The sequence below is a fragment of the Ruditapes philippinarum genome, unplaced genomic scaffold (assembly GCF_026571515.1).
Source record: "Ruditapes philippinarum isolate M1 unplaced genomic scaffold, ASM2657151v2 ctg221_1_1_1_1, whole genome shotgun sequence".
Classification (NCBI taxonomy): Eukaryota; Metazoa; Mollusca; class Bivalvia; order Venerida; family Veneridae; genus Ruditapes; species Ruditapes philippinarum.
Window position 1 is genome coordinate 218,235 of NW_026862656.1, and position 144,179 is coordinate 362,413.

General features: G+C 30.7%; 4 protein-coding genes across 4 annotated transcripts; 3 read left to right on the forward strand and 1 right to left on the reverse strand.

Annotated features, from left to right (window-relative positions):
• The first annotated feature begins 3,038 nt into the window (after positions 1 to 3,038).
• LOC132719751 (opioid growth factor receptor-like protein 1) lies at positions 3,039 to 5,163 on the forward strand. Its single transcript, XM_060703601.1, has 2 exons — positions 3,039 to 3,163; positions 4,016 to 5,163. Exons 1-2 carry the CDS (start codon positions 3,084 to 3,086, stop codon positions 4,299 to 4,301), a joined length of 366 nt encoding a protein of 121 aa, XP_060559584.1. The 5' UTR covers positions 3,039 to 3,083; the 3' UTR covers positions 4,302 to 5,163.
• A 9,606-nt stretch (positions 5,164 to 14,769) lies between these two features.
• On the forward strand, positions 14,770 to 17,190 carry LOC132719753 (uncharacterized). Its single transcript, XM_060703603.1, has 4 exons — positions 14,770 to 14,925; positions 15,391 to 15,617; positions 16,145 to 16,246; positions 17,098 to 17,190. Exons 1-4 carry the CDS (start codon positions 14,832 to 14,834, stop codon positions 17,188 to 17,190), a joined length of 516 nt encoding a protein of 171 aa, XP_060559586.1. The 5' UTR covers positions 14,770 to 14,831.
• A 5,173-nt stretch (positions 17,191 to 22,363) lies between these two features.
• On the forward strand, positions 22,364 to 30,311 carry LOC132719762 (uncharacterized). Its single transcript, XM_060703614.1, has 11 exons — positions 22,364 to 22,470; positions 22,947 to 23,052; positions 23,691 to 23,849; positions 24,294 to 24,438; positions 25,598 to 25,717; positions 25,912 to 25,963; positions 26,414 to 26,566; positions 26,897 to 27,195; positions 28,025 to 28,244; positions 28,717 to 28,827; positions 29,359 to 30,311. The coding sequence occupies exons 1-11, from the start codon at positions 22,401 to 22,403 to the stop codon at positions 29,922 to 29,924; spliced, it is 2,001 nt and encodes a 666-aa protein (XP_060559597.1). The 5' UTR covers positions 22,364 to 22,400; the 3' UTR covers positions 29,925 to 30,311.
• A 3,155-nt stretch (positions 30,312 to 33,466) lies between these two features.
• LOC132719754 (gamma-aminobutyric acid type B receptor subunit 2-like) lies at positions 33,467 to 119,282 on the reverse strand. The gene is made up of 21 exons (XM_060703604.1): positions 118,220 to 119,282; positions 112,136 to 112,273; positions 70,870 to 71,022; positions 70,359 to 70,460; positions 69,664 to 69,729; positions 55,138 to 55,329; positions 54,160 to 54,387; positions 53,583 to 53,643; positions 53,105 to 53,188; positions 51,043 to 51,193; positions 50,307 to 50,439; positions 49,543 to 49,650; positions 45,341 to 45,463; positions 44,765 to 44,866; positions 42,778 to 43,002; positions 40,256 to 40,420; positions 39,521 to 39,659; positions 37,733 to 37,898; positions 37,170 to 37,340; positions 36,388 to 36,503; positions 33,467 to 33,737 (listed from the first exon to the last, which is right to left on the reverse strand). The coding sequence occupies exons 1-21, from the start codon at positions 118,511 to 118,513 to the stop codon at positions 33,490 to 33,492; spliced, it is 3,165 nt and encodes a 1,054-aa protein (XP_060559587.1). The 5' UTR covers positions 118,514 to 119,282; the 3' UTR covers positions 33,467 to 33,489.
• Positions 119,283 to 144,179: the final 24,897 nt, after the last annotated feature.

Here is a 144,179-nt window from a genome sequence, read left to right on the forward strand (position 1 = left end):
TGTTGTTTTGGGTCTCGGGCCACTGTAGATTTTGGGCTTCAACGGAATGAATTGCAACTTATTTGACTGCCTGCCTATTGCAGATTGGATGATTTCTTTGTAGATTTGCAATCTTATGTCATATATGTTCTCAACAAAATGTGTTTTCTTTTTCCAGGTTGTGTAGTTTGGTATCAGAATTATTAGACGTATTGCTTGTAGGACATTGACGGCTCGAACTTGAAATTAACTGTGGAGTGCTATTTCAACGGTTGCACCGTCAGAAATTACGGACTGGTACGGAAATATTGGTTCCCGGCCAGATGTATAAATTTAGATTTCAAATGTAATTTCGTATTTGTGTTATTGCAGTTCGTATTCATCTAGGTGCATTCATATAGATTTTATTTCAGTGTTATGTAACACACTTTGTTTTCTTAAAATAAAGGACGTTAAAGATCATGAGTTAAAACTACATTATTCAAATTGAAAAGGAAGAAATATGCAACATAATATCTAACAAGAAGTAGAAACAATTGATCCTTACATTTTGCAGTATCAAAATACAAATGTTTAACTGTCAATTAAAAAGTAGCAATTAAACTTGTTTAAATCAATTTAAATTTATATTATTATAGATAAGAATTTGATGAATACGAACATAAATTAGATAAATAGAAATTAAAAGATAAACAGCGAATAAATACTCAAATTCTGCTCCATAGCCCATCGGCTTTGCAACCTAAACTTTTAAAGTAACAGAAATTTTGTATAATATTTGCTTCTTATAATTTACCTTTTTTCCTCGTATCTGCTAATTAAGAATGTCACGCTTGGTTTTTATCGATTCTGGGTCAATTATAAATCATGCTCGTACGTGACTACGAACGTTTTCGAAAATAAACCAACAACGTCCGATTTAAATATATTAGGGCAAACATGCTTTGAAATAATTTTAATTTTTATAATAAGATTAATTATGAAACCGGTCATGTATAAAAAAAACACTTTGAGAAAACTTTATGTTTTTTATCTTTTCAAATTGGAAAATACCATAAGATAGCGATTACGATAAAGGAAAAAATACCTTTTTTAAAGTTTATGAAAAACGTATGATTTTTTTTACATTTAACGCTTTGAATAATTCAAATGATAAGATTAAAGAGTAGACACATAATAAACGTTAATGTGAAATGTATAAATATAAAATATTCATTACATACCTGTAATCAAATGTTCGAACGAGACTTGTATGGTACCTAAAGTCGCACAATGATCAAATGTACAACTGTCCAGGAGCTAGTCTGCTTTATATTAAACATCCTTACATCACTTCCCATGAAAAAACCCATTATAAGAGTCTTCCTTTGAAAAGGCTAGTCAAAGTTTAATTGTCCCTATATGTAGTATAACATTTGAATAAACAGGAAATTTTATCTTTACAAATATCTCTTTTTCACATCGCTTTTTGTAGTAGTTAAGCTTTCCTTGTAAAACTTTTGTGATCCTCGTTGTTGTGTAATATGATATACTCTCTAGTCACGTGGGTGTAAATTTGTCTCTCTGATAACAGTTTGATAGAATGCTTAAACATGTAAACATATGCTCTAGTACTTAGAATTAAACTTATATATATTTAACAGTGTTATGGTTATAACTGACCATCGGTCATTCAGACAATAGTACACTCGGCACCCTTTGTTGTTTCCCATTTTTCGTTTTTGTTTATTTTGCGACAAGCTTGTCAAATCTTCACAAACAGTAGAAAACGTTTTTGTAATGAAATCAGTATACACATCTTTAAAGCTACCAGGTATGCAATTCATACAAAATCGTGAGTCTGAAACAAAAGCCTCAAATAAGGTCTGTAATAAGATTGCACTTAGGAGCGGTTCACGAAACTCTCTTTTAACGATTTTACTAAGAAATAGTCATAACATTATACTTAATACAAAATCCGAACAAAATCACAAGTCTCTTATTTATTCCGCGATCAGTCATCGTCGTATGCTTCAGTATTTGTTACAAGTATGTCTCACACATCTAACGTTACGCGGAAGACAAACTGGACTGACAGAGAGGTTTTCTTTGTTGCTGACCCATTAGAAGAAAAAGAGTGTTTGAAGCCCGAGAAAGAGTGGTATATAAACGTTGAATAAAAAGGATTTTTACAAGTATGAAATGTCATAAAAAATGAGATGAATATTTTTTTCATCTTTTTCATAGAGTACCAATATAGAATATTTCATAATGTTAAACTCATACGCTTCTTTTAAATTTCAAATGTTTTTAAGAAGTGCCTTACACATGGAAGATAAACCATTCTACATAAACATGAAGCTAAGGTAATGATATCTGTAGGAGAAGACAATTATTCTTACTTATTATCATACCATAAAAAAATAAGAAAAGTGTATGTCATTAACCCTTACTTACTACATTGAATATATCAAATTATGTTGTTCTTCTTTTAATCTTGGCAAAACCATTTACCGCTTTTAGGACAAATATCAAAATATGCTCAGATTGAAATACAAACAGTAAAGACCATGATCATACGGCCTAGATGATTTTTGTCTGCTTTAGTTGCGTGGGTCTACCGCCTCCGTGGTCGAGGGGTTAGAGTCGATGACTTCTAATCCAGTTACCTCTCTGGCGTGTGTTCGATCCATGGGAGATGCTTAGGTAGTTAAGCGCGGAGGAAGGTAGTCTTGTAGTGGTGTAACTCGTTAAGAAACTACCCGTCTATATGACTGAAATACTGTTGGGAAAAGGCGTTAAATGAAACAAACAAACAAACAAACAGTTGCGTGGGTAGAATCTGTTTCTGTCTGCAAGCTGAGTTAAAACAAGAATATATTTGAATCAGATGATGCGTTTAAATATGGCCCTTTTGAATAACATTATAATGTTTAATTATGTACTAACATTAAATTTTATATTGAATATTTTCTTTCTTTTTTGTATTGTAGAAGATATTGTGCTACACTTAAATATCACTTGCTTTTGTTATCTGATTTATTTTCAAACAGGCAGTACGCGAGGATGATGTACTTAGCTCTAGAGTGTATGCAGCATTTGATGTTATATTAGATTTTTATGGAATGAAGCTGTATAACGATATCAAAGGTATATTCAGAAGGAAGAGGAGTACTTATAAAGATAGATACTATTATTTGCAAAGGTAAGTTTTATAATTCATTTAATTTAAAAAAGCAACATAACAGCTGTATTGCAATATACTTTCAAATTACTTTCATAAGTTAGCAGAATTACAATTTACTTCTATTTACAATGACCTGCAAAGGTTATTTGTATTTCAATGTTCTTAACAATTATTTGCAAAGGTTAAATCTATTGCTAGTAAATAATTTAAATAACTTGCAAAGGTAGGAAGTATTACAATTTACTTTAAATTAATTACAATGACCTGCAAAGGTAATTTGTATTGAACTGTTCTTAACAATTATTTGCAAAGGTTAACTCGGGGACCATACGCCGCTTTTCATGGAATGGCACTACTCTGTCACGTTGAAGGTTCCATGATAACCGCCGTATGAACACATCTACGGATGTTTTTAAATTCAAAATTTCACCATGTCATGTGTAAATGTTGAATTTTGCTTAAGCCGGTGCTAGGGGGCGTGGACGGTAGTTTGCACTTTACAGTACCGTCCATGAACAGGCTCAATCAAACCGAGCCTGCAACATTTTCTATTATGTTGTGTTGGACTTTCTTTAGGGATTCTTATTTTCTCTATTCTATTGCTAGTAAGTAATTTAAATTACATACAAAATAGGCAGTATTGCTAGTAAAATGCTTTACATTTGCCTGCATAGGTAGGTTGTTTTACAATGTACTTTTCATTTATATGAGAAGGTGATTGTATTGCTAGTCAATGTGACAATTATATAAAACTTTACTTTTCAAATGAACCGTCTTGCTAGATATAAAAAACGAAGCCTTTTCCGTTTTATCATCTATATGACACCATTTTTATATTATATTTTAGTCACTGACTTTTTTGTTTTGTAGTAATCCTTCTGAAAACTATCGAAGAATCACACGAGTCCTTGTATCCATAGGTGAACTGGGATTGGAAAGATTTCAGGTACCTTGGATTGAGTTTCTCATTAAAGAAGGTATAGACAATGCACTTTTCCCAACTCTTGATGGAGAAAGCATTATGCACTGGATTACTGCTATAAAATACGAAGAGGAGAGGCAAGTGATGTTCAGAAAGTATCAGAAATTAGCTGGACACATGCCTCTTGTTAGTCCCATACAAACTAGAAATGTTGGAAATAGGTCTGATGTGTAACAGTAGAACAGTAAAACAAGTGCTCGTAATATTGCTACCTGGGACTACGCAGAAGCCGATGGTGATTTTTATATTACGTTCATTTAATAAGGGGATGCTGTGATGTAACAGTTTAGGAAACTAAATTGTAACCTTAGATCACTCATTTAAAACGAAAGACATTTAAGGCCTATGCAACAACTGTTAGAAACTGATGAATATGAGGGTCAGGTGGCGTGAACACCTTGTCAATTGTAGTTAACAAATTAAAGTATTAAACATTTTTTTCAAAGAAAATGTAACACTCGCCATGCTTGACCATGCATTATAATTTTTTGTAACACCAAATAATTTTTTTTCTATCATTTAAAGATCATGTATGTTGTAATTCAGATTGTATATATATATATTTTTATGCGTTTATTTAAGGTCACCGCCGGAAAGCCCATATGGGCGACAGTACACTCAAGTCGGGCCATCCTAGAGCGCCCCGCCGAGATTTTTTCGTCGATTTTTATTCCAGCTTTTATTTGTGGTAAATACCCCAGGTGCCCCTCCGGGCATTATTTCAGGCACGAGCGGGCACCTGGGTAGAACCACCGACCTTTGGTAAGCCAGCTGGATGGCTTCCTCACATGAAATATTTCGACCCGAGTGAGGATCAAACCTACAGCGGTCAGGGACCTGTGATCTCAAGTCAGCGACCTTAACCACTCGGCCACGGATTGTATACTACACAATTAGTGAAATTATACAATGTATATGTATATAATTATGCTTATAAAGCAATTTTCGAGAACCGAAGAATATGTAAAATATGTACTGCAAATATTTGTACATATTATATGTAATCATTAAAATATATGCATTCATTTCTTATTAAAAAATTTGACTTAGTCTTTATAGAAAATAATTTTTAATTACCTCCCTTTATTAATAGAAATGTTAAATTTGGTAATATTTTTTATAAATAATGCTTTTTGGAACTTACAAAATTGATAAATCTTAATTTGAGCATCATATTTATGATATAAAACAATAACAAAATTGTATTACAGGATCTTTAAATCGAAAAATAGATAAAGTTATTACAATTTTGAATTTCAAAAGTAGTTTTTTTTCCCACAAATATGTATAATTTATGTTATAGCCAAGATTGTGACATTGTTTTATGCTTTAATACAAACTCCTTTATTTTCACCATTTATTTTCTTAAATTGTAATTATCGATGATATGGTCTTGATATAGTATAGCTACTTCTATGTGTTAAACCGTAGTTAGATTGCTTCGTGTGAATAAACACATTGTACTGTGTGACTCTTGCTGTGTTTAGACAAAAAAATACTGGATTTAATATATAGTCTGATTTTATTGACCTGTCAATTATGCATACATTATAGAACTCATTTAAATATTCGATCCCACTTCGGTTTGGTCCGTGTAGTTTACGAGAATTAATGTAGTATATATTTGTCATGGATTGAAAGTCACGCCAGCTGAAAGTGAAGATTTTCGTTAATTCAAAATAGTACAGTCGGTTAAGAGAATGCCTAATAATTTAGAGGTCTGTGGTTCGATCCTTGCTGTTGCCATTGTTTTAGTACTCTCTTTATTTTTGCCGTATATTTTAATGGAACAGTTTGTAGTGTGTTTTACAGCATTGAAAAGATTTATTGATTTTAATCCGTTTTAATTTTAAACATGAATTCTTAAAACATGTTATAGACATAATAAAATTAAGTAAAACATATTAAAACGAAACGAACAACATAAAATAATCATATATATAGCTTCAATATTGTTGAATGTATTAATAAGAAGAAAAAACATGGACCTACGCGGTCTCGAACTTAAAACACGTGTTGCACTTAGATTATAAACTCGTGCTTTACCCTATTGCGCTATAACGCAGAGTGCACTTAGTTGAGAGATACAAATTAAATTAAATTCCATCGCACAGTGTACATCTCACGGAACTTACCGAAAATCTACCGAAGATTAATATACTGTGTGCATCGACCGTGTAATCAGTATGTAATTGACAGGTTAATAAAACCAAACAATACACATGTATAAGGTAAACTATCAAGATATATCTATCTTATGAAGTATATCATCAAAGTACAAACTAAATAATATTGTTTCCATGAAATAATGGCCGATTCTAAAAAGAATTTATCAAAGAATGTCTCTGTTGTCTTACACACGTGAATGTTATACTATAACTTAATAAAAAATTTGGGAGTTCTGTGGCCGAGTGGTTAAGGTCGTCAAACCACTTGCCCCTCACCGTTGTTCGTTCCAATCCCGACAAGGACTTTAGATTATTTCGTGTGAAGAAGATGTCCAGCTAGCTTACGGAATATCGGTCGTTCTACTCGGATGCCCGTTGGTGCCTGAAATAATGCACAGATGGGCTACTGAGGTCTTCCTTCACCAGTAAAGCTTGAAAGTCGCCATATGACCTTTACTGAGTTGGTGCGCCGTAATGCCCGACAAACAAAAATGAATAAAATGTTCCGGAACAAAATATTACATAAGCTGCTTTTTTTTGACGAAATAGAATAGTAAATATATTTCTTTCACTCATTTATTTTAGAAGTAGCTTTCGTTCAAATTGAAACATTAATTTTTGCGCAGGAAACATATTGCTTTATATCTTAAAAGAGCTACTAGAGCGGACTTTTGCTAAAACAGGATCAGCTCGATTGCTTAATGAGGATGACACATCCCAGCAAAATCTGTGAAGGCCAAAACCAATTCTTTATCAAGATACTCGTTTAATAACCATGTTATTATATGCCTACATGTATTTAAACTTCCTTTTTATACTAGTATAACACTATCGCTAGTTCAGACGTACAAAATAGTAAAGATTTGTCCTCACATCGGGTCGTGTTTTAGAATGTAAAATATGTATGCTCAAATTTGTAACAAAGTAACACATCATTACGGAGGCGTAATTGTTAAATTTTGCTAGTATAAGTAACATTGGTCTTGTGAAAGAGCGATAATTATCGCTTGAGAGACTAGCGAAATTTAAGACAAAATTTAGTACAAAATTTTGCCCTTTTGGGGCGATAATTATCGCGTGTTACTAGCGAAATATTGTTGACGAAATAGGATTCCGTATTACGCCTCTAAAAATATCATTCATATATTTTACTTGTACAACATGTCATTTTTGTGTCGCCTCGACGAGTAGTGGCGACATATAGGGAACACGTCATGTCTGTCTGTCTGTCTTTCAGTCTGTCCGTCACAAAACTTGTCCGGCTTGTAGTTTTTTTCCTGTGTTTCCCGCTACAGAGAAACTTGTCCGGACTACTCGTCAGAAACTACTGGTGCAATTTCATCTACACTTTACAGGAATGATCAGTACCAAATCTAGTTGTGCACGATATTGGCATTTTACGGTTCAGTGATTTGAGTCAGAGTTATGGCCCTTTTATGATTGTTGAATTTTTAAGTTTGTCCGGACTACTTCTCTTATACCACTGATGCAATTTCAATGAAACTTTAAATGATTGATCAGTAGCTTTAATACTTGCGCATGTTACACGGGTTTTCAGACTTGAATAAATAGGTGTCAATATACATGTAGTTTGTCCGGACTACTCCTCTTATACCACTAATGCAATTTCAATGAAACTGCACAGAATTGAACGCTAGCTGAAGTTCTTGCGCATATTGCACACGTTTTATCAGCTGAGTTATGGTCCTTGAATAAAAAACGCGTTTGGCCCTGTAAATGATTTTTGTGTCTCCTGCTACGTATACACATTATCTGCAATGATACGAGGCGACACATGTGATTACTGCTCGCTCTTGTTATTGAGATTTGTTTTCAATTTTGGAGGAAACTGAATCTCGGAGTTGTTAAATTAGATACTTCGTTTAAAAGATATAATCTTTTATCCCTTTACCGCATAAGTGAAAAATGGCTTTTTTCATTTAAAAGCCTCCTGTTTTAAGTTCAAACTGCTATGAAACTATGAAAAGTGCTTCAGTACTGATGAAACTTGGCACAAATGTTGACTGGACCATAGCCTTTGTAACAGCATGCTTTATCTTTACTTTTCTTTTACCATGGCAACGGGGGACGTCTCAAATTGCCAAAAAAAAAAACCCACTATTTTCCATTGTTTTTTTCCATCAAAACGGATTTCAAAGTGTAGCAACTTCTCAATGGATAGAGATAGAGTAAAAGTCTTTTCAGCGTTGGTTTACACTTTACCTTACGATCAACCTGAGGCCTGTCACATGTCAAAATGTTCTTGGCGTTGAGATGATAATTGATAATACTTTTATTAAAAATGATAAAAGAGAATATTTTAATGGGAACTCCTTCAAATTTGTAATGTCAAAAAGAAGAAAAATAAATATAAAAAAAAGTATTTTTTTTTTTAAAAAATCTATAAAATACTGAACTTCTTTTTATCTTGTGGTATAAAAATGGTCATAATATTATTTCAGTCGTTGGCTGAACCACTCGAGGCGGACATTCCTAATTCCTATTCTAACCGTAAAATATATCAGCTATTATTAAACACAATGTCATAATAATGTTTGACTTATTTGTTTCAACACACCGCTACTGTAAGAAATATTTTGCTCGTTGCGGTACTTTGTCTGACTTTTATTAAATATACAGTCTACCAGATTACTGGTCAATCAGTTCAACCAGATTAACATAAAGGGTCAAAAATACTATTCAGATCCACATACAAATTCAGCAAAAATGTTTATAAAGTTGTTAACATGTTTAAACCATTACGATTGCTGTGTTCATTTTATCATCAAAACAAATGTGCAGAAATCTTAATCATATACATGTACATAGGCCAGCCTTTTTATATATCTGACCTATTATGTTGTCAGGTTTATTTAAGAAAAGTTTTATAACAATGTTCAGCATTGTTCATGCTTCAATATATCATCCTTTACCTGGTCTGCATTTTGTTATTATTATTCTTATTTTTTTACTATTATCCTATCATTCTTATTTTTTATCTTATTAGGATAGAGAAATGTTTGACTTCTTTCACTATGTTTATGTTTGTTATATAAAATACGAATATGTAGTGTTAATGATTTAGCTATGAATTTTTGAATAATTCCAGTTAAAGGAAGTAAAAAATGCAGTTTTCCCAGTTTAAAATCAACACGATATCAAAATTTATCTTCATGCTTTCTTATGAGATACTAAAATATATCGGTAAGATATAACAATTGTTAGTCAAATCTTACTATGTTAAAGCATCATGCCTCCAGATTCATGCTTAATTTCATGACAATTATGAAAATGTATTTAAAAGAAAAATATTGCGAAATGGCCTAGGATAGTAATTTACACATTACCAACGCACTAAAAATCCTCGTAAATTACCAAAAAAGAGGTAAAAATATCCCTAAATACATTCTCTCACTTACTCACGCAGTAGAAATTTAAAAAATGATATCGTCTTAGTGAGATAAAGTCTATACTCACTGAAAAAAAAACAGTATTTTCCCATTTAAACTAAAGTACGTATGTACAAAATTAAGTTAGTCAGGCGCGGCCCGGCCGCGCGACCAATTTAATTTTGTTAATACATACTAATAAATTTTAACCAGCTTAGTGATTTAAATTATTTTTATAAACAGTCGACTTACTAGACTGATTAACAGTTTGCCGGTTTATCAAAGTTAATGTGTTACGATTCATTTGAAATACTTCAATCATATTGGACAAAAAATAATTCCAAACACTAAATGCTTTTTAATATTAAGATAAATTCGTTTAATAGTGATGATATAAAATCGTATGACACTGTTGGAAATATAACACTATAAGTTTCCCACAGAGAGGCTAAAAGTTTTCATGATGTTATATAATAAATGTATGCATAAACCTACCAACATAATGTGTCGCAGGGTATATAAATTGGAATCACGTCGCTTTGGTCCGTCCGTCCGTCTCCAGCGCTTCAGTTCTATAAATCCTTCATTTCCTGACAGATTTTCTTCAAACTTAACTCAAATATTAACCTCGACTATGCGATGTGCATAACCCATGTCTCTGCTGTGGTGGGTCAGGGATGAGTTAAGGCCTCAACAGACGGTAGGATTTAGATGTACAACACTATTTAGAGACAAGATATACAATTTTCAAAGCAATACAACACTTGCATGGATACCTTAATTCTGCATTGCAGGAATCATTCGAGGTTTCCCTAAAAATGTCCCTCCCAATTGATCCTTTACATACTTTACTCACTATTTTTTTCTCTTTTTCCATTTTTTTAAAACAATTTTTTGAATTTTTTTTAATATGTATCCTGACCGAGACTCTACCTGAGACCCTCGGAATACCGTACTGCGGCTCGACTGACTGAGCTATCCGGCCGCCTATAAACTACATTCCCTTACATCTAATATTAAGGTTTACGAATTCAAGAAATAGAAGCCTTCACACATTATGATTTGCTTGTACATCTTAGTTTTAATTGGTGTTGTACTTCAAAATCCTACTGTCCGTCGCTTTAAATTTCTATATATGATGATGTATGTATGGTTAGAAGGACTGGGGGGGGGGGGGGGGGCGTCCGTGACCAAGTGGTTAAGGTCGTTTATTTACTTTAAGGTGTTGGTGGGACGTTAAACCCAACAAAAAGGACAATGTACGTTACAAATCTAACATTACTCCATTACTTTTTTCACAATGAGACTGCATATGATTATCGTTTCGTTTATTAATTTTAAATACACATTTGATTCACTAGTGGTTATCTAGGGAACGGAGGAGCACCTGAGGTCTTCCTCCACCAGTAAAGCTGGAACGTTGCCATATGACTTAATATAATGTGTTGGTGCGACAAAAAAAAGAAGAAAAAAAAAGAAAAAAACAAATAGAAAGTGTATATCTCTAAATACATGATTCATGCGTTAATTTTAAGTCGTGCTCTCGACGGATTGTCGTGATAGCGTGTTATATACATTTTCCTGTTTACATAATTATTAGAAAAAAAATATACCTATATAAATGTAACAGATCGTGTTGTTTAACCTAAATCCTGATACTAGAAGGTCGATACGCTGATTTTATTGGTTCACCAATTAATTGTAAACATATTATTATGTCTCACACCAATTGTTACGCTCCAGTTATTTTAGTACCTTTTTAAACGACATATTTACTACGGAGATAACGCCATAAACGTTACGTTACGTCGGTTAAACTGGCTAGGACAGACTCGCGTTGATGACTCACTTCCAGTGAAATCAGTCAGTTTACGTCCCATTTAATAACACGAGTTATCAAATCATTTATCAACATAACAAAAATACCAACAATTGCACTCGTTTAACTAAAGTAAGTTTCTCATATTTGATTAATTTATCTATATAACTTTATGCTCTATGTGGTTAAATTTGAATCGAAATATTGTGTTATAGATGAACTCTGCTCATCTGTGGGTAAAATGTTTTGCAGAAATTTATTGAAATTTAGTATAGTAAATTCCTCCTAAATATGTCTAAATTGTATAAGACAATGTATAGATTATGTTTGAGAAGCTGCATTCCCTATTACTTGTCATATTTTAAAGTGGTCTATTCTTAAAAAAGAACCTATCAGTTTTCTTTCATCATACTTTGATAACCCGTAGTGAGTTATATATTTTATATTTTCAAAAAATGTGTATTCAAAAAATGTTTATTTAAATTTTCAAACAAGACTGCGTGTGTAGTAATTATCCAAATATCAAGTTTGAGCATGTTATAATATTATCTTAACTTAACATCGCTTAAACGGCAGGTGCTATGGGTTCGTGAGATGCGTTTATACCTTCCACTATCTAACAGAATCAACCAAAACGCCTTAGTAAAAAGATTGTTTTATTTTCGCCTCGAATGATCTTATTCTTAGTTATCTGATCACCCCTGCAAAATCGAAGTTTTCCTGATTTGTTCCAAACAACTTGAGCTATTTCGTATTGATGTGTCAATTTGCTTAATCATACATTTCTTTGGGACTTTTATAGAACAGTCACTAGAACAGTATTAACAATAACTTGTAACAGAGTTACCATGGTCCCCCGCGTAATGGACGTTATACATGAAGCACTAATTTGTACTATTTCAAAAGAATGTGGTATGGATCTTCAAAGTCTTGATCAATGCTAAATCAGCAAATTGAACAATAAATTCATTAAAGAAATAGAATAAGATAACTCCTTTGTATGCGACAGCAGAAATACATTTTTATACTTGTATACTTAACTGCATCATACCCTGTAACAGACCATGTTCGGCTTTGGCCTCCAAGTGTGCCCTTGACTTTTATGTTAGGGTTCCGGGTGTTGCGCAAGACTAATTATTATTGTGAAAACTTGAGCCTAGTAATGTTAAAATCCCTTGATCTATGAAAAAGTTATGGACCGGACACAAAATATACCCTACAGACTTTGTTAAGTTTTGACCTCCAAGTGCGACCTTGACATTGAAGTTGGGGGTCCGGATTTTGCTCATGACCCATCGTCTTTTTATTGGGAACATTTGTCTATCCATTGATCTATGAAAAAAAATTATGGACCGGACACACAATATACCTAATAATAGACCATGTTAAGCTTTGACCTCCAAGTGTGACCTTGACCTTGAGATAGGGATATGGCTATTATGCATGACACATCGTCTTATTATAAAAGGTTTTTCAAATTCCTTTTGATAAATGGCTTAGTTATCGACTGGACACGAAACTATGACAAATGGACGGACAGAGGTCATTTCTATACCTCTGTTTTGTCCGAAAACGCGGGGGGACAATTATTCAAAAAGGTCTATTTGACTGTAAAGCAGTTGATCCCAAGTTTTGTGTAAATTACCAAAAATATATAAATGACAAAACGATATTGAGCAGGACGTGAATATTATCACATAGCTATTTCAATATCAATCAGTGATCAAAGAAAAGTTTTTGTCGGCATAGATGCCAAATATTCCAGTGGCTATTTAAAGAAGGCATCCTTTTAAGCTATAACCTTTCATAGCAGAAGTTATTTCATTATTATCATTTTCTCCCATACAGATTACGAAAGAAACAAGCGTTTGCTTGTTTATACAAACTTGACATAATTTGAATTTGAAATCAGCCGAAAATGTACCACTAATTAGAAACAAAACACAGCACATCAAACGATTATAAACAAATTTCAAATAATTAAGTTATTATAATTGTATGACTTTTTTTGTATATTCATTAAACTTATGACATTGTATGTGACATTTTGAATGGTTGTCTACAAACGGAATTTGCATGAATGCGTACAATATGACCTTGTACACAATGTCACGTGATCATCATTAACAGAAAAGAGGGAAAAGTGGGAGAAGGAAGAAAATACCTAAATAAGCGATTGTGTAATGCAATAACCCTGGTCTGCATTCCTCCGGTCACTATGCAGGAAATAGCTATGGAATGTTTTTTATCCGTCCCGGAAAATTAGTTTGTTTTGTTTTGGCGCCAAAATACCGGGCGATGCAATTGCCTATCTTGAAGTGCGGGAGCATTAAACAGAATTTGGCCAGCTGACTGTCTATAGCACGGGAGTTTGAGGGTAATAAGTCAAGATTCCCCCTTTTTCTTGAGGATGGACGCGGGTGTTGCAAGTTAATTGTGCAAGATACCTTTTTAGAAGAAGCCAATCTAGCTATGGTTTGTAAGCTTCCCCTTTCATCTGTTTATAATCATTTATTCGAATAAGAGATTGATGATGACAATTGAGATACATGGGTCTTCTGTACACTTTTAACCTCGAAGCATAAAAGTTTTGCCAAGGAATTCTCATTATTAATTGTCCAAATCTTAATGCTCTGAATGAACACAGTTCGGTTCTTTTTGTCATACTCTCAACCCATTACCTGCAGAAACCGAAAGTGAAAGGCCTTTGATATCAGTATAGAGCCAGGTATGCCTACAGATTAGTGCAGTTTGACCATACCCTATAATTTTGATAACTCAACATTTTTTTCCAATATATATATTCCTTAAACATTGAGCTCAACGTAAGAAAAAATATCATAGTGATTCAGACGGTATGAAGTTCAATTGCTTGAGGGACATGCTTACACAATGTACGAGTATAGTGTCATTTTTTCCTAAAATTGATACCTTATTTGTACATAATTACTTATTTTACTCACCCTGAGTCATTCGGATATGATTAAACAAAGTATATATTCTAGTATTTTCTTATAAAACGTTATCAATCAATGATTTAATTAAATGCTATGACAAAAAGCCACATGACTTTACTGAGTCCGGTTTACGTAACTTAATTGTGTTTTGTGTTTTTTGTTTATACTTACGGGGGCCCCTATAAATGTCATTTATTACTGGAACTCCGCTTTAAATACTACCTGTTGTTTTTCGATCAATCAGAAATGCACGCGCGCGTGAAGTAGGCGTCATCATTTGTACTGTTTTATATCTTATATATATAATAACCAGCCATTGTCTTTAGAAGTAATTACGGGTCCGAAAAGAGGCAAGTGAGAAAATTGTCACCATGCAAAAGAAGCGGAATTATATTTATTTGATTAGTGTTTTATGGATATCAAATGCTTTGTCGCAGGCAGTAAATGATCCGAACAACCAAACAGGTATGAAATAAAATTTTCATAAAAAAAGAAAAAATAAGTAAATAAATAAAATGAATAAATAAACATATCAGAGTGGCTTTTTAACAAATTTATTGACAAATATTATAGTGGATACTTCTGTTCTTCGGAGAACAAACGGAAAATGATTTTATTTTACGTGATGAAATTTGGACATAAATAACTGATTACAACATTTTACGATTTTGCCGTGTTGGACTTTCTTTAGGGATTCTGTTTTTCTCTATTGTATTATATAGTTTACATTTTTGTTGAATTCGGCCTGTAACAAAATTAATTTTTGAAATCAACCTAACTTCCCCTTGCCAGATATAATTCCTTTAACACGCAGTTGCGCAAGCACTTCAATATTTTATATATTTTACGAAAGTTTTGCAACTGAAACTAACTCATCGTTCTATAAGAATCACAAATTTCTAAAATAATTAACATCTCTTTTTATTTCAGAGCCCGTCGATTTCACAGTTGTGGACGATACAGCGTTGAACAGTGCGACAAAGTCTAAAGATGGTCTCCCAAAAAATGTTGATTTAAATTTAGATGTTTTAGGACGAACAGTGTCTCTTCATCTTAAAAGAAATCCAAAGGCAACAAGTGCCAAAAATGTTTATGTGATAAGAAAATCAGAATCTGGAATACCAGTTGTTATGCCGTATGGCCTTGGGGAAAATGAGGTAGGACTTTTGTCTATCGGTGCGCCAACATTTTTTATGTTTTTAGCACCGTTTATTATATAGTGTACTCAATTATATCAGAAACTACTCGATTGCTGGCTAAAACAATACTCATGTGAAATTTGCCACACATTGTCAAGGCAGTCAGATTTCTTAATGTCAAACTGTTACCAGATTTCCTGCAATCATAACATTTTGATAATTCTGTTAATTTTTATAATTCTAGATTCACTAGCGTTGTAACAAACTTTGCTTCTTTATTCACTGTTTTCATCACCACCTTATTTCACAATTTACCTTTTCATTACTAAACGGAAGTCGCTTACATTTGGTAAAAACTGGTCTAACTTTTTAAGAGAAATAAGCAAGATATCATTTTCATATCGAAACAAATTTATTTATGAGGTGTTAATTTGACTGATCAGAAAATTCATTTATGCAATTTAATGCAAGTTTAAATGATTAATCATTTTATAGGTAAATAATGTATATCAAAACTGAATGAAATTTTTGAAATTCTATTACAGGTGTTTGGAGAATATCAAGACCCTGCAAACTGCGCCATTTTTACTTTGTCATGTCCCAAAGACAATGTATCCAATAACACGGGCAACTGTGATACCACCATGGTAAGCATAGGCATTTGGTCATAAATATAAAATACAAAGAAATTGAAAAAAAGTCTTACTGAGCTCTGTACATGTACCTACTTTTAATCATATTTATGTTGTTATGAAAGCTTTCATTTATTTCACTCAATGTATTTATTTAATTTATTTCACTCAATGTATTTACGCGTATTTCATTTATTTCACTCATTTCTTTATTTCACACATTTGATTTAATTATTTAGCATAATATGAATACAGCCATATTCTTTTCCTTTTTTGTGCTCTATATTATATACATAAATTTACAAAATGATATTTTGTAGTTGAACCTGTCAGCAAACTTTGTCAGGTTCTCATGATGTGTAAAATTAAATATATGCAAACAAAAACTTAAAGTTAATATGAGTAATAAAGTTGTCAAGATTGTAACGAATGTCAAAAAGCCTTTTTATACGAATTTTATTTAAACGAATTTATTTTCGTTTAAATAAACGATTTTTTTTATTTCTATCATCGCAAGGGACGTTTTGCTCGTGAAACCAAGATTATAACATGTTTAAAATGCAAGAATCCGCATAAGAAATTGATATAAATAATAAAAATGTCAAGCTTGCAGCGAATGTAAAAATATTTTATACAAATGATATTTAAACGAATTTATTGATTTTTTTCCAACGGAAGGGACGTTTTGCCAAGAAAACCAAGATTTTAACATGCTTACTATGCAAGAATTGGCATAAGGAAGTTGATATGAGTAGTAAAGATGTCAAATTTGTGACGAATGTAAAAAAATAATATTTCTTTATACAAATTGTATTTAAACGAAATTATTTTCGTAAAAATAAACGAAATTATATATTTTTTCATAGGAAGGGACGTTTTGCTCCGGAAATCAAGAATATCGAATGTCTCCAATGCAAGACTCTGCATTAGGAAGAATAAAAAGACAGAGCCCCCAATAAGTTAGGGGGAGAGGGAAAAAACCTTTGAAAAAAGAAAACTCACACAGTAAAGTTATGGCTTTTACAAAACTGAACATTGCCGGGGACACTAGTGATAAAAAGAAGAAGGTTTAAAAAAATTTTGGACTTAAGGGATTTTTGAAATTAGGAAAATTTTTCACGGTTTTTAAAAAAAAAAATAAAAATGATTTTTAAGACAAAAAATGATTTACCAAGTTTTTTAATCCTTATGCGGTAAAAATTTTCGTTTTTATATGAAAAAATTTTTAATTTAATTGTCCTTAATTTTGCTTTACCCTTGCCGGGGAAAACCAAAAATTTTTAAATTTTAAAAATCCCATAGAGCCGGCCAGGGGCATGCCCTTGATGCAGTATGACCAGGTCTTGTACTGTTTATAGCTAAGTTATTGTATTTTGATATTAAAATCCTTTAAATTGTGAATTTACTGTTCCAGATTTAAAGCTGGACAAACCTATTGCACAAATTCACATGTTTAAGGTTAATTAAAGGTTAATTGTTAATCCGCTGTGCTCAGATTGTTATAATTGTAACATGGGGAAATACATTTCCAAAAAAACCCACTTCATTGAAAATGTCCTAATCAAAAATACGATTCACAAGGTGCCTGCTAATTAGTAGATAATTGTTTCCGTCAAACACGTGTCAAACACGTGTCACACCAGTAACGCTCATTGTTATTAATTAATACGTTTTATTTTCGTATGATACTTACGACTGACATATTAAAAAGTCAAAAGCGACAAGTGCTGACGTGCTTTGTTTAATAAGAATAGACCTATATATGCTATATATATGTAGGTTTGTTATTTGTCTTATTAGTTTGCGGTCATTTATGAAACAGAAGTTCAATGCCTGGACTATACATATAAATGTCATGTATATCAAAGTGGTCAATAATTACTTCTAGATACGTTTCACTCCCACTCCCCCACCAATAACAATTTATTGTGCACATCTTATCTGCCATGTACGTAGCAATGTTTACATGATAACAAACATATCATTTTGATAACATAAAGTAAATAAACTTTGTTTGATATTTCTTCTCAAACGCTGAGAACGTTAACTTCATCATTTTGTTTTCTTTTTGTCTGTCGGCCAATGGTCATTGCTTTATGTGTTCGATAATTTCTAACAAAACTTACTGTTATTTCACCTAATTGCATGAGCATGACAATTCGTGGTATTGTCAAAATGGGACATTTTCGTGGGATCTTATATCTATTAATTGTATGCTTGTGCAAAAATGTAAAATGCAAAAAATGCATTGCAAAAACAATCTTTCAGCAGGCAAAAAATAAATGTTCTGTATTCATAAATTTGGTAGATTGACCCTATCAACGAAAGCACCACGAAAACTAGACCTACGATAATAACGATTTGTTCATAATAATAATTATCGGAATTATACAACTAATTGTAATCACTGATACATTCACTTAACCCTTTACCTCATATATACGCGAAACAAGCACTTTCGACCCCCCTTTTTTAGGCCTCATAGTGAAAAATGTTCTATTTGGGCCCCAACACAAGTTTTTGTTTAGAAAGTTGCTAAAAAAATGAGCACTTTTTTCGGCGCCGCCACCCATCTAAAAGACTAACTTCAGGGGGTTGCCAGAAGGGGATGTGCCCTTAATGTTAGGAGGGGTTTGAGGGGGGGGGGCGGAGTGCTCATCGCCAAGAAATTTTGGACTTGTTTGGACTTGTGAGGGTGAAATGCCCCAGGTCGATCATAATGTAACGTCTAGTAACAACGCTGAAAAGCTTTGAATCTTATCTTAATCCCTTGAGCAAGTCATGCAGCACTTGAAATAATTTTGATGGAAAAAATCGAGGCATTTAGTGATTTTTGGCATTTTTGATATTCACTCGTTGCCATCTCGGTTAACAGGACATTTAAGACTTGAGCATGTCGTTACCAGGCATTGGTCCACGTCAATTTGTGCCAAGTTGATAGTATTGAAGCATTTTTCATGTTTCATAGCAGTTTGATTGTTTGTTAATATGAACATTTCAGTGAAAATGGCCATTTTTCACAATTGCTCATGGGGGAAAGGGTTAACGTTATTTTCAGAAATTGGTTACTTTTTCTTTTTTCAGCTCCATCGAACTTTGGATCAGGTTGCTGCATTTGGCAACAGCCAAAGTAATCCGAGACAAGTGTCGCTACAGCGGGAAAAGTATAACTAGAAATTCTCGCGGTCATCGATTACGGAATTTTCATTATTGAAAGCGTGAATTTATTTATAGAAAATTAATATGTAAATTTGGATACATAAATAGATTGAATTACATATAAAATAATGCTAAATTTGCAAGGCATCATAATCATATTTACACCATACTTTCTTTTTGACCATTGCCCATATTTCTTGGAAGACAAAGTAATTTGATTTAAAAAAAAAAAAAAAAAAAAAAAAAAAAAAAAAAAAAAAAAAAAAAAAAAAAAAAAAAAAAAAAAAATTACATTTAAATTACATTTATCATATACCAGTCTCTGGCAAGTTGACTAGAAAAAAAAACAACTTACATTTTTGTCATTTAATGCTGTAATTGAATCATTTTGAAGTTTTGAATGTTAATTAACTACATATTGTATTTTGATTTATTGTTAATTCGAATTCCTTGTGTTAAATAAGAAATACGATCCCTAAAGAAAGTAAACAACTGGCAAAAATTTTAAAATTTGCAGGGTGGTTTGTTTGGGCTGTTCATGGGGGGTATGGAAATGCAGTTACCGTCAAACCGCCCCACCGGTAAGCCCTTTTTTTAAACATTTCAGTTTTAAATTTTAATTTCATTCTAATAAGCATAATTATGTTTCATCAAATGTATTTGATAATTTTTAAGTTGCACATATTTAAAGATTTCTTAAAATTTCCCCTTAAAATTTATTTTGGATTTTAAGATTTTTTTTTTCTTCTAGATTTTCAAAGCGAGGGAAACAAAGGGACGAGGGGCCCAAAGAAACGAGGCTAAGTTAACCTGAAGAAATATTTCTCGCACTTTTAATGGGGGTTGCATGCTGTACCCGACGTAGATGTCCAGTTTCAGTTCGCGTTGCTTTCCGGGGTTATAAATTTCTGCTAGACAAAATAATTGAGCCGTGTCATGACAAAACCAACATAATGGTGTTTGCGACCAGCATGGATCCAGACCAGCCTGCGCATCCGCGCAGTCTGATCAGGATCCATGCTGTTCGCTATCAGTTTCTCTACTTGTAATAGGGCTTGTAAGCGAACAGCATGGATCCTGATCACACTGCCGCGGATGCGCAGGCTGGTCTGGATCCATGCTGGTCGCAAACCCATTATGTTGGTTTTGTCGTGACGCGGCTCATATGACAATCCAATAAAAGTCAGAAAATAACTGAGGAAGAGTGATTATACCGTCGGTTTATGGCCCGTCGGTTTTATCTTATTATCGCATAGATTTACATATCAGCTTCCTTTAACCTTTAACCTCCTGAATGTATGTAGTGGATTTGCCCAGTATTGAATTTGGAACAGACCATTGTATGTTTTAGGAGATTTAGATATATGTATCGAAATAAGAAAAGTAAACCCACCAAAAAAAACCAACAAAAAACAAACTATGCCAACAGAATAGAGTCTATGCAGACGGCAAGGAAGTGCATACTTGCCTCGCTCTATACTGGTGACATTTAAGGATTATCACTTCCGGTTCGAGCAGGTTAACTGATAAGAAATAAATTGCAACCATGGAAATTTAAATGTTATCATTCTGTATACTTCAATTAGAACTAATCTGAGGCTATATAAACGTTTTCATAAGGGCCTCATTGGCTTGGTCATATTGCAAACAATATCCGTTTGATCAAGCAAAAAAATAAAAAAATAAATGCTATAATAATATACTGAAATTTAAATATTCTATGACGCTAACATCCCTGGCATCAACTAGTCTGTATAAGGAACAGGCAGATTTTGATAAAAAGCATTTTATATTTCGAATTCTGACTATAACTATATAAAGGATTTCGGATTTGTTGGTTACCTTTTGAGGCATACTGACACTCTGGTGAAGGAATGCCTTAGGCACCCTGTCACGCTTAATTTTTTCCATGGACGCCAAGTTGCTGACGCTAAGAAAAAATGTAGGATTTGAACTACATTATGTTCTCATCAATTACCATACTGTTTTAATAAACAATATTTTAATAATTTCTTCAACAAAGTTCACATACATAATTTTCCCGACCGCAGGTTTCATTTATTAAATTAATTAAGCATATTTAATGATTTATTAAATTTTAGAGCCCGGATTGTATCACCGTGGACCACAACCACATCGATCATAGTCCCAGAGGGAAGACACGATTTTTGGTATCAAACGCCACTTGATGAACAATATTGCGATGGGTTTCTCAGCAGAAATCTGCCTGAAAATGACACACTTATGCTTTTACAGATATCGTTTTAGAGATGCTATGATATTTTAATTATTAGAAACTGTACATTCAGCTTTTATGACCCAGATCGTTTTGACCTTAATATATCTTTATACAAAGTGATGACAAATTTACTGTAACCCTTTCCGAGGTTTGATGTCTATTTTACGTAATGCTTACTGCCTTTTGAAGAGTTTTAAAGCTGCACGTCCCCAAAAAATTGTCCGATGTTTTTAAAAGAATTAAAAAAATATAATTTTATTGTAGTTAATTTAAAGCGACTGTATTTTTTGAAAATAACATTTTTTTCTAAAAAAAATCACCAAATTTAAAGGGGTTAAGGTAATTCCCCATTTTTTTTTTCACAAAATTTTTATTATATGGTAATTACGTTAAAATGAGCCAAAAAAATTTGAAACTTAACAAAAAATTTTTTTAAAAATTTTTCATAAGTGGAGGCCTGCCACTAAAAGCTTTTCCATGTATTTGTTGAAAACAAATCGATGACCACGGGCTTTGTGCATTTTTCCCCTAAAGTTACAAATCTTTTTTTTTTGCTGTCAAATTTTGGCACGGGTTTCATTCGACTTTTTTAACCCCCTTTTTGAGTGTAAAACTTCAAAAATTTTAAATTGGGTGCTGACAGTGTTTTTTTACTTTTTGTTTTTTAAACAGTTTTTTAGATTTTACGGTCCATGATTATTGTCCCCTTTGGAAGAAACCCTTTTTTAAAAATAAAAAGATATTAATTAACGTCATATTTGACTATACATAATGTCTTATTACTATTTTAGTTACGACCTGTACTCAATGGACAGCGGTAAAATTGACAAGCGAACGGCAGGTTAGTTTAAACTACCTTCAAAATACTTGTTTGTTTGATTACATTGTTACAGTAGTATATCTTCATTTTCCCAGAGGATAGTGATACTTGCAATAATATAAGATACAATGAATATCACGGTTACACAAAACAAAATATTAAATATGAAAGAAGAACTTTGCTTAACATCTTTTGATATAGATCGTCAAATGATATTAATATAGTTAGAAACTTTCCCCATCAAAAAGTTTATTATTTTGCCTTTTTTGTAGAAAGCCATTCTTTTGTCTGGTTCTTCTAATACTTTGGGTTATGTCGTATTTTTGACATTAAAGAATTTTTCAATTAACAGAATATATTATTGCGTAATTAAACATTGCATGCGACAATTAATTGCATACATTTGGTATAGTATAAAATACTGTTTCAACAAACCTTTAATTTAGAAAATGCACACACTAAATTCTAATGATTGTTTTAAATTTTGTTGTTGCTAGGATACGCACGTGTTGGTAGCGTTTGCAGTATGGACAGTGTGTCGGTCATTGAGGACCACGGTGGATTCCAGAGCATCAACGCTGCTGCCCACGAATTAGGTCACGGGTACGTGTCATTTTTTTTATTGCGCATGCGCATTTTATCATGCAAAGTTATGCGCATTTAAACATACAAAGAAATCATAATGTAGTTCTTAGCGTATGTTTCAAAAGATATTCCAATCGTTAAAAATTTAACAGCAACATGTGATTTGATGTTATGTGATTTGATTTTTCGCTTGATAGTTTTATCAAGTAAACTATGTAGATCTAATGTATATTATGCGGCATAATTTTCATTGCAAATTTTGAACCATGAAAGGTTAATTATGACATTTAAAACACAAAAAAACGTTCTTTAAACATGCTCAACACTTTACAAGATGTAAACATCTTGTTTTTTTCTTCTTCTTCATATTGCACAATGATTGATTAGGAGTCTGGCAATGCACGATTTACATTTCAAATTCATCGTTAAAATTATGATATGCATTTGATATCAACGTAAATTCATTGTCATTATAAATGTATACAAAGTTTTTTTGTCTTGAACAATTAACATTGAAAGTAAAAGGCGGATTTTAGACAGGACGCGGCTGTCACTGATCGCCGTTAGTTTGTATACAAAGTAGGTTCTTTATGTCATTTTGTTGACATAACTTTGTGTATATATAACAAAGGTGCTATTTGTTTTATCTCATATAGACTCGGTAGTAGGCATGACGGTAAAATGAACTCCTGTGATCCCAGAGATCAGTTTATAATGACAGCGCATGGTGGTTTTGAAACGGAGAAGACTAAGGGCAACCCCTGGAGATTTTCCAAATGTTCTGTAGCTTATTTCAAAGATTATATATCAAGATTGTAAGCTATTTTTACTGTTATTGTCTTCAAATTATTCAACCGACTTATAATAAGATATGCAATCATCATGTACACGCATACTCGATGAAATAAGGTGTTGAACACAAATACTAAAATATCAGAGGCTTATTACTTAACATATACTTAAAAAAACTAAAATTGCCTAAAACGTTTCATTTTGCGTTTCCGATTTTATTATTTGTGTAACATAGGCCTGTCTCCGGCCAAAAGTACAACAAAAAACATTAAACATGAAAATGCATTGAAATTACGATATTTATTAGACATAAGTAAAACAGTGAAAATTTTAAAATTTGTATTCAATTTTTTCTTTTTTATTATTCCATATAATTTCTTCTTTTACTAGTTTTTCTTCACATGATACACTTTTGCACTTATTGTTTTAAAAACGAGTTATCGTACATGTTTTTTGTTCTGTTACAGACGTCCACGTCACTGTCTTACTGACCCAGTTGATATATTCGACCGCGATGAGTATATCAAATTTATCTCCACTTACCCGGGTCAGGATTACTCACCAAATGAACAATGCCAGGATATTTTAGGACTTGATTCTTACTATGGATGGGTAGGTCTCTTTTTTACCGTATTTGTTTTATATGTTATATATCACACTAAATTTTACACTAAATTAAAATTTGTGGCATTTTAACAGTGATGCATGACATTTTAGTCTAATTTAATGCTTTAGCGCGTGTAATATATATCTTGTGTTAAACATAAAAAATGATGACGTTATTTATTTTTTGTAGCGTTGAATGCATATCTAATCGTTATAGGCCCATTATGCCTTAGACATGCTATAATTTTCATTTCTTAAACACTGTCGATCTTTGGTATCTTGTCACAGTTTCCAAAAATATTATACATAAACTCTAGTTTGCTTATTATGCATTGTTTTCAAATGGTATATTTAGTGAATTTGTATTTTGAGTAGAAGTCAAAATACTACTTTGTTAACATTTTGCTACCTTTACGACACATTTTTAAAACAATTCCAAACACATCTTTGGCATTTCTAAAGAATTACTAAATATGGATTTCTGAGGCATAATGCACATTGTGCCTTTCTATGATAATAAATGATAATGATAATAAAATAAATGATGATAATAATATAATAATAATAATAATAATAATAAAAATTTAATAATAATAATAATAATAATAATAATAATAATAATAATAATTTTAAATTTAGAGAAGGTAAGACAATAGGAAATAAACAATGTAAAAAATTAAATAGAGGATATTTTTTTTGTTTTGCATGTAAGATTGAAAAAATTAATTTAAACGGGAGTGAACACCAGATGCAATATTTTCACAAAGTGGCGTAGCCACGAGTGAAAATATTTAGCTGGTGTTCACGAATGAAATATATTTCAATCTTACATGTAAAACCAAAAAAATTTTCCTTTTATTTCATGCTTTTTAAGTGATTTTAAGTATTTTTTACTGATTTTTTCCGCGTAACGTCGCGGGATTTCTCCTTTGTGACATCATCGCATCATGACGTCACAATCACAATTTTTGAAAAATAGTTTTTGTTAAAATTTCCATTCAGATATAGTCCGGCTACAGTGAAAATTATATTTTATAAATTTCACTAGTGGTTTATCAGAATATAATCATCTGATATATTACAATAAAACACTGGAAAGCATGAAATAAAGACTATTATTTCTAAACTCAAAATAAATATGTACATTTGTTTTATTACATTTTAGGGCCCTGAACTTGGTAAATTTAGTGATATATGCACAGAAATGTCATGTAAGGTGCCGGGAGCCAGTCGATCATACAGAGTTTATAAGGCGGCTACGGGAACATCTTGCGGGGACAAAAAGGTAATAAACTTTAAACATGTTGTCTAAGAGTAATATCTGATTTTGCACATTTTATCGTACATGTTATGTTGTAAATTTATGACAATGTAAAATATCATTACGTATCTATATTTTGCCTCATTAAAGCGTTTCACTGTATATGAGGTTTATATATAATAAAAGAGGTAATGTTTATATATTTTTCTAACTTTCAGTGGTGCATGGAAGGACAGTGTGTGTTTGCTGAAAAAGCGCCACCTAAAGATCGTAAGTTTTAACGGTCATGTTAACGCGTACACGCTTTTCCTTTACAAACAAGTAGAAGAAGAAATAAGATATCATAGCAAACATAAGGTTGTAATGTACAAAGTGTGGCTTATTGTGTTGAATTCAAACAAACACAAACGTTTATAATGCAATAAACATATGCAAGAAATCAAAGAACAAAGCAAAGATATGTTTTATAAAAGAAGTAAATAGAAAGAAATAAAGAAACTAACTAAAGATTAAAAAAAGTAGAAATAGAAGAAAGAAAGAAAAAAGAAAGCAAAAAGAACAAATAACCGAAAAATAAGAATGTGAAAAGATGATAGAGAATAATAACTATAGGAAATGAAACTATTCTAATCATTATTCATAAGAACTTTTGTTACAAAAAATGTTGATATATCACACTTGTTGGTAAACTATTTTCACAATTACATTTTTCTCTTTTAGCTGCATGTGTGTTCGGAGATATACAGCGTCTGTTTGGTTCGAAGAAACAATCCTGCCGACAATATATGATAGATAACCCAATGAGATGTTACGATAAATTTTACAGCTCTCGATGCTGTGACACGTGCGAAAGACTAAACACCGGCGTTAGAGGTACCTATATATTGACAGTAAATAAATGTGTTATTTATATGAATTTTAGAAATTAAAATCAGTAGTATATAGGCAACGTTAACGATACACACACACGTTTGCCTCAATATTTCAATGACATTTGTATTGAATATTTTTTGTAAGACGTGATTTCTGTGTGCAATTCTTTCTTGTACATATTTGCAAACAAAAACTTTTAATTCTTAAAATAAGTAAAATCTGTCTTATATTGCTTTTAATCTTATAATAGAATGAATTTTTATTTCTTTTGTGCAGTATAAAATTCTTTTTTTTTAAAATTTTGTAATGTGTTTTTTTTCTATCTCAAAGGATGTGAATACGGCGATAAATTCTTAAACTGTCGAGCAAGCGGGTGTTTTGATACTAGTTACGCACGAGACTGTTGTAGCACGTGCGGACTGGCTCCTCATCCAGTGATTAAAGCACTCACTACAACCGCCCGACCTCCTGTTACCCGGAAACCATGGACCCCAAGACCGACAACGAGCAAACCATGGTCCCCGAGACCAGTACCAACAACACGACAACCATGGACCCCTAGACCAATACCAACTACAAGAAAGCCATGGACACCAAGACCCACTCCATCTAACAAGTGGACTCACGTTGTAAGTCAAACAATATTGCATATCTGAAGACAAAACGAAAACATGTTCCTTTAAAAATTTGTTTCTTGACTCATGCTTCATTTCTTTAAATCTGAAGTATTATATACAGTTGTAGACACTCAACGTGAAATATACCAACGTTAAACATTTGTCATGTTCTCATTTTCAGATGACTCATATGGACACCTGCAGAGGTTGTCATAAGAAAAACTCAAATTTACAAAATTAAGTCTGTTTAGAACTTACACCAGGCATGTGTCATATATTAGAGTGACGGTTTACCTTGATATATTAAAATTAATTTACACATCTGTATACTTATACTATATTTTACTATTCGATTTATGCATGCATGCATTTTCAACGTATCATCTTTAATAAATAGTACGTTTAGTAAATATTCACTTAAACCGTTGAAATGAGAACTTTAATTTCAAAATATTTCGAACATTTATATATGGATAGCTTTAAATTAGTGTGAAAGTTATTTATAGATTTGTTCAATTGATTTTAATAAACAATATAATATAAGAAATACTTTCCAGGCAATTCTTAGAATACAAACTATTTTTAACCGCCAATGAAAATGAATGGTTTAAAAAAGCCATTGAAAATGCAATTTATTTTTAACAACCAATAAAAACGAACTTTTTATTTACCGTTAAAGAAAATGAATAATTTTAACAGCCAATGAAATTAACTCTATTTTAAACAGCCAATGAAAATGAAATTCATTTTAACATGCAATAGAAATTGTTTTATTTTTTAACATCAACGCAATAAAATTTTGTTTCAATGGCCAATGAAATGAAGTTTACTTTTTTTACAGCCAATACCGACTAGACGTCCACCTCCAACCAGACGTACCACAACTCAAGCACCTACAGTCAAGCCATCTGGTAGTTCCGGTTTATGTATCAGTCCAGATAATCGATTTTTATTGGTCTTTAAGTGTTCATCATTGCCCAATTTGTTTGGTCAAAATGCATGTGACAATACGCTTGTAGCACGATATTGCTGTGAACGCTGCCCGGAACCCAAACAGCAAGGTTTGTATTATATTATGAGGATATGTCTGAATATTTCGCAATAATGAGCTTTTTTCAAATATCTTTGAATAAAACACCTAAGTGTAATTTATATACTTTTCACATTTATTTTATTGACCTTTAACAAAAGGTAATACTGACTTTAATTTAGTAAATAAGAAACTACAGACCTCTACAATTTCAGTAAGACTTCGTTTCTATAATAACTTTAAGATGACTTGTTACGGTCTGTGATTACTATATTGTTTAGGGTGGTCGAAAATTATTTGGACTCGTTTCTTTATACATTTATTTCTTCGATTATAATGAATCCTTCAATTATAATTATTTTTTTTATTTTATCTGCAGCAAATTCTGCTATACGTTAGCGATAAATTCAAGTTATGATTACTTCCGTAACTTCATGCAATATGCACAAAAAACAACCAAAAATAGTGTGCACGTTTGTATCAACGTGTTTCGATTTTTTCAGGTTGCGTTGACTCACCGAATTGCAAAGTTCAGTATTCAAGAGAGTGCTACACAGAGTCTAATAAAAAGGAGTGTTGTAAAACGTGCAAAAGATTTGAAACAAGTCGGAAAGGTAACATATTGTATTTAAATCATCTTCAGGCTTTTTTAAGTGTATGTTACTTATTGTCACGTGTCTGATCATATAAATAGTTACAAATGTGTATGAAAATGATATAAGATTCCCCCAAGATGTAAACCTATTAATATTTAAGATCTCTTTGTCATCGACCTCCTCTTCACAGACGGTGAAACCTTTGAGACATGATATGTCATATGTTGTGATTTGGTAAACAATGTATTGACGGGGCATTGCTACCAGTCAATCGATAACAAATCGAATCGCAAACACCAACTAATAGATGTTTGTGATATTTGATAAAGGGCTACATTTGTCACCAAGAACATTTACAATTGACAGAACCATATATGTAAACAAATATATGTCATGTAAAGCGTTTGTCAAGGGGATTTTTTTGCCTCGTTAAAGGGAACAAATATGCTTTCAAGTCACGTTTTATGCAAAATCAATTAGCCATGAGAATATTGTTTTTATAATGCGTTACTTACTTTTTTGTATAACGAGTTTTTTCTTCGATTATAGGATGCGAGTACGGCGATAAGATACGTTCATGTGAAAGGTACGTTGGGGAGCTCGGTATTTCATTGGTTTGTTCCCGGTACAAGGACTATTGCTGCGGAATATGTAACGCTCTTGCCACAAACCAGGAACCAGCGAGCGTAAACGATATCCACAAACCGGTCGATCCGTTCTCCGGAGCTGTTAAACAAATTCACCGTGCCGACCCAACGTTACGTGCTATTGCAGCAACCGGTAAAGCCCCAACCGGTAAAGCCCCGGATAAAAACGAAAAAGGCACAGCAAATACAAACACGAATGCTAATGCAAATAAAGATGCAGGGAATATAAATAAAGATAAAAATACGAATAATAATTTTACACCATTTGGTTTTGAACATCCAATGACAAATATTAACGGTTTTTCAATGAGGTCGCATTCGTTTCAAAGTGCTCCAGGTCACGTGGTGCATACTGTTATTTATAGACCAGTAAATCGGCGAGGTAGAGGGAGCATCTTCAGGCGGACACGACCTGCTCAAAGACAGCAGCTTCTTAGACGATTAAATTTTATGGTAAATCAGGGATGATTTTTAATGTAACAGTGTGTGTGTTTTTTGTATTTTTTTCCTTAATTTTGTAAATATATTTGTTAATTTAAAATTTCCATTTATTTCTACAAGTTGTTTATATGATTTCTTTTTCGAATTCAACGCATCTGTTTAAATCATCACGATCATCCAACACAAAATGTAAATATAAGTAAATGTTTAATAAAAATTGTATTGTTATGTCTCAACTATTTTTGATCGGTAATTGTTTTATCACACTAAGTATGAAATCTGTCATTATAAAACTTGTTTACGAAATAGGTTCATTGACGGCTGCTGAATAATTTATTCATGACTTCAATTTTATTACCCCGAAAAGATGACGTCTACTAGGTTAAATAGTGCAAATATAACACGACATTTTGCCAGATATGACTTGCAAATATTACATTGAAGTATGCTTTAAGAACCCTCTATGTCGAATCAAGATCAGTGGATAATTAAGAGCATCTCAACCGCTTTCAAAAATGTACAAATTAGTTTAAAGGAACCATACTGAGGTCCAAATGGCTTAAAGCATTAAAATTTCAAAAGCAAACAAACATCAATTGACGTTTAAAATGGACAGATGTGCAAAGGATAACAAAAGAAATATACTCTCAGAATTAAATTGGAAATCGTTTTTGTACACTTTTTGCCAGTTTTAATTACAATGAATTAAGCGAAAAACATTGCAATGCGTTTCATTTTCAGGTCATTTTGCACTATAAAAATGACCATGCTGGAAAAAGGGTGAGAGAGAATAAGCTGAAAATGTGCACATAAACAACTGGTCTAGACCAACATCAATTGTTTAAAAAATCTCTGAAAATCTCTAGTCATGTCACGTCAAAATAACACAGTGGAGTCCCTTTCAATCTCGTATCGCGCTGTCATTTAGTATATTTTGTAAAACTGCTCTTGTAACGTCGATTTTAATTGGTTTATCGGGGCGTTGGTATAATCTATTAGATGGCAGATGCAAAGTCATTACAACAATTGCGTTTGTGTAATTTAATTAAATAATGTTTTCTTAACATTTATTAACTAATTATCTCCGCTTAATTCCTCCAGTTATTTACAAGATCCTGCAAATTCTGGTTCTGATTTAAACCGGATTAACTCTTATGAGATTTGAAGCACATTGTTGTTACACTCGTTACGGCAATATGCCAAGAGAAGGTATAAAATCCCGAAAAATAAGTTTCTTTGTATTTGGCGTTATTTCAACCCAATAGCAGACATCTTATGTGATGATATAGACGATATAGACTATGACAAAGAGATGCAAGAAACTTAAAAAAGTTCAACGTAAACAAGACAATATGTACCAACCTATTCATTAATCAATTCTTTTTATAATTATGATTTGACATTTATTGTGCCAATAAAATAGAATCTGACGACGTCAAAGAATAATCTTATGAACTGAGACAAGACATTTCATTGACTGCTGCTTATTATATTTCATGACTTAATGAGGTCGAAGTTATTGAAAACACAGTAAACAAAGAAAGGAGTTTTAAAACATGTCAATTAGATTCCACATTCGTCTTATTATTCGCGACAATATGGTTATTATGTTACTTGAATATGTTTATATTGCCTGACAAATTGAAAGTTATAAAAACATGAATATATCCTCAACTACAATGAAAAGAAAGGTTAATCAGATGTGAATGTATTACAAATAATTTCCACCATAATTGTTCATAATTACAAAACTTCATAAAACATAATTCTACTTGAAAATTTGCTAACTGTGGTTATTCTCTGCCACCAACAAAAAAACTAGTCCGAATATCGGTCAAAGTCTTACTTCTACGCAAAACGAAAGGCCAACGGACACAAGAGTTTTTTTTAAAAAGTTATTCGATGTACAGCCTTTGCTGAATCCTTTTTTGTTTCAAACGTAAAGGACAAAAAGTAAATTATCATTGAGCAATGTTACAATCGATGACCAAGATGAACAAGAACATAGCATCTCTTTCTTAATCATCATAGCCAAGTATTGCATACTCCCTGTATAAATAAAACACGACGGTTAAACATTTCGACATGATTGCAGCATCAACACTGTGCCTGTCTGGTCCATATCGTGTGTTGAACCATTAAATTACGCCTTTTCGTGCAAAACTGTCTCCATAAATTAAACATACTCGTATATGTTAAAATATATATTCATCACTTGATATAAAGATAAATGGCTAAAATGGTGAACAGTGAAAACATTAAAACTTCGGAGTATGTCAACATTTTATGAACCATTTATACACACCGTTACTTTCACGAAAAGCGGCGCAATAAAATGGTTGTCAAAAATCTCATGTGATCATGTACGACTGAATAAAGGATCTCTGTTGACTTATGATTGCTAAAAATAAACAGAGACTTAATGTTGAAGTCCTCTTAAGCCGGTGCGAGGGGCCGTAGACGGTAGATTGCACATTCAAGTACCGTCTACTGACAGGCTAAATCAAACCAAAACTGGAACACTTCCATTTTTTCCGTTTTGGGCGTTCTTTTCTCTATTTTGGGGTATGTCTAAAAACAGAAATTCCCGACACTTTCAGGCAATCGTTTATAATGAAAAGTGCAGGATGACTGAATATCATAAAAGTGTAAAGTATGGTTAGGTATTTTTGGTCCCTTGGATGTATGCGGTGCTCATAGTAAAATGCTGTGTTCACATTCTTTAAACATTGGATGTAAGTCACAAATACAAAAGGGTATTTAACAACTTGTTGAATAATGATGATAACATTATAATAATACATGTATATATTAAACATTCTGACGTTCAAAATTATTTAGACTACTTTTCTAAACACATTATAAGTTAATTTGAAAACTTGGCACAAATAAATAACAAAAGAAGAATAAGAATTCTTTTTACTTTATTTTTCTTCCCAAAATCAATATTATAATACATTTATTTATATAGTAATTTCATATAGTTTTACTTCTTTGATATTTTATATACAAACACAATGCAACAGAGCATATAAATGTACAGCAAAAAAATAAAAAAAATAAAATAAAAAACAACAAAATTTAAAAAATGAAAGCCGTATGTTTCAAGCAAAAGAATACATCTATTTCACATCTCAATTAAATTTAATTAACATTTTCTTTTTCTTTTTAACAATACATAAACGAAATAAGGTTGTCAGCAAGCAAAACTTGGCAGTCTAGTCCGTGCAGTTATTTGCCTTGTTTGAAGCAATATCTATACCTGGAAAAGGGAAACAACCCCTTTCAATTGTATAGCAATATTTTCGACGGATGCGGACAGAGTTATCCAAAATGGATGTTTAACAGGAAAACCATATCACGTTTAACAATTGTAAAAATAATGCAGTACCCAACTTTACAAATGATTCAGTACATCACATGCAACGGTAACAAATAAACAAAACCATCATAAATTGTATACATTTGCGCCCATTGTTTCCTTTTTTATTTAACGACAAAACATAAAATAAAATTAAAAATAAATCATAAATCATATGCATAAATTGCACATCATCTCATAGCAACAGACTAGCATGTCACGTGACTTTGCCTAAATGTGCTCAATTATATCACAAGCAAGGTTGCTGGTACAGTCAGCTTTATTCTGGACATTTTTCCGTTTCCTGTGCTCACTGCTGATTGCCTGGATATTGCTGATATTATTTGAAACACTATATTGTGTCTGGTTTGGAAACATAAACGTTATTTTACGTAGTTTACGTTTATTTCCGAGTAAGGAATTTCTCTTCGAGTCCGTAACGGGATGTAATTCCTTGGATACTGCATTGTCCATGTCAACTGTATCGAAGTAAAATGTTAAAAAATGAATGATAATGCTATAAAGTATCAAAAAGAAAACATACATTTATTTTTTGTTTGTTTCAAGATAATTTGTGAATACCAATAATTAACGGAGTAAGTTCACGAGCATATACAGAAATCGTGTATATACATATATAGCTATAGATAGACTATTAAAAATCAGTTAAATATCATATCATATTACATAAAATATTGCATCAAAATTGATAAATCCCTGGAAAAAAACGTATATTTTACAGGTCAATAAAAATGCATGTTGTAGATGTCAGAAAAAACAACAACATAATTTGTTATAAAAGAAATGTTTGAAAGGTAAACGATTTTGTCTTGGGCTCTTAAAAAAGTTTCTAATCGTTAGCCTGCTGGAAGCAACATATTTTACCCATGTAACCAGTGCAGATTAAGATCAGCCAATACATCCATTTTGTCTGATAATTGTCTGCACTGCTCAATATTAAGTCAGTATTTCTACGGTGTTCCGTTATCTCTGAGAACTTAAAGAGCGAAACATGACAGTACGATGGTGATAGTGCGATTGTACGAATACGACAGTACGAAATGCTGTCACCATCGTACTGTCGTACTTCATCATCGCACTGTCGTATTGTCACGATTGTACTGTCGTACTTCGCGTTTTTTCCCCGTTCACAGATAAAACATGCTGGCCCAAACGGAACAACGTACATTTATGATACAAAGCGTTGTAATTGTAAGGAAAACATTTCTTTCCTTAAAAGTATTTTAAGATGTATAAATGTAAACATAGCTATTCGAGGAAGAGTAATAAACCAATAATTGCTTCTGTATAGGAAGCTTTCAAGTGATGTAGTACTTACATCTCTAAATGTGCGTAAATATTTAAAAATAATTGTAACCGCATATCTTTAAATGTTTGTATACATATATTTATATCTTTAAAATATTGTGTACATATTTCTTCAAATAATTGCCTAAATATACCTTTAAATTACTGTGAACATATTTCTTTAAAATACTGTTTACATATATCTTTGAATTATTATGCACATATATCTTTAAATTACCACGTACATACACCTTTAAATTATTGTACACATATTTCTTTAAAATACTCTTTTAAAATACTCTTTAAAGTATATGTATAAATCTTGCTTCTGTCCGGTGCAAATGTATCTATCATTCTTACAAGTATAAAACCTTACAATACACCAATGTGATTTATTTTAATAACATTGTTATAATTGTCATTATAAACTTTCAGACTGCCAATTATGATATGTAATCTGTAAACATAAACTATTTTTTTGCAGAATAATATATCGAAATCAACATTTTTAAAGTGATTGATTATTTTCTAAGTGCATCACGCACTTTGATACACACGTGAAGATATTAAAATTCATTTTTCATTTTTCTAAAATTAATTATGCAAAGACCCACCTATTAATCGATTTTTAAAAATATGGCTGCAATGCTATGATATAAATACATTTAGCCAATTTAAATAATTAAAACAATTCATTCTATTTATAAATCGGTAAAATGATACATGTTTTAGTTAAATTTACTTCATCGTAATAATGATCATGGAAATTATTCGATATTATTTAGATAAAGTTAGTTAATCAATTATATTTTTAGTCCATACAAACTTGTTAATTCTATTAGACATGTGTCCTAGAAAAAACATTTTAACACTAAAATGCATTTTATCAAATAGATGGATGGCAAAGCTTATCATTTGAACTGATTAAAAAAGTTAAACCAGTCATATTTTACCAGTCATTCCAGTCATACATCATCCACATACACACCAGACGACAAACACAATAACAACAACAACAATACATTCAAGTACCACTTTCGTAAAACATATTTATATAATAAAAGATAATAAAAAAGATCAAAGAAATAAAGAGACGCCGACAGATACTAACCATTTAGACATGCAAGTTAAACACGGCTATATATTACGATAGTAATGCTGATGAACTATCGTGCTTGCAACCTTTGTCTGAAATTCCAAAAAAACGAAAGCAAATGAAATTATTAAGAACTTATTTTCCAAAGATGCATCGATGGGACTGTTATTTTGGCAATTGTTTAGGTCCTCTAGAGGGTTATTATGTGGCTCCAATCTCTAGACCACCCTGTGGTCACCGTTGTTTGACATTTTTCATGAAAGGGACCATTCAAATGCATCATAAACTTACCGTGTCCACCAAAATTGGTCCAGTACAAAATTACAATATATATGTTAAACGGACGAGTTTTAATTGCCAAAAACCAAAGCTCGGAATGCTGTTATTAGCCGAACCGTTTGTCTGCTGTAAAAAATAGACTGTTTAATCATGCTATTATAGCAAAATATAAATAAATATGTTACAGTTAAAAATATCAAGTAAAAGTTTGTTAGTAAAATGTATAACTTCCATGCAGATTCTAGTTGTTTGTTAGTAACAACTGGTTAGTAGTTGTTTTAGTAGATTGCATGCATGCGTTCATGCGACATCGTTGCTAATCTTTGTTCATCAAGCATTGTTATAACTGTTTTATACTTAGCATTTATTTTTATTTACAAAACAAAATGCCGTTAGCAGTTTATGTTAGTACGTTTGTATCTAGGCATGCAAACACTAAATCTCACCCGATCCAACCTTCATTGTGCTAAGTACAGGTCTAGAAAAGTCATTGTCGGTCGTGTTATAACTTCTATTTGGAACTGTGTGGACCAGAGGGTGTACCTCTGTTACCGGTTTAGCTCTGAAAACAATAACTTAATATGTTCTGTCTATAATTATTGTTGGTATGAAAACATTCATGATTATTCAATTTAAATGAGAAACCTGAAAAAATATTCAGAAGCCTCTGCTAGAATGATATGATTATAATATCTAGTAAAGCATTTTACTAGCAGTAAAACGATGACAAAATGCACTAGCACCGGTTTAATAAAAACTTCAACATTAGAAAGATTGGAAAAACTTATTCATATTTTAGAAAACAATACTCAGTGTCTAAGAAGCCAAACATTCGCCCTTAAACGATATAAAGGACAACTGATTTCTAGAATGTTCTCCTTGCCTCAATTATACTTATAGGGTATCACTTTATGTAACATAAATGACTGGTTGTTTTCAATCTTGACGATGCAATGAATTATTTTAACAGGACAACAGTCATGGAACCAATGCATAATTAAACGAATAAACTTACATTTGTATAATTAAGAGGAAATTTGGTACCAAGTTACGGAGGAACAAATCTTCATTTATCAAAAATCGTTTAATGAGATGGGCTATGGTTTTTCTCTTTGTTTGTTTTTTAACCTTTCTTGTTGTTGTTGGCATTGCTGCCAAAGTGACAATACAATGACTTGCTTAAATGGTATGGAAAATTAATTTAGGATCCATAGAGAACTAATCATACCGTCCGTTTTCCTTGTGTATGTTGTTTGTTACTATTGATCCTCTATGTTTAGGAGGTCCACAATACACACCACCAAATACATCGTCTTCACCTTGGTCTTCATCATCGTCGTCGTCATCATCATCGTCGAATCTTCGTGATTTGGATAGACTTGATTTTCCTATGTGCTTGCTTTTATGTATAACAGAATTTAGTTAAGACAAGAAAGTTTTAGTTGTTTTATTTATTTGTATATACAAATTCCGTGTTTGTGGTCAAAGCTACATTTACATAATTATGTGACTTACAAATAAATTATTTCACTTACATATGTGGTACGTAAAAATACGAGACAAATAATAAATTGTCAAAACAAAAGATATTTGATATTTATAAACTGACATAAAATGACATTATTTATATTTTTGGAATTTTAATTTCAGACAAAGATGTGGCATAAAATGTTTTCTTCTTATCTTTTAGATATATTTTTCTAATTTGAGTTCATGCAAGCGCTATTTCTTATTTCATACAACAGAAGTTAGAGTATCAAGGCTAAAAATGACAATAACGATACGTCATACCTGACGTCATCAGCGCATTCTATCACAGACGTATCGGTACACGCTGACGTCACAGATTTATTCACGTTGAAATGAAACTTATTGGCAGGACTGTTGTTTCCTATCGTCCATGTTGCCGACCCACAGCTTATATCAGAAAATAATGAACCATTGTCTGCATCCGACCCTTAAATGTTTAAATCAAATTGAGGTTTATAAAATATTTTTTTAAAAAATAAGATAACGACACTAAAATATCAAAATGATATCAAAGCAAAATACAACAACGACAACAACAATAATACAAATATGATAATAATATCTATAATAATAATAACGATAATATGCTAAAAAAATAAATACATTTTGTAAGAAAAATATGAAAAATTCAACAATATTCGTAAGTCAATAAGCAGATAATATTTAATTTAAACATATTCATTTCCCGAATATTTACATGATATACATAATACAATACAATCAGAATACAAAAATATAATATATTCAAAGAAAAGGATGAGAACGAAAGACTAAGTATCATAAAATTCTTCTCCTTAATAATAGATAATATTTACATAACTCTTCATATTTAATTAATTGATATAATTCAGAAAGGACAGAAATAAAACTTAACATGCCATTCCGCCACTTCAAACAACCGTGACTGAACATTTTTTATATATAAAGACATATACATTTTCTAAAATTGCTAACAATTCATCTTAATTATTTCATTAAATTGTCATTTAAAAAAGCGACATAAACTGCAAATCCTTACTTTGTGAACTAGATTCGAAGAGAAAAAGAAAATATATGGACTTTTAACATTCTCTCAAATTGATTTTGTTGAAATAAATACAAAGGATCACATTAAATGAATTCCCAGAAAATCTTAAGATGTCCCTAGAGGATCTTTAATCTTTGTTTGAATATTAACTGATATTGATTATATATGAAGTACTCCCAGTTGGTTTAAGAATCTACGAGAAGAAATCAGTTTAAAACATTTCCCCGCATTGATATCTAAGTGATTTCTACATCAAATTACTTTCATATTTTCTTTTATGTATCGCAAGACAATTTTATGTTTACAAGACAATTCTATTTTAACAAGACATTGTTATGTTTATTAGTCAATTTCCTTGTTTTCTGTGATTCTATATAATCCAGCACATTTATGTGTCAAAGAAAACTCTTCATTATCATATATTGTCAAACGTATATAATTCAGCACGTGTTTTGCTTAATAAAACAAACTTTTTTTCATAGAAAATAATTCATAGTCTCATTACAACTCAACTTATTTTTATTCTTTTAATACGGAAACATAAACACTAGCACACTAAGTCGAGAGATAATTCTGGCTCGTTTGAGAGCATATTTATGATTGATTCCCGCAGCTCTCAATTTAAGTACAATTCATTGACGCCAAAGTATTTTCAGCATGCAAAAACAAGTATTTGCTACCCAGGGTAAACTCGTACCTTGACAGACAGACAGACTCTTTTATCTATAGAACACATGTGCCATTGTCAAAAAAGTTTATTTCAGAACTCAAAACATTAAATACATGACAATATGAGCTAAAGCATATACACACACAAAATGATTTGATAAACAATCCAATTATTATTAAAGAGATTCTTGTGAAAATCAACTAAATCATGCATTCTAAATATTATATCTTCTTTTTCTTCTGTAATCGCGACCGTAATAAAATTTCAATTGTTACTGCAGAATATATCAGTTTACTTCATTTGCTTGTTATACATGTAGTTGAGATAAAATTGCAAAGGTGTTGACACTCACCAGTAGAAAATTTACTAGGCGACGAGTCAGCTAATCTTAGTTCTACAACCTTTTTATGTATAGGACTTTTACCAGCAAAATATATCTCATGTGTATCTTCTCCCAACTGCTCCATTAAATCATGTAAAATACGCATTTTCTGTAAGGTAATAGAAACAATATTTTATTTAATACAGGTGAACATTTAATGATTTATTTTAAAGGGGGCTTCACTGAGGTAAAAAAAACCCCTAAAAAACATAAAATTTGAAATTCTTACATACGAAAGCAACACACGTAAAATGGAAAGAGGATAATAAAGAAATATATTCAGAATTAAACCGAAAATTGTCCGCAAGTTAAGTTCTTAGTCCATTTGACCAAAAACAATTTTCATTTTCTTTTGGTCATCTGCACAATAAAAGTGATTATTCTTTAAAAATAAGATGAGGTAATGATCTGGAATTTTTTTGCACACAAGTTATTGGTTCAGACCTTAATCAAATTGTTCATAAATCTCGGGAAAACATCCAGTCTCGACATGTCAAACAAACTTCAGTGAAAGCAAATAGAAATAGTCTATATATTTTGTCACTGTCAAGCAGCCATTTTCACATAATATGTACATCTATTCATTATACTACGGACAATATTAATTTAATGATTTTGTTTAAAAAAATTATATTTGGTATATGTTCGACAAATTAATATCAAATATGTAGCCTTATCAGAATATGAAAAAAATAAGATTTATACCTCAGATATGATATTTCTAAATTTGATATTTTCTGCCTGCAGGTCTTCATTCTTTTTATGCAGGTCATAGTTAGCCTCTTCTCGACTAGTTTGTTTCTTTGGCTTTTGTAACTTGGCTCGAATCCGTCGCTCCTCTCCTGTAGGGTCCCTCTTTAGTTCCAGAAGCTATTGTATATGTGCAAATGATATATATCAGGTACAATATGCATAGATATTAGCAAATAAGAAAGAAAGAAAGAAAATTGCGAAAATGCATTACAAAATTCTTATTCACTTTTTATTTAACAGATACCGCCATTGTCGTATTACCAAAAGAAAGAAAGAAATAAAAACAACAACATAAATGATAACAATAACAAAACAATTCCCCAATCCGCCCAGAAAATCATCTAAAAAGAACTTAAAATAACCAAACGCCCAAAAAACTAATACCCTCGCCTCCAGAAAGCATTGAAACTAACCTCTCCCGGAAAAAAGAAGAAAGAAAGAACACACAAACAAGAAAATAAAAACGAACCGTATCATGAAATTAATTTTAATTTATTCAGTGGTGCATTTCCCTCTCCATCGATTGTCAATTTGTGAATACTTAAAAAATCACAACTCGTACACTTACTTATCTATTCATTCATTATAAAATCAATTAGTAGACACTCAATTCAAAATATATTCAGATTCGGTAGGCTTTGTTTAATCGAATATTGCTTGAAGTCTATCATGCCTTCGGTAAAAAGCTATATGTTTACATTACCGAGTTATATTTACATACAAATACAATACATCAAATTTACATACAAATAACATCAACATCTATAAAACATACCAGAGTAATTTTATATTTTAATCAAGGAAATGTTATTGATGACTGCTGTCAGAGTTATGTAAATATATACTTAAGTATATTAATCCAGTCATATATTGAGGAAATATACAAATCTATACCCACCAGACCGAGCAATTTAATTTGTTTTTAGTGTAAACAGTTCAGTGTGCAGAAGTCATTACAATAAAGGGATGATCATAATTTTACAAAATGTAAAAGCTACGCATAACTAAGATTTAGAAACAAGAAACTATTGTCATAAAAATCAGATATGATAATAAAAATAATAATAATAATAATAAAAATAATAGTAATAAAAATAATAATAATAATAGTAATAATAATAATAATAATAAAAATAATAATAATAATAATAATAATAATAATAATAATAATAATAATAATAATAAAAATAAAAACAATAAGTAAATAAAAATAAGATAAAATAAAAAAACATAAAAAATAGGTGAACATCGCAGACTTGATTTGATTTGAATTGAGTCTGTTTATGCAAGTTCTCTCACGTCCCCAGCCTAGCATCGGCTTAAGCTTAACATTTACACTTTATAATCATATTATTAAATCAGGTATGTGTCGGAATTATACCAATTGAGGAAATAAATATTTCTTATTTCTAAATACTTTGTGCAATGAAAAAAGGTTACTTCAGATATGGCCGCCTTTTGGGAGTTTTATTGTCTTTACTTATATCTTTGAACATCTTATCTCTTTTATACCATGAGCAATGGATTTCACAAAGAATAGTTGTACGAGTATATACGGATAATTGCCGCTATTTCTTTAATTATGTTAGCGATCAATCACAATTAACCACGTTTAACAACAATCAAAAGCCCATTTTCTTCCGACGTCTTTCGTACAATTAATGTCACTATTGCAACAAATATCATGACAAATAAGAACTTTCATTTATTTTTATTTCTGTTGATAAAGGAAAAGTGTTTGTAATGGCTGTAAATCGAAAGTTGCAGCTCAATATATACAAACACAATTGCTAATAATGATAAAATAAGTATTGTTTTAGTTAAACAAATCACATAAATAGTCCATTTATCCCCAATTAACTTAAAATAGGAACGTCGAAAAATGTCTTCTGGTGTTCAAATGATTGTTTCCATGCCGGATAATAAAAGAGTAGGCGAATATCATCGTAACAAATTTGTAAAACATGCATTTTTTTCACAACTTTTTATATCTATTTCATTTTCAAAATAAAAGGAAAGAAATCAATTACTTTAATAACTTATACCACTAATCTTTTGCCAGTACTTTGTGTTAAAATATATTTGATATATATTTGCCTGTTTACTGAGTACATAATCAAGACATTATTACCGAACGAATGACATGCAGTTAAATTTGATATATAAAATAAATTGTTAACAATTTTATGTTCTTTTGCACGTGTGCATGTCCACGCACGTGTGTGTATTAGTATTGGTGGTGGTTGTGGTGGAAGTAGTTAGTAGTAGTAGTAGCAGTTAGTAGTAGAAACAGAAGTAGTATTAGTAGCAGCAGTAATAATAATAATAATAATAATAATAATAATAATAATGGTAATGATAATAATGATAATAATTGACATCTTATAATAATAACAATAATAATAATAATAATAAAGCAATTTGCTTCTTATGTCTGTTAATAAATTAAAACATAAAATCAAGGACAACTATACCTTTGGTCCAAAGACAAGACACAACGTGATGGTTGTGCAGAAGATGATAAAGAAGCTGATGATGACGAATGATGACGTAGGTTGATCATTGATGACGACAGAGACCGCAGCGCCACATACACACATGATCACTACATTGTAGACGCTCATTCCAATATATTTAGAATCGTTCAATGCTGGGATACTAACTTGCCGGGTCTCCCAGGCCAGAAAACAACCAAAAACCTGAAATTACGAAATACGAATCTTGACCTTATATTGAAATTTACATAAAATCATGTGCCTTTCAATATTTAGATAGGATTATATTTATTACTTATGCAATACATGTTATATTAAGAAACATAGATCTATATTATATAGATCTAAATGTATCATAATCATGGTATCGGATAAACTTTGATTTCATTTTACATTTTATTTTGAGTTACAAGTGTTTCAAAATAAAAAAAATAAAAATAAAAATAATAAAAATAAAAAATAAACATTAGTACGCAAAACGGTTCTGTTTGAACCTTTAGTTGAGAATATATAATTGTGTCCCACTCATGATATTTCCTAATTACACCCCAACTGTTATACCCTTGCGGCTATTGCAGACCAAGGCAATTTGACGTAATAAACCCCTAAGGCATACTTTAACAATTTTTATTTTATTACTCGCACTTTACATCATAATACAACAATACACACATCATTAAGATCTTTTTTCTTAAAGCACATCTAACACATGTAATTTCTGTGCGGATTTACGGTTAAGACAATGTGAATATAGAAATGTTTAAATCTATATGACAAAAGAATCTCAAAAAGACTCAATATTTCTACCGTGGGTTTTACAGTTCGTGACTGCTGAAATGCCATTACAATATTCATCCACTTATATTAATATATACTTGCTTCCTTATTCTGGAAAGTTAATACAAAGTTCTGTCCTTACACACAAAAATTTGGTATTTTATGTTGACTCTTGAAAAGAAAATGAGAACAAAAAAATCAAAGAGCAGCATTTTCTTTATTCTCATTCAAAAGCTGATTTAACATTTATAATTTTGTTTTTCTTCTTTTCTTGATTAAGAATATTGCACTTAAATAATCTCAGTTGGTCCCGTCTCTTCATCTGACTCAGATATTTCTTATAAAAACAATTGCATCCTACGTGAAACATCCATCTGAGAGTGCGATATACAAATATATTTTCCTCAATTCCCTAAGAGTTATCACAAATAATAAATCTACAAGATAAATTTGTGTATTCTGTTCTTTGTAAATATGTCTCAAGGGAACTTTTGGAAAATATCAAATCCTTAGCTTTTGACAATATCCGATCTGCTTTGTTTTCAATGTCCTGGCACAACTTTTATCAAATTATGTAAGCTTGTTGTTTTGTAAATGATCGTCATCCCATGACAAACCTTTCAATCAGACAATTACAGGAGGAATTTTATTGAAATAGAAAGGTCTTGGATAAGAGAGGCAAATGTGGATGCTGTGAGCATTGTTTTTGTTTTTATTATATAATCGCAAGAAACACTCAAGTATCATTCAGCTTTGTGAATTATTCAAATGAATCACAAGAACAAAAAACTGCCATTAATTTCATGAACAAACATTTATGAAAAGTTTTATGTAATAACAAACGCTGCTTGGAATTATGCTTAGAAGCAAATAAAAAATGTAATTATAGCAACATATTTTATGGAATTAAGCTTAAAGGGAAAGTTTCTCTCATAGTTTTACCATAGCATTTGAATCTGGAAAAGGGGTGCTTCTTCAGGAGGAATGTAAACAAAGTTTTAAAAATAAAATTTTCAGGTTCGGTTGAGAAGCATGAGAAACAAACCCTACTACACATAACTTAATGCAATATCAATTTTAGAACTAAGTACATAAATAAAACGACTACGATTGTCCTACATTTAATGCAAACTACATGATTGTGTAAAATAACCTGAACACAACTTTAACTAAAAAGATTTTTTCTTACCAGTAATAGACCTTTATAAGCATATATAAGGCCTAGCCAAATTGACATATGTTTACTTTTGCAGTATTCAATCACGGGTACAATATCTAAATCACCTTCAACCTAGAATTCAACAAAACAAATATTTGTTTAAAATTAAACGTATATGTTTGATGCATTACAGAACGTAACTAAAGCAAAACGACGTTCCGATATTTGTCTCAAGGAAAAACAATACAACTGGACGCTATATATTAGATGTATACTCCTTCAAATGAATAAAAAAAAGAAGATGATTTAGAAATAACTGCATAAACATTGTTTCACAAACGAACATATTTTTTGGTAAAAAAAAAGATTGCTACTAACAAAAACATTTACATGGAATTTATTGATGTATTTCTGTGATAAGTTACCGATGGTTGCTGTTTAGTCGTACAAATGGTATTGCTAACTGTAATGCAAATTACGAAAAAAAGAAAAATCTTTCAATGAAAAAACACATATTATTGTTATACTAGATTCAACATTATTTTTTTCATTAAAACTATAAAATTGTTTAAAAAAATTGTGTTGCTTTAAGACTAAAATTATTACCATCGTTGTAAGATTTTTTGTAGATGTTTGTAGAGGATCCAGTATTTGCCATGTTACCAATATAGCGGCGTCGATGTTCAATAATATTGTCACAACCAAAATTAATTTATAGTCTTTAATAACCTGGAGAAAAAAAATTAAATTATAATTATATTACTTTAACGCGAGCGGTGACCCACGGGTAACTGTATTTCAACACTAAGATCATGGGGTCGAGCTCTCTATTTGAGTTAAACGATAACAATGTCTAAGGTTATAAGGACATTTTCAAAGCTCAAACTCAGACCTCCAGTTTTTTATTTGAAACCAGCTCAGATTGTTAATTGACAAATGAAAATTCAGAGACTTGAGATTTAACTCAGAAACAAAAAAGTCAAAACGTTTTCTGAGATTTTGCCCGGAAATCAGATTTTTTTCTCTTAAAACATTTGTACATATCACATATTCTTGCATATCAGACTGGCGTTTCCGTTAGTTTTACCCATGCCGGAAATTTCATCTGGCATGGGGGGTTCCAGATGAGTCGCGTGCTGTACAATGGCACGATAAAGATGACGTCATTTTACAGTTATGAATGATTTTGTAATTCATACGATGTTGAATGAAAGTAGTTACGGTTGTAATGATATAAATTTTCATTGAAAATAAAGATAAAGAATTTAAAATATAATGGAATATGGTAGAATATGCAAGAAAAAATATCTGACATATGTTTGCGGTTCGGATCGGAATATCCGTCCCTCGGTCACCCGCCCATGGGCGGTAACTCGGCAAGCCTCGTTACCGCCCAATGAGCGGGTCACCTCGGGACGGATATTCCGATCCGACCCGCAAAATATGACAGCTATTATTAATCTTACAATGAATGCTTAATAAATTTAAGAAACAAATAACCCTGAATATTTTTCACTGTAACTCTTTTTTAACAGATCACAATGAGAACCAGAAAAAATAGAGGATGCAAAATTGATTGATTTATTATCAAACGTAAGCTACACTGCTTATGCCGTTGCCAAGGTAACATTTTTTATATTATTTTTAAACTAGGTTTACTTTAAAAACAAATGCAAATACTGCCAAATATCGTTGCCAAGCAATGATATTAATTATTTAAAGCAGGACTTCAGTTAAAAACCCAAACAAAACACTTAATAATACTATATATGATCCTAAAAATTATAGGATCCTTATCCCTTATCTCTTTTTATTTAAATGATCATGTACACAAAAGGCCTCTATGTTTGTGTTGATTTTGATTACAACTGCAAAATAGAGCACCAGATACTAAATATTAATGTTGCATATTCAGTGCTTAACAGAACTTCAAATATTTATCAACTTGAGAAATTACAACTATAACTTGTCAAGTTTAAGACATTTCTCACATGATAAACGAAATATAATTTCGTAATGAACCCGGATTGCAAAAGGTTATTCATTTCATAAACTATAAACATATTTTTTTCTTAAGTTTGCTTTTAAAAAAAAAAAAACATTGTTTACTCGTTCTGCGGGCGTTCCGCTTTAAACAACTAGCATTAATGAGAAATAAACCGTATTTTAATTGTATTATCTTGACAGCCTGCTAAGAATTTTTTTAAAGCAAATTAATCTTCAGCTGCCAACGCCTTTTTTTGAGAAAGAAAAACAATAAATTGCTGCTAAATATGTGTCGCTCGACCAACTTAATTTTGTTAATTAAACAATCTTTAAATCACAATTGTATGGTGGCATAGAGGTGACATTTGCAGTTTTATTTTATCTCGTGGCCACGACTTATTATCTTGAGGCCTCAAGATATTATCTCGTTGCCACGACTTATTATCTCGTGGCCACGACTTATTATCTTGTGGCCTCAATATATTATCTCGTGGCCACGAGTTATTATCTTGTGGCCACGACTTATTATCTCGTGGCCACGACTTATTATCTTGTGGCCTCAAGATATCATCTCGTGGCCACGACTTATTATCTCGTGGCCACGACCTATTTTTCTCGTGGCCTCAAGATATTATCTCGTGGCCACGAGTTATTATCTTGTGGCCACGACTTATCATCTCGTGGCCACGACTTAATATATTGAGGCCACGACTTATTATCTCGTGGCCACGAGTTATAATCTTGTAGCCACGACTTATTTTCTCGTGGCCACGAGTTATTATCTTGTGGCCACGACTTATTTTAGCCAATGAAAATGGTCGTTTCATCTTGAACAAAATTTAATATCACACTGGCAATAGCAGTCACAGGAGGTGCGTGTCAATCACCACCATATATTCACTTAAGTTCACGCTTTTTCCCAGAGACGTGCTGAATTTCAGTAAGGGCTAATCAGGTAGTATATCATTATAAACTGTATCGACCACATTAACACGTCCACTGAGTAGACTCTTGTCATCACTAATTCGCCCTCTGTATTCTTATCTTATGGTCCTAACGTTTAAGGATCAAGTTTCTGTAGATGCAGTTTTTCATAAAATACACTCACTTTAAGTGGTCATCACCGGTAGGAAGTTAGCAGTAGCATTGAGTAGTAGCAGTAACAAAATTATAAAACATGAAGTTGGCAGTAACAGTAGCACAGAAGTAGCAGTAGCAAAATTATAAAACGTTAACCATGAATATATGTTGTGTCAGTTTTTTTAAGTAAAGATTACTTGACCTGTTATAGGGAATGCAGCTTCCTGTACATAGTTTATTGTTTTCTTTATTCAAGTTAGACGCATTAAGTTAGAATATCATAGATTTAAATAAATGTCTGTGATTTTAATATTCAATGGAGAGCAAGGTTTTTCTAATGTGAAGTCAAAACATGTTTATTTTATGTTTACAAAGAGACAGTGTAACAATTATCAATATTTTCTAATATCAAATTTAAGCAAAGTATATCTTTAAAGATGAATGAAAGAAACACCTGACCATACAAAACAAAAGAAAGGGGTACACTAACAACTATAAAACGTCCCCCTTATTCACCGCTGCAGCGTTTGACCCGCCGCTCTTGTGACACTTTGGCCAGTGTGATATACGGTCGTTGTGATATTAACTTTTATTCAAGATGAAACGTCCATTTTAATTGGCTGTAATAAGTCGTGGCCACAAGATTATAAGTCGTGGCCACGAAATAATAAGTCGTTGCCACAAGATAATAACTCGTGGCCACGAGATAATATCTTGAGGCCACAAGATAATAAGTCGCGGCCACGACATAATATCTTGAGGCCACAATATAATAAGTTGTGGCCACGAGAAAATAAGTCGTGGCCACGAGATAATATCTTGAGGCCACGAGATAATAAGTCGTGGCCACAAGATCATAAGTCGTGGCCACAAGATAATAACTCGTGGCCACGAGATAATAAGTCGTGGCCACAAGATAATAAGTCGTGGCCACAAGATAATAAGTCGTGGCCACGAGTTAATATCTTGTGGCCACGAGATAATAAGTCGCGGCCACGACATAATATCTTGAGGCCACAATATAATAAGTTGTGGCCACGAGAAAATAAGTCGTGGCCACGAGATAATATCTTGAGGCCACGAGATAATAAGTCGTGGCCACAAGATCATAAGTCGTGGCCACAAGATAATAACTCGTGGCCACGAGATAATAAGTCGTGGTCACAAGATAATAAGTCGTGGCCACGAGTTAATATCTTGTGGCCACGAGATAATAAGTCGTGGCCACAAGATAATAAGTCGTGGCCACGAGATAATATCTTGAGGCCTCAAGATAATAAGTCGTGGCCACGAGATAAAATAAAACTGCAAATGTCACCTCTATGCCACCGTACAATTGCGTAGAATATCACCATCATTAATCTATGTCAACAAATTTGGTATTTGCGCATTTCAAGAGCAGAATTCAAATGCCCCTTTTATCTTATTTCTTTTTCACAACTATGATACTTTTCACATATAATGCAATAACATGGTACACAATTTGAAGCATTTTGATATGCCATAATGTGAAAGAGTTACAGGTTTATTTAGCAATTAACTTCTTTTAAGGCAGATGTTGTCAGATGTTACGCAATTAATCTGAATTTAAATAGTTTTCACAGATTTAACTGAGAGGAAAAAATCTAATATATAACATATTTATTTTACAAAATAACAGATTTATGTTACAAAAACGAGCTGTAATTTGTCAAAATGTTTCACTCTTAACCACATGTGTTAAATTTGAAAATGCCACTTACCTTTTTATGAAGTTTTATATCTGTGAATATAGAGTGAACTCTCCAAGTTTTACTAAACATTGCACCAAATGCCAAGGTAAAACCAACGGAAAGAACCCATGCACGAGACTATAAAAAGAAGTGTGGAGAAAATTTAAAGCGTTATTTATCACTCAACTAAACTGAAAAATGTTTACATTCCGTAGCTTTTATAACGATTATAAAGGATATGTTTATATACATGTATATGTACCAATAAAATAAGAAAAATCTATTTCTACATGTAAGTTAACTTTTCATCACTAAAATATATTGATAATTTACACTTATTTTGAATTATTATGACTGACTGACTGAATGACTGACTGAATGAATGAATGAACGAACGAACGAACGAACGAATGAATGAATGAAAAAATAAAGAATGATGTATTGATGGATCAATCAACTAAATTGAATTTAGTTGAACAGTTACGTTGTAAATTCTGCAGCTTTTAATATAATCTGTACATGAAACGATGATATATTTAAAAATTAAAATATTTCTTAAAACATAGTGAATTTATTTTTTGATAATAAGTATCTATTTTGAAAAGCCATTAATGAATACGTATATCAATCAATCAATCAATCAATCAATCAATCAATCAATCAATCAATCTATCAATCAATCAACTGATCGATCGTTCGATCAATCAATTCAATTCAATTCATTTCAATTAATCATAAAATCTGTCTTTGACTGCAACACTATTTGCACTAGAAGACTTAATAAACACACTTACTGTACATATATGACCTAAGTAGAATATATTAACAACCCCTCCGTCGGTTCCTAGGAGCAGTACACTAAGATATGTGAAAATACATCCGACAATGATGATGTTGTTCAAATTAGGCGACGACATTTTTATGTACCTGTAAAACATTTGAATTTTTGTATTCTGTACTTAGCACGATTGTTACAACATTCTATGTTTAAAAAATAATCAAATTGCACTTAAGCCACAAATTGTGTAACTTTTTACTTTAAAGAATAGGAAGACAAAAAAAGAAAAAATAAACAATTTACCTACAAGATAATTATGAAAAAATAAGATGGTGTTTTGCATTTAATATATTTCAAACTTTTATTTATCAAACCAAGTATATAATCTCAATTTAACTTCATTTTATAATCATGATGTTTTAATGAATATTTAGACAATTTAAATTTTCAACATTTTTGTCACATTTAAGTTATTAAAATATGCACCATATCATGCAACATGCATGTACATTTTGCGGCTAATAAAATATTTATGTTATTCTTTCGCATTTAAATAAAATTCTGTTATATTCACACTATAATCATAACGGTGTCTTCGAAATTATCAAAGTACGATTCATTGTGAAATTTTGGATATCTACCGAGTAAAGGTAATAAACGTAGACCAATGGCATAAAGAATTACAGGTCCGGAAAAATTTCATTTTCGTTCTAATTTTTGTAAAAATATATATAGAAAAATGAAATGTTTACCTATGTTCTCGAAATATAATATTTGTGATGAGGAAGAATATAGCTAAAATGATGCCGACTCCAGCAAGGGTACAAATACTGAAATAAATACTCTTCGGAACCCTTTGATACTCCACCCGTATTAGCTTTCTATCTATCGGTGGCCCCTTCCCTGAAAATTAGCATAACATTTCGAAATTAAATCATCTCTTTTCTAAAATGACAATTTAAAACCTTTTCAACGTATAAATTCTAAAACGTTTAGTTAGTTTATTCGAATTTAATTTAGTTCGATTAGTGTTGGAAGCTTTAGGCGTATTGAAACACTTTCGAATCCGTTCCTGCAACTAACCAGTACTAAGCAATGAGTGTAACATTTCTTGGTCACGGAAGCACTTTACAAGTTTGTAAGCTGATAGAAATGCCTTTTAACAAGGTAATGGTAAGAAAGAAACGCTGTCCTTTGGCAGAGAAGAGACAATATGTATGTCTTGTAATTATCATTAACCTTACAAATAAAAGATGCTCTAGGGAAATAGTTTAGCTGTAGACACAAAAATAGACAAAAGTTTGGAAATTACACTGAAAATAAAACCGTTTGGAGTAATAGTATCTGTTTTATTGAATAAACTGTATAAAGTCGAACCGATTAGATATTACATTACATTGCATTAAATTATGATACAATGCATTGCATTAGACAACGTTTCCTTAGCAAATAAGGATGTGCTTTTTAGACGGGGAAACCATATTTGAAACCCGATTTCTGAAATTATTATGATGAAACTCCGAATGTTACTTTTTCATGTGTTTCTAAAACTAATTTTTGTTCATTGTCTACACATACATAATAAACCTTCAAATTTGAAACATATTTGCAATTGAAATTAAGTACTTGGGCATACAGACAGAAATTCATCAAAATTGTCGCAAAAACAATTTTCAAATTTGTGCAATCAATGATGCAAATATATCCGACAATTCACAAGATTATCTAAGCATGCGCAATGTTTAAAATCTTTAATCTTTTGAGACGTTTGTCTTAAAATTCCATCCTTATTTCTATTAAATGTTTGCTATTATTAATACTAAACTATTAGTCACATTTAATAGTTCAGCAACAACTGAAGTAAAACATTTTGATTAAAAACGTTGCGATTATCACAGTAAATTGCATTTGTGCACTGCGTGCAATTTTAGTACCTCAAGCCGTCCACAATCCATACTTGTTTCAGCCAAATACCTTCATAAATAATCGCTGCGCGGAGACACAATTTTGCCGCATGGTGTGATTATTAAATCATGGAGAAATATTTGTACGTCAAATATCATTACTGTATTAGATAAACCTCCGCGGAGATTAATCAGACCTAGACAGATAGCTGATTTATAGCATTATTACGCTCGCAAGACGTTTCTATAGAAAACACACTTTGATTAAATGTGGAAGACACGTTCTTTATTATTCCCCTGATGGACGACGCAACGATAGGTCAGTTTATACATAAAGGATCGTGTCAAACATAGACAGGCGGACATAATGGTGATATGGAGTCTCTATTCTTGGAACGGGAAGAAGCGATTAACCTGTCATGTACGTGTAAAATAAGAGATGTTGTGAGGGGTAAATGAATTAATGGATCATTCCAGTTGTTTGGGGATACATATGCACACTTTAAAGATATATATTATGCTCAAATTTGATATTTGCAAAAAAAAATGAAAATTACATTACTGTCTCTTTTTAAATATAAAATCAACATGCTTCGACTTAACACAAGGTATAGATAGATATTTAACACTATAGGAGGCCACAATATGTTATAAACGTATCATTTAAAAAAGCTGGCATTTTTTAAAGAAAGGACCAAATTTACTTGACCTGTAACAGGAAATGAAGCTTTTCACACATATTTTGTACATCCTTTTATTCAAATTAGTCATATTCAGTAAGAATATCATAGATGCCAATACATTTCTGCGATAAAATTATTGAATTCAAAGATGAACATAGTATATCTTTAAAGGAAAATATTATGAAAATATAATGAAAACTTTTATTTAGTATCAGATAACCGCTTACCTCGCCATAGAATTTTGTGAGTATTTTTGTAAGTTAGTTTGTCCCTTATTTTGTGGTATTCCGCAATTTTTACCATTCTATTGCCTAAAATTAAAATAATTTCAGTCTGTTTTTACAAATGATTTAATAAACATTCTATAGTTTTTCATGAAATTTAATCAATTACTTATTTAAATGATTAAACAATGTTTCCATGATTTTTGTCACTTTGATTAAATAATTTTCTTAACGTGATAAACAAATATTTAAATCCCCTGAATGTAAACTATCTTAACATTTGTACAAGCAATGCAAAGGTTAATGGTTTGTACATAATATCATAAACAATTTAATCGGTTTATCTAAACAGAAAAAGACAACCATCAGAATAGCATCATAAAACATGTTGTATTTTTATTGAGCATACAATATATTCAAATGCAATTAGTTCAACATCCTATTGTTTAATAAAGAAATAGATACATTGTATAAAAAGTACCCTGATACTGTTCAAATAAGATGGAACCTATTCTGTCTCCACCATTGAAGCGCACCGTGCCCTGAAAATGTAAGTTATTTGTTTGTGACATGTTTATAATAGATATGAAAGACATGGTATTATATAAAAGTTTTAAATAGTAAAATACTTAGGCTTGTACAATAGAACTTTGATACTAGTAGTTAATTTTTTCATATTTAGTGGTACATTTAGAACATTTTGTTATATCATGACATGTTGTAATACATTTTGTTTTGTTTATATTGTTCAACATTTATTTTAGTTCGATTGTGTTGGAAACAGTCTCGAATCCTATCCTGAGCAAACCAGTACTTAGCAATGAGTTTTAAGTTACTTGGTCACGAAAACACCAGCCTGTCCCTGAAGGTGTTTGATATCGTGCGGCAATCAATCCTTAAATGACAAGAAGTCCGATGCGTTCACCAATCGGCGACGCCACGCCGCAACTTTATTGACATTGTGTTTGAGTCGGACACCCGTAAATACAAGTAAAATTCAATTAAATGTCGTGAAATTGATTTGAAGGGGACATTTATATGAATTTTAAAATACATACCGTCACTCCTCTAAAATTTGTGTCATTTAAAGCAGCTGATATCTTATCGCCTCTGAACATAGCACCGTTAATATGAACGCTTGAAGTGTTTCCTTTTCCCTGTGCCTTCTTTATTATTTTGTCCACTGCTTTTGCAATAACCCAAACGCCATCAAATGCATAGCCATTGAATTTACTGTACTGGCCCTTGTTGGTATCATTGTACTGTTTCATGTAATTGTTTGGGGTCTGGAAATACACTCAGTACACAAACAAAAATAATATACATTTGTTTCCAGTTTGCTTTTAGACTAATAAAGCATTGCGATCATAGACATTCAGGTTATCATTATTAAAGCTAGACAATGTCAAATATAATATGCTCATCACTCAGAACAGTTCCGTCCAATTATATTCTTACATCGTTGTAGAAATACAATTGCATAAACATTGTAAATAAATATATCGTTACATATGACATCGATCCATATAATACGGAAACTTTTCCAAAAGGCCTAAAGCAGCACCACCGAGTTCGTAAAAAGCGCTCACATCTAATTTACAAAAAAATGAAATTTCAACTAAAACACAAACATGAAAGAGGAAAAAAATGTGAATGATAAGAAATAAATATTCTGCAGGATTAAATTAAATTTCGAAATTAATTGCGATTTACAGCCCATTTTGAAATAATGTTTAAACGCTTTTCAATGGTTTTTTTTAACACAGTAAACATGTCTTTTTTTCTGGAAATACTGAGTGACTGACTTATCTGGAATATTTCGAAAATTTATTGACCCAGACATTGATTAAATGGTACAAATGTCTCGAAAAAAATATTTTCGGTTTTGTGGATTCCATTTAAAACTTATATCATGTCATTTGTTTAGAATATAGATACATTTTAAGTATATACCACTAGAGTCTCAACAGTTGCCCACGTAATGAATTACTTCAGAACAACAAAATGTTCCCATGTCAACAAGAAAATATATTTACCAATCCAGATTCTGTCCTTCTCTTACTACTGCTAATAGGGAGTATATCTGTTGATATGTAACCATGGATCGTCTGATTGAGTTCTGCTGGGGTACAGGAGACATTCGGATCGTCAACAGCCCACCAATTCTCCGCATACCCGCCTAGTATTATCCATTGATACTTATGACCAAACATGCGGTTGTTGTGTGCCTGTTATTGACACATATAATTGTTAATCACATACCCGTGCCGCTTTTGCGACTCCGTAAAAATGGAATTGCACGGCCGTGCTTATATTTTGACGTCACGTCATTTACGCTAAACAAACATAGCGTAAAGATTAAACTTAGTTCAATAAAAATGTGGCGTACGTCGGTATAGGAATGTTAAAGATAAGTAAAAATGAGACAGAAGTATAGAAAGAATATGACGATTTGTGTGACGATCGTACGGAACACAGTTCGGGACAATATATACAATTATTTTCTGTTATTACATGTTTTCTGAATATTACAGCTTACACAATTATGCAATTGTTTATATTGCAATACCTCCGAATACAAACTACAAAACATTGCAATCTATAATCATTAATATGCATAATAACATAAGCTTCGTACCAATACTCAATCAAAAATCAATTATGTTGACCAGTTATAAAAAATGTATATTAGCACACTGGATCAAAAGTGAAAATCATTAACTTGTTTTTCCTGTCTTACAATAACAATCCATACATTCATTGACTACTGCGCTCTATTGAAAACCTCTAAAGTATCAACTGTCCTTTATTCGCTATTGTTCAAAACAACCCAATAAAACGATAAAGAGCGATGTATCAATCCTGTACATTCCATTACACAAATCGTTTCCAATGAAAGCAGATCTGTCCCAGGGAGTCCTGACAATATAGTAATTGAATGTCATGTTAAACCAATTGTTCCGTCATGTTTCCCTTAAATAGTTCTATCCCACTGCTTAATGGAGTGATATTGAAACGTATCAATTTACAGGTTGATGTTTTATACCAGTAAATGAGTGATTGGGGGATCATATATTAATGCTGATAGTTTAAACTATACAGATGAATGTAGCTTCAGAATGATTTAAAATATAATCCGAGAAAATAGTACTGAATTTATATCAGTTATTAATTTTTTAGAAAAATAAACCCATGAAAAATAACAACTAATTCTCAGTAAATCTCTGATTTTGATTTGATTTGATTTATTTGGACCGGGCGGTCAAGGATAATCTACGAAAGTGCAAGCACTTATTTCCAGCAGGGTCCTTACCTCAGCAGACTCTGAGACAGCTAGGAGATACAAGGGAATCCGGGAACCAGTCCCTAGCTCTTATTGAATAGATTCCTTGGTTCCTTTACATGCCCAGTGTATAGCACTGATAATGCGAGGATTACCTGGATTTCTTACCAGTACACCTCTTGTTAGGTGGGAAACACTGAAAGTGTTTATGAAAAATAGCATCGAACCCAGAACCTCAGGAGTGACAGTCAGTTGTCTAACCAACTGAGCTATCGCACCACCTTAAATAAAACATTTTATTTTAAGCATGTTGATGAAATATTAATGGAAAGTTTTATTGCATCTTATTTTTACTTGAAAGGCCTTGATAACGAGAGTAAGTAGAATACCATTTAGCTATTTTGACAAGCCAGCCAACTAAAATCTTCAACCAACGACACTGTTAATACACATTATATATGAACCACTACAACGTTACTACTGGCCAAAAAGCAAAGGATGGGTCAGCTATATGGCCAGTGAGAGTGCGTCCGATCCCGGGAAGTAAATCTAGGTTATGATTATTTGTGATACTGATACACAACTTACATCTCTAAGAAATGGGAACTCGTTTCTATGCAAGTATTCCGCTGATAATATATATTTTTTTGTTTTCCTCTTTTTTTATTAGGACGTGTCCGAAACATTGTTTTGCCTTATTAAAAGAAATTAAAAGCAGAAAAAATAGTAGATTTACTGCGAATGCTTCTAAATTCATATTTTACCAACTCATGTTAAACTTCGAATATTGTTTAAGCCGGTGCTAGTGATCATGGACGGTAGCTTACTCATTCAAGTATCGTCGATGAACAGACTCGATCAAAGAGAGTCTGCAACATTTCTAATTTTTCCGTTTAGGCGTTCTTTAGGGATTACATTTTCTCTATTTGATACAAAGGACAAAAGATTTAAAATAAAGAAGAAGAAACAAATTAACAATAACAAAAACAGCAATAACAGCAATAACAACAAAACACATTGAAAAAAAGAAGAAGAAAAACATACAAACAAAAACTACTACACACACACACATCGAAGTAATTCTTATATAAAACTATTTAAATAGATCATTAAATACATCAAAATGATTTATTAATATAACTTATGACACAAACTCAAATCATTGACGCAATTTGTTCTTTGATTGTGTTTTTAATATAAAAATAAACGCACTCAAAGTGTATTGACTGCCAAATCATACATTCTAATGTATTTCTAATAAAACAGATATCACTTTTATTACTTGTGATAGATATTTCCCCTATTACGTATCATATATCTGTAGCAGTTTCAAGAACAACAAATACTATTAAAACTGACGTTTATTTGTTACTATTGGGAACGCGTCAATAAATAATTACGGATAAGAATGTCATATAAACTTGTCGAATGGCACGGAAAAATTCCCAGAACAACAAAAGCGTCAAGAGTCTTTGCAAAAAAGTACAAACAAAGGTGCCTTTCAGATATTGTTATTATTGTGTCCCAATCACGTCCGCTCTTCTATTTTTGATTTCATATTTGGTGTCATATTTGCCCCATTTTGCGATTCCGTCAAAATGATATTGCACGGCTGTGCTTATATTTTGAATTGACGTGATTTGCGTAGAACAAACAGAGCGTAAAGACGCGCTTAATGTTAATGTTACACTATGCGCGCGTCAAATAAAAATTGTCTTTATTTTTGGGTATGTGATTATCTAAATGAAATATTATATTCCTGTAGATTCAACTGAATTTATTGAACTTATTAAATGTAATAATATTAACCTCGCCGGGGGCTTACATAATATAGTTTTATTTGACTCATTCAATAAATTCTGTATTGAACCTTCATTCAATTAATATCTTCAATGTATGATTCACTTTGATATTGAGATTTTTAAACTGGAATATGATTCATGGAAGATAAGAAACGCGTGTTTATCGGCAAATTTAACATACTCTTGGTCATAACTCGACAGTTGGTCTATCTAACGATCTTTCCTTGACATCTATCTAGTTGTTACCGATTTCTCCACAAGTGATCCACTACTAATCCCACATGATTTCTGGACTAGCGGTGAGAGACAATATGGACATAAGAACCAACGTTTAAATCATATACAATCTACAATTAAATAGATTTAATTATATATAAAAAAAAAAGTTAGTTCGATAAAAATGCAATGTACAACATGTACTTCGGGTATAGGAATATTAAAGATAAGTAAAAATAGAACAGAGTAAACAAAATAAATGGGAAGGATTCATGTTATCATGTGATCGTACGGAGCCCAGGAAGTGATAATGCATGTATATTTATTTTCTGTTGTTACATGTACTCGTTATATATGAAATAGTTGTTTATATTGCAATGTATCCTATCATAAACTGATAAAAAATTCAATCTATAAACATTTATATGCATATTAACATAAGTTTCATATCCTTAGTCAATCAAACATCAATCAAGTTGACCAATTTAAAAAAAAAATATTAGCACAATAGATCAAAAGTGAAAATCATTAATTTGTTTTATTATTTCTAGCAATAACATTCAATACATTCATTGAATACTGCGCTCTATTGTAAACCTCCAAAGTATCAACTGTCCTTTATTTGCTTTTGTTTAAAACAACCCAATAAAACGATAAAGAGCGATGTATCAATCCTGTACATTCCATTACACAAATCGTTTCCAATGAAAGCAGATCTGTCCCAGAGAGTCCTGACAATATAGTAATTGAATGTCATGTTAAACCAATTGTTCCGTCATGTTTCCCTTAAATAGTTCTATCCCACTGCTTAATGGAGTGATATTGAAACGTATCAATTTACAGGTTGGTATAAAAATACCAGTAAATGAGTGATTGCGGGATCATTTATTAATGCTGGTAGTTTAAACTATACAGATGAATGTAGCTTCTGAATGATATAGAAAAATATAACCCGAGAAAATAGTACAGAATTTATATCATTTATTCATTTTTTTTAGAAAAAATAAACCCATGAAAAATAACAACTATTTCTCAGTAAATCTCTGATTTTGATTTGATTTGATTTATTTGGACCGGGCGGTCAAGGATAATCTACGAAAGTGCAAGCACTTATTTCCAGCAGGGTCCTTACCTCAGCAGACTCTAGAGACAGCTAGGAGATACAAGGGAATCCGGAAAACCAGTCCCTAGCTCTTATTGAATAGATTCCTTGGTTCTTTTACATGCCCATTGTATAGCACTGATAATGCGAGGATTACCTGGATTTCTTACAAGTACACCTCTAGTTAGGTGGGAAACACTGAAAGTGTTTCTGAAAAATACCAAGGGTGTTACCCAGGATCGAACCGGGAACCTCAGAAGAGCTATCGCACCACCTTAAATAAAACATTTTATTTTAAGCATGTTGATGAAATATTTATGGAAGGTTTTATTGCATCTTATTTTTACTTGAAAGGCCTTGATATCGAGAGTAAGTAGAATACCATTTAGCTATTATGACAAGCCAGCCAACTGAAATCTTCAACCAACGACACTGTTAATACACATTATATATGAACCATTACAACGTTGCTACTGGCCAAAAAGCAAAGGATGGGTCAGCTATATGGCCAGTGAGAGTGCGTCCGATCCCGGGAAGTAAATCAAGGTTATGATTATTTGTGATACTGATACACAACTTACATCTCTAAGAAATGGGGACTGGTTTCTGTGCCAGTATTCCGCTGATAATATTTTGTTTTTCTTTGTTTTCCTCTTTTTATTATAAGGACGTGTCCGAAACATTGATTTGCCTTATTAAAAGAAATTAAAAGCAGAAAAAATAGTAGATATACTGCGAATGTTTCTAAATTCAAATTTACCATAAAATTATCATGTTAAACTTTGAATTTTGTTTATGCCGGTGCTAGTGATCGTGGACGGTAGCTTACACATTCAAGTATCGTCGATGAAAAAACTCAATCAAAGCGAGTCTGCAACATTTCTAATTTTGCCGTTAAGTTGTTCTTTAGGGATTCCATTTTCTCTATTTGATACGAAAGACAAAAAAATTAAAATAAAGAAGAAGAAACAAATTAACAATAACAAAAACAGCAATAACATCAATAACAACAAAACACATTGAAAAAAAAAAGAAGAAAAACATACAAACAAAAAACTACACACACATCGAAGTAATTCTTATATAAAACTATTTAGATAGATCATTAAATACATTAGAATGATTTATTAATATAACTTATGACACAAACTCAAATCATTGACGCAATTTGTTCTAGAATTGTGTATTTAATATAAGGATAAACGCACTCAAAAAGTATTGTCTGCCAAATCATACATCCTAATGTATTTCTAATAAAACAGATATCTTTGTTATTACTTGTGATAGATATTTCCCCTATTACGTATCACATATATGTACCAATTTCAAGAACAATAAATAATATTAAAACTGACGTTTATTTGTTACTATTGGGAACGCATCAATAATTAATTACGGATAAGAATGTCATATAAACTTGTCGAATGCCACGGAAAAATTCCCAGAACAACAAAAGCGTCAAGAGTCTTTGCAAAAAAGTACAAACAAGGGTGCCTTTCAGATATTGTTATTATTGTGTCCCAATCACGTCCGCTCTTCTATTTTTGATGTCATATTTGATGTCATATTTGATTACAACGTCAAACTTGCAACAAATTTAATTACAAATATTGGTTATCAGCTCTTTAGCTCTAATTGGACGGAAATTTCAAATATTTTTTATATTTTATTGATATAATTTAAACGTTTACAGATGTGTGTTTGTTTAACTGATTCTTATGACGAAAATTATAACTGTTTTTTCACATACCCGTGTCCCTTTTGCGACTCCGTAAAATGATATTGCACGGGTGTGCTTATATTTTGACTTGACGTGACTTGTGTAATACAAACATAGCGAAAAGACGCGCTTAATGTTAGCGTTACACTATAGGCGCGTCAAATAAAAAATGTCTTTATTTTTGGGTATTTGATTATCTAAAATAAAATTTTATATTCCTGTAGATTCAACTGAATTTATTGAACTCATTTGATGTAATAATATTAACCCCTCCAAGGGCTTACTTTATATTATTCTATTTGACTCATTCAATAAATTCTCTATTAAACCTTCACTCAATCAATATCCTCAATGTATGTTTCACTTTGGTATTACGTTATTAAACTGACCAATTTTACAAGGGGGATAAGGAAAATTGGGTTTTAAAAAGGCCCAATTTAAAACAATTTTGGTTTAAAAACTCGGCAGTCCTGTCAATCTAATAGGGGATTTCCCAAACCAAATTCTTACCCGTTATTAAACCGTTTTTCCTCAAGTTACCCACCACTTTTAAAAATACATTTAATTTTTGAATCAACGGTGAGAGAAAAAAAGGGGCAAAAGAATTTAGTGTTTAAAATTTAATTTCACGGGGCGGGAAAAAATTTTTAGTCTGAAAAAATCATTTTGCGGGTTTCTGGATTAGAAATCCAATGATCTTCCTATTGAGCTTAACTAGAGGGCTTTTTACAAGTTACATTGTAATATTGTAAGAAAATAACATATTTGAAGTAACCCTTACATTTATATAGATGTAGAAATTACCATTGGTTAAAAAAGAATATGCAGTATCAAAGATCATATATGAATTTAATTCGCAAATAAAATTGGTTCAATAAAAATGTAGGGGAACTTCGGGTATAGGAATAATAAAAATTAGTAAATATGGGACAGCAATATAGATAAAAGTGATACGAGTTATATTACGATTGTACTGATCCCAGAAAAGGACAGTATATACATTAATTTTCTGTCGTGCTACATCATGTACATGTAGAACGATATTACAAATAAGGTATGAAATAGTTTATATTGCAATATATCATAATGCAAACTGATATATAATCATTAATATGCATGATAACATTAGCTTCATGTCAATAGTCAATCAAAAATCAATCAAGTTGACCAATTATAAAAAATATATATATTAGCACAATGGATCAAAAGTTAAAATCATTAACTTGTTTCTTTTCTAGCAATAACATTCCATACATTCATTGACTACTGCGCTCTATTGAAAACCACTAAAGTATCAACTGTCCTTTATTCGCTAAATTTTTCAAAACAAAACCCAAAAAAAACGTTAAAAAGAGCGATGTATCAATTATGTACATTCTATTTCACAAAACGTTTCCAAATTTAAAGGGGAGATCTGTCCCAGGGGTCTGAAAAATATAAATTTGAATGTCATGGGGTTTTTCCAATTGTTCCCTCATTTTTTCCCTTAAATAGTTCTATCCCATGCTTAAAGGAGTGATTTGAAACCCTTATCAATTTACAGGTTTTATGTTTTACCCGGAAAAGAGTGATTTGGGGTCATGTTTAATGCTGGTTTGTTTAAAACAGCGTTTCTATGGGTTTTTACGGGAAAAAGTAGGTTTCCCCTGTTTTTAAAATAAATAACTAGAGGTATTAGCACTTAATTTGTATCCTTTATTTATTTTTGTGAAAAAAAAATAAAAAAAAAAATAAACAGATGAGAAAATAGCTACTATTTCTCTCTTTAAATCTATTTTATTAGAAACAATTTAGCCGGAATGATATAGAAAATATAATCCGAGAAAATAACACTAAATCTATGTCATTTATGTTTGTGAAAAAGTAAACTGATGAGAAAAAAGCAGGTATATCTTTAACAAATCATTTTATTTTAAGCTGAATTTTGATGAAATATTAAGAGGAAGTTATTTTTTATCTTATTTTCGAAAGGCTTGTTCATCGAGGGTAAGACTACCATTTAACTATTTGGATAATTCAGCCAACAAAAATCTTAACATCTTGCAAGCAACGAGACTGTTAATACGCATTACATATGAATGACTTCAACGTTGCTACTAGCCAAAAACAAAGGATGGGTCAGCTTTACAGGCCAATAAGAGTTCAAACAGTCTTGGGAAGTACATCTAGGATTTGATCATTTGTGATAGACAATTTACATGTATACCTCAAAAAGGGGAATTGGTTTCTGGTTTCTGTGCGTGGATTTATTTGGCTGATAATGTTCTGCTTTCATTTTTTAAATGACGTGTATGTAACTGTAAGATCGAAATATTGATCTGCCTTAAAAGATTAAAAGAAGAAATAATACTAAGACATACTGTGTTTTTGTGGTATCCATACATATGTTCTTACACAGTAAAATTGTCGAAAAAGACTAGGATCTTATAACATTTTGACACTGACAATTAATAACTCATAATAAACTCTATAATACTTTGTGTGACCATATTTGCAATCAATAAACATAGACGTAAAATACAACGCAACTAACACATTGACCTAAATTTACAACGCAATATGAAACATCAGTAGATTTTTCTAAATTCCAAATTTAACCATCTCTGGGTAATGTTCAATTCAACTTAAGCGAAACGGTAGGTTGCATATTCAAATACGGTCGATTACAGGCTCAATCAAAGCAAGCCTGCAACATTTCTAATTTTGCTATTTTAGGCATTCTTTGGGGGTTTCATTTTTCACTATTTGATACGAAGATAAAAATGTAAATATAGGAAGAAGAAATAAAAACAAGAACAAAAACAACTATATTAACAAATAAAAGAAGAACAAAAAAATAACAAGAACAAAAACAACTATACCAACAAAAAAGCAAACAAACAACACAAAAGTCAAATTAATTCTCATATGAAAATATAGGATTCAAATAATTATTTAAAGTATATCATTTAATACATCAAAATGATTTATTAATATAACTTATGACACAATTTCAAATCATTGACGCAATTTGTTCTTAAATTGTGTTTTAATACGAAAATAAACGCACACAAAGTACTGTATTGTCTGCCAAATCATACATCCTAATGTATTTCTAATAAAACAGATATCACTTTTATTATTTGTGATAGATATTTCCCCTATTACGAATCATATATCTGTAGCAGTTTCAAGACCAACAAATACTATTAAAACTGACGTTTATTTGTTACTATTGGGAACGCGTAAATAAATAATTACGGATAAGAATGTCATATAAACTTGTCGAATGCCACGGAAAAATTCCCAGAACAACAAAAGCGTCAAGAGTCTTTGCAAAAAAGTACAAACAAGGGTGCCTTTCAGATATTGTTATTATTGTGTCCCAATCACGTCCGCTCTTCTATTTTTGATGTCATATTTGATGTCATATTTGATAACAACGTCAAACTTGCAACAAATTTAATTACAAATATTGGTTATCAGCTCTTTAGCTCTAAAAGGACAGAGAATTCAAATATTTTTTTCATATTTTATTGATATGATTTAAACGTTTACAGATGTGTGTTTGTTTAACTGATACTTATTACAGAACATGCTGTTGTTGTGCGCATGTAATTGAAACATATAACTGTTTTTTCACATACCCGTGTCCCTTTTGCGACTCCGTAAAAATGATGTTGCACGACTGTGATTATATTTAAGAAATAATATATCCCAAACTGTGATTTTATCGCTCAATAACATCACTGTTTGGAGTTCGGATGCGAGGAATTATATCACGAGGGCGTAGCCCGAGTGATATAATGATGCGCATCCGAACGACAAACAGTGATGTTATCCAGCGATAAAATCACCGATTTGGATATATTATTTCGATTCTAACACGACTTAAACAAATAAATGCTGCCGTTCCTGCTATTAAGCAAAATTACGCCTGATTTGTTTCCGTACTTATTGTCAGCGCGTCGGATTTTATAGTGGTTACGTCACATGTATAATGATTACGTCACATGTCTAAATATAGAACGTCAAACAGTGACTCTATTGCATAATAACACACACTTTCGGTTCTTCTATGTTCAATAGGGAAAAATGCGGGTCGTGTTAGAATTTTTATTTTGACGTCACTTGTGAAATACAAAACATAGCGTAAAGACGCGCTTAATGTTAGCGTTACACTATAGGCGCGGCAAATAAAAATGTCTTTATTTTTGCGTATATGATTATCTAAAATAAATATTATATGCCTGTAGATTCAACTGAATTTATTGAAATTATTAAATGTAATAATATTAACCTCTTCAGGGGCTTACATTATATAATTTTATTTGACACAATCAATAAATACTGTATTTAACCTTCACTCAATTAATATGTATGATTCACTTTGGTATTATTCTACTGCAATATGGTACATGGGGGAGAAGAAACATGTGTTTGTTTGTTTGGTTTTAACGCCGAATATTTTTGGCCACAACTCGGCAGCCGGTCCACCTAACATGCTTTCTTAGCCAACTTCTTATCAACTATTACCTTTTTCTCCACAAGGTACCGACTACTAATGCCACATGCTTTCTGAATCAGCGGTGCTAGACAAAATGAACATAAAACTCAATGATCAAGAACGAATAAGAAAAATTAAAAGTTTAAGGAGGAGATAACTCTGGAAATATGGATGCTAGATTTATAAACCTTGTCAAATTATTATGATGTGGGAATTTGAAGAAAATCCTATCATGATTGAAGAAGTTGGAGTAAAAATTACCAATTTCTCGAAAAAAAGTCTAAGTTCAAAAGGGGCATAATTCTGGAAATAGTCTTGCTAGAGTATTGAACTTTCTCACAAATGTTGAGTGATAATAAGAAACATATATATGAAGTTTGAAGTAGATACATTCAGAAAAAAAGAAGTTATTAAAAAAAACAATATTTTTTTCATGAAAATTTTAAGTTCAAGGGAGGTAATTCTGATAAATTTTGTGCTAGAGTTGTAAACTTTGTCACATATGATGTGGTTGATGACTAGCAACTTATATTTAAAGTTTGAAGATAATACCTTAAGAAATAAAGAACTTATAGTGAAAAAACTTAAAAAACTAGAATCAGAAATCTTGAAACTCAGTCCATTTGTTGCCATAGCAACCAGAATTTTCAACATAGGAAGATAAGAAAAAAATGTGCATAATTTCCAGACTGCCATCTACCCATATGTCAAGTTTCATAAAAATATTTTCAGTACTTTTTGCGTTATCACTGGATCCAGGTTATGTGTAAAATTTGCCATATTTTCAGTCTATTTGTTGCCAACCAGAATTTTCAGCATAGGGAAAAAAGAAAAAGACGTGCATAATCTCCATACTGCCATCCATCCATATATCAAGTTTCATAAAAATATTTTCAGTACTTTTTGCGTTATCGCGGGATCCAGTTTTGTGGACGGACGGACTGACGGACGGACAGACGGACGGACTGACGGACGGACAGACGGACGGAGGGTAAACCTAAAGTCCCCTCCGGTAAACCGGTAGGGGACTAACAAAACATGGAACAAAAGATGCGATTCATGTTACGATTGTACAGAATACCGGACGGACATTATATACATTTATTTTCTGTGTTACATGTCATCTAAATATTAACAGGTTACATAATTATGCAATTGTTTATATTGCAATACATCCTAATACAATCAATCTATAATCATTAATATGCATAATAACACATGCTTCGTGCCAATACTCAATCAAAACATCAATCAAATTGGCCAGTTATAAAAAATATATATTAGCACAATGGATCAAAGTGAAAATCATTAACTTTTATTATTGCTGGCAATAACATTCATACATTCATTGACTATTGCGCTCTATTGAAAACCTCTAAAGTATCAACTGTCCTTTATTCGCTATTGTTCAAAACAACCCAATAAAACGATAAAGAGCGATGTATCAATTCTCTACATTCCATTACACAAATCGTTTCCGATGAAAGCAGATCTGTCCCAGGGAGTCCTGACAATATAGTAATTGAATGTCATGTTAAACCAATTGTTCCGTCATGTTTCCCTTAAATAGTTCTATCCCACTGCTTAATGGAGTGATATTGAAACGTATCAATTTACAGGTTGGGTTTTTTATTAGTAAATGAGTGATTGTGGGATCATATATTAATGTTGGTAGTTTAAACTGGTTGCTGATGGAATTACACGGAAGATTGTAGCTTCTGAATGATATAAAATATAACCCGAGAAAATAGCACTAAATTTATAACATTCATTTATTTTTGTGAAAAAATAAACTATTAAATTAATAAATCATCTCATTTTAAGCATGTTACTGAAATATTAAAGGAATGTTTTATTTTACATGTATTTTATTTTAATTTGGCAGGCTTCTATATCGCGGGTAAGTACGAATACAATTTAATTATTTTGATAATTAAACCAACTAAAGTCTTCAACCAACTGAAATCTTCCCAGCAACGAGACTGTTAATATGCATTACATATGGATTACAAAATTTTGGCTCCTGACCAAAAAGCAAAGGATACGGCCGGGGAGGGTGCGAATGGTATTGGAAAGCACATCTAGGATATGAGACAATTTGTACCGCTGTGAAAAGTACGGAATGCCGTTAGGGCCATCGCCTATGAATGTGTTGATCTGAAACGCGATAGTCGATAGTACGATGGTGAAAACGCAAAATCACGAAACTACGATGGTGAATACGCGAAAGTACGATGATGAAAACGCGATAGTACGATGATGAAAACGCGACAGTACGATACTACGATGATGAAAACGCGATAAACTTTCGTGTTTTCACCATCGTACTGTCGCGTTTTCACCATCGTAGTTTCGTGATTTCGCGTTTTCATCATGGTACTGTCAAGTATCGCGTTTCAGATCAAACCATTCATAGGCGATGGCCCTAACGGCATTCCGGAATGCCGTTAGGGCCATCGCCTATGAATGTGTTAATCTGAAACGCGAAAGTCGATAGTACGATGGTGAAAACACGAAATCACGAAACTACGATGGTGAAAACACGATAGTACGATGATGAAAACGCGATAGTACGATGATGAAAACGCGATAGTACGATGATGAAAACACGACAGTACGATGGTGAAAACGCGATAGTACGATGATGAAAACACGACAGTACGATGATGAAAACGCGATAGTACGATGGTGAAAACGCGATAGTACGATGATGAAAACACGACAGTACGATGATGAAACTCGAAATCACGAAATTACAATGGTGAAAACGCGACAGAACGATGGTGAAAACACGATTGTTTATCGCGTTTTCATCATCGTAGTATCGTACTGTCGCGTTTTCATCATCGTACTTTCGCGTTTTCATCATCGTACTTTCGCATTTTTTGAAAATCAGTAGATTTTTCTAAATTCCAAATTTAACCATCTCAGGGTAATGTTCAATTCAGCTTAAGCGGAACGGTAGGTTGCATATTCAAATACGGTCTATTAAAGGCTCAATCAAAGCAAGCCTGCAACATTTCTCATTTTGTCATTTTAGGCATTCTTTGGGGATTTCAATTTTCACTATTTGATACGAAAGATAAAAATGTAAATATAGGAAGAAGAACAAAAAATTAACAAGAACAAAAACAACTATATCAACAACAAAAAGAAGAACAAAAAAAATAACAAGAACAAAAACAACTTTACCAACACAAAAGCCAAAAAAACAACAACACAAAAGTCAAACTAATTCTCATATGAAAATATAGGATTCACGTAATTATTTAAAGTATATCATTTAATACATCAAAATGATTTATTAATATAACTTATGACACAAACTCAAATCAATGACGCAATATCTTCTTAAATTGTGTATTAAATACGAGGATAAACGCACACAAAGTACTGTATTGTCTGCCACATCATACATCCTAATGTTTTTCTAATAAAACAGATATCACTTTTATTACTTGTGCTAGATATTTCCCTTATGACGTATCGCATATCTGTAGCACTTTCAAGAACAACAATGCTATTAAAACTGACGTTTATTTGTTACTATTGGGAACGCGTAAATAAATAATTACGGATAAGAATGTCATATAAACTTGTCGAATGCCACGGAAAAATTCCCAGAACAACAAAAGCGTCAAGAGTCTTTGCAAGCAGTACAAACAAGGGCGCCCTTTTGACGTTGCAATTATCGTGGTCCAATCACTTCCGCTCTTCTATTTTTGATGTCATATTTGATGTCATATTTGATAACAACGTTAAACTTGCAACAAATTTTAATACAAATATTGGTTATTAGCTTTTAAGCTTAAATCATGCGGAAAAAACACTTTTTTCATCTTTTATTGATATGATTTAAACGTTCACATCTTTGTGTTTATCAATTTTGAACATTTTTATATATTAGATTATGTTTTGATATATCATAATAATTATTATAAATTTATACGTACATGACAGAAGACTTGTCTCGCCATCTTTTCATCAAAGTTTCCAAGAATAATGCGCGTATCAGTTTTCTAGAAAAACAGAGACAATGTAAAATACCAACATCGTATTATATTACTTTACGTAATATTAACATAAATATAATGCAGTGAAACCTATTGGCAATTCAAGGCAATAGCTACTAATATTGCAACTGATAATAATATACTCAAAGATATACAAAAAGACCAACAATTATTGTCTGCTTCTTGTTGTTATAACAATGCCATTTGGGCAAAATCCAGATTGCTACGCATGAGTAATCACCTACCCCGAACATTATTATAAATACAACATTTGTACTCTTATAACTGTGCAGGGAATCTAATTTTATGATCAGTGGAATACAGCGTTATTTTAACATTTTTTATGATGGTTTAATATTGTTTGACGTGAGTTCGAATCCCACGCGCAGCAGGCAATCATCAAGTACATTTTATCATTACATCTTTTCGTTTCGAATTTGAAGAAGATATTACCCTAATATTGTGCAGTGGCTGTTAAGTTGCTAAAGAGCCACCGGGAGTCAAAAGCGTTATTTCAGCGCAAAATGTCTGTCCCATCAGATATGATTCAACTGTCGCTGTCAAAGCGATAACACACACTCCGTGGTGAGTTAAGGGTGAGTGTAATAAGATGAGTAATAGAACGTTGTGCTTACTTTGAGAGTACGTATTGCAGGTCCCGGATCACTAACAAACGCTGTCGATTTTATAATATTCACGTCAGATTTTTCAAGTAAAGATATTAAGTGGTTATGTGCCTGTCAAAGAGATAGGGAGATCAGAAATAAATTAGATTTTCTACATGGACATATAAATAAAGGGAAACATGAATAATTTAAAATGTTAAAAATACCACGTCAAAGCAATTAACATATTTTGTTTTTGAAAAAACTTCCGACTTAAGTGAATAAATTTTTATTGAGTAGTAAATACTTCTTATTGCTTCACTCTTTTTTTTTTCTTTTCAGAAACCAGTGACCCTGGTAAGTTAAACCACTGTCCTTAATGGATTCGAGTGTCAACACGCAAGAATAATTTTAATTTTTAATTTATATTTAGATTCAATAACCAGCAACTTATGAAGTAATACAATATTTTTAATCAATTTGTAAAACCCAATTACAAAGAATAAAATATTTACATGCCAATTTTCCGTTCCTTTGAAACACCGGGAAGATGGTTTCCACATTGTGTCCAGTTGAATTTTCTCAGTAGAGCAAGCCTTGCTGGGTTAAAGTCGTTATCACTCGGAACAGTTCTGTAAAAGTTGTGATACTTCTTCCTGTCGGAAAGAGCAGGGTCTGTGTCTGCATAGGACAACTGAAATGTAAAGAATAACCCCATTATCATTTAAAAAAGAATTCTGGAAAAGTTATGGAAGAGGTCCATTTGAAGTAAAATGCAGTTTGGGGATAATTTCAAAACGTTATTTTTGAGGTGGTTCATGACTTATTTTAAGAGATAAAGAACTGATTTGAGTAGTAAGCAATTTTTTAAGTGAGTGAAAGATTTTGGACAGACTAAATAAAATAGAGAAAAACGGAATCTCTAAATAAAACACAAAACGACAAAATTGAAAATGTTGTAGACTCGATTTGATGGACTTTTTCATGGACGGTACTGAAAACCGAGTCGTAGCACTAAAGTGATCTCCCTTTTTAAGATTCTACACTGATACAAATATACTAAAGTCATAATGATGCCGCATAAATTTTAAAAGGTTAAATAAAATTTCTGTTCCATAAGCAGTCATTCTTCCACAAAAAAGCAAGCATTACAATATCAGTCTACATTTATCACATCTATATAAAATTGTTAGAAAATTGGTCAATCTATTTGGCCATTTAATTACTAATTTGTCACCATCATTTTTACATAATCGTGACAACTTGCTAATGGCAAACATATGAGTCCGAATAAATGACACTTTAGTATCTTTAGTCCCCAGACAAAACTTATAAGCATCCAAAATTGCTTCTCGGTAAGGGGATTTAGAAAACAATTTGTCAATGTTGTCAACTGTACTGTTGATTTATGGTATGACAAAGTTGGTAGGCACGAATATTTGATTTTAGTTAAAGTGAAACGGCCCAAGATCCATGCATTTTCTAAGAAACATTAAACAAAAAATCTTTATAGACCCATCATGGCACAGAAATTATTTCAGTTTTTATTTCTCAAAAACCTTTTTATATTTTTGTTGTCCTGTTATTGTTTCCAAAACGATACTCATAAACATTGATCTGAACCAAATATTTGCTTCCGTTTAGCTGCTTAGCTCTTGTTCTGTTAGTAAAGGGGTAAAAGTTCATTTGCTGGTAGTTTTTATCAAGCACCAATAACAAGCAAGTAATATATCCTGAAGAATCAATAACATATCTTAAAGACCTAAAGAACCAAAAACAATGATAAGATTATAATACATTTCAATTAATAACGGTCAAATTTTAAAAAAAAATTACAAGTAAAAACATTACTTCACAAACCGATATTTCAGAGAAAAAGATATATTTTCAAGAATGTTGAACCAATGCTTGAAACTATGACAATAACCTTGAATGACATGCATCTTATTTACTCAATTTTCAATCGTTTCTTCTGAACAATTCATTGATTGTTGGATCAAGTAATCCCTAAGCTTATTTTAAAGGCGCCTGTGGTGAGGACTAGGGACAAAAGAACTGCAAATAAAAATAATAATGAATTCCTTTTATTTTAGAAGATTTCTGAAGACATTAATATGCTAGGCATCTAAATCTTGCTTAAAACAACCACTGCCAACTGTTTTGTAAATCTATATATAACTGGTATAATTTTAAAGTGAAGCAAGCAAATATCTTCAATATCATGTCTTTACAGTAATAGATAAACAATTAGTAATATTACAAGTATAAACTGAGTTCTTGCATCTAAAAAACATGAGTTTCTACAGTATACACTGGTACTAAAAAAATCTTACATCTCAGCGAAAGACACAATTTGTGCTTTTTATGACCGCGCGTCTTTTCCGAATGAACGGCGAACTAAGGATGACGTCATTTGGCCGTTATGAATGAAGCTGTAAATTTATTCTCTAATACATGTAATATATGAAAATAGAGTTGAATAGAATGATTAGTTTTTATAATTTTAATTTTACATTGATTTATATGAAATATTCAAGAAAAAAAAATCAAATACTGACTCTCGTTCCAGACGGTAGTATCTACATGTACCTCTCGGGTAATTGTTTAGCGGGAAATAGGCGGAACCTCGTTACCACCGTTAACTTTTAATATAATGCAGCAAATCAATGACGATAGTTTGTGTAACTGTAACTGTACATGTTACACAGTGAGCCGCTCATCTTCTGTATTAACTTATTCAAATATGTATGAAAGAAACTTGCCTTAGAACTTGTAATATAGCTTAACTTGTATTAGGGCATACTTTCGTTCTTGAAAATTTCTGTTACTTTCTACTTGCAGATACATTTGTAATTTGTGTACTACTACATGTACTTATCTTCAAAACTACAGATTCAAAAATCGTTAATCTCGCAATGTACTTTTTTTAGAAAAAAAGCTAAGTTTTTGGGGAAAAAAAATGGGGTTGGGTATAAAAATGTTTTTTAAAAATTTTTTTAGTCTAAATTAAAAGTTGTTATGCTGACTTACTTTTTTTCCCTTTTTTTTTAAAAAAAAAAATACATTTATTTTACTCAAGCACCAACTTTAGTATTATACAACATGATACATGGTCATTGCTTTAGCCACGCGTTTATTTACTTACTGTCGTTGACTTTGAAAGACATATTCGCTATAGTGTGAAAACATATATGTCTTGTTTAACGTCGCAATAACGCAGTTGATATGGCCATATTACTGGTGAAGGAAGACCTCGGATGCCCCTCCGTGCAATATTTCAGGCACAACCGAGGTACTGTTAGTACTGTAAGCTAGTTGCATATCTTTCTAACATTCTAGAATCAAAAGTTATGGCGGAATTTAAAACCAAAGTAGTGAAACCACTACCTTATTCCATAACATTTTACTGGGTGAATTTTGGGAAATCGATTTTCGACTTTGTCAAACAAGAAGAAAGAAAAAGGCAACCGAGCGCATCTTTTATCCCAATTTCTCGATTGATTTATGCTTATTCCAGTTATTGCCATATCAATCAAATGACAAGTTCAATTTGTCGGTTTGAATAAATGACAGGGGAGTAAACAACAATTTCCAAACATTTGACGGCTTTGGCGGCTTGACAATTTGTCAATCTTACATCAATTGTACATACTGCTTCGCAAAAACTATCAGTAACTCCATTTACTTTCTAGTTGGTTGAACCGCAGTAAACAATGAATGTTAACAAATATTTCATAGAATAAGCTCAATAATTAAAATATATCAGCCCTACATGTACATCGTTTATGTTTCATTTACTCCTTTTCAATCGACAGCCTTGTCAGACTTTGATTAAACAGCGATAAACAAAACAGTTATAAAATAATATGACCATTTAGTTATCGTTATATATTCATAAATTATATATGTGTTTAGAAATACTGCTAAGTTAAATATGATAAAAATAGTGGATGACTTACAAAAAGTAACATATTATATCGTTCAAAGTTTCGGAAACAAAAATAGCATAACAATATAAGGAAGGGCCCAAATGTAATTTCAACGTAGTTTCATTACCGATATTTGATTTTTGATGTGACATTATCCCTGACAGGATTAACTTGATAAATTACTAACGACAGACATATGCATCATTTCGGATGAGTTCTCAGTAGCATAAGTCATAGGCCGCAATTTGTCAGCATCAGAATTTTTTTCCTCGATTAGAAAAATAATTTGTCAATGTTGTCAATGTAATGTAAATACAAAATTTAATGTGTATGTACTGAAAACAGACTGTTTGTTTGCAATGCACATATTAATCATTTTGATAACTTCCTTTACAACAAATAACAAAACTATAACTTTTGAAAATTTCAGTTTTAAAATATGGTTTTCTCATATATTTGCAAAATCACCCAGAAAAGATTAGAAAAAATAATTTGTGTTATTTTAATTCAACATAAGATTGACATAAACTTGGAAAATATTTAACATTAAACCTAACTTTAATTTACACAGAAATTTCAGACAAAATGAAGGCATAATTTATTTTGAAAAGAGATAATTATTTAAATGAGCTCTAAGAAAGAACTTAAAATGTCAATAGAATGGCGGTAAATTGTGTGACAGAAATTTAAATACTATTCTGCAAGACTTCATGTGAAGTTTAAAGCTTCCATTATATTGTTCTTACTGTTTTCAGTTTTTATAAGCTGTTGAAAAAATCGTAGAAAACTAATTTTTACTATGTACGAACACGACTCAAAACCTTCTCCAAACATTCTTAGCTAATGGGACTAGATTAAAAACCTTTTACACACATTCTAATGATCGGTATTGTTTTGGTAACACTTGTGACATAATCATATAGACCAATTAAGCAAAACAAATGAATAATAAAAAATAATTACTTTTTATTTCTCAAACGATTTTTATTTTTTTATTTTTGGTGTCCTGTAACAGGACATTTTCAAGACAAATTGTTTTTCGTTCAGGACTATTTCCGTCATGTGATAAGCATTTTACACGTTCTTCCTCCATTATACACTATAAATTCCCTTCTATTGAATGTGTGTTTTTCTTCTTCAATTCTAAGTTTTAATGTGCCTTTAAAATCGTTACTGTCTACCAGACACCTTATTTGTAGAGTTATGATCGTAGATTATTTCCGATATAAGCCGAAATCACAACATTAAAAGATCGTAACATATCATATCAGATACTTTATATTGAAAAGTCTAAGAATAAAAACGCGATAAAAAAGAATTTTTTAAAAAATCACACCGCTTTGTAGCTATTGTAATACTTTTTTACATACAAACCATCACTTTTTCATCTAATTCGGCATTATTTTCGACTCTATACATTGTATGGAGCAATTGAAGGTCAATGAAATGTTTCCTGTGCTGACATGCAAATAGTTCGTAAATTATATCCAACTTGATGCTTTTAAATGTTCCTCATTTATTCGCGACTAGCGAATTAGGATTGCAAATCCCTATAAGTGAATGTTCCTGAAATCGATTAGTGGAACTTCCAGCTATTTTGTATCTAATTTGTTTCTTTCGGTTAATGAGAGACTGCTAGCACTTCACAAATGACGTTTTTAACATTTTTACATTTGTATTTAATTTATTTTCAAAACATAATTATAATAATAATGATAATAATTATAAATGATAATAATTATAATATTTAAAATAATAATAATAATAATAATAATAATAATAATAATAATAATAATAATAATACACATAATAACAAGACCTAAAACTAAAAATAAACGAAACAGACCTTAATGATTCTACAATTGAAATAAGCTGTAAAAAAAGATTTGAAATTCCAGTTGGCAACAATTGGTAAGCATGGTATGATCATTTGAACTACTTTAAAATGATCATTTAGAAACCCGAATGTTTCCAATAACAGCGTCACCTCAAAGTTGCAGAGAAAATATTGTTCAATAAATTTGAGTGAATTGCTCAGGGCTAAATAATAATTTTTCACACGCCTTACTCATCATATACTGACAATTTAATAGCTTTTTAGGAAATTTCTCGTGAAATAATTGCTTTTTGAACAAACAACGACCCTTAGCTATTTCCAAAGCGCTTATAATATCCATCGGAGACGAACTCTTGAAAAGAAAACCATTTTCCGGTTAAGCTCCAAATTATCTGTTTGTTTTCTTGCTGTCACTTTATATTTCATTTCTTAGCATTTGGAAATAAACATACAATTATATTTTACATAGAAATTTCTTAACGTAGGAATTGGAAATTAACGCAGTAATTGTGCAGTAGTAACGACGAATCTATGCTATATGTGACCGTAACTAGCAACGCGGTAAGAAAACGAACCAAATCATTTCATAGTAAATCAAAATGAAAAAAAATAGTGCAAACGGGTGCTAAGATATTATATTTTAACCCACATTTAAAATAATTCTAGGAAAGTGCCTACTTTTCAAGATTTATAAGAATAAACATTTTGTAGCATTAGAGCCATGCCAAAATTTTATTAGTTGACTTCGTTGGTGCACGAGTACCGAGATCATTAACATGGAAGCGACTTTACAAGAATCGTAGAACCGTGTGAATGACACAGTCGCAATACTTCATTATAACATACACCTTTTATCTTTAATCAATGAAAAACACCTTTATATCATCTAAAAGCATTAAACACTTTTCTTTAATCCGAGATTGTGATAAATAAAATGAATATTTTTATACAACAGATTGCACATGTATTCTCTTATTTTCAAAACAGCAAAACACGAGAAAACAAATATTCATTTCATAGAAAAATTCTTTTACAATTAAAATGATACAGTAAACAGATGTTTCAATCCCTTTTTATTTTTATTTTGAAGCCATACGTTTTTACAGAGATCATTATTTTAGTTTGCCTTTAGATATAATTCAAAATGTCAATCTGATGACAGTAAATTTTGTAAGGGAAATTCAAATACTATTTTGCATGCAATTCGTGTTTAATATTGAATGTTTTGCTTTCTAATTTCTCTGTTCTAATGATTCTTATTAACTGAAGAAATCTAGAGGAATATTCAAATTGCTAACGATGTTGTTTTTTTAATTAAAATTATTTGACATTTTGTTTCAGTATAAGTAAATACTACAGATATAGAAAACAGTTTCAACAATTCTTTCTTTATCTGTGATTAATCTAATTGTAATTTCCGCCAAACCACGAAAGAAACTATGAACTCTTGGATGTAAGAGAGCTATTTAACTTGCTTATATTAGATTCATATATATTCTACGTAGATACCCGCTTGTGACTGAGAAATACACGGAAGGGACACCTGAGATCTGCCCAGTTGATCTTGAACGTTTCCTTAACGATGTAGTCGTGACTTTTAACATAACAACTATACTACAACTAAATCTGCACCAAAGCATCGAGCAAATTATAAGGTATCATATGATCATAGACGTACATCATAGAAAACAATACAAATAAAGTCTATTAAACCAGCACCGAAAAATAGTTGTGACAAACAGTTTTTAGTGTCTTTTGAATTTCAGCAAAGAGTCTAATGTTTCCATGTTATTCAATTATTGTACTCGAAATTGTTAACTTTGTGCAGAGCCATATTTCACAAAATAAACAATTCTGAGAACAGAAAAAAATCATAATAAGGAAAATCAAATTCGAAGCAATTTTAATCTTATGTTATCTTTTTATGACATTTCGTTCGCTATAATACCAACCGATGTCCGTGAATAAACCCATTTAATGAATTTGTTTATTTTCCATGCGTTAAAGATGCCACTTCCAGGAGGACAAATAATGCAAATGCGGAATTAAAGATCTGGATTAAGAACTTAATACTGTAGCTAATGATATTTCTATGCAAATGGTATTTTTGATTATAGGTTTCCCGTTCTATTCTGCAAAAGGATCACGATATCAGTTAAGTCTAACAATTTTAACAGAGAAAAAAGCCCGACTCAAGCCGATGGGATGACGTTGTTCTTCGGGATAGGACGAAATATTGAACATTGACTTTAAGGATTTTTATTATTTAAAGGGACCCCGTCAAGTAAATTTAAAATTAAGCCAGCAAAAGTGATTACGCAAATGACATATTATTACTTTTTAGATACTGAATGGATTGTCTTCATACAAAATAAAATCGTTTCAAATGTGCTCATAAAAATATATCCCCTCTAAATTTCAACAATTGGTCTAGTATATCACAATAACGCGCGTTACGAATAAAGTTGTAAAGTCATACGCTTTTCTAAGAAAAATTGTAATATGTAGGAATCAAAAACAGGCTCTCATGTCAGACTGGTATACTTAGCTCTCAGGAAACTAGTTAGTTGAAACTCGACAGAACCTCGTTATCGCCGTAAAACGTTACTCTCGAGATAGATATTCCAGTCTGTCCTGGCAGTCGGTGTAAGATTCTTTTAGTCATAAAACATATCAATTATTGTGTATTTCTAACTGTACAAATTTAACAAAATGAATAGAATAAAATAGAGTAGTTCTTCTTTTGTATTTATTGATTCAAAATATTAAACTTGAAAGAAACTTGTTTCAGACTTTGTAATTCAAGAGGGTATTTAACTTACATGGGAGCATACTTTCTTTATCGAATATTGCCGTTTACATCGCCTTTTGAGGGAAAGATGCACTATTTCTGTCCACTATATCCATTTGATAATAACGTCACTGCTGCTTATGTTGAAATATCTTTCATAGCAACATTAAAAGTTCGATATGACTCGCAATAATACATTACTTAATAATATTTAATTGCATTGAGTTTGAAAGTCATGAGAAAACATTCATAAGTGTGTATGCATAAATAGCATGTTAACACATGAAGTGTTACCTACATGAAAAGTAATTGTTAGGATACATGCGCTTCTTGCATTTGATTAAACCAATTAGATGCACTATTTGCTCTCCATTATCTATTTGCTCTCTCATTTTAGTGCAATTCAATAGAATACTTTGACATTGGTTTAACAACGCGATTGTTTACTTATTGCCATGGACTACTGAAAGCAAACTTGCAAAAGAAAAACGGGATTTTATCGACTCATTTCTTTCAAAAACCCAAAAGACAAAATAGGAAATCGGTTGCCGACTTGACGCATCACTTGTAATCAAAATTGAAAAAAACACTATTCTCAATTGACAGATTCACATCCCGGTTATTGCCATATCGATCAAATGACAACCACAATTTGTTGTCGGATTGAAAATATGACAAGGGTGTAAAAAACAATTTCTAAACATTTGACTGTTTTGACAATTTTGTTCCCGAAATCTCAAAAAAGTTTGTATACATTTAAAACTAAGAGTAGTTTGTATTTTCAGATGAATTTGGGTAAGCCATTTATTATAAAAAATATTATTTTTTTTACACTTAACAGGGCTTTCACATGTTTCCTGCTATCTAGTAGGTTGATCTTCAGTAAACAACGAATACTTTGAGAAATTGACCAAATAATACATTTTATAAATCATAATTTTGTGCCATTTATCCGTAAAAGACAATATCCGAACTTTCATTTCCAAAGGATTGTTGAATTAATTCAATAAACTTTTAAGGAAAAAAAATAAAGGTGCCATTATACATAAATCTTTCCTGAGTTTTATATTATATTAACTAAATTTGTTGAACATACTGTATGACTAACAAAAACTAAATTAGATAATAATATTGTATCAACTCAAGTGAGATGCTATGAAAACATAAATACGTCACAACATAGAAAGTGCAAAAATATGTAGGAAGATAATTTCAAAGCAAATTCATTACGCGATATTTGATTATTGATGTGACATTATCCCTGATAGGATTAACTTGATAAATTACTAACGACAGACATATGCATCATTTCGGATGAGTTCTCTGCAGCATAAGTCCTAGGCCGCGATTTGTCAGTATCAGAAATGTGTTCCTCGATTAGAAAGATAATTTGTCAATGTTGTCAATGAACAACTCGTTGTGGACTTAAAATAAACTTTTGGTTTGTCAAGCACATAAAAATCCTTTTGTTTACTTCCCTTAAGACAAACAATAAACCGTTAGTCTTTGAGGGTAAGCAATTTCTTATAATCAGACTTACAACTCTTTACCAAATCACATGTAACTATCAAAATAAATTTACCCTCTAAATACCGATACATCATTTTTCTAAACAAATAATTCAAAACAAATTACCGCTCTTAGATAATAACGACACTAAACTACCATTTAAAACAAGTAAACCCTCTAAATAATTTATGTCTCTAAACAAATAGCCTATAATTAATAACCTCTCTAGAACAATTTTGTCCTGTACATAAAAATTATCTCTTTTAACAATAAACGATCTCTTTTATCAATTTAAAAGTTCATTTCAAACAAATTATTTCAAGAACCAAATTATTTCTCTAATCAAATTGTATCTATACATTACCTTTGTTTACAAATAACCTCTTCAAACAATTATCATCTCTTACAAAATAATCTAAATACACTTCCTGGTTCATCAAATTACCCCTTCTCCTAACAAATATCCCCTCAAACCAATTCCTCTCACATTACCTTTTAAACATACAAGATATTATTTAAAAATTAAAACCAAATTTACTCTAAAAGAAAAATACGTCTCTGAACGAATCACACCGCATCTGCTTTTTTAAAAATAAATTTACTCAGAAAAAAATTACCCTGAAAATGGTTTTGAATACAACAGGATGAAAAAATGCTTAAAGATTTGTATTTATTCTAACATAAGATTAAGATAAACTTGGAAAACATTTACTGTAAATGTTACCTTAATTTACAATTTGAAAGTAATTTCAGACAAAAAACAAAACCTCATTTTATTTCGAAAAGAGATAATTATTTAAATGAGTTCCCAGGAAGAATTTAGAATGTCATTAAAATGACGGTAGATTTTGTGAGCTAAATTCAAATACTGTTTTGCATTCAAATTTTTATTGAAGATTAAAGCTCTTCTTTTTTCGGTCTTTATAAAGTGCAACAGCTGAAATCGACTTATTCAAAACTTGAAAAACTTATTCTAAATATGTATAAACGTATCTAAATTTATGACATTAAAGGTCATTATGCTATTCTGTTATACGTTATGTTAAATGGAAGATAATGATAAAAGGAAAGATTAAAAACATGTAATTCGGCGTTATTTCTTTACTTTCATATTAATATGTTGCTGGGTAATTCAAAAGACGGACTTGTCACAAACGATTGTGCGTTAAATGTTCAAAATGTTTTAACCAATATTTAATTTTTTCCATATAAACAACAACATATTTAACTATTATAAACATAACTGCAAAGAAAATTCACCCCATTCCTTCAAAATATATTCGATAAACCATTCGTCAATTACAATAATATTGATACAATGTAACAACTTTCTTATGATAAACATGTGCAACAGATAAGAGGACACTTCAGTATTGTAAGTACTAAGCCGAAACTTATTAGAATCAGAAAATTTCTTCTCGTCTAAGCTGTCTGGAAACTGATTTGTCAACAATGTTAGTGCAGTTTTGTCAACGGTTTTGGAAAGTGAATGAACAGCTTCACGGTAACCATATTTGCTTTTGTATGGCATTTCATGTCCGACAATTGTTAAAAATCTACCGCGGCTATTGTTTTATTTGTCTGTGCTTTTGTTTTTGAATTTTTTACTATATATTGTGATCGCTTTCATGGCGGAGCACCAACTGTCATGTCCAAAACAGATTTATAAGATATAAATGGAACATGCATCTGCCCGTGTAACAATAACGTTACAAAATAGTCTTGAAAATTGATGAAGTACGTTTGTTTAACATATTCAAGTCAGAGATATTGGGGCTAAAAACTTTCTTTAAAAATTCAGTAATATTAAAATGCTTAAAACTTTTTAAATATCTAGTTGATGACAATAAACTGTAAGCAAGATGATGATCAGTCATAACCTCAAATATTCTCAATAACAACGCCTCGCCATCTAAAAATTGTTGGGAAAATATTGTTCAATTAATTTGAGTGAACTGCTCAAGGCTTGACAATAATATTTCATACGTCTTACACACCATAGCATGACAATTTAATAGCTTTTTAGGACAATTCGTGTGAAAATATTGCTTCTAGAACAAATACCGACCCTTAGCTATTTCCACTGTGCTAATAATAATCAACAGGGACAAAAATTTGAACAGAAAACATTTTCCGTCCCAATTCAAATTGGTTTATATTTCTCTGTCGTTCAATTTATATTTCATGTTTTGCATTTAGAAAACAAAAACAAAACACAACTCTATTTAATGTATACAATTCCCGTATTGCAGTAATGTGGAACGTAGGCATTCCGCAAAATTAACACCGAATCTGTGCAAAATGTGGTTGTAGCGAGCAAGCAACGCATTTAGTTAACAGATCAAAGACGATTTTTTTTGTAATTAAATTTTAACAAAAAATAAAGATAAATTTAGAGATCATTAATTCGATGTGCCTTTTGTTAAATTTAAATCTGAAACAATTTTAACGGCTGCTAAGACATTATATTACAAACATTTCCAGAACAGTATTGATTTTTCAAGATCATACATCAGAATGACAAATTTACAGAGGATTGACATTGTTACACACAACAACAACAAACTTATATTTTGTTGGTGCACTATTACTGAGAATTCACAAATGCTTGCAACTTACGAAACGATGCACCGTGCAAATGCCACAGTCGTAATTCTGTAACTTTTCATCAAGCAAGCTTTTTTACATTTTCTCATAATCTTAAAGCATGAAGGGTTTTTCGTTTATTCGAAGTTGTGATGAATGAAATGCATATTGTTTTACTACAATTTGTATTTTCTTATTTCCCAAATAAAAAAGATACGCAAAAGCAAATTAAAATACATTATTATCAATTTGGAATAAATAAAATACCATACTCAAAACTTGATAAGTGTACAGCTGTTGAAGTCACATTTTACAAATAAAAACATCATTATTTAAATGCGTCTTTCAAAATGTCAATTCGATGACAATAAATTTTGTGACAAAGATTCAAATTATACTTTGCATGCAATTCGTGTTTAATATTGAATGTTTTGCTTCCTAATTTCTCTGTTCTAATGATTCTATTAACAGAGGAAACCTTGAGGAATATTTGAATAGCTAACGATGGGTTACTCATATTAAAAGTAATTATACGAAAAAGCTACGGAAATTTAGATATTTTCAACAGTTTTTTGTGTATTTTATATTAACTCTTCGGGATAAAAATAGCGTTTCGTTTCGAATGGCAGAGGGTTTGAAACAGACCAGATACATGCGCATCGGTGATTATTCTCGAATGTTCTCTCTTGACTAAGAAATACACATTTTTGAGAAACAATAATTAGACAGCATCATATATTTATAACTTATCAAGTAATTAAAAGTTACAAACAAAAAGGTATATCAGATCAACACTGAAGAATAATTATTACAATTAATTACCTTAGAAGTCCCTTGAATGTTTGCAAAGCATTTCATGTAACTATGTTGTTCAGATATATTAATTGAAACAGTTAAATATTTGCAAAGCCATATTTTACTAAAAATTTTTGAAATACCTTCAAAATTACAAATGAAAAATCAAATGTGACGCAATTTTCATCTTATGATATTATTTGATTCCTATTTCCATTTCCTATGCTATTGCACTAACGGACATACGTGAAGAAATTCATTTAACTGCGTTTGTTTATTTTTCATGCGTTAACGATGCCGCCTCCGGGAGAACAAATAATGCAAATTCTGAATTAAAGACCTGGATTTAGAACTTAATACAGTATCAAATGATTTTTTTATGCAAATGTTTTTTTTTGTCTAAAGATTTCCCATTTTATTCTGCTAAAAGGTCACATCACTATACTTTCAACCAATTTCAATGGAGAAAATGTTGTCACGTCCTTTTATGAATTCAACAATAAACAGCGGGATAAGAAGAAATATTATATATTGACATAAAACGTCAGCTGTGTTCAGGGAACAATACTGACCAAGTGAATCTGTTTAAAAGTGTTGTCAGCTCAGAAAAGAAGAAGAAATAGAAGGAGAAGAAGAAGAAGATTTTTTTAACAACTTTTAATTGACACAACACTACTCTTTAGATAGATGTGTGATTGATTTGCCAAACTATGCATTTTTTACAATCTATTTAAGGCAAAATGCCTCCAGAGTCATGCTAATTTATGTGAACATTTCTAAAATGTATTAAAAAGTAACATATTGTCAAAATATGATAAACAAGATTAACAAGGAAAGGCGGCGTTCAAGGAATGCAGCCCCACACAAACCAGCAACAAGAACTAGTGACAGGCAGCCCAGGAGGACGCCAAGCAAAAAAATGACAGGGCACAAGCCAGAGCATGGACAGGCTAATCACTTAAATGATACATAAGAAGAAATAATTTGTAACTGATAAGGAATTAAAAACAACAACAAATAAATGATTGAAAAATAGGCCTACAAAGTCAAGGGGCACATTGCAAACCTACTAAATTGCAAAATAACAAATGCAAAAATATCGCTTACCGCGTTAGTAACGCATTAGAAACATGGTGACAAATGCTGAAAAAGTCACCAATTGCATATAATATGTTAAATTATTTTATAATTTGAAAATAGTTTGACTTTTCCAAATTCGTAGTACGTTTTTCACAAGATAGATTTTCTAAAATAGTTTGGCTCATAAGAAAAAACAACTGTTACAGTAAATAAAGAACCAGTTCAGACTTGCAAAGATATGCAGGCTCGCAAGGCTCTTTAACATAGTGGCAAAGACGTATCACTTTTTAGTTTAAGTAAGTAAGGTTTCACAAACGATAGGAAGAAAAATACATTTATTTCTTTAAAGCAAAACTATTTTTGTTCATCTTGCTATCAGAGAGGTTTTGATTTAGCTGTATCTAAGCACAACCTCATGATCGGATATTGCTATTTGTATCACTTGCTAAGAGAATCTCGCATCATTACTGTCTACCAGACGCTTCATTTGTAGATTGATTGATCGCAGATAATTTACGATATCTGCCAAATTACGACATTAAAAGGTCGTAACGTCTCGAAATGAGATACTTTATATTGAATTGGTTTCAGTTTGATAGAAGCTCACGGGACAAAGTTCTACGTGTTTGATTGATGAATAGAGTGTATCCAAATGCATGAAATTGTAGCTGTGGGTACGCATATAATACTTGGGTAATAATGAAGAATTATTGTTACAGTGTGATTTTAATTGTAGAAAATTAAAATGAATGTACTGTACAGAAATATTTTGATCCGATTTACCGTGCTCAGGGAACATACATAGTTTATAAAAGCACGAACATTGAGGGAATTTATTTTGTGCGTCACCAAATAAAGAAGTTCATCTGTTTATTACACTTGATTAAGACATACAATTCACCAAAAATAGGTATATCATCAACACATACTTGTAAGTGAAAAATGTTTCCACCTTCAGAAATATATAAAAAATAATATTTAGAACAATAATTTATAATGAAATGAAAACTGGGACAAAAAGAAAAGCATCATATTATAACCGCCGAAAAGCATTAAATTCAAATTGCAAACGCAATACCAGTGGCAAAAATTGAAAATCTATATATTTCTTTATTATATCTTTCTTTTCTCATCTCTTCGAATATGTTTTTTTTTCAATAGCTAAAATATACCAAATTATATAATAATCATATTTTTATCAAATACCTTAATTTTACATCTTAACAATACCATTAACCAACAGAAACTATGTGACATTATTCATTCACAAAACTATAAATCTAGACAAATATATTATTGATAAATTTTGAACACGGATATTGCAAATTGACAATCACATGTAACAAAAAGAGCGTCTAAATAATGGAAACGGTTATGCGATCTATATTATGCCAGTTTTATATTTCCTGAACAAAACGATCAATCATAAAGTGGCATCTCTCAAATTTCATCTGCAAAATGCGTCAAGTAAAAGACGAATAGATTTCTGTGCATACTGCTTTTGTCTTTTTTGCGCATTTGGTTGCATTGCCTAAGTTCATTAATTATATCAAACACATTTCACTTGCTATTTTGAAGGCATGAAAGCGTTGAATGCATTTAAAATATCAAATTCCAGCCACAAAAAGAACGTGACAGGCTCTTACTCGTACCACAAGTTTGATTGTAATTTAGCAACGTTCTTTTATTGGAAATAATTTATGATTAAAAAAAAAATTATTAAAAATATTTCTGACAAATCAAAGGATTTGCAATCTTTCAATTTGTCCAGAATGTTGTTCATAAGATTTTGTTTATATATATAAATTTTCTTTTCGCGAAAACAAGAATGATCTATCTTTGTCCAAAGTTGAATCAATATGTTAGAAAGCAAAATACAAATTGAAGATTCACTCAAAAGTGTATAGCGACACTTGACACGCAAACGAAAGATCCTACATAATCAAAACAGAAACGCAATTTCTGAAATGACAGGTTCTTATTTCTAAGATTGCCCAATCCATCATCCGGAGACATTTACAAGTTGCTTATGACAAAACTCTGATAAAGGAGACAAAACGACTGCAGAAATACATATTCTATTCCAACAGTAGTCTTGGTTCGGAGACAATGTTTAAGAAAGTGCAATCTAGAATTAATTCTTCAAAGTAAAACCTTTTTAACATAAGAATAAGAATAAACGATAGAAATGTTTGAAACAAGCTAATTTCTAAAGATTTGACAAATCAGAAGATTTTAATTTTCAAAATAACTTTGATTACATTGTTACATTTTTTTTGTTCCAGAAAACTGTTCAAACTGAACATTTCATATCAAATGCATTACAATTGTAGTCAAGTATGCATATTTTTCTTACAATCTGTTATATAAGAAACATATTGACTTTCAAACATGTTGTATAGCTGTCTTGAATATAGATAAATCAAATACAAGAGTGTTTTTTTCTATGAAAATATCCATTCATGGTACTGCTGTTATGTACGGCTTTATAGCGTGACTCTGAATACTGTGTTAAATGCCATTCTAATTACGTTCACGAAACAGTTAATAAGCAGAGACGCTACAATTAAACAAATTTTCCCTTTGGAATAGATGTTACACGTATAATTTGATCTCAAAAAGTATGAAATGAAGTTTCTTAGTAAAACAAGTATTTGTTACAGATCATTTCTAATATTAAATACAACATCGTATGTATATGATATGACATATAATATAGATATAGTTTATACAAATATATTTTAGTTCGATTTTGTTGAAAGCAATAACCTTATCGAAACATTCTCGAAAGTAGACTTGTAGATATTAAAACAAAATAATTTTTGAACTCAATTTTAATAAAATAAATGATGAAACATCTGGATATTTAGAAGAAATGAGTAAGCTATATGACGGTATAGCTAAAATATCATACAAAATCAACACGTTTCATTAAGTAGTTTTCTTTTGTAAGCGCTTTGTTTTGACGATCCTTCTTGTCAAAGTTAGAAAAGGCGGAAATAGTTTGTTAAATAAGTCATTAAAATATCTTTAAAAGACAGCAATTTGAAATAACATGTAATTTGTTGTTATGTCAATTATGAAGAGTACAATATTTGTTGCTCCGTTACATAGGAGAAAACCTTCAATTTAACTTTATACATTTACAAAAATTGGATTCGTTCGTTGCAACAAAGTATTCGACATCGTGTGTCTTACATTATGTACTCTTTTAAACTTAAAAATAGATTGTAGGCACTAGTTACAATAATCGGTTTTCCTTCAAATTTGTGTTGAATTTTCCTCAACTAAATCATTTAAGAGTGTATTTGTTGAAATATGTGATGTTTTATAATTCATGTGTTCTTTTGTGTTAAATTATAACTGGGGCTTTTTAATGGGAAAAACTAGAAATGCGACTGTTTTCCGACAGACAACCTGACAGTAAGAGCAGGACAGGATGTCACCGGGACTGATGAACATGGGTAAATCTTTAGGCCACACACAAATGGTTTTCTCAGTTAAGGTTTGGACTATTCATTATACCTTTGAAACCAACAATAGGGGTGTGCCTTTATCATGCATGTAAGATCAGAAAATGCTATTTATACACTTGATAAGAGGAACTTACATCATTACTGTCTACCAGATACTACACTTCTAGCTTGATTCATCTCAGATGATTTACGATATCTGCCAAATTACGATATTAAAAGGTCGTAACGTCACGAAATGAGATATTTTATATTGAATTGGTTTCAGTTTAATAGAAGCTCACGGGACAAAGTTCTACGGATTTGATTGATGAAAATTCGTATAGAATGTTTCCAACTGCACCGACATATGAAAGAAAAGAAGCCCCAAACAAAATCATTGGATAAGTTCTCCTTATTACATTTTTTAAAAACTATAGGACCTAATACAATGTATCTTTCATAGATTTTGATTCCTTTTATAAAAATTTGCTTTTAATGTTTCAATTTTAAATTAGCAATTTAACTTAAATTAGATATCATAAAGAAAATAAAATTAAAATGAATCCCAAATATGCGTTGCACAAATTCGCAAGCAATGGCGTGTTTGAAAAGGCCTTTTATGTAAATGGACCACTTATCGCAATGTAAGATACGGACATTAGGATCACAAATATTAAACCCTTTAACACAAACTATGAAAACAGGTAAAATACAACCTTAGGTGGTAGACAAAAGTATTCAAAATGATTCTCATATGGGCGATTTTCGGAAAGAAAACCTTAACCAACGAATATATCTCCCGACTCCTGACCTTGCTTGACTTTCAATACCATTAAGATATGACGAAAACCTGATTATTTCTTGTTCATATTTTGATGGAAATGCTGCTTCGCGACAAGATCATTTGATACGGGCGACAATAAATATGAACAGGGAGGAGACGAGTATTGTACAGCGACTCGTTACACATACAATATAAATACCACATAATCAAAACAGAAATGCAATTTCGAAAATGACAGGTTCTTATTTCTTATATTGCCCAATCTATCATTTTGTGACATTTACATGTTTCTTATGACAAAACACTGATAGGAAAGACGGAGCGACTACCGAACTACAATTATGATAGTATAACTACGTATAATAAGAAGTCATTGCTTGGAGACAGTGGCCAAAAGGCCAGAAAGTAAAAACGATGAATATCTTACAAACACGTTTAGGCATTTATTATAAGGACATTTAAAATTATATCAATTAACTACATGAATTCTGATTGCGTAAGTGTAAAAAATTAAACTAGTAAGTTCAAATTGTTAGGGCTACCGAATTTTAAAAAAATAATATATTGAACCGAGTTCACATGATCATCAAACATAAGGATTTCCAATATAATGTTTCACAGATTAATAATGATATCAGACATATCGTGACGAAATTACAAATGTTATATTGACACTTGCTGAGCTATTTCATTACAATAGGGGTCATATCACACAAAACATCCAAACTAAGTTTTACGCTGCATTTATAAAGAGAATACGAAGTACTACACAATTCAATTGTTTTAAACGGTAATCATATTTTCATAATAGTTATTTGAAAATATTAGTCAAGCTTGAAGCACAAACTGTACCAAACTGATATTTATTGTTTTGTTTGAACTATCTAAACATATTTTACTTTCCTACCAACGACGATGTTTCTGTACATACTCATATTTATGAAGGACGTGAACTTTTCATAACCAGACTTATTCAAACATATAGTTTTATTTCCTATTATTTGAAATAAACCGCTGACAAATAGCTTAAAGGTGTTTTATTAATTTAATGAACATCTTTTTTAAAAGAAGTGTAACATTTACAATTATTTCACTATTAAGCATGTAACAGATTCCCGTAATCGACCTGTCAAACAGGCTGTTATTTAAAAGGATGGCCTACTGTTTGAAAAACGTTTACACAAATGGCTATTGCTACATAAATGAATGATGTTAACTTTTGACGTAAAAAACATTACTTTTGTTCATGAAGTATATACATTTGAAGTAGGAACAGAAACACCCACTCTATCAATCTAATATGACCGTCGGTTACATTATGTTTAGTTCCTTGTTTGGACGAACAGTGACAAACTAAATCTTGGACAAGCAAGAATTATCATAGATTTGATACGAATAATTAAAATCCAGAATATCGACGAAACTTTTTATTTAGTTTCCATTTTTGCTCAAAATATCAATGCCATCTTAAAAATGCGTCATAAAAAGAAGATATCAGAAGTTAAATTCTAAAAATCATTCATTTTGAACATATGAACATTATATCAAACTTGACGAAGAGAAAACAGGAAAATTTTGATGTTTTTAAGTACATATTAAAAGTGTTTGTTTTAATACGTTGGGTATATGTGACCTCCAAATGTTTTGTAAGTTTTTGTAATACGGGTCTTCAGTGTTACACTGACAGCAGGGTATTGAAAAGGAAATGTGTCACAGCATTAATTTAAGTAAAAAAGCGTAAGAATCTAAGAGCGAAAAACCATTAACATCATTAGACATTGGTTTTAACAGCTAATACAAGAAGTACCAAATTTATATGATGCTGCGGTTTTGACAGTTCTTGTAACTTTGGTCACGTTTAGCTTTCATGTACTTAGCTCGATGGTCCAAATAAAACAATTGTATGGACTACATGAAGATATCAAGTACACACACACAAACAAAAAAAACAACAACAAAGGAAAGAAAATCAACAACAACAATTACAAACGATCTGTAATAAATAAGTTTTTATGTGGCTTCAAATGGCTTTCTTTAATATCAAATATCAATTATGTTACTTTATATAATTCGTCTCTGATATTTAGATTAGGTTATTTCAGGTAATATGTACTTTTACGATTAAAAAACGAATAATGTTATATTTAAAAAAACACATTCAAGAAAAAGAAAATAGCTTTATTAACAACAGATATACATCATTAAGGAACTTTTCACTGCAACAATTTCTTTTTCTTTACCTCATTAATTCTCATATTAAAATATTAATGATATCTATATTATGTAAATGATTATTTCAACAAAAACATTCATTGTGGTTAAATATCAGGCCAATTAGTTTATAGCATAAACCTTGCAAAGGGTTCTGTAGTTAAAGAGTATCGCTTTAAGTGTTCTATTTTGTATTGGAAATTACTATTTGTATCACTTGTTTAGACGAGTTTGCATCATTACAGTCTCTCAGATTTGACAGTTGTAGGTTGAATGATCAATGTTAATTTATATTTTCTGTCAAATTACAACATTACGGGGTCGTAAAGTTTCAAAAGTAAAATACACTATATCGAATGAGTTTGAGGTTGATTACAGCTCATTGGGCACAATTTTACATGTTTCATTGATGAACAGAATGATTCAAAATGCGCAAAACTGTAGATACTTGAAAAAAGAAGGCGTTTTTATTTTAACATGATACAGTGAAATTAAAACAACGTTTCATTTTTCAAATTTTAAATTAATATTTTTTATAATTTTTTAATTTAAAGTGATGGTAAGTACGATTGTATTGCATAAGTTCAATGATGGTTTTTGTGTACTTTAAGGGGTTTGTCATCAGTTACAATCAAAATAACAATTCGAAACGTATAAAATCGCCACATTTAAATTACTTTTTGATGTATCCTATAAAAGAAATGTGTCATTACTTTCTAACAGATTTTCTTTGAGATTATTGATCAAAAGCAGTCAATTAACAATATCAGTTTAATTTTGTCATTAAAATGTTTACACAACGTTAGGTGCTGATTATTTATTTAATTGATCTTTGAACGAAATTGCTTTGACGATATGATATACGAAAATCATCATTTCTTTGGCCTTATAAACTGGTCACTTTACTTAATCGAAAGTGAATACTTTCAAATATTCATGCGTTTAACAAAAATGAGTGACACACAGCTAGGCTTTTCATGCAGTATTGTTATCTTAACTGGAATGAGCATGATGCGTTCAACCGTTTGAAATTAAATCTTTATGATTATAACACTTTTAGAAACCGGTTACCTTTCACAAAACCGTTTTACTGTACAAAGAAATATCTTATTATATACCTAACTAACTGGATATAGTAGCAAGGGAAATATGATTTCCAGTAATATTGTCAATATTGTATGACGACGCATGACACATAGGGAGAGATCCTACATAATCAAAAACAGAATTGCAATTTCGAAAACGACGCGTCCTTATATCTGAGATGGCTCAATCCATCATCTAGAATAACGAAATACTCAAATAGAGGGGACAGGGCGATAATAAAATGTATTTTCTTTTTGCTCAGTTAGTCTTGCTTGAAGGCAATTAGATGAGAGCAGATTACAGTACTGTTAAAAATGAAAGAGATATTTTGGTGTAATGTTTTTCTTATATTTTGTTTCCTCTTTGTCATTTGTGTTATTATACAGCGTAATTCTTGAATAATCTCAATCTGTTAACGACACATTGCAAACAAAGTATTTCCCTTTAAATACAAAAGAGTGTATAAAATACAGGATATAAAAAGTATTTCATGAAAGTCTTCGCATGTTTTGACCATATCACATTACCATTGACAGTATCATTTAACGCGGAATAACCTCGAAATTTCAAACAAAAATGTCTTTATGTGTGTATTTATTCCGTGACAAAGTTCCATGTGTTCAAACAACATTTTACCGACGCTCTTGAAGCTGTGCCTACACAGATGGCTGATATCACAAAACATTCTATCGGGATTTGTTTAAACACTCTATCAATACAAATTAATCTCCGAAGTTATCAACCTTCAATAGCTGCATATTTATGTCCTCATTTCACGGAAAACTTATCAGACAGTATTAAAATAGAACAAAAAATAAACTCATCCATTTAATGTTACATATAGAAAATATCTTCGTCTTATTGATAAGAATGATATACATGTTCAATGCATATATTGGTCTAACACTAGCGGTAAAAATGTGTTAATTCCATATTTACTTTCATCTTTAAAAGTTAAATTGTTTATGACCGTTCCCATTAATATCATAAATTTTTAATAGCTATTACGTTGTACAAGTTACTAAAGGCAAACATATTAATCAAACCTTCATGTTAAAGCAAGAGTATAATTAGAATCGTCATAAGATGTAGACAAAGTGGTTAAATGATCTTTGTAATTGCCTTATTTGAAAGAATTAAAGAATTTCATATTTTCTATTATCAATCTTTGTTTAAAACGAGTCACAATTCCTATATATTATACAGGAATTGTGATTCGTTATGATAATTGCCATTTGTGTACAGCGTATTTAGCCTAAAAACATGTACACAACATGAAACATGTGCAGCATTTATGCAAGAAAATAACACAATCATCAGGGACTAATATCAACAGTTCAAAGAAATTTAAAAATAGTTTCTTTTAACCAAAGACGGTAATAGTAAAGTTTTTATATCATTAGTTTTTTAAGCGGTTCAGATATTAATACTTTTAATGTCTAGACAAATAGCCTCAGAATGTATAATACTCGTAAACAGCTGTGACATTTTAAGGTATCACTGAAGAGAAGACGCTTTATGCTATCGGAGAAAAATATATTCGACAGAAACGTAATATGTTTCTACTCTTTAAATGTCACAACAGAAATATATTATTAGTTTTTAAAGATTTTGACATGTTATATACATGAATATAAACTGAGCCGTATTCTGTTTTTTTTTCTGATACACAATCACCGACCATTTTTGCTGTTTCTTTTAGGAGCAAAATGAAATTTCATTGTCAAGAAATGTATTTTTAAAACTTCCAAAATTATTTAGAATACAAAATCTAGTTCTAACCTGTAAATCTAATCTAGGTGTAAGTCGTTGTTTCCTTGAGCACGAAATTTTAGACCCATTGTTATGTACTTGTTGGTTCCAGGAACCAATTTGAGATTGTTTCAATAAGCTAAACTAACTCCTATTCATAAAACTACATTTTTATTCGATATGTTTCTGTAATTTGTATGTAACTTCAAATCTATTACTTTTTTTATGAAAATATATCTCTCTTACAATTATTGTATTATTGTGATCTTAAAGAAGGAATTTCAATATAAAATTATTTAATCTAGTAGAAAAAGCTACAACAATAAGAGTGTTTGGTCAAACCTTATTCAAAGAACATGTATTTCATGACAAGTGGTTAACACAACTATATAATTGACTGGGGTTGGAAACTAAAGTTTACATATTATTTTTATAAGAAATAGCTCAATGTTTTTTTCTTCACTTAATCAATTATTTTAATTTATATGATTGTCAATTAATTCGTATTTTATTTTTTTTATTTCATGTTTTTTCATTTGAGAAGTAAAGGCTAAATTCTTCCCGGAAAAAGCTATTTTGATATATCATTTACATTTATATTTCTTAACATTCAACTTTTTTGTACATGTATCACGCACAAATTAACTTTTTTCACAAAAATGACATATGTGTAATACAGTATGTCTAAAAAGGGTGGATAATCTTGATGATTTTATGATTGTGGGTGTATGCAATATAAATTATTTCTACATAATTACATCACCGATATGTGAGTATCTGTGTGCGTGCCTAGGGAACTTTAAAATGAAATATATCTTACATACACTGCCATCTTATCATCAACATTATTTTGTTCAATACCATCTCTTTAATGTTGAAACAAACAAAAGCAAAAGACAATTCGACGTCCATTTAAAAAGATTCCTTTATCTTCTATTAAGTAATGAATATGAAGTTTCCTAGTTTTAAGGTTTTAGCCAGTGTTTCTTAAATGACAATAAAGCAGTGATCTTTTCACGCAGTTAAATGTAGGAAAAATTATTATAAAAGTTGTTATCATAAAACAACTTCAAAAGCAACAATAACAAACAAAAAAGAAAGAAACAGGAAAAAAAATCAAACAAAACAAAAAGAGAAGCATTAAAGTTATGGAGGCATTTTACCTATTTATGCAAATAACGTTAGTCTTATTTAACTAAAAGTGTAAATATCGTGATCTCTAGAGATGTCTCATTCTCATTCGAATGAAACGGTTAACAGTTATTTGTAAATATATATCAATTTATCATGGCTTTCGTGGAAGCATAGATTTATCAAACTGAATAAAAAGTCCAAACTATTACACTAAATGCAGATTTATGCACTTTTCCATTAAACCTTTGACAAATGCCATTTGTATTAACGTATACAGTGATCAATGCACAAAATAAAACTGTGATAAATGAAGGCATTTATGCTGAATGATTCATTACTGATCCAAGCACAGACAGAATCAATTTCAAGAAGAAATTTATTGTTCGAACTTACCCTTACATGTAATTATAGATAAACAATTTCATAACATATTGTTATCTTTAAATTGTGTTACCTTTTATTAATAATAATTAAAAATTACCCACAAATATGAAATCAATGTTCTATGAATAAAATTACATAGCTTTTGATATGAAAAAGAAGTTGAAAATAAAATAAAGCAATAAAGCATAATGCTGCCTTTTCACAATCTGTGAATAACATACAATTTTTTTTTAAATTCCTTTTTTATATATATTTATACAAATATTTACCTGTCCTATGTCCAAATTAAAGTTTCGTTTCTTTATATTACTTCAGAACTGTTTTGATCTAGCTTGAACAAAGTCATGTTCAAGTTATAATTTTACTCTTAACACTTAATACTTAATGTTATATAAAAGTTTGAACTGAGCAAATAAATACTATGATCGGCAATAAATATATTTAGGAATATTAAAAAAAATGTTGCATGAAAATTTTACTAAGAACCTCATTAACTTATATTTTAAAACTGTCTCGTGTCAAAAATGCAGGTATCTATTTTAGATATATTTACCTATTCTAGATATTTCATCGACATCACGAGAATATGATTATTTTCTAGTATATACTATTACGGCAGTAAATAAAAAGGCAATATAACTTGTTTTAAAATGTTTTGCAATTCATCGAACAAAGCATAATTTTTCATAAACATTTCTGGTTTGAATAAATTTCCAGCCAGCCTTGTTTGTCATTCATTTAATCGTGACAATCGATATGGAAATACCAAACATTATAAATCAAAGCCTATGTAATTAATCTTCAATTCTCGCTTTCTATGTTTCTAAATTCATCACGTTATTGTCCCAGCAAATGGTTTGAAACACATTTTCTCTCAGAAGATTAAAGATTTGTAGAGACCCAGGATATCACGGACAATATTGGCATGAGATGGTGTAAGAGTTTAACCGAGAAAAAATGTATTTTGACAACCGCCATCAATAAGAGTTACTTAAAAATATTTCATTCTTATTGGAATGAATACATGCAGTTATGAATACGTTGTAATGTCGAATTTTGAATACAGTTATTATATCTGTCTTTAAGTTATTTAAATTAAACCATTTGTTTAATTGTGAGGCAAGTGATAATAAAGTCCTTTGACAATTTATATTTTAAACTATGTACGTAAAACTATTATGAACAGTGAAACATTAACCAATCTTTGATCATCATTTTCGATGTTATGCGAATAATAATACAACTATTCGTACTATTCGTTACTTTTGACTTTGAACAAAATTCCACTCATGAAACATTTTTATCTGATTAAAATTAACTGTAGTCAGTATTTTGGTAAGTTGGTTTTCTACGTTGAAAAGTGTTTCATATTAACATAAAGAAGAAGAAAAAGAGAAATACACAAACGATGCCAGGTTCTTAGATAACACAATGCATTATCCCGTGACATTTACCAGTTGTTTATGACAAACTATTTAGTAGACAAAACGACTAGATAAATTAATATTGTTCTGTGTTTCGTAGTATTTGCACAGACGAAGTGTCAAGAAGATTGATTATTGTTTTGCAAGCATATGGGTTTATGAGGTTTTACGATAATTACGAAGCCACATAATATGATGTTTAAATGGAACCATATTTATTTGATTCTGTATACCCACATCTATTAACAAATTTAGCTACATATATTAATGAAAAGTTTTTAACAAAGTGAATTAAAACGTTCAAGTTTAAAAAAAAAAAGAATTGACATTACATATTCAGCACGATAAAATAATTTTTTGTGGAAGTACCCGTTTCAAAAATGTTAACAATGTATTGCTTTATTTCATCAAACGTCATATGGTAATATATAATAACACTCGTGAAGCTGTTAAAATTCAGAAATTCCAAGTTGTATTGACGCTTAACTTATACTTGAAGAAATAATGCAAGCCAAATAATAATATGTAGACAAGGAGAAAAAACCTCCCAAAATAAATAAATAAATAAATAAATAAACAACAACTAACAAAACAAACTGTAGAACAAAAAAAATCACCACAGTATAATAAATAAGTTAAATAAAAGCAAAAAACAAAAATTAAAGAATGTGAAAACAGGAAATGCTATAAAAAGACTAAATGCTTCAAACAATTACCGGTTTTTTAAAAAATTAAATCTATTCAAAATGTAAATGTGAAATTAAACAAAATTACCAGCATTTAAAGTTTTGATGATTAAATGGCAATTACAACTTAACAAACTAGGTCGGAACTAGGTCAAAACAGATTCATATGATATTGGATTGCAATTGAACATTACGCATTTTATTTTATGAGCGAAAATTGTTCTTCAATTTAAATGTTGATAAAAATTGTTGCGCTGTTCGCGGTTATCACGTCAGAAAACAAATAAAATCTAACCTAGTGCCATATTTGTATCGAATGAGTTATCTATTTTATGTGGATTGTTAAACAGATTTATCATATAATGGAAAATCTGTCACAATAACTGCAGATTTATGCATCTGCCATTAGCCTTTTGACAAATTCAATTTGTTTTCACGCAGACAGACCGTTATCTATAATCTCAAAAATAAATAAAAGACGTCTGTACTGATCGGATTTTATAGTTCAGCTAGAGAAAAAATTTAATCAGAGAAACATATAATTGATAGATTGTATAGAATCATTCAATATGTTATGTTGTGTTACATGTTGCACGTTGTACATTCATTATAACGTTTTTATGTAGAATCATTCAATATTATATTTTGCTTTATATATTGCACGTTTTACATTCATTATAACGTTTAATGAAAATTTAATAACAGTTTTTGAACAAAATGGCAACCACTTGCAAATATACTTGCTTTCCGTTCTTCATCTCTTGTTGTCTTAAAGTCATTACGTTTTTTTAAGAATGAGAGGACATAAGGGATATTCCCGGTAGTATCAATAATCTGGGTAATCCCTCAGAGGCACTAATTACAACAAATTGACATGAAAATTGCAGACTCGGTTTGATTGAGTCTATACATGAGGGATAATGAAAAAAATGCAACGTCCCTGGTGCAACTGTTGAACTGTTACCTATCATTTGTATGCGATTAAGGATGGGTAATTAAAATTTGTATTTGCCAACAATATTTATTTAGGTAGGCGAGTATGAACATCCGTGCAATCTTACTAAACACAGTAATGTTTGTAGCTCAATTTGTTTCGTTTCGATATTTAAATGTCAAAGCATTGTAAATCATTACAAAAAATCAGCAGGGTTAGGCTTAGCAACTACTCAAGGAAATGTCAAGATAATTCCTTACATCAACAAGATGGAGAGTAATTGAGCGGCCAGTCACGTTTTTCTGTGATGTGTTTCCTCAATTAATTGGGCTGATGTGTTTGACAAATAGCTGCAGACTGTATTTCATTCTGAAATAGCAAGGGAGTAATACGATACCATAAAGAAAGGCTAGAGGCTATCAGAGAGAAATATTTTCCGATTGAAATGTTACGGTGTATAATGGGAAATGAAAATTGCATTTGAGTTCCTTATTACCGAAGCTGTATTTTATAAGTTGAATTTTCTAAGAGTGATAGGGATAAAACAATTATGGTAGTTCGATCCTTGTCTTACATTGACTAAATTATTTGACAGTTCAACTTCATAGATTATCTTGAAGAAATATATATATTAGACAATAATCGTGTTAACTTGGTCTATTTCTTGTGTCCTGCAGATTGTTCATATGATGTGAACATATATTTTTGGCTATTTATTGGCAGCTGACTGCAGAATGTTTAATCCGTTATAAATACAATCTTATTATCTGTAACATTTGCACAGTATCATGTCATATTATGACAGCACTCGTAAAGGTCTGCGCTTAATACTGTTGCAGACAATGTAATTGAAGACTGCAATGAAGTAGAAATCTTCAAAGCTTCTATCCAGACAAATAAATTTACATTAAAAGACTTGTTACCCTGTAAAAAGAGAGGCGTAGCGTTTTCATAAAATGTTTAGTGTTACTCATATTGAGTCGAAAGATAATAACATGAATTAAACTGTTAATTCTATGTAAAAATTCACTTCCAATTGACAGCAACAGAAACATTTTAAATGAAAATCAATACTAAGGGAAAACTCATATTGTATGAATGTTTTTTTTCAATATAAAGCACTCATATGTAAAAGGTAATACTAAATCATATCGTAATATGTTGTTATTATTATAATTTGTAGTACACCATGGAATACAAAATACTACGAGATTTTACTTATCCATGTTTTTGCCTTTGCTAAAATAATCATATTATGGCACAGTAACCACTATCATTGTTCATATTACAAAAATACAATGAACAAATTTTTATCAAAACAGCATGCACACTTTTACATTTCAGATGCTTAATATCTCTAAGATCAAATATATATATAAATAAATTTATACTTTATGACTGATATTGCTCTGAAGAAAGAACTGATTTAAAACATACATAGTTCAAATAAACAGATTTCTTGTAAAGTTTTATTTATTTGATGGTAGCGTAAGGGGGGCGGTCAGAGGGAGGGCGAGCAATACAAGACCTAAACTTATCTACGGACTGAGCATTAAATTTATGATACTGCAATAACTTTGACAACTACAACAGAAAGTGTTAAAATCTATTCAAAACCCGCAATAAATTAATAGAAATTATAAATTTATTCCTTTTTGTACGTATTAAGTTGCCGACAACTATCTGAAAACAACTTATCTTTTTGTTGATAAAACAGATTTTCGGTCTTAAAAATATGTCAAATATTCTGGGTCTTATGGCATATTAGATTTGCTCCCATATGTGCAATCCAAGTGAAAATCCGCATTTTCAAAGTCTAAGCCTCTTATCAGTGACAGTTCGTGCATTGAAATCCTATTGAACAAACCTTGCGTTTGACAATATTAATCTTGTTTAAATAACAAAGTCCAATTGGCAGGAATAAATTGACAGATGACTTTCAGCGGTTTCTACCCGAGCTGTGTTTTTTTGCGGTCACATTTAATTGGAGTTGTGAATTGTGAAACATTTTAATTTGGCAGAGTTATTTTATATATATGTAATCAAACTTTTGAAAAAAAAAAGGTTCCATAACTTGTGATATTTATTTCGCCAAACAAACGTTTGAAGCAAGATTAATATATTCATAATGTTATATGCAAGTGTAATAATTTATGATATATTAATATCATGTATTTTGATGTTTCAATCAAAATATGTGTCATCAAGTTGTTTAAAGTATATTTTACACGATAGTGCGATGAGAATTATCTTAAAGTAAATTCAAATTCATGAATCTTTTCGGGGGGAAAAAGCGATAACTTTAACACCTAAAATTACATCAACGTGAAAAATAATAGTTTAAATTTAAACCAATTTTTCCTTTTTCATTTCAATCAAGGTTGCCTAAGTTGATTTAGCTAACCTTAGATAAGACACGTGCTTGTTATTCCTTTTTCTTTAGCTGTAATTCTACTGATTTCAGAATGCAATCACTTTGTTATTAAATTACGAATTCAGGGAATTTCTGATTCTAAGCAAATGAATGATTCAAATACGACAGAATTGAATTAGCCTGGAGGAAAAATTGAAAAACCCAAAGTATATGAGAAGTTTGCACTATGTAGGCCAATGCTTTAAAAGTGTCTCAACAAAAATACATTTTATAACCATAATTTGTGTCCTTATTCAGTTTAAATAACAAATGTTATTGATGATTAAATTTGGTTAATTATAGTAAAATTTTTATCAAATATACATATGTGGAAAGAAATCATAAATCAGAAAAGTACACGCTTTTGAAGTAACTTTATATCAAGATAAGTAATTATCAACTGTTTCGTTTTGATAGTGTCATGTCATTTAAAAAAATATGTATATTGCAATAATCTTTATATACGGCAACACAATAAAACCTTTTTTATGTATTATACCTGATATTTCTATCCACCATTCGAAATGTTTTATTCAAAATTTGATGAAAATATCTATTTTAATTTGTTAAAATTTTTTTTATTTTTGGTGTTCTGCTAAAATTTCTGATAAGTACTTATTGGCTATTAAATAAACCGTCTTTTCGTTCGTTTTATTTTTAGCCAGTAATACAATTGTAGTGTGAATAATTATTTTGCATGTAAATTCACGACAAATACAACTTATTTACAATTTGACAACTTATTTCACATTCAGCATTACTTATCTACTGCTTTAAATGCATCATCAAACATTACTAAATGCATGCTTGTCTCTACTGGAGAAGGAAACTACTACTAGTTTCTAAGGCATACTGTGCTTTTAAGTCGTGTGTAATCTACTCTTTATTCAATATGAAATATTTGAACAATTAATCTTTACATCGATTCTGAAATAAGTATACGCTGATGTAATAAATCTAGAAGACTGACTGAAACTGACTGTTGATTTACCTATATCCCGATTTTTATGCAACCCCACAGAATGTAAGATATAAAATAACAGAAAAGTTTATAAAGACAAAAACAATTGCACCTAAATTTCTAAGAGAAAGATTTTTTTTATAACTTGACGCTGAAGAGAATAACAGACATATCAGGCTATTGTTTATTAAAGAAATTAATGTTTTTCTCATGATGTTTTACCGTTATCATTAGACTTTGCCTTTAATTTGTCATCATTAGCCTGTTTCTTTATAAAGCAAGTACAGATGCAATAAGCCATCAACAGATAATCCATGAAAAAAATATTATTAAAAAACTCAGTAAAATTAAAACTAATTTGTTTTTAAATTTAAGCTATATGTTGCTTATTTGATATTGCACAAGGGATGTATAACACATGCCACAAAAAATAATTCTGTAGACTTTAAACACGGATACGTACATTTACCCGGGTTAAGTGCGACCAAACGAGCACATTGAATTACATACACCAAGCCCGTTTTATTTAAGGTGTACTCGTTTTTTCCCGTTTGTGTTTGTTTATTAATAACGGATTGGTAAAAATTGTAGTTTTTCTTTAAAAGCAGGAAATGAACACTAAAGTGTTACAATGTATACGAAATTTACTTAGAATCTTCAATATATGATCTGAAATTGGGAGTGTCTTTTTAACATTTACACATTTACAATATTTACATAGCACTTGATATCTTTATTTTTCCTTAAGATATTTTTTTTAAATATTCACGTTTTTGACAATTTTACATTTTTTTTTCAATTTACACACAACTGCCGGTTTAGTTGGATAATTGATATCATTAAGTCACAATGAAAAAAAAACAAGCTAACTGAATATTTATGGGTTTTTTTTTCAGGACAAAAACAACAACAACAATAACAAGACAACGTCATTCAAATTAAAGATACTAAAGTACATAAAACATTTCTTCAAATACACTGTCTGGGTCAACAACATTTGTGATATTACGAAAGTTCAAGCATGTAAAGCTCTTATTTGTAGGAAAGTTGCTCAAGGAATGAAGAAATATGTAATAAGACATAGCTATAATTTTGAAAATGTAAAGGTTAAATATGAGTTTAGTGAGGAAAAGCTCAGATAAGATGTAAGCCACTCGCTGAAGGAAATGCAATATTCAATTATATTACAGATAATATGATATTTAATGTTTAACTTTTTACTTTATTTCCGTGTATTGTGGTCATTATTTAAATACATCTAAGTTGAAGATGAAGGGAAGCAAAAAATATATAGTTAGTATTATCATAAAAAAATCATAACAATCTCATGGAAATTTAATCGAACAAAAATACTTCATACTATACTCCAAAAATACTGTGGCGTAGTTAAGCAACCGGCATTTATAAATATTATTACATTTAAGCGAAAGTAGGGTTAAACGTAATGGGATTTATTTTAGTATTTAATAGTGTTTTTAGTGTTTTTCTTTTTTAAAGTGACAATTCAATTCTTTCCTGGAACGGAACCATTCAATTATAAACAGAAAGAAATTTCAGTACGTGTCAATATGAAAAAAGCTTATTCCTCAGACCTCTGAGATGCAAAATACGACCTACTATGTCACAAACAAAAGACTTTATATTCTGTCAACGTTTTCGTCTAGCAATTCTTGGAGATTTTTTTAGTCGGGACGTGCTTCCCAACCTACTTTTTAAAATTTTATAAAATTTACAAAAAAAGGCTAAAAGATCCGTTTAAATTTGTCATTTTTGTAAAATAAAATTTTAAAAGAAACATTGCAAAAGATTAAATTTTTTCTTAAAACAAGATTATTATTGAGTATGTGGTTTTTGAATAATTTTTTTAAAAAAACAAAAAATTCACAAATTGTAAAAATATAATTTCAAAAACTCAAAAATTTTGTGGAATAAAATTTTAAAAAACAAAAGTTTTTTTGTAAAAACTGGTTTTGCTGCAACCCCCCAGGGGGAAAAAATTGCTGTTTAATAAATACGTTTCAATTTTCTTAAAATTTTTATCATTTTTTTTCCTTTAAGGAAACAATTTCTTTCCTTTTATTTTATCGAGTTGGTTTACAAGGAACGTTTGTTAGATCATATAAAACACAATTTATTCTGAATAAATTGTTTAATTCGGACTTTGCTTTGTCGATTAGAATCAGAAACAATGCCATTCACTAGCATATTTTGAAGACATTGATAATATTCATTTTCCCATATCAGACAGTCAGTTCGCTGACAAAGCACAACAAATGCTCGTTAATCTTTTGATGTCACCAAAGGGAATATGTCTATGGTCAAATGCACTGCGCGTCTATGTATTATTTATTGATGTCTTTCATGATAAGGAATTATGTCGTCCACGTAGTCTATTTCACGGAGACTAGGAGATTGTGTCCAGGAAATATTTGTGACAGTCATAAATACAATCAATAACATAGGCGCTGAGTGTTAGTAATGATCATGTCACGTGACAAGCTGCTGTCTTTCTATCACTCAGACTTCTAATGGTGACAAACCTCTGGTACAAGACTAGGACATCAACGTATTGTCGACTTGTCTAACTAAAGTTTTAAGTCAACAATTCGAAAATAAAAACTCTGCAAAATATTTTACGCTCAATGTGTTTGGAAGACATGTAATGGAATTTGTCAAATCCTTTATACTGAATTATATTTTCTTGCACATCAGACTGGCGTTTCCGTTAGTTTTACCCATGCCGGAAATTTCATCTGGCATGGGGGGTTCCAGATGAGTCGCGTGCTGTACAATGGCACGATAAAGAGGACGTCATTTTACCGTTATGAATGATTTTGTAATTCATACGCTGTTGAATGAAAGTAGTTTCGGTTGTAATTATATAAATTTTCATTGAAAATAAAGATAAAGAATTTAAAATATAATGGTATATGGTAGAATATGCAAGAAAAAATATCTGACATATGTTTGCGGTTCGGATCGGAATATCCGTCCCTCGGTCTCCCACCCATGGGTGGTAACTCGGCAAGCCTTGTAACCGCCAAATGGGCGGGTCACCTCGGGACGGATATTCCGATCCGAACCGCAAAATATGACAGATATTATTAATGTTCTTTGAATGAAGTCATTTTTGTTGTTGCTTTATATGTATATGACCAAACAAATTTCTTTGTCCACACACCTGATTTCTAATAGGAGCAAATGAGGTTCTTCATCGGTTCATTATGCCACTTCAAGTTATAAAATATACTGCGTTTCCCCCGTAGCACCGGGTTGACGGATATATCCTTTCCATCCCTTCAAGAGTGTCAAAGACATCACGATTGTCAAAAACACTGTACACGAGAAGAGCGCTGTTTACAGAATATGTCATATGGTTTCAATTGATTGTCAAATTGTCAATTAAACAAGATAAGAAGCTTTTAAATTGCATGTTTGAATAAGTACTGCGGTGACAGGTGTCAATCATTTGGACAAAGGACTTTGATAAATTTCTAATGTCTTATTTTATAAATTTTATTTATAAATGTTTATGTTCGAATATTGAAAAGACATTTGAAATATAAAAAAACTTTTATGCTCTGATATTGTAAAAGATGATTACTAAAGAAATATTTGCAATTTCTAATAACACATAAAGGAACTTATTCGGTTTATAAAACATAATGCAGTCTCATTTGTATAAAAATGTTTATTTATGTAGTAATTTTTTATTTAAAATTGTGTTTTCAGAAAGGCCAACTATTTTATTGAAAACTTTTCTAGAATGTAGCTTTTGCGCTGTGCATTTGTATGCCAAACTTTTCTTGTCGATCTATTTTCATGCTATATTACAATAACATTTTGTTGTCAAATGACAATAAAATGTTGTTTCGGCAATTTCTATAGATTTATAGATTGTTGTAACATATATTATTTGAACAGAATTTGCAGGGTTTAAAGAAAATAAATACAGAAATATCTTCAAATACTCATATACGTCGAATAAGTTTTTTACGTATAAAGTTTTAATAGTGAGTTGAAATGTTTAACATGTTCAGATGTAGAATACCCCATAAACACATGCTTCTTGAATAGGACATGTATACAATCAATAGCTGTTTGATGGAATGTAACTAATGGCGGTTTGTCGTGACAAGAAGATATCTACATTTTTGATTGCTCGTTATGAGAAACGTTGCTCATTGCTGTCGTCTGAAACAAACCTCTCTTCATGATTTATTTATGTACACGAGAAAAGAGATAGTTAGTGGAAGAACAAAGGTATATTTACATTTGTAACGGTTTTATTGTCACAGTGTTAAAAGCCAATTGCAAGCTGATAAATGGTGGTGGTTTATTTCATAGAATGACATTGTATTGGGTCTCATAGGTTTTTGTTTTAAAACAGCAACTTTTTAATATTATTGATATCTGTAGCTTTTTAACAAACGAATGTCTATCGCTAACAATCAATACAATAGAATTAATCTATAAATTTGTTTTTAATTTGGTTTTTGTGCCGAACATGCTGTGGTTCTGTATTTTCATTTTGTTTAAATTTTATAATGCATTAGGAAGTTAAACACACAGTCATATATAAATATCATGTCATGTAATCGTGATGCTTCGATATTAATTCAATACAGTCAAATATTTAACTTTTGTATAGTATTTTAAAGTTTGTGTAGAATATTTGTAACATATTTTATTTTAACAAAATTTACAGGGTTTAAGTAAAATAAATTGTGTCTTATCTCAGCAAAGTTTCGTTAAGATACGCAAAGTTCTTTTTCAAAATTATAATGCCAGTTCCGTTATTTCTGGATCATCTCTGGGACAGTGCTACTTTATTAGATAAATTAGTGTTAAAAGGAAGAAAGACCGGAGCTATGTGGTTAACAACGAGTATTGACATTTTATCCAGGAAAAAAAGCTAATTAAATTAATAATTTATGAAGCTATGCCAATACTTATTGTAGTTATTATGACCAGCATGGATGGTCGTATCACACGGGACTATTGTAGAAATGGATATATTGTAGTTTATACGTATGCCTTTATTGCCATTAATGTACCGGCGCTTTCAGAGTGTCATTTTATTCCACTGAGTGAAGAAACCTTTGGACATGATGTTGCGTTATTCCCAAGAAACCTTAATAGTGTGATAATGATTCCATTGGGCGTATATAACTAATGCACTTACAAAACGAAATGCTTTGAGAATAATATGTTATTCGGAGGCAACACAAAATAACCAACTAGGAAATACGAATTTTTTTACTACGTTGTTTTGTATTTTGTTTTTATAAATGTATGTTCTGTTGCTTGTGCATTATTTTCATGTTAATGTTAGGTTATACATGTATTTTGACACTTTATACACCTACATTCAAATTTTATTTAGCAAGCGTAAAAAATAATTATTTCATATACATAATTTGTTAGCCTTTTTATCATTTTATTTAATACAGAAATTAAATTGCTCAAAAAGGCTTCTCACCGCAACAATCAAACTGGTGCAAGTTTGCCTTTAGTCTTCCCATGGTCGTTTGTGTTTGGTGCAAGCTACCGTCTACATCCCCTTTTTGTCGGCTTAAGTAGAAACAAATATCAATACAGTATAACGGTTAAAACTTGAAGTTAGGAATATTCTCAGATGTGTTCATAAGGCACTAATTATGGTACTTTAGCTACGTCCTTACGTTAATATGTTTCGATTTTCTGACAAAGAAAGTAAAATTTTTGTTCACTTCACATCTCTTAAACACTATCATCGTTTTATATCTGAAATAGTTAGCTAGGTATTTAAACAAAAGCTTGTAGATTGTTTTGGTATTTAGTATAAAAAAACAAAGTTTACAGCTGTAATACAGGAGAAACATGAATGAATTGACGAAATCATAAACTTCTTTTTTCTTCATTCAGGGACTTTTATCTTTAGCCTAACATATTGACCTCCTACATGAACATTATTGATTTTCAGAGATGGAACAGTGTCTCGAGTGTCACTTATTAAATGTTAGAATTATTAATAAGTCTAAAACTTGTCAGTGACAATACGATTTATTTGAAGAACTTGTCAAGGAGCTACTGAATAAATTTGTCATTTGTACAATTGATTACTTCTTCTTGGAACTAATTGAATATATTCCGGGAAAGAACGATGTGAACTTTATCTTTCTGTTATTTTCTCAATAGGACCCAAAAAATCACAAATTACCTTATTGTTTCATGAAACTTTATGATCATAAAACATTATTGATGTTCTTTCTGATACATGTCATCTAATATCCGACATAAAACCAGTTGGAAAAATTGATTAGCATAGTGTGACGTTTAAAAAATTAAATAAATCAATATCTTTTGTCATATCTTGAAAATTGTTTCCTGTATTGAGAGAAGTTTTGTTGAATATTTTCGAAGGAAATGCCATTTGTTTTTTCACACAATTTCATTACAAACACACTAAATAAAAGAATTGGTGAACAAAAGAGAACGTCTTTTATTGTAAAGATAAACTTGGTATACACATCTTGTATTTGCAGTAATAACTTTCAATTACGTTGATTTAATTTGTTACTTACTGTTTTGATTATAACCAAATGAAAATTAATGAGATATTAAACTGAATATTGAACGATAAAATTTACAAATTAACTTGTTTATCTTGGTATAGTTATAATGATTTCGTTCATGACATTAAGCTTATAACAATAACAGCAGAAATAAAAAAATCTGACAGTAAGGTTAGCCGAAAGGTACCTATTAAAATGTTATTACACTCCCTCGAAAAAATAACACAAGCAGATAAAAGGATACACGAAATATGCAATTAATTTCCCTTTATAAAGAAATATTAAAAACTGTTAAAGATTTTGTATGTTGTAATTAAGGATGTAACAACACTTTAATTTTATATATGCATATAATAATTCGTCTAAAACAATTTCCAAACATCCATGTTACGTATTACTGTAAATGTTTACACGCATTATAAGTAATATTTATAATATATGCATTCATTTCTTATTGAAAAATTTGGCTTAGACTTAATCGGAAATAAATTTCTTATTACCTCTTTTTATTTACATGAAATGTAAATTCGGTAATATCTTTACAAATAATGCTTTTTGAAACTTACATAATCGATTAATTTTCATTTGCATATCGTATATATGATATAAAACTATAAAAAGTTGAGGTACAGGATCTTTAAAAATAAAATGTTTACAGCAGAAACAAATGCCACCTAATCATTATTCCTGCCACTAGCTAGCAAAGGCCGTATCTTAATAAATGGTGAGGACAAGATTGTAATAGAAGAAAGAAATGAGCAACTTTTGTAGTAATGAGAAATAAAAAACACATCTAAAAGTGATCAGCTTGTCACGAAACATGGTCATTAGTTACATCCCATCAACTGACTGTTGATTGCCTCTATGCCTGTCACAAACAATTTATGGATTCAGGTTTTCAACGTTAAAAACGTGTTTAGAGTATTGTTCTCTGAACGGAATCTTTCTTTCCGTAAAAAATGATCGCACAGTTGGTAAAAAAGCCACAAAATTGTTATTCCAGTAAGTCAATATCATACAATTATGACAATAAAACATTCTAAAATGAAAACAACATAAAATGAAAATGCTGGTACGAAAAATATAATCTGTTAGAAGATTTCGCCAGGTTAAATATGCAAGGAATAGTGAAAGGTTTAGCATCTATTTCATTCAGAAAAAATGAGAAAATAAATCGTTTCACGAGAACATATTTGTTATGAAAACTATGATAATATTAATGTGCTGCTTATTTAAGAACAAAGTATAAAGTATTTTTTTACCTATTTTATATAAATACCAAAAGTTTTTGTGGGATGTTTATTTAATACAAAATTTAAAAAGACATTAAAATTTTTTATTTTAAGAATGGTTTATGGGGAAAAGTTTAAAAAAAATGAGAAGAAAATTTTAAACAAAAAAAATTGACCCCAAAACCACCCGGGGGAAACTTCTTTTTTTTTTGTTGGGCAGAATGAAAACGAAAGTTCAGGGGTTTACTTTTACATGCAGGAAAGAACCCTATCGCGCAGTTTTGTATCTTTTTTAAAAAAATTTTCCGAAAAAATGTTGTTTTAATCCTTTTTCAAAAAAAATTCATCCCCCGCGGCCTTTTAATGCTTGGGATACAAATTCATGACTTTTGCCTTTAAATTTTTAATTTATAAGGATAAAATTTTAAAATTTGGAAAATAAGAAAAAATTTAGGAAAAGGCAGAAAAAATTTTAAAACAAAATAAAAATTTTGGGTGGGTTTTTCTTCCCCTATTACAGTAAAAAATTATCCAAAAATAAATTACATTATTTTAAGCTTAATTGGAAAAAACTTATAAAGTTCAAATATTTTCCGGAAAAAAGGCAGTTTAAAATCAAAAATACTTTAAAGTTTAAAAAAATAGACCCAAAAAAAATCCACCTGATTTGAACATTTTGGGGCCCCTTATTTTGATTGGAATCGCCTTTAAAAAACAAAATTACAATGTTTTAAGTGTTATGCCCTTTGAAAAATTTTATTCAAAGTACAAGCACAACAATTTTGAAGACAACCCAAAGAGGGCCTTTAAAAAGAAAGTTTTGGCACCAAATGAGAAGGTTAAAATTGTGGATTTGAGGAAAACCTGTCAGCGACATGGTCTTTAAAAAACCCCCCGCGGCGATTTTATTGATTGTGTTTAGAAACCGAAATGATTTTTCCCTTTAAAAATTTTTAATTTGTCTTCTCGGCATTAGCTTTTTGGAAATAGTTTCGTATCATGAGAAGCATCGATAAATAAAGTATAGATGCTCAGTTCAGCTGACCCTAAAACAATTCCCGGTAGTGATATCAAAAGTTTAATGGGAAGTTGTCGTCTTATTTGTCAGGCAATATCAGATATGTATAGTAATCTGGAACAAAATAAGAATTTAAGGGGCAAAGTTAAATCTTTAAAATTTTTACCGTTTTAAAAACCCCGATTATATTTTTTGCCAAAAAATCCTAAGGTATAAAAGGGTAAAGCTAAAACGGGTTTTTTTTTACGCTAAATTTAAATAGGCCCTAATTAAAAAAAATTCCCAAAAAATAGCAAAAAAAAATGCCCCGAAGTAATGACTCTGAATCTGAATCTATAGGTCCAAAATCTAATTAATCAAGATCTTTAGAAATTAAGACGGAAGTTGTTGAATGAAACTATTATTTTGTTATTTTCCTAAACAAAATATGATTATAATATAAATACATCGCCAAATTAAACTTGTTGATGATACAAAAAAGAAAAAAAGAAACATAATTATATAAAATAATAAAATCATAAAGAATCTTATGCTATTGTCGTCTAAATAGAAATATAATTCTCATTTTTCTTCATAATATAGAAAAAAGTAAAATATTATATATTAATTATATATTTAAATTGGAATGATTTACCATATTTGTTTACATCTTTCGTGTGTCTTTGTCATATTGCAATTATGTTTGAAAATATTATGTTTAAATCATTGTTTTCTTTTTGAAAATCTTGTGAAAATTTTACGAAAATTATGTAATTAATTTTCTGAATCCAACTCACGAGAACGAAATATATTTATTTTGGTCTTTAATTTAACACACGATTTAGGTAGACTGTAATCTACATGCTCTCTAATTTCAAAATTTCAATTACAGTAAACACGCTTGTTGGAATCGAAAATTGTTAATTGGCACGACTTCTGACGGAATTAAAAACGGAACAAATATTCTTTCGCGAAACGGTTCTAAAATTACCATGGCATTATCAAACTTATTGGAGGAATTTTCGTTTAAGCACTGATCAAACAAACAGGAAATTTTAAACCCGGAAATTGCATAATCAAAGACGTGACTCTGCATAGATGTGATATTTCACTTTATTCAAACTTTAGGGTAACATAGAAGTTTTCGCTGTTTTAAGATACATTTCCTGAGCAATATTTGGAATAATAATTGAAAAGTTATATTTTATTTATATAGGTCTCTCCCAAGGAGTTCACTTCCAAATTGTCTGAAAATAAAAAAATGACTTACCAGCCACACATTCCACTCCTTTGATATTTCAGCTATAGGTCCTGACACTGAGGAACAGGCATCACCAAATACCATCACCATCGTATTGTTACTGTCTACCATGTCGAAGAAAAACTTTGTTGCTACAGCCATGTCACACTGAAAATAGAATGATAAAAATGTCTTCACATTTAAACGTTTAGTGTGAACGCTTAAAGCAGCAACTATTGATGTCTAGCATAAACTTCAGCATATTTTTTTTTAACCCAGAAATGAGGCTTGGTGTGAGGAACATCCGCAGGTAAGTTCATATGGCAGTTATCATGAAACATTCAATGTTACACACTTCTGTGTTATTCAATGAAAAATGGGCAGTACGAAAAAATAATTTAATGATGGACGGGTATTAGAGGCTATGAATCCTGTATACCACAGATATATAAAAAACATATGGATTATTTTAGAATAGTATTAGGCAAAATAACTACGAAATAACTTTTGCTTCTGACCGACAAAACGAGAATTATTTTAAAATTATTCGTACGTTGGAGGTTTTTAAAACATAAAGCTTTGTATGAATTTTACAGACATTTTTTTTTAACTTTATATATTTACAATCGACATACTGCTTACTTGTTTCAAAATACGCCTTTTTAAATTAAGACTGATAAAAACTGATATGTTTAGTTTTTCATACCTTTATTTAATGAGCTTATAGTGTCCTGGATTATATAATTATTTGTGTATAACAGCCTCCGGAATAAGTTTGCAAATCCGGAATTTTCGCAAACTCAACTACCCTTTTTAACAAAGTTTCAATACAAAAAATTAAATCAAACAGTAATTTGGATAAAAATAGACGATTATTGACCGATTACACAAAGATAGACTATTCAAATAATCTTATCAAACAATATAAATATGCATTAGGATATCCTTTGTAAATATTGTTAGAGCCTGGCATTTTGCAAAAAAGAAAAAAAAGGCCAATATAACAGTATCGAGTATACCCTTTTTAAAGTAATATAATCCTCATTTTGAGAAATAAAACTTTTTAAATAATCATATAAATATATCAAGGCATATAATTCTCCGAATTTAAAGCATTGTATCTTTCTTCTCCGAAAAGGGGCCTTGTTTCCCCGAATCTAGAGCCTTGTTTCGTTCCCCGAATCTAGAGCCTTGTTTCGTGTCCGTAATTTAAGGCTTTGTTTTGTTCTTCTCGGATTTTAGTCTAGTTTCTTTCCACGAAATTAAGGCCTGGCTTTGTTCAACGGATCTCAGGTCTTGTTAAGTTCCTTCCCAAATTTAAGGACGTGTGTCGTTTAGCAAATTGATAGTCTTGTTTTGTTCTCCATATTTAAGGTCTTGTTTCGTATCCTGATTTTAAGACCATGCTTCGTTCCCCTCAAATGCTCTTGCTAGAGTTCATTCCAGGAAAATTCTATTAATTTTCACAGAGCTACAAAAATGAAGTAAAATGTTATTCACGACCTTCGTTAATGGGATTTTATTGTCAACAGTAATTTATTGCGCGGTTTTTACGATTGTTTTTATTACCTAGAGACGCTAGCTAAAGCTTAGATGTTACACAAATAGATGGGAAAAGTCGCAACATTATTCTCTTTTTAATGGATCGTTATTGAATGCTTTTCAGGAAAATTGGCTTCAGTTTATCTTAAAGTTCTTTTTTTAAAAAAATAGTTCTAATCAAAATGAAATTATTGTCGGACTCTAAAAAGGAAAAGTAAATGCCTGTATTGTTTTATTGCTAGAATTCAATGCAGATTTATGACCGACTTTATTGCGACCAGGAAGTGTTTTGTAACTTGTAAAGTTCCTTTTCTTTAATACAAACCAGGGCCTCAAACAAGGATGAAACATGTGGTAGTTTTTAAATTGACTTCGAGTATCAATGCATATAAAAACTTATTATTCTATGTTACTAATCAAAAACATGTTTGTTTTCTTCTGAAAAAATCAGTTTTAGCCATGGAAAGATAAAACAAGTCGAGATAATATTTACCGTTTATTTACCTTTTACTTACTAAACATCACATCGCTTTCTTGGCGTTATCATCATTACCTCAACAACCTGTGTTAGGGGTAATCCGTTGAGAGAAATGAAACTCAAATGAATAGAAAATATGCCAGAGTCGGTTACGAAAAGAATGTTTAATTGTTCATGAAAAAAGGAACATCTCAGTGTCACATGGAAAAAAAGTGCAGTCTGACCGGGACTCTAACCCGGGACCCTCGGAATACTGTTTCGCAGCTCTACCGACTGAGCTAACCGTCCGCTTACACATCTGCTCCCCTAAGTAATGAACATTTCTGAACCGTGACATACTCCCTTACTCTATTGAATTTCGTCTCGGAATAAATTTACCCCTAGGAACAAATAAATTCGACAGAACACTGCTGTAAAAGATGTGCGGGCTACGTTTTTAACTCCCTTAATTGCACCTAAAACCTGAGTTTTGCGTTTAAAATAAAAATAAAAGATAAAAAAGGAATAAGATATTTATTTCAAAGCTGAACCTTGCTGAAAGCGGCAACATTGAAAATGTTGCAGACTCGGTTTGATTGAGCCTGTTCATATACGGAACTGGGAAATGCAAGCAACCGTCAACATCCTCTAGTGAACAATATTCAATATTTAATGTGAAATGGCAACATTTAAATTTTGAAACATGACAGATGTGTTCATACGACGGTTATCATATGAAAACAGCCAATGTGACACGTTAGTACTAAGTTCATGTAGTTTCTTAAAGTATTATCGTTACAGTTATCTCTTTATGATATTGTACATGTTTTGAATGATATGCAAAATAAAATAATTTGAATTAAAGTACCATCATTAATTTTATGATTTGCAGTTGTGTTTTGTTTTTTTCTTACATCAATATAGCATTATTGATTGTCATTTTTCACCCTTTTGATTCAGTCTGATGACTTTCTTTTATATCTGATAACAACAAAGGAAGACTGTAAATATATAGAATAATCAGACTTTAAAGGTAGAAATCTGTAGTAAACATTTGTATATGATTTTATTCCCTTTAAACATAGAAGCATCACTATTATTTTGTTGCGTATTGTAATAGCACTTCCAATGAGGAATACATTAAATTACATTAAAAATACATTTGAAATGGTTATAAATCAAGGAACAAGTCTTGATGGGGAATAGATCTGCTCATTTTCCCATTAAAAGTCATCTTTTCAATGCAGTTGCAATACAATGTACTTTGCGATATCGTTGAAACAGGTTTCGGTGACTTCGGTCTTACCACATGCAGAGAAACTATAGTAGAAACAATCAGTTACATGTTAAAACAATTGACCATGATTGTAAATTTGGATCATTTCATGATCATTCAATTTGTCTGTTTAGAATTATTTTGTACCATATGCTTACTTATGAAAAAAGAAAAAGTAAATTTCTAGATAAACACAATATGCGTTACACAAGTATATATTTATATCTTAGGTATGCATATTTTTTGCGCTAATCTGTAGAACGAAAAATCATATAATTTTCAAATATTGGTTTTTGACATTAGCAAGGTTATAAATTTTGAACATGATCGAAATACCAACATCAATATTAGCTAGTAATGATGCTATTCCAGGAGCATTTCGGTTCAAGGAACGGATTCGAAAGTGTGTCTATCAGCTTATAGCTTCCTATACAATCGAACTAAAATAAATTCTGTATAAACCAGCTATGTTTAATAATTGAAACACTAAACATGTCATGTGTCAAGGTAACTAAACATTATATATTTTTCTGCGTGAACAACGTCCGACCTGCATGAATGTACTGACATTAAAACAATAGCCTATGAAATGATGTTGTAAGAAAAGTAAGAGAGTATAATTATGTTAAAAAACAAACACCTCATAGTAAAATGTAAAAGTTCATAGGGCATAAATAAGAACTTTAGTCACATTTTTGTATTGACGTAAACACAATGGAGACCAGTTTGTACATTTTGTACTACAATTAACATAAATAATTACACTTATTATACTAAATAAGAATCACTAATTATCTAACTGCTCTCATATTGAGTGTAATTGGTTGTAGTTGTAAAAACATTCCTATAGTAATGTTTATTATATGAAATTGGAATCATTTAATTTAATTTGCTGAATACTGAAACATAATTTTCTTGTAACATGTTAAATGTTTTCTACACTTGAATGTTATCTTATGCAGATCATTCACCGTGCTTTTATTTATTACAAGTTTGGGTAAAAACGAACCGCGTATGCTATCATATCAAACGCAAACAGGACGTTTCGGCCCCAAACCAAATCGGCCCCTTTGCAAAAATCGGCCCCTAGACGTTTTGGCCCTTTTCCGCGAGACGTTTCGGCCCTTTTTTATTACAGTTTTATTTAAGTATAAACCGATGTTTTTTACTTAAAATCGTTAAAAATTGTAGTATATTGATTGATTGATGGCACACTAACAATTAATTAAGACACTAAAATCCTCAATTAATAATCCTTTAAAGATTAAAAATGTCTCGAAATCTATCAAACATGTTATTACATAGATAACAACATAACACTTAATGATAGCTTTTATTGTTAACTCTTAAAAACAAAAATATATAACTTATTGATACAAATAATATTACTCAAACTTCTTTTTACAGATTACTTAACAGGGGTCTGTTCTATTACGGCAATGATTTGAACGAGGAAACAGCTAAAAAACAACAGTGTTTATATCAACAGACAATTAGACATGCTTAACCATCTGATGCAGGATATATTGTATGTTCATAAAGGGTATAAAATGAATGTGAGTCGTTGACCTTTTTGTAGATAAGAAAGCTGTCTTAAAAGTCTTTAACAGCATAAAGATCTAAGGTATAGTTTACACCAAAAATTCTCCCAAGAGGTCTGTGTAAGGAAGAAAGTCAGTGAAACAAATTTGCCAATAAGTGATTCAAATTAGCAGGAAGGAATCGCAAGTTACTATTTTTATGCGTCGTAGAACGAATAAGTGCACGGGGAGGTAAAATGAAAATGAAATGAAAAGTTTGTTGACATAGTACTCCTATACTGAAAATTCAAGCCTTCTAAGTTTTATAAAGAATGTAGAAACGATGTCATTTTGTTAACAAAATTTGATTCAAAATTGTATTTTTAAAAAAATGTGTTAATAAGTTATACAAAATAAGTAACGTGCATATATTAACCATCTTCAACTGTTGGCGAGGATCCGCGGAAAAGAAAATCTATATGAATGTTTTTGGAAATCGATAAAATGATAACAAAATGATAAAAATATGGAAAACAATCTCAAATTTTTTTTACAGTTTTAACGAATCTATGTTTAAACTAAGACAGTTTACTGCACCAGAGAAAATATCTGCACACAGAATTTCAAAATTGAAACTTGAAATTATAAGGCAAACACCAAGACAATTTATCTTCCATTACGTTAAAATAAATCTCCTAGACATATAAAATCTGAAACGGATGATTTTGATAATCATTTTAAGTGAAATTTGAATCCTCAATTGGGTACTAATGATATGATACGGTATATCGTTAAACCAGGATTTAATAGAATCTAATGGAACTATGTAAATTATCCGACTAATTTACTTACATTTCATAGTTGCTGAAGTACTTAATACCATCTTGATAAAAACTTACGGACTTCCTTTAAAAGAATAATTTTCTAACGATTATAAGAGATAAAAAAAACTTAATTTGAGGAAACCTAGTATGTCCTTATCTTGATGAAAATAATTTACGTAAGTAAAACTACATTTATTAATTTAAACCCATTTTAAAACTTTGTCCGATTATTTGAGATGATATCCAACATTTGAAGAAGACAAAAACCTTTCATTTGAATTACCAAAATATCAAAAATGTAGAAAAAAATCTTGAAAAAAAAACATATCAAGAAGCATGACCAATTAAATTTGGCAGATGTTATCTAAAACTATGTTTCAAATAAGTAGCTTATTTTCTTTGAAAACGAACAAAACAATAACTTATATGACACATAATACTAATTAAGTATCTTTGAAATTCTACTAAGTTCGTAACAATATTTCTTAAGTTTACCTTGGTATCACTTGGGACAATTTGAAGGTTGTGATCAGGTAATAGATCATGTCTGTTGTTGACCATATCAACAGCTAATTCAACAGCTGGTGTAACACCACGTCCAATGACACCTTCGGGTACTCCAGATAATGGAAATAATCCAGCAATTACAATGCGGCCTTTTTTGGCATCTCCGAATACACAATCACAAATTATCAAGAGGAACACGTACGTAAATATGTATTTAATTCCTTTCGATGCCATTGCGAATGCATTCAATTTTAATAGATACTTTGGTATAATAATAAGCATCGCCTAAACATCCGAGAGTGTGTATTGAACAAACGTTTGTAAATGTACCTTTCAAATTGATACATTACAATAAAATGCTCATTAATTGTTGGCTTTGAGATAGGTATCTGTTTTCGATTTATTTAAATCTGATAAATGTCAATGAATCAATACAGTTAGAGTATGCAATTATTTAAATAATTAATTGAGTTAAGTTAAAGGAATTTATTTGAGGTTCATGTATATAAATAAAAACAATTAAAAAAGTGGCTATATGAAAGTATTTTGTAGCTTTTATTTGTTGAATAAATGTTATTTTCATAAATTTTAATTTCATTTTATTTAGATGTATTTCAAAATATTTTATATCCATGTGTATGTGTTTGCCTATTAATTCTTGGAATTATGATTAATATACCCTAGCAAAATTTTAACAAACGATAATATTTTTTAATCTCACACAGCATTCAAGAAATATTTTTATGTACTTTCGATATATTTAACAATTATTTCAAGCATCATTTTCGTTATATCCAAAGTAATATAATATTGAAGTTAACAATCACACTTTATTCCAAATTACTGCCACATTTTAAGCGACAGCATTTACTTGTAAAATAAATAATCCAATCATGTCATTCACTCAGCGGTATAGGAATGACTTTCGTCGCCTGTGTAAAATTCCACCGTTCTGCTAAAGGCTTTCTTTGTGGTAGCAAAAAACCTAGAAAATTTATATCCAATAGAACACAAATACATTTTGTGAATGTTGCCGCATTAGACATCGAAAGGTAACGTAGCGAGTGTTTATTGATATGATGTCTGACAGAAATAAAGACATGGTGGAGACGCGTATAGGATATTTACCAATGTTTATTTATCTAGCAAGTATTAAAAAAACAAAAGAAATACACATTCATACTTTGAAGAAGTCTTACAATTTTCCATTATGAAAAGAAGGTATAGCATTAAAATTTGGTTCATTCGTTACGGTATTCTAAAACGTTTGAACTTTAACAAACATTTTTGGTGTCGTTTTTTATTATTACCCTAGCTTATGACCGAAATTATAAAGCTTCTTGACATTTTCAATGATCTTTTTTAGTTTTCTTTCGACATAATTTTTGACCGTTTAAATTAATGGAATTTATGTCATTGTAGAAGCAGCTAATGGCAGATCTCCATAAAATGTCAATTAATGTAGCATAACCCTTAATCAACAGTACCTTCTATAAAACAGACTTCAAATTATCTCGGTACAAAGTAAAGGTTAATGCTACAAACTTTGAAGGTTTAATAATTTAAGTCTGCAACGGATTTTGCAAAAGTAAGGAAACAATGCACAATATAAATATGTCTGTATTTAATATTTGTACCATTATAAAACATAACTTAACTTTTGCAAAACCGAAGAATTACAGAAATATTACATGCATTATGGCATCTCGTCTACATAACATAATTTATCTGTATTTATTATTGACATATGATAAATTGTTTTCTTATGGTTTATCAACATAATTATGAAAAACATGTTTAAGTGCACGTAATCAAATATGTAAGTTATAATTTATTTTGAAATAAATGTATATATTTGATGATGGAAAGCAACATTGCAAGATTTAACTGATGGTGCATAATATACATTTTCTTATATATCAGAATATTGATATCAGAATTATTTAACTATCTAGAACATTTTGTGAACGGCTATACATAACATTGCAGAAACGAGAAATGTATTTATGTATTAAAGTAAAAGATTTAAATACATTTCATTTCAGATGTCTGTTAGAATCAGTGAAAATTTTCACTGAAATACCGGTAAGTTTACAAAAAATTAGTTGTACCTGGCAGGGAAAAGGTAAGTAGTATTGTAAAATAAACACATGTTTTTTTGTAACAGACACAATATCCAGTTAATATACATACATATCAAAATAACAATTGTTACATTTACTATAATAATTCCTTTCCAGTAATAAATTATTATACATGTATATTCTATATACGTTGTTATAAAACATTGCTATAAAACAAAATTGTTTGTAATCAAAACATAAATGTAATCAGCATTGCATTATGATATTTGTTTCTTATATACAATTAAAGCACTTTTAAGAGCTATGAATTAAACGTTGTTTTCGTGTTTTGAGAGTTTATATTTTGTAAACGTTAAAAATGAGACGATATGATTAAAAATGCTTTAGGACATTCGGCGGATATTACTTATTTTCAGAGAAAAAACATAAGAGATAATATCTTATCAAATATCCCTAGATGATAATTATGAATTTGAAGTAAAGTATTATAAATGAAAAAGCCTCTAGCGTATTTCTCATATTACATGTAACACTTCTTACTCTAGTCATCGTTTTTTTAAAAGCTGAGGTTGTTTTGGTTTTGTATTAGTTTGGATATTGACATCATAATGTATAAAATCTCAAATTGGATATTCATACAATGATTTTGACTACCATATCATTCAAAGCTTTATAACTCAATAATTTAAATTAAAAAGTGATTAAATTAAAAGCTTCCTTAAACCCAGACATAATCACTAAGTCCGTTAAATGCAACCCAAAAACAAAAAAAAAACAAATAAGTTAATCTCAAGGCGATTATTATCTTACACTTTCAACAAGAGAACCCATTAAAATTGCACTTAAAACGAAATTTCGACTGGAATTTAAATTGCTTCCAAATCAATAAACATCTTTTCACGAAAACATACTTTTCTTATTTACTCGATACGTACGAGGGTTGTTCAAAAAGTAATAGGACTAAGAGTCTTATGTCTCCATATTCCATTAGATTTTAAATATTTTCATATCCACGGCAATAGTTAATTGTTTTCTACAACTTCAGCATAAGTTTATTGAATTATTGCGCTAAACGCGTGTTCCCTGTGAAATTAAATAACCATGGTAACACGCACCCGGCGCAGTGCATCAAAAATATTTTGACGCTAATTTGTACTTTCAGTTTATTCATAATATGTTGTCTTTTCCCCCAAATATTTCACCAACACATTTTATCATATTAAAGTGTCATGTTGTCCAAATTTGACGTCATTCAGACAAGAAATATCGCTAAACTATAACGTTTTGAACAGCAGTGATAATAGCGTTAAATGAAGAAAAATGACGTTCGTTGAAAAACTTAAAATGTGTACGATCATTAAATTTTGCCAACAGATAGGCCCTACTCCTTCAGCTACGTATGAAAAGATTAAATTGTCACAGAACAATAATTAGGCAATTTGGACACTCGTTTTCAGCTGGGGAAGGCAGTTCAAAGACGGTGAATATGAGATCACAGACACGAAAGGGCTAGGGAGAAAGCGGGAAATTGACGGACGTTAGAGACGTAAATTGCAATAGCGCTACAAAAGTATCGGCGATATACTGTCCGGCATGTTTGATGTTTGCATCAGGTCTACTGTTTCAGTTCTAAGAAAATTATTGAATAGGGGAAATTTGTTTTAAACACTATTTTATTTTATTAGATATATATGTGTGTGTGCGTTATCATTGAATATTTAATAATGATACGCGGTAATTATTGGTATCAATTTTTCTCGATTTCGTTTAATAAATGATAGCCATTGCTCAGAAGAAGAGAATATTTTTCAATTAATAAGCATTTTTAATTTACTGTACATAATCATATTGTTTTAAGAATGTAAGATGGCATGTGTAAATAAATGATATAAATCACTTTGTCATTTACATTATATGTCCATGCCCGTTTAGCTTCCAGAATACTCAAAATCACAAGATAAAACCGAAAGTTGCCGGCAACAGGGCATGTTTCGGATAAAGAAATGAAAATGTGATTGCTTTTTTTCGCTACATCTCCACAGATGATTTCTGGTTATAGTTACATGATTCAAGCACCTAGAACATTGTGGAGAATAATTTCAGAAAGAATGACGCTGTTTACATTTTGAATTTATTTTGCGACGTCATGAACGTCATTTATTTAACTTTTAGCGTGCGCCGGGTCGCGTACCCCTTGTCATTTGTAAGTTGTACAGAATTGTTGTTTTTAAACATATTATATTGATTTTTTCACTGTATATAGAGGACAAGTTCCGATATTTGATTTTTGTAAAATCGTGTACGTAGATGAAAAAATGTGAACAGTAGAGCTGCAGTCCTATTACTTTTTGAACAACCCTCGTATAAAACAAGAATAAAGGTCAACAAGATAAAGGCAGCGTTCACAGGACGCAGTCCCCGACACAACCAAGTAGGGCACCCAGACGACACCAAACAAAAACCTGGAGTTGACATAATAGCCATCTTACGTGCATAGAATAGCTATAAAAATTTACAATTTTTTTCAACATTTTACAAAATGCAGAATGGAACAAAGATAAACTGCAAACAATTCAATACGAATTGTAAAATACTGTCTTGTCTTGAACGAATTTCACCAGCATGACCAGTGCACAATATTTATCCTTTAAATTGCGTTCACTTCCATATAACGTTTGAATGTATTGTGAGTACGTTTGAAACCTTAGTAAATAAATTCAACCTTCACCATTAGCAAAGACGATAACTTAATTTATTAACTTGGTGTTATTAGGACATTTATATGCTGTGACATTTTGCGTAATTGCTTTCCAAAATATGTAAATGAAAACTTATAAGAAGAAACAAAACTTAAGTATAATTACGTGTTTCAAAACCAATTATAATACATCACATATTTGCAAAATCGAACGAGTATAACTATTATTTAATTTTTCGCAAAATGTGTTGTACTGGGTTTCAAACTTGTCTCATGTCTAGATAAAGAACCATTTAAAAATATAACAAGAAAGAAAAATCGAACTATCGAACAACATGCAGCAATATCTTGAAATATGTTTTTGGTCCTTTCTAAAATTGATGCATGTGAAAACTCGGTCAGATCTTGTAAATGGCTCTAAGCCGTTAAAGTTACACAGCCTAATGATAAATACGGTGCGCACTTTATTGATAGAGATGATCATTAGGTCTTTGAACACGATAGTATTTGCAATGTTGAAGGATGTGACATTTCCGGTTATGTTAAATCTCTTCTCATCTAAAAGTAAAACGCTCGAAAATGTCATACGAGAATCAGATCACATTCGATGACTGTTAAAGTAAATGCATGCATTTATAAATATAGAATTTCAAAGATGTATGTTTGACAGATCAGAATCTTAATTTAAAAAGCCGTCAAACTTACATGTATATCTATTTTAGAATAACATAGAATTTGCTTAGAAACTTTTCCTGTGTTGGTTGTTTCTCGAAATACTTAATACTAAATACTAATTTTAATCGATATCAATTACTTGGATATCAATATTTCTGGCAATAAAATTCAAATCACGTTTCTAATAAGCAAAAACGTTGTTTAACATTTACAATTATAAAGTTACCATATTAACATAAAACGGGACGTTTTATTATTCCATATTTGAGCATTAGGACATAAACAAAATCAAGCATTTCATTAATCATGTTTTTAATCCATGATTGTAGTGTTGTACTTCAAATTATGTGTTACGGTTTTCATAACCTCAACGTGTCCATTGACAATACATATACAACCAATAAGGGTTTTTTTTTTTACTTTTTATGTTCTTTTGCTATTGAAACTGATGTTTACTTTTTTTCGTTGACAATAACGGCCAATATTTGCAGAAAAATTTTAAATTGCAGAAAACAATATCAAATTTCTGTCTTAGTCCGCCTGCGTCCAAGTTCGCAATTATAAATTATGAAGAAAAAAAAACAAGATCATCAAGGAAGGGCGGCACTCAATAACGTCTTTTTAGCACAAGATGTGACAAGCTTATGACGTTCAAAAATTATGTTTTCAGGCTGCTGATCAAATTTGAATTATTATAATTTTAATATGAGTTTATTGTTCAATTGCTTTGTAATTAGTCACTCAGGCTTGTCAGCCTCCCTTATTATATTCCTACACATTTGAACCAGAACTGGGCATTATTCTACAACACTGCACTCATAATTGATATCGTTTTCCTAAATTGATAATTATTAAAGGCACGTTTAAATATTTAGAAATATTAGATATTGTATTTATAAACGCTTCATTCATTCAAATAATAATTTTCATTAACAAAAAATTCCTTGCAGGCGAATAAGATTTGTTTTAACGTTATTTAAATAGGCACAGGAAAATGTGTGTCTCTGATTATGAGGAACATATAAGGTATCAACATATAAAACAGTTTGGTAATGTTTGGAAACAGTCAACAACTTGTAATTATTGTAATCGTTTGTTCTTTCTTCAACGACATCATTTTTTTTTCCTGATTGATAATTTCACTTTATATGACTTGGTCAATGCGCCTATATTTGCAATGTCTATGACACTCGACGCACAGTTACCTCTGAAATTTTAGAATAGAATTTGAAACAATAAACGATCATAACATTAAATTTGATATATATGATGGATACCAAAACCCAATATCCAGGCACGTTACAAATAAATTTGTTCACTGTTTAAAGGAGAAAGTATTAATTTAAGTTTAAAACCATAACATTCAATTTCAGTTATGATTGGTTTAGATTTTCTGTGTGCATATCTGATAGGATGTTACGAGCGTAAATAACCAGACATACTGAGTGAATCGTATAGTGTAGTAGTTGTATAGATAAATAGAATAACAAATGCTATCAAACTATTACGGATATTTTTTCAAACTAAAAACGTGCGTTTCTTCTTAAACTATCTATATTATTATAAATCCAGCCAAATTCAATAAACATCAACAAATCTATTACTTTACAGAGCTTTACTAGAAATGCTACCGACATCAACATAAGAGAATATCATTAAATCTATGAACACAATGTTATTAGGAAAGGATAAGGAAGTGACATTTCCGATTACGCTAGATCTCATCTTCAATTAACTGAAGACACCAAACGGCTAGAAACATATCATAATGCTAAGCCAACGTATCAGTTATATCTATAATATTTAAGACAGTGTCGTACAAAACAAAAACAGTTGACACTTTGTGACCCAATTTTGTCTTTATCTGGATGTCATAAATCTCACGATTTTTTCATATATCTGTAATACTGATATAATCATAACAAGAGTACTTTATACATTGGTATGGTAATGGTAATACTTATACAATATTAGGATACTATAGAGCACTTTATCTAAAATTTTACAGCTTCTGTGTGAAATTGATTTGTCAACATCGTCCATGAATTATTAACATAAGCGAAGGAAACCAATATTCATTTGATTTATTTCTATCCCTTGTAAGAATAAATCACATTGAACAAAATGTTATCAAACACAGATTACAGACATATGATTAAACTGTAAATTTGCGTTTCTTTCTAAATTATCTTTTATCATGCCACAGTCAAGACATTAAGACGTCTATTACTTTACAAAGCTTTCCGAGAAACGCTGTCGACATCTGCATTAAATCTATGAACACGGTGTTATTAGCGACGGATAAGAAAGTGACATTTCCGATTAGGCTAGATCTAATCTCCAATTAACTGAAGACACCGAACGGCAAGAAACATATCAAAATGTAAATCAAACGTTATATCTATAATACATATATTTAATGAACCTAATTCAAATAAATCCCTGTTTATGTAACAACAACATTGATCGAATGATGGCATCTCCAATTGAATGAAGAGACCAAATGTCAAGAAGCATTGCATCAGAATTATATCCATATTATTTTTAAATAAGGTGAAACTAAAATATAACTGTATATATACGATTATGAAAAACAAGTTAGATGGTTTCCATATTGACATTTGCGTCTTCAATTATATAAAATTGTTGCATTATTAGTTCTATCATAATCAAAGGAAAACACTAACATGCAATGCTAATCAATTTTGTGTAAAAGTTGCTCACATAACTCTGAGGGAAAACGAAATTGTCTTGATTTTTTAAATTTTTTATATGCTTTTATGTCTTCCTAAAACACTTTTAACACAATCCAATCAGAAAAGCACATCGGAAATTACTTTCAATTTAAAGAAATAATGAAGCAAATTTTGAAAATATTATTGTCATGAAACTTCAACATAAATGATAAAAAAAAATAATAAAGTGCCGATTTCGAAAGCGTACTTATCGTATAAATTAGTTTAAAGTAAGTCTGGAACCGGTTTATTAAAGTGACATATGTAAGTAGATATAAGTTTATTATGTGGCCGTAACTTACATTTCAGTATTACAAAATGTATGTTATAAAGTAATAATCGACGTTTATATATTTTAAATTCTACAATCAAATAGATCTATAAAAAACAAATTCAAACTACTAAAATTAAATAAATTTGCTTAACAGTTCAAATAGCCCTCTGGAGAAGCGTTTTAAAGTATTAAATGGAAACACACGTTTTTAAATTGTGCACTTAAGCATTTAAGTAATTTTATTTAATATTATAAGAATCTTACACCGGCTGCCGGTATAGACCGGAATATCTAGCTCAGGGTAACTGTTAACAGCGGTAACGAGGCTCTGCTGAGTTTCCGCTAAACAGTTTCCCGAGAGCTAGATATTCCCGTCTGTACCAACAGCCAGTGTTTGATTCTTTTTCTTGCATATTACATGTCAATTTCTTTCGGAACAGAAATTATGAAAACTGATATTCTCATAACGCACTTATTTCTTATAGTTTCCGCTAAACAGTTTCCCGAGAGCTAGATATTCCCATCTGTGACAACAACCGGTGTTTCATTCTTTTTCTTGCAAATAATATGTGAATTATTTTCGAAATAGAAATTATGAAAACTGATATTCTCATAACACACTTTTTTCTTATAGTATGAACATACAACTTCATTCATAAGGGAAAAATGACGTCATCCTAAGAACGCGATTCAATCATAAAAGTCGCGCGTCAATGACGTCATTTAAAGCACGCGACTTGTCTTACATGGGGGTGTAAGACTAATAATATCTGTCATATTTTGCGGTCAGATATTTTTTCTTGCAAATTCTACCATATTCCATTATATTTTTAATTATTTATCTTTATTTTCAATGAAAATGTATATCATTACAACCGTAACTACTTTCATTCAACAGCGTATGAATTACAAAATCAATTCATAACGGTAAAATGACGTCATTAAATATCGTGCCATTGTACAGCACGCGACTCATCTGGAACCCCCCATGCCAGATGAAATTTCCGGCATGGGTAAAACTAACGGAAACGCCAGTCTGATATGCAAGAAAGAGTTTTCTAGCACCGGTGTAAACGGTAGATATTTCTGTCTGAGATGCAAGAATATCTGGTGGCAACTTTTACGCATTAGCTAAACTCGTTATGCGCTTTATTCCCGTCCGAATGTTTTTTTTATTTATTCTAAAGCTGTTAGAGACTTTGCGACATTAAATGATATCAATATTTGATGTTCATATACCGGTATAACAATTCGGGTTATACATTAAACATTCTACTTTGCATATTTCTTCTTTTAAGTATCGCTTAACTCAACGAAAATTAAGGCATAATTGAAGATAAAACATTCAATTATTCTAGCAATTTTCAAATATATTATTATAAAACTCATAAAATTGCAATGTTCGTTACATTACAAAAGATTTCTGTTTTGCAAGTAACATATTGTAAGACATCACAAAGTTAAATTGAAGTTTATATAATTCTTTTGACTTCAGCTCGTTGATATTTTTTATTTAAATATATTTGTACAATCCAAGAACACAATGAACCTTATTAGTTTTTTTCAACAACATCAATAAGTACAAGCACACTATTATTGTTAGGACTAGCTTTGGTAATTTGAATTTTACAATAAATTGATAATACAGCTTTATATGCCAACCTATTTTAAGCATGTCTTTTATATGAAAAAAAGACAAAAAAAAGTCTGTGTAATATGAAAATGAACAATTTACAATCTTTTACATCATTTGATCGTTATACAAATCTAATTCAAATTCAGTTACTGTTACAGAAGTCCTTTCATATTCCGATGCAATAAATTTCGTACTCACATTTTTGCATACAGTCCTCCAAAATCAAATTAGACTTTGGTGAAGAGTTTACTGAGGTGTGTAAATGCGGATATTAACTTCTTGTCTCGGTTTATACACTTCGCTAGGAAAGGATATTAGAAAACAGTAATCAATACATTCTATAGGACGAATGGTGACAAATTTCTGACGTTCGTCAACACTCGGATATTCGCTTATGAATATTTTAAATACAAAATGCGTTGTCCTGGAATACAGCCAGATCTCCATTTAAAGGGGACGACAATCAAAACTTTTTGAAATCTCAATAACAATGCCATTTTGCGTTTATAGGTTTATGGGTCTTGGAACTAATTATAAACTTATCAGTTGGTTAATTATTTTCATAACTCGACAGTTTTATACTTCTGTCAATTATAATCTTTGTTACTTTTCATTCCAGTCAAATATTTTTTTATCAATAGAGTTCTGAACGACCATTTCTTTTACATTTTAAAATAATTGACGATATAAAATGATTAAAATCAAATTACACATCTTTTTAATATGTATTTTCTAAACAATAATAAAACAATGTGCCGTACGCGATTGTTGAGCTAATTAAAAGAAATATAAATACATGTATATACATTTTTGAAACATTAAAGAATCAACCTTTATAGCATGCAGTTCTATGCATATGTCTTTCGACGTTATTTTTTTCAATTAAAAGAAAGAAGCTTCATGCTTTGTATAAGGATTGTTAACACGCTTAGTTGCCATCTATGTTTACTTTATCTAAAGTGTTTATTCTCACAAAAATCAGCCCAGGACTGGAGATATTCATTGATTTGAGAAAATATATAAGAAACAAAGCCAAAGAATTTTGTAGCGCTAAAATTTAAATTTGCACTTTTCATATTATAAATAAACAAAAGAAGAAAATGCAAACAGAACAAATCAAGCAAAGATTTGCAATTGAAAAAAAATTTAAAACGGCCAATATAATATATAATTATAATATAATACTGCAAGAATCAATTTCAAGTGCTTTGTAAATAGTTTGTATAAAACAATTCACAAAACATTGAATAATAATATCTAAACCCTTACTTTCATTTATGACAAATGGAAATCACTTGTTGATATAAAGAATCCGGTCATATTGCAATACAAATTTGATTTAGACCTTATGTTGTGACATTTACACTACATTCATCGCACTCTTCAGTTTAAAAATTTAAATGATTACTTTACTATCAGTGGGGATAATTTGAAAATTGTGATTAGGTTATAGATCACTTCTCTTGTTTGTTATTTTAACAGCTAATTCTACAGCAGGATTAATACCGTGTTCGATTATTTCCTAAAGGGATGCAAGTTTAAGGACATAATCCAGCAATTACAATGCGGTCCTTCTTGTTGTCTCTGTATCCGCAAACAAATGGTATAAAAAGAAGAATGTTATACAGTCAAATGATATTTCTTTTCTCTGACGTTGCGCAAACATAATTAAATTAACGCATTTGTATATACTTAGTAAACTAGACATAGCCTTGCCTCATTGTTTATAATTCCCTGTGCAAATTTCTACTTAAGTTCGAGTAAACAATCAGACAAATGTTTCTTTTGAAATATCACTTATGTTTCGCCAGACACATTTGCTTGTTGTTTTTATATGCCCGAAAGGGCATATTATGTTATACCCCCTGGCGTCCGTCTGTCTGTCTGTCCGTCCGTCCGTACGTCCGTCCGTCCGTTAGCAATTTGGTTTCCGGAGCATAACTTAAGTTCCATTTGGCCCACAATGTTCAACCTTCATAGGATGATTGTCCAAATTGGGTAGAAGACCCCTATTGATTTTGGGGGTCAAAAGGTCAAAGGTCAAGGTCACTATGACCTTAAAACTGAAAACAGTTTCCGGAGCATAACTTAAGTTCCATTCGACCCACAATGTTCAAACTCCATAGGATGATTGTCCATATTGGGTAGAAGACCCCTATTGATTTTTGGGTCAAAAGGTCAAAGGTCAAGGTCACTATGACCTTAAAACTGAAAACAGTTTCCGGAACATAACTTAAGTTCCATTCGATCCACAATGTTCAAACTTCATAGGATGATTGTCCATATTGGGTAGAAGACCCCTATTAATTTTGGAGTCACAAGGTCAAAGGTCAAGGTCACTATTACCTTGATACTGAAACAGTTTCCGGAGCATAACTTAAGTTCTAATTGACCCACAATATTCAAACTTCACAGGATGATTGTCCATATTGGGTAGAAGACCCCTATTGATTTTTGAGGTCACAAGGTCAAAGGTCAAGGTCACATTTACCTTGATACTGGAAACAGTTTCCGGAGCATAACTTAAGTTCCATTTGGCCCACAGTGTTCAAACTTCATAGGATGATTGTCCATATTGGGTAGAAGACCCCTATTGATTTTGGGGTCAAAAGGTCAAGGGTCAAGGTCACTATATCCTGAAAACTGAAAACAGTTTCTGGAGCATAACTTAAGTTCCATTTGGCCCACAATATTAAAACTTCATAGGATGATTGTCCATATTGGGCAAAAGACCTCTATTGATTTTGGAGTCACTAGGTCAAAGGTCAAGGTCACGTTACCTTAAAATCAAAAACTGTTTCCGGAGCAAAACGTAAGTTCCATTTGGCCCACAATTATCAAACTTCATAGGATGATTGTCCATATTGGGTAAAAGACCCCGATTGATTTTGGGGTCACAAGGTCAAAGGTCAAAGTTACTTTTACCTTAATACTGAAAACAGTTTCTAGAGCATAATTAAAGTTCCAATTGGCCAACAATATTCAAACTTCTTAGGATGATTGTACATATAAGGTAGAAGACCCCTATTGATTTTGGGGTCAAAAGGTCAAAGGTTAAGGTCATTATTAATAACTTAAGTATTAATAAACCTACAGCTGTAAAATTTTATAGGATGAACAGCGAATTCCCATGTCTTACAAATGCTTCATCCTTACTAAAAAAAACACTTTCGGGCATATAATGTTCCGCCTAGCGGTGCTCTTGTTTTAAACTGTTACGTAATCCAGTATCATTTCCTCTTTAAGTATTGCACACAACGGCCAAGTTGATAAACAGTTAAACAAAACTTCCTCTGTTCGATAACAAATGTATTTTATCGCTTTCGTCAATTGTACTCATATTTCTGTTTAATGTATGACTCTTGATAAAATAACATCTGATTGAATAATTTCATATCTAATAGGAAAAATACACTATTTGACGATACAATGCTGTCTTCAATGACGATTATACACGTTTTCAGTACCAAAACGCTTTTAAATCTGATCAAGTATATTCCATGCATTTAAACATTACTACCATTATAAGATTTCTGAGGCAATCATCACTCAACCGTGTATGGATTTTTTTTTTGAATAAAGATTTTATATTTTCTATCAACATATTTTGACTTATGTTTACATTTGATGTATCATTAGCTGCACTGTTATTAAAAAATGTATTTCTGTGACTGAAGAAATAGACAATTACGTAACAAAACACATAATTGCTAAAATGTAGTGGTTTGGGTAAAACATGTACTATAAACAAATCCCGTGAGTCGATCCCTGTATGTATGTTCTTTTATATCTTAAAAAGCCAAGTTCAATATTTAGATGCAAGACAACACGAGGAAAGGAAAAATGTTCACCAGTTTTGTTTTATTTCATGGTACATAATATTATTAAATTAAATGCATTCAATTTATTATAAATACCGCTAAAATTACTTGTCTAGTTAGCAGATATACCATGCTTTGTAATTTGTATAGTGTATCTAGTATTTAAATTATTTACCGAACCTACATCAGACAGAATAATTATTTACAGACACATCATCCAATTTTATATTATATTAGACAATGATTGAAATGTTCAGAAGCGGAAAATGAAACCATATTATTTTAACAAAAGAAATTTTTAGGGCTTTTCAAAATGCGCCACACTTTCAATTGGGAAAAATAAAATTATCTTCTTTTTGTCAATTTAAGTTTTTGCTTTTTTTATTTAAAACACGCAATTGAAAGCAAATACGCACTCATTTGACGTATAATTCCGGTTTTATATTATCTGTTTTAGAACGAAATTACTGCCTTCTTATAATTTGTTACAAGTTTGATTAATTAGATAAAAGCAGAATATCGGTATCTGAACGATATAACTTACAATTTCTAAATGAGTGTGTTGTCTTATAATACATATGTTTTCATTCTGCATCCAATTTTCTATCCATTTTCACAGAGCTGATATTAAAGTGTAAGTTAAACATTTAGGTAGAATTGATGTGGATAAATTGTATGGTATTGCTTTAATTTACTTTAATCCAGGCCAGTCCTCGGTATTCTTGCGATTTCAAATTGTCATGAACTGATATAGTTTATCATAACGGTATGACGCAACATAAATAAAAAAATGTTGTTTGGCCTATGATATTCTTTTGCAGAATTCCTGCTTGACAAATACAAATTAGATATATTGCTGCTTAAAGTGAAATTACATAACAGAAATGATATATTGACGAATTATAACATGATCATTGAATAAATATATTGACAATTAAATTGGGTTTGGAAAGTTTTAATTAAACAACATAAAGTGATCAATTGATGTGTGTAAAAACGGAAATTAACTCCGAGCTGTCATTGAAATATATTTTCTGGTGAAAGTTTGAAGTCAGTAACAATCTCCATCTAACATGCGAATGTATTTAAATTTGCTTCATACACATTATGGAATGTCCAAAATGTATTTTAAAAGTAAATAATTTATACAAAGAAAGTATGCATGAACGCAATTGTATATTTAAATTAGATATAATAATGAACTTCAAGCAAATGCAAACGTGTTCAAAGCTCCTTTACACACAGATATCAATTACCAATTAGATGTACAAAGAAAGTAACTTTACTGATATTTTTGAGGGATTCACTCACGTGTAAAAATATGAATATTTGGTTCATGTCTGGCTTTATCACTTTATACAGTTCGCTGGGCGAAACTATTTTACAAAATATCAATCAATATTTTCTATTGCACAGTTGGTGACAAGTTTCTGAGATTCATTAAAAGTCTTTTCAAATAAATAGTTCTTATGTAAAACCATTTAGGATCCACCAAGTTAGTTTTTAGGACGAACGCTGCTCTTCATTTTATGTATGATTGAATCATACAGTCATGTTTTGTGCTGTCTTACATTTCAGAGAAAAGCGTAGTCATCATCATATAGATCTTAATAATGATATAGTTTTTGGTTCAAAGGTAATGTAACACCCTTGTCACATAGTTTTATAGTTATCATCATGTATTCATGTTATCATATTATGTTTATCATGGACTATATAATTACTATTACAGTATAAGTGTCATATTAATAAACTATGGAGCATGCATTTATTCCTATCTGTACACTGCAAAGGGAATAGTAAAAGCAAGTAAACTTCACGCTCGCGATTATCAAAATCAACTGTATATTGAATTGAAATTTTTCAAGTACTTAAATGATTATAACACACGATATCCGTTACACCAACATATCATACTCTCCATGGAAAAGCAAAAAATCAGCGATACGCTTGTCAAATTTAATTTAATTAATGCAGACTTATACATGTTATATAAACACCCAGACTCATGAAAAATAGATAAAAATGGGTACAAGTTGCATTATGTTTGGTGCAATCAAAATGGAATGTCAATAAGAACTCACCAAACGCATGTGAGAACCTAAGTCTCAGATTATTTTTTTTTAAAGGTCAGCATAAGGTTATCTGTATGCATTCTGACTTTGGACAAAGTCTTATTGTTCAGTTTCCATTTTATTTACTTGCTATAGATGCTAGTAAAGCTGTCACAAAAGTAAAAAAAAAAACAGCACAACTATCTAAAGCATTGTTCACGAAAAACCTGCAGTCACTCCCAAGAGATCTTTGTGAAGGAGAAAGTTAGGAAAACAAAATTAATATGCCAATAAATGGTCTCCTAATGAACAGGGGGGAATTACAAGTGGTTCAAGGGAATTGAGTAGTTTGTTGTCAAGGAACTTCTTTCTAATATCAAACCTTCCAAATATAGAAACAGTTTGAAAAGAGCACTTAAAATGATGTCCTTAAAGAAATAATATAATCTGGATTCGATTAAAAATCTTCTTTTCTTTTGTTATAAGAAAATAAAATATTTCGTGATTTATTGTGATTGAGAAAAAGTAAATATAAGTTGTTTTTTCAAATCGAATCGTTTGTACAAAAAACACAAGGAGGAAAACAAAATTTCGAAAAACAACTTAAACATCTCGTTGTATAAAACTATGTCGGTTTCATTGCACTAGACATAATGCATCTGTACCAAGAAGATAAATTCAAAATTGAAATTCTAAGGCAAATACCACAAACATTTATCTTCCATTACCGTCTAAATAAGTATCCTAGATTTACGGAATCTGTTCCAAATGATACATCAAATTTAGTGAATATTTAATCCTCAACGGGATTCTAATTATTTGATACATTGTACGTCATATCGTTAAACCAAGATTTAATGGAATCTAATGGAACCATGTAAATCATCCGACTAATTCCAATCCGATGGCATTGTAAATTCAATTCCTGTAAATACTTTGGTATAATAATAAGCATCGCGACAATATCAGAGATTTTGTACTCAACAAACGATTGTTAATACACCTTTGAATTGGTTGTTAATTTTTAAGATATGTATTTGCTTTTTATTTATCTGTATTGTAGCAAAATATAGTAATAATGTGATAATATCAAATAATCAATTGATTTAAATCAAAGGAATTTATCTAAAATATGATAAAAACAAATTAAGCATCTTAAAGCATTTTTAAGACTTTTGAAATAAATTTTAACTAAATTTCAATAGGATATATCAAAATATTGTATATCCATAAGTATTCTATTTCCTATAAATTCTTGGAAATATGAGTAAAAAAGTTTAGGAACATTTAAACATACGATAATATATTTTCATCTAACACAGCATCCGATAAATATTGCTATGAACTTTCGATTTATTTAACATGTATTTCAAGCATCATTTTCGTTACATCCAAATTAATATAACATTGCTTTTGTCAATCACATCTTATTCACATTTTAAGCGACAGCGTTTAGTTGTAAAATAAATAATCTAATCATGTCTTTCACTCAGCGGTATAGGAATGAGTATTGTCGCCTTTGTAAATTTCACCGTTCTGTTAAAGGCTTGCTTTGTGGTAGCAAAAAGTCTACAAACTTTATAACCAATAGGACACAAGACGTATTTACCAATGTTCATTAATCTAGCAAGTATAAAAACAAACGCACATAATTTGAAGGAGTCATACAATTTCCCGATATACAAACAAGTTCTTGTAAAGAAGTTACGACATTGTCAATGCAATTACAGAGTAAAGAAACTTCTTCAACATATTTCATTGTTCTTATAAAACGCATAAACTTTGCTGATGCCGTTTTTTATCCAAAAAGGCTAGCTAATGATTCAAATGGTAAAGCTCCTTGACCTTTTCATTCATCTGTTTTAGTTTTCCATAAATAATCCAATCATGTCATTCACTCAGCGGCGTAGGAATAACTTTTGTAGCCTGTGCCAATGTCAAAGTTAGCAACTTTTTATCCAATAGGACACAGATACATTTTGTGAATGTTTCTGCATTAGTCGGCTTAATATAGAGAATATTTATTGATATGATGTCTCACAGAAATAAAGACAATGTGAAGGCGTGTAAATGTATTCTTCAATGTTCATCAAGCGAATATTAAAAACCGGATCGAACGCACATAATTTGAGAGAGTCATACAATTTACCAATGTACCAATAAGTTCTTGTAAGGACGTTATATCATTGCATAGTCGGTAGCAAAGTTAAGGAACTCGCATTCCTTACTCTACAACATTCTTCATTCTTCGTTGCCTTCAAATATTTTATAGAAGTTGAATAAATAGAAATAAAATACTGCAAGATTTCTCTTTTATCCTTGCTAAAGGTTCAAATGTCAAAGCTTCCTTACCTTATTTAACTGTTTGAAGTTTTATATTGGTATAATAATTCACCGTTTAGATTTAATTAAATGAAATTAATGTCATTGCAGAGTCCAATGGCAAATCTCCATGAAATGCCAATTAAACTATTTCCTTTAATATCAGCACCTACAATAACTGTACGTTCAAAAAAAACTCTGGTAACTCAGTAAAATGTGCAGTATATATAATGCTTAAAGGTCAAATAATATAAGCTGGCAGTAGTTGAGAAACATTCTGTAGCATTATAAAACACAGCTTAACTGTTGCAAAACTCAGTAATTACGGCAAATATGGCTTGCATCATGGTATTTTGAAACAATTATCTGTCTAACTTATATAATCTTTCTCTATTATAGACGCATGATAGATTTGTTCCCAAAGGGATTTATTAAGTAAATGAAATTGTACTGTGCATCTAAAACCTATCTATATAAAACTGTCTTTATTTTCTTCAATCTCATAGATTTATATTGATGATGTTAACTACATAAAGCGACAATTTATATATAAATGATATATATAGAGTGTGATATTATTCAATGATATATTCAGAGAAATAGAGGAGGTAATTAAAGTATAAATTTAAGTAATAGTAATAGTACATGAAACAAGTTAGTTACGAGGATATAACACTGGCTGGGGCGACATCAAGGGGTGTTTCCGGGCCGTTAGGCCGAGACAATTTGTTTTGCAGAAACATCCCGCCCCAGCCAGTGTTATATCCTCGTAACTAACGAGTTTCATATAATATAACTGTTTTATCGCAATGACATAATGTTTTCTTTTTTTGTAATAGAAACACATAAATAAATAAATCGTTAGCTACATTAAGTTATTTATGATAAGGCAGTTTTTTCAAGTTGTTTTCGCTGCCGCCAAAAACATATACAAAAGACATCCAATATTAGAGGCGGATTGTACACTGTTAAATGTACCAAGATTGATTCAAGATAAAAGGGCTTTTTTCAGTAGAAATAATTCATTCAGCAGATGTACCTTTTGATTAAATGAGAGTAAATTTCATTTCATTAATTATCTTTGTTTATTTTTTTCATTGTATTTATATATTTATTTTGTTTTATTGATTTCATTTTTGTATTTTTTTTTTGCTACTGGGAATGGTCGTTACCACTGCCCAAATTGGAGCCTCTATGAAAAAGAATCTGCATTGATATATACAAGATGCGAAAAAAACTCGACCGATATATAACAGTCGAGTTTTTTTCCTATATGAATCAATGAAAAAACTGTACTGTTATATTTCAATACAGGTTTGAAATGCTCATTGAAGTGTACTGAGTATAATAGGTTAGTAAGAACAAAGGAAAAGTTCCAAACCATGCGATAATAACAGATATACTTATCATCGTCATCTAATATAAACAACGCGAAAGCTAAAAATTTTGTGGAATAAACGTAAAATTTATGATTATTTCTCAACTATATTATAAAATTGGCAATTTTATGGACACAAATACCCGAAAATGACAATCTATATCAAATCAGTAATTGTTACTTTTACAGTCACTTTTCATATTTAAATTAAAATCGATTCCAGCAATCGATTAACCCTTTCACTGCAAGAGGGACGGCATATGCCAGACGGCATATGCCGTTCCCATTATTTTCGGCGTATTTGCCATATGGACGGCTTTTGCCGTTTATATAATAATGATAATAATAATTATAATAATACTAATTATGATAATAATAATAATTATTATTATTATAATAATAATAATTATAAATATATAGATATTTATACCATCGACAATAATTATTATATACTAGCAGATTTGGAAACATAATATAATTATTATAATACTAAGAACAAATATTAATAATTATATTAATTAATAATATAGTAATTTCTTAGAAAACCTTTTGGCTAATAGATTATCAATAAACAAATAACCCCCTGGCAGCGAAAGGGTTAATTCTATAAATGCACAAATTATTTCAAATCAAAACATACATTTAATCAGCAATTCACCGGTAAGTCTCTTTTACAATTAAACCAGTTGATAAAATACTGTGGATAAAAACTTATTCAGATTACATAAACTGCTAAAGTTATAGATAAAACGACCTAAATAAAATCGCTTTAGGACATGCGATAGATATAACTGCCGAGACAAAATATATGAGAAAATATCCAATCGATATCCCTAGATGATAATTATGAATTTTTGGTAAAGCGTTATTAATAGAAAAAAAAACCTTTGGGTATTTATCGTAATACTTCTTAGTCTAGTAATCTTTTTTCAAAATATCAATATAATTGTTTAACATAGAAAAAAGTAGATATACTGAATACAGGGCAGATCTAATTTCTATTCCTTGACAGAATTTAAGAGTATTGCAAATTTGCTCATACAACTTACACGTTCAGAATTCTCTGCATTATATTTGCCATTGTATTAGCTGTATCTGAATTAGCATTTCATACCTTAAAAACCAAAAAGTCTTTACAATTGAATATGTAGCAGCTAAATAATAGAACAAAAAAACTGTTTTTTTTTGTGTCTAAAAGTTAAAACATACATCAAAAAATATTTCACTTAAATGCTTCTTAAAATGCCATCACATAAGCACACATTCTCGTTAAACGCATTCTAGAAACAAAACACAAACTTGGTAATTTCAAGGCGACAAATATCTTTACACTTTAAAAAAGAGAAGACATTAAAAGATTTCTTAAATAGCGATTGCATTAAAGTTGAATTTAAAGTGCTTTAAAATCAACTACCAACAATATTTTTTCTCTTGAGTCTCGTTGTAAACAATCCTTCGTACATAGAATAGAAATACACAACAATATTCAATATATGATGAGAAAAAGCAAAAAAGGAAAGACAATACGCTATAAGCATTTTTATAGAATAGTCAAATACAGTATTGTACTAAAATAATAAAAACATTCAGTACTTACAATCTGCAGGCTATATAATGATTTGAGTGTAAAACGAGTGCGTTGTAATACATAATGCAAAATTCGGCCTACACCATTGACAAAGACGGTTTTTTAATTGATTTATTTGGTGTTATTAGGACCTTTATATGAGTTGGCATTTATGAACCACTTAAAATGTAATAAGAACAGCGCAGCAATATCTTATGTCGTCGGTCCTTTCTAAAATTGATGTATATGAAAAATCTGTCAGATCGTAGAAATTGATCCAAGCCGTTAAATGTAAAATACGGTGCGCACTTTATTGATAGAGATGATCATAAGGTCTTTGAACACGATAGTATTTGAAATGTTGAAGGAAGTGATATTTCCGGTTATGTTAAAACTCTTCTCATAGTTTTACGCTCAAAAAGTCTTACGAGCATCAGATCAGATTGTTAAAGTAAACACATACATTTGTTGATATAGAAAGATGTACGTAGATCACAATCATAACTTCAAAAGTCAAAGGCTGTTTGTATATCTATTTTAGAGTAACTTAGAATTCGCTTAGAAGCTTTACATCTGTTAGTTCTTTCTCGAAATTCTTAATTATTTAATCGATTTTAATTACTTGGCAATCCTAACAGAATACGAATATATCTGGCAATAATATTTTTTCTTATAAGCAAAACTTTGTTTAACATTTTACAACTATAATGAAGTCATATGAACGAAAACGGGACTTTTAATCATTCAATATTTTAGCTTTATAAAGTAAACAAAGCAAAGTATTTCATTAAATATGTTTAAGATCCATGTATTTTTGTACTTCAAATTATGTATTACCGTTTTCAAAACGGACAATACAGGTACAGACACATTTGTTTTGCTTTTTGTGTTCTTTTGCTATTAAAAACTGATGTTCACTTTTCCATTGACAATAACGGCCAATATTTGCAGTGAAATTTTACATTGTAGCAAACAAGATAAAATTTGTGTCTTAGTTCGTCTGCTTCCAAGTTTGCAGTTATAAAATATGAAGACAAAAACAAGAGAAGATAATCAAGGAAGGGCGGCACTCAATAAAGCATTTTTATCACAAGATGTGACAAGCTATTGACGTTCACAAAATTAATGTCATCATGCTGATGATCAAGTTTGAATTTTTATAATCCTAATATGAGTTTATAGCTTGTATTGAAGCAGAATTTGCATTCTTAGAGAACAACAAATCCGTACAGTTTTCTCTTTCTTTCAAACAGATAACAACTCATAACAGCCGTTAAATACATAAAAAAATGTTCAATTGCTTTGTCACTTAGGCCTGTCGGCTTCCGTTATTATATTACTATGCATTTAAATAAGAACAGTGCATTATTCAACAACACTGCACTCAAAATTGATATCAAAATCCTATATTGCTGATTATTAAAGGCACGTTTAAATATTTAAGAAATATTAGATACCAGATTTTAGACACAGGAAAAGATATTAATCTTTTTACATACAGATGAGTTCAATTTGGTTCTTATATATAATGTTGCATTTTAATTCAGTGAGACAAATGAACCACTGCATTGGAAAGTATTGAAACAAATACACGAACAAAAGCTTAAATCATCTTCATGTAAATAACATTCGCATCTTAATCGCAGAGAACGTTTTTGCAGCAAGAGTATCTTACTTTCAGATGAATATGCAAACCGAAGGCAAACGTTTTAACATGTTATTACAATATTGTATCCTTTATTATCTACGGATTTAAACATCGAGTAAGCATGAAACTGTAACAGCAAATTTTAGTTATGTTTCTGTTGTCGAATTGTTTTAATTCCATTCATGACGGGATTTTACAAATTAAATCTATATTAAATAACTGGTGATGCATTTTTTCGCGAACGTTTATTTACTAATTCACGCTTTTATTCATTTTAATGATAATAATTTCTAAATGAAGCATTTTTGAAAAGAAGTGAAATTAATATGTAAGTTAATGCATGTCATATACTTTAATGTTTCTCCAAATCAGATTCGCAATGATGTAACAATAATATAACAATTATATGTCATTTGATGCATGTGTGATTTGTATATATATTGTAGTTTGTTAACCTTTGCCAGAGGCATTTTGTATGCTGATTATTGCAAATAAAATATTGAATTGAATTGAATTGATAATATTTATTAATGAAAGTTTCCTTGCAGACGAATTAGAATTTATAATTAATATTTCTTGAATAGGTACAGGAAAAGGTGTTTCTCTTATTGTGAAGAACATTAAACAGTTTGGCAATGTCTGGAAACAGTCAACAACTTGAAATGATTGAAACCTTTTGTTGTTTTTTCAACGACATCATTTTTTGTTATTGATAATTTAACTTCATATGGCTTAATGTCCAAGGCGCCTATATTTGCAATGTCTAAGAAATTTTAGCTCACAGTTACATGAAATTTTAGAATAAGCAATACAATACAATTGAGTTTCTTCATGACTTGTATAACTTGAATGTAGATTTGAATGTTCTCGACTGGAAAATAAGAAGTAATTAGAAATATCAAATTAATTTTTATTTTAGGTTAAAACCATAGCATTCTTTTACAGTTATGATTGGTTTAGACTTTCTTTGTGCATATCTGATACGATTAAAAAAGCAGTTTATAATAAGACATATTGAATGAATCGTATACAGAAAATAGTTGTATAGATAAATATAATAACAAATGTTGTTAAAACTATTTCAGACATTTTATAATTATTATATCATGCGTTTCTTCCTAAACAATCTATATTATTATAAATCCCGTCACATTCAATAAACATCTATTACTTTACAGAGCTTTACTCGAAATGCTACCGACATCAACATAAGAGAATATCATTAAATCTATGAACACAATGTTACAGGGGGCGGATAAGGAAGTGACATTTCCGATTACGCTAGATCTCATCTTCAATTAACTGAAGACACCAAACGGCTAGAAACATATCAAAATGCCAATCCAACGTATAAAATATATATTATATTCAATGAACTAAATAGAAGTACTAATAAGCAATACATAATGTAGATGTAATAATGTCAACGATTTATTGATGGCACGTATTTTACGTTTACATAACATTTACGTGTTCACGGGCAATGCAGGTAGTAAAACTTACAATCAATAAAACTGCTTTTTCCTCTTTTATGTGTTTTTTTGCTATTAAAATGATATTTACATTTTTTCCATTGACTTCAAATCAATCTGCAGAAGAAAATGTACATGTTTATACACAATCACTTCAGATTCACACTAATACTGATCATAACATGAACATACACGAGACAGGCTTTAAACTATACAGTTAATCAAATACATGCATATGCTTGCTTTTGATATTCAAATTGATTTTCAGTTTTAATTGATAGTAGTTGCATGTACTTTCAAAGTTGTTTTTTTTTTGTTATTTCAGTGGCACCAATAAACGTCGTATCTTGGTTTGAGTACTTCGCTACAACGTAATAGTCAACATGGCACAATAGATGACACATTTCAAACGTTTGGAAATATTCTGACGGTCTAAGATGTACTATTGCAGTTACATGTATTAGGTTAACATCAAGCACGATTTGCATTAATTCTATGGACGTTTGCAAATTCTCTTTTTACTAAAATCTTACACAAAGTTATTGTAATCATAGAAAATCAAGCAATGTTCAATTTCATTATTTATTTGTAACAAGTACATATTTGTTTAATTCAAAACAATTTTTTAATATACATTGTATAATGTTATTATAATGTGGAAAGTATACTCTTGATAAAATATATGTGATAGTGTCTTTATCTAGATATAAAAAATCTCATTAAATTATTTTATATATTCTGTAATACTGATAAGTAAATTGTTTTTTAATGTGTACCGGTATTTGATTTAATCATGAAAAAAGAGTACTTTATAGTTTGGTATGGTGAGTATGATAATAATACAAAATCAGGATTATACCATACGATTATTATATGATTTTGCAGTTTTTATTAGTAGAACTATATTTTACAGCTTCTATGTTAATTGATTAGTTAACATCTTTCATGCATTATTTCCATTAGCGAAGAAAACAATTACTTGAACCATTTCAGCAACCTACCCTTTGTGACAAAAATCACATTGAACAAAATGTTATCAAAAACACGTTACAGACTTTTGATTAAACAATAAATTTGCGTTTCTTTGTAAATTATCTTTTTCATGCTATGAAAACTCCCGCCATAGTCAAGACATTAAGACGTCTATTACTATACAAAGCTTTACGAGAAACACTGCCGTCATCTGCATTAAATCTATGAACACGGTGTTATTAGCGACGGATAAGAATGTGACATTTCCGATTTGGCTAGATCTAATCTTCTATTTAAGACACCGAACGGCAAGAAACATATCAAAATGTAAATCAAACGTTTTATCTAGTATGATATATATATTTTATGAACCTAATTCAAATTAATCCCTGTTTATGTAACAACATCATTGATCGAATGATGACATCTCCAATTGACTGAAGACACCAAATGTCAAGAAGCATTACATCAGAATTATATCTATATTATTTTTTTAATAAAGTGAAACTAAAATATAACTGTATATATACGACTATGAAATACAAGTTAGGTACTTTCAATATTGACATGTGCGATAATGCCTGTTCAATTATATTACAATGTTGCATTATT

Coding starts and splice junctions, on each gene's coding strand:
- LOC132719762 (XM_060703614.1), top strand. CDS start 22,401: ATGTCTTATTACTATTTTAGTTACGACCTGTACTCAATGGACAGCGGT. Junction 23,053..23,690: donor GCCCACGAATTAGGTCACGG/GTACGTGTCATT, acceptor TATCTCATATAG/ACTCGGTAGTAGGCATGACG. Junction 28,245..28,716: donor CCCGGAACCCAAACAGCAAG/GTTTGTATTATA, acceptor CGATTTTTTCAG/GTTGCGTTGACTCACCGAAT.
- LOC132719754 (XM_060703604.1), bottom strand. CDS start 118,513: ATGCTTATTATTATACCAAAGTATCTATTAAAATTGAATGCATTCGCA. Junction 71,023..112,135: donor AGGAGTGGAATGTGTGGCTG/GTAAGTCATTTT, acceptor TTTACATTTCAG/TTGTCCTATGCAGACACAGA. Junction 54,388..55,137: donor GAAGGACAGAATCTGGATTG/GTAAATATATTT, acceptor GTGTATTTCCAG/ACCCCAAACAATTACATGAA.
- LOC132719751 (XM_060703601.1), top strand. CDS start 3,084: ATGAAGCTGTATAACGATATCAAAGGTATATTCAGAAGGAAGAGGAGT. Junction 3,164..4,015: donor AGATACTATTATTTGCAAAG/GTAAGTTTTATA, acceptor TTTGTTTTGTAG/TAATCCTTCTGAAAACTATC.
- LOC132719753 (XM_060703603.1), top strand. CDS start 14,832: ATGCAAAAGAAGCGGAATTATATTTATTTGATTAGTGTTTTATGGATA. Junction 14,926..15,390: donor TGATCCGAACAACCAAACAG/GTATGAAATAAA, acceptor TTTTTATTTCAG/AGCCCGTCGATTTCACAGTT. Junction 16,247..17,097: donor GCAACTGTGATACCACCATG/GTAAGCATAGGC, acceptor ATTTTTTCATAG/GAAGGGACGTTTTGCTCCGG.